Source organism: Vombatus ursinus, unplaced genomic scaffold (genome assembly GCF_900497805.2).
Source record: "Vombatus ursinus unplaced genomic scaffold, bare-nosed wombat genome assembly UNPS02010284.1, whole genome shotgun sequence".
In the NCBI taxonomy this organism is placed as follows: domain Eukaryota; kingdom Metazoa; phylum Chordata; class Mammalia; order Diprotodontia; family Vombatidae; genus Vombatus; species Vombatus ursinus.
The window spans coordinates 17,680,357-17,810,315 of NW_020950062.1; the positions used below are offsets into that span (position 1 = coordinate 17,680,357).

Below are 129,959 nucleotides of genomic sequence, written 5' to 3' on the forward strand. Positions count from 1 at the left end.
CAGAGTCATTTTGATTTGCATTTCTCTAATCAATAGTGACTATAAATTGTTGCAATTTATTCATTGGAAAACTGTCTATTTAGACCCTTTGACCATTTATCAATTGAGGAATGACTCATTCTTATAGATTTGCAAAGTTCTTTATATAATTTAAATCTGAGACCTTTATTAGAGAAACTGTCTACAAAATTTCTCCCCCAATTTTCTGCTTTCCTTCTGATTTTAGGTTACTTTTGTTTTATTTGGACAATAACTTTTTTAATTTAATGTATTCAAAATTATCCATTTTACACCTAACTTTGCTCTTCATCTCTTGTTTATTCATAATTTGTTTGCTTATTCCTAAGTCTGATAAGTAATATGTTCCCTGTTCCAATTTTCTTGTAAAATCTCTATAGCTAGGTCATGTATCCATTTTGATCTTATCTTGGTACATGGTGTAAGATACTGGTCTATACCCAATTTCTGCTGAACTGCTTTCCAGTCTTCCCAATAATTTTTACCAAATAATTTTTATCCCAAAATCTTAAATCTTTACACTTGTCAAATATAAGGTTATTATATTTGTGCTATAAATTGTATGTCTACTCTTTTCTTTTATGATGTCTTACTGCCACTCCACACACACAAGTTCATAACTTCTTGCAATTAATTACCTGCTACACATCTTTCAATTGCCTTTTGGGTTGCCTATAGTATTAAAAGATAAGTGAATGAATTGTATTTGATATTACTGAGATTTTGTATATATTACTTTTAACAATAAATAAGTATTTTTTATCTGTGGATAAATGTCTGTGTTTTGTTTGTTTCTAATACCTGAGGCAACTCTTAAAACTAGGTGATGATATAGATTATATATATTGCACATATTTCGCTAATACTTACTAAACTTACTATTTATTGACCTTTTTTCCACCAACTTGAAGTTGGTGCTATGTTCAGTGCACTACCCCAAACTGTGAAAGGGAAAAAAAAATATCCTTGCCCTGGTCCTCAAAGTGAGCCTGCCAGACTACAGATAATGAGGCACACCACAGAGTACTGACATTTCTTCCAAGTCAGGAGACTGGGGAGTCTCATGTCATCTCATTTTTCTACTATTAATGCTCTTCAGTTCAATCAATCAATTGAATCAAGCAATCAATAAACGTTTATTTGATACCTACTATGTACCAGGCATTACAGTCAAGGGACTATGATACAGTCAATTTCATACCCACAAAAAACAAAGAATCCCCACAAACTGAATCACATACTAATATTTGTCTCTTTTTATCACCATACTACCTTATCTAATAAACAGCATAAGAATTGTGGGCTTCCCCCCCCAAAAAAAAATGTCCAGCTAAGGGTCAATGAGAAAACAAAATGAAATATACCCATGTAAATTAAATGATACATATTGCCCTGTCCCATCCACAGGAGTGGGAAGATAACTTTTAGAAAATTTCAAACTAGCATTTGGGGCTTGTAAAGAGAAAATGCCCAGCAATAATTGCTTATCCAGGGAAAAGCAGAGAAAGATCAGTGTCCACAAAGACTGTGGGAGTCATCATAACAGCTAAGCAATAAAGATAGGCAGCTTAAACCATTTGTTGTTGTTGTTCAGTCGTGTCTGACTCTCTAACTGCATGACCCCATATGAGGTTTTTTTGGCAAAGATATTGGAGTGGTTTTCTATTTACTTCTCCAGTGCATTAAGGCGAAACAGAGAGTAAATGACTTGCCTAGGGTCACACAGCTAGTGAATGTCTGAGGTCCAATTTGAACTCGGGCCTTTCTGACTCTACATCCAGTGCTCTAACCACTGATCCACCTAGCTGCCTAGCTTAAACAAAGGGCAGACCAAAAGACAGAGTTCTGCAGTTACAGAAAGCATTTCAGTTTTCTCAGAAGAGCTAAGAAAATAGACTAAGGAATCGTAAATTAACTGAATCACAGAATCTCTTCAACCATTCAGTACCTCTCCAAAACTCCAGAATCTTTCAAGCAGCATGGACAGTGTCTCAGCAATCACATCCATCAGGGATTTCAGTGTTCAAGGTCATAGTTATTCTGGGTCAGGTAATCAATCAAGAGCAGCAAGAGGCTCTTTTAGTATATCTTGATAGAAATATAGGACAGAGACTATTACCAAAACCTCAAAATGACTTCTTTTTTCATTTGATCTTCTACCACTGGAGAAGCAGATAGAGCATCAAACCTGGAATCAGGAAGACCTGATTTCAAATCTGGCATTAGACACTGATTAGTATGTGACCCTGGGCTAGTCATTTAACCTTTGTTTGCCTCAGTTTCCTCATTTGTAAATTGAATATAATAGCACCTACCTTTCTGGGTTGTTGTAAGGATCAAATGAGATAATGATTGTGAAGTGCTTAGCATGATGTCTGCCACATAGTAAGTGCTATATAAATGTTAGCAATTATTATTATGGTTATTATTATTATCATCATACCTACAAAGATAATAAAACCAATGTGTACCCATTGAGTTCAACTGAAGTACAATTTGTTTTTTTCTGATTTCTCCTAAGAGTGAGTATTCTCTCCCTCTTCAAATTATTTTGTTTTATTAGCTTTCTAAATATTATATGCCCTAATACAGTATGAGTTTCTTTAGGGTCAGGACTTATTTTTTATGTTGGTCTTTTTTTTTATATATCCCCAATGTTCAGCATATGCTTTACTAAACCACTAGATACAATACAACTTTCTTGAATTGAATTGTATAAACAACAGATTTCAGTTTTGGACATGTTGAGCTTAAGATATCTATGAGGCCTCCATTGTGAGGTGTCCAATAGACAGTTGGAGATGCAAGAATGAAGGTCAGGAAAAAGGATAGGATTGGAAAAATGATCTGAGAATCATCTGCATAAAGATAGTTGAAATGAAGGGAGCTGATGAATCAGCAAATGAAATAGTATGAGGAGAAGAAGGTACAAGCCTTGCAGCATGCCCATAGTTAATTGTTGTGACTTGGATGGAGGTTTGGCAAGGAGACTAAAGTAGCAGTCAAATAGTTAGGAAAAGAAGCAGGAGAGAGCAGTGTTATGAAAATGTAGAGAAGATATCATAAAAAAGAGGAATACACAATGTCAAAGGCTACTAAGAGTTCAAAAAGAATGAGAATTGAGAAAAGTCTATTAGATTTGGAAATTAGATCCTTTCTAACTTTGGAAAGAGTAGTTTCAGTTGAATGATGTTAGAAACCAGATTACAGAGAATGAGAGGAAAAGAAGTAAAGGTATTAATTGTAGAAGACCTTCTTAATAAGTTAGCCATGAAAAAGAGGAGAGATGTAGGACAATAACTAGCAAGAATGGACAAATCATGTATGAGGGTTTTTGAGGATGCGGGAGATAGAATGTTTGTAGGTAGTAGGAAAGCAGCCAGTAGGTAGGAAGAAATTGAAAATAAGTGAGAAAGTAAAGATGATGGAGGGGACAATCTGCTGAAGAAGATTGGATGGAATGGGGCACTTGTGCCTGTATAGGGATATGTCTTGTCAAGAAGGTGTTTGCCTTGTTTCTATTTTTCTAACCTGTTGCTTGACCTTCTTGTAATGTAGGACAAAAACTATTGCAGTCACCAATCATGTTACCCTCTATAATCTTGATACCTTACACACCATCTGATCTCATAACATCTCATTATTCTTACAGATGTCCTAGCACCTTCTGAAACCTCTGTCTTCTTTGTCTACCATCCACAGTCTTCAAACTCAATTTTTTTTTATCTAAATATTCATAGGACCAATGAAGTCTATTTTCTCCCTACTCTACTCCCCAACTATACTGGTAATGAAAAGAGACAGGAAAATGTCAGGAATGTGGCAGATGGAAAGTTGACACTTCATTAATTGGAAAAAGCTAAAATAGATGAAGAATAGGATTTTTGTCATTGTTCATTATTTGGAAACAGAGGTGAGATGTACTTGTGTTTGTGATTCTGTGTGTGAATGAATAGCTATGTTCACAAATAAAATGCACCCAGAAGAAGGCAGTCAAGATGATGATGTGACTCAATATTCTATAACCTGAGTAGGCCAAGTGTTATCTTTTCTTCATCAGTTATAGTTTTTAAAAATTTTCTTTGGCCCAAGAAGGAAAAGCTAGGAACAAAGGGCTAAATTTTTGGAGAATGGTTTCAGCTCAAAATGAAAGAAAACTTCCTAACAATTAGAGTCCTTTCAAAACAGAGTGAGTTATTTCAGGAAGTAGTTCATCCTCATGATGGTGTGCTTTCAACCAAAAGCAGGATCCCAACTGTTAAGGATATTAAAGAGAGGATTCTTGTTCAAGTAGGTATTGGATTAGAAGATCTCTTAGGGCCATCCCAACCCTGAGACTCTATTATTTATTGTCGGAAATGAAAAGCATTTACTCAAATAGCTGATTCACTTAGTAATCTGTTTTATTTACCTTAAATCTATGCATATACATTTACAAGTAAAGTCACTTTGTATGAAAAGTTCAGCATAGCTGCAAATTCTTATGTTGTGGGAATACCTCCTAATGGGGAAGGGAGAAGGAGAAGGAGGGGGCAGAGGAGGAGGAAGAAAATGAGGAAGAGGAAAAGAGGAAGAAGGAGAAAGAAGAGGAGGTGGGGGAAGAGAAGAAGGAGAAGGAGGAGGAGGAAGGGAGGAGAAGAGAAAAGAAGGGAAGGGGAGGGAGGAGGAAAAGAGGGATAAGAAAGAAAAATAGGAAAGGAGGAAGGAAGGAAGGAAGCCTGGTTGAACACATAGGTCATTATGAAGAGGAGAGTAGTTTCTATTCTCAGTTCAGCTTCACAATAAATTTCTACTAAAATAGTCCACTCATATCTTCATTTTAAAAGGAGATCTTTGAGATAAGAGGAAACTGCTCTGTCAAGCACCCTTATAGTATGTTGAAATTCAAGAAAAGTTTGAAGGAGTGTCAGACTCAATGGCATAAGTTTTTCAGGGAATGAATGTTCAGATTTTGAAAAATAAGAAAAATGTTAAATAATATAGAAATGATACAATTATGTGAGCCAGAAATGTTATTCATTTTATGCTAAATTAGTGTATTATTAAGAGTAATTAAGTTTTATACTTTGATCACAATTTGAGGGGTTTTATTTCTTCATTGATATATATATTGATAGACTCACATCCTTAAAGTGATGAATAGGGCTTTGTGCTTTTTTTTTGAAGACTCCAGACTTAATTACAGCGACTCTCATTTCTATCTAATTAGAACCAGAATAGGTACCTCTGTAATAGTGCTTGAGTTCTTAAATGCAGCACTGTACAATATTCTGGCTTAAGCTTTCATTCTCTACATACTTACCTATCTTTATTCAGACCTTTCATATATATGAGAAAATACTATCCTATTACTACTATCCTAATCATTGGTAACAGCCACAATCAAGCTATGTATATAGTGCACACACACACACACACACACATATAAAATTTGGTACTCCAAAGTGTATCTGAATTATCAAAGGGGCTACATGCTGGGTCCCCCAGCTGGAAAAGACAGAACAATTTCTTCTTTCTTTCAGTTTCATGCCAGGTGATGAGCAATAGGACTCTAAGGAAGAAGAAATCACAATACTGAGACTAAGAGGTCTCTGCTCTAAGAAAGCCCTGACTCTACTTTAATTGTAGATGTTGAGTTGCAAAGGACTTGCAACACAAAGGAGCTAGGAATGAAAAAGACTGAATAATTCTCAGCATGGGTATTAAACCACTCCACATGAGAAACAGTAGAAAAAAATCATTTGAATGATTTAAAATTAGACTTATTAAATTACTTAGATAATAATTGTATACCATCAATTGAGTTAAGTTGACAAGACTCCCTTATGGGGATTTTCCTCATCAACTTTTTTAATTATGTAAAATTTTATACTCCACTTCTATATAATTTATCCAATTCAAGATAAATTCTGCCCTTCATTATCCACATTCCTTTCACATTTGAATATATACATATATATATACACACACACATATACATATATTGTAAATTTTAACAATTTAGCTATGTGAAAATTCTGATATACACATGCAAACATGAATACACTCCCAAAAAATTCCCATTCAATTTCTTATGTAAACCCTTGCTATATCAAAATCACAATGGGGAAAATCTCAATGTTGAAGGGATAACTGTATTTACTGAATGGAATAGTATTTAAATTCACAAACAAAAAAAAATTAATTGTAAAAAGACAGATAGTAATAGAAAAATTGTAATAGCCTTTGATATTCTGTAAGAACTGGTTAAATCTGATAGATTTTGTAAGCTTATAATTGTTTATAATAAATTCTTACTATTCTTTTTATTTCTTCTCTATTTTGATTTGACCTTATCGACTTTGATTTAATTTTCTTCCCTCTTCCTTTTGATCAGATTAGCTAAATGTTTATTGATTTTTCTAATTTTTTCCAGAAAATTTTAGGGTTTTTTCTTCCAATTTTGTCAGTCTTTATACACCATTTTAGATATTTGTCCTCTAGCTTTCAAGAGTTGTTCTTTTATTTCTTAAAAAAGAAAAACAAAACATTAGTTCTGTGCTTTGAATTTGCATTTTTGTTGCCCATAGTTTAGATAACTATGACACAGGTTTGCTTGCTTCCACACAAAAAAAAAGTCTGATAAGCCAAATACAAGTTTTAAATTTTGAAATACATTCTATTTCAATTATTATAATTAATAAAGCTTCCAACTTTCATGCAAATTTTGTACTTAAACAGCAATTCAATTTTTTAAATGTCTAATTATTTCTTTCCAAACAAGGAAAATCTAGAACTGAATAAACCATTCAAGAAAATAGATCTGGGGGCATCTAGGTGGTGCAGTGGATAGAGCACTGGCCCTGGAATCAGGAGGACCTGAGTTCAAATGTGGTCTCAGACACATAACATTTACTAGTTGTGTGACCCTGGGCAAGTCATTTGACCCTATTGGCTAGCCAAAAAAAAAAAAAAAGAAAATAGATCTGAAACACACTGACTGGAAACTTTAAAGATTATATAATTGTATCAGCACCATTTTGTAGCTTTAGAAAAGTATGGAATATGGTAGGGTCCAAAGAAACGATAATTGTTTTTGAAAAATCAGGTAAGCTAAACATTTCTTTTATAAATTATAATGTAATAAAATAGAAATTAATTCAGGAAACACAAGCAAAAGACACAGACTTAAATGGAGACAATAATAGTATCACCAATAATGAGAGGGCCAAACAAAAAATCATAAAATAAGAAATTGCTCCTTGAAAGGGAATGATAATAATGAGACCATATTAAACATTTCTGGAATGCAAGTAATATGGTCCTTAGGGGGAAAAAAAACACTAAAAACATAAGTTAACAAAATAGAGGAAATGTAGAATTAGTGTAATATTCAAATAAAAGTTGCATAATATCAATAAATGAGCAAGTCTAAAACAAGCACAAAAGTGATATATTGAAAAATGGAGGAGAATGAGCTTAAATACTAAATTAAAAGACCATAGCAGTGATAAAACTCAACATTGATCATTTGAAAAGACCAGCAAAATCACTAAACACTAAAAAACTGATGATTTAAAAGAAATCAGTAAAATATTTGGAAAATTCTTTAATAAACAGAATGTGAAATAGATATCTAAAACAATTGAATTTCAGACAATGAAGTTTAGCTATTTGTAAAAAGAAAAAAAAAACTACCAAAAGGGAAATAAAGAAAAAAAAAAGCTCAGATAAAGATACGTTTACAAGTAAATGTTATCAAACATTTAAGGAGTTTACATTCTAATAGGAGACAATACATATTGGGAAATGGTTGGCCAGGGAAGGAAATTTGGATTTGGGAAGTCACCGGAAGAGTGAGTGGAGCCACAGGGCAGTCAAACCTCATGTACTTTCCAGTAGTAATATGCCTGGAATATTCTCCCTCCTCTTGTGACTACTAACTTCCCTAGTTTCCTTTAAGTCCCAACTAAAATCTTACCTTCTCCAGGAAGCCTTCCCCTACCCCTCTTAATTCCTTCCCTTAATTTTTTCCAGAAAATTTTAGGGTTTTTTCTTCCAATTTTGTCCAAAGTTCTCATGAGTGCCTTCCCTCTGCTAATTAATTCCTATTTATCCTGTATATATCTTGTTTGTTTTATATTTGTATGTATATTGTATCCCTCATTAGATTCTAAGCTCCTTGAGGGCAAGGATTATCACTTCCCTCTTTTTTTGTATCTATCCCCACTACTTAGCACAGTGTCTGGCACATAGTAGGTGTTTAATAGTTGTTTATTGATTGGTGCTGATTTTGATTACTACTCCTAGAGAGACAAGTAGAAAGTAAAAGGGATGGTAAGCTATTGTACCCATGGCAACAGAGCAGAAGATGAATCGAGAGTAGAAGAGAATGTGTATGGCACATTCAGCAAGGACTTAATTTTACAGAATCCCCAAGAGCCTTTTGTGACAATAGGAAAGCAGAGCCAACTTTTGAAAAGTGTTCTCTGTTGATGAAACTGCTATCCCCACACTTCCTGCCAAGCAGAGGTTGCCTGTCCCTGGCAGTAAAGATATATAATTGCTGAGGTGGCCCTAAGAATGGATCAAAATTTGCTGCCGGGGCAGAGCCAAGATGGCAGAGTGAAAGCAGTGACTTGCTTGAGCTTTCCCCCAAACTCCTCCAAATACCTATAAAAACTGGCTCTAAACAAATCCTAAAGAAGCAGAATCCACAAAAAGACAGAGTGAAACAAATCTCCAGCCCAAGACAGCCTGGATGGTTGATCAGAAAGGTATATTGCGCTGGACGGGGAGACGAGAGCAATTCGGCACGGGCGCACAGGCTACAGCAACCCTGGAGCAGGCTTCAGAGGACTAAATCACAGGCAGCTGTGGTAGTTTCCAGACTTCTCAACCCACAAACAACAAAGACAACTTGGAAGGTCAGTGGGAAAAATCTGTGACTTCAGTGAGAGAGAAGCTAGGCCTCAGCTGCCTCCTGACCTTCTGGCCCACAGACTGAGGGAGAATCGAGTGTCTGATCAGAGAGGGATTGCAGGAATCTCTTTGCCTGTGCTGAGGCAGCAATCTCTTGTGCTTGGATCTGGGCCACAGTTCTGAGGGGCGGTCCTGGGTCGAGGAGGAGCACTGGTGTGGTGGAACTTGTTGTGGTGGTGGAGAGGAAACACCTCGTCCCTTATCATAGCACCTTGGAAGAACTGAAAATTTACAGGTCTCTAGAAGTACCTCTGAAAACAGCTATACAAACCCCCGAAGCTTGGGACAGTACATTCTCCACATTGGAAGCAGACTCTTACATTAACAAAGAGTTTAAAACTCAAGTAATTGGCTGGGATCATGAGTAAGCAGCGCAAAAAGAGTCAGACTATATTATCTTACTTTGGTGACAAAGAAGATCAAAACATACAACCAGAAGAAGACAACAAAGTCAAAGCTCCTACATCCAAAGCCTCTAAGAAAAATGTGAATTAGTCCCAGGCCTTGGAATAGCTCAAAAGGGATTTTGAGAAGCAAGTAAGAGAAGTAGAGGAAAAACTGGGAAGAGAAATGAGAGTGATGCAAGAAAATCATGAAAAACAAGTCAACAGCTTGCTAAAGGAGACCCAAAAAAATACTGAAGAAAATAACACCTTAAAAAATAGCCTAATCCAAATGGCAAAAGAGATCCACAAAGCCAAAGAGGAGAAGAATGCCCTAAAAATCAAAATTGGCCAAATGGAAAAGGAAGTCCAAAAGCTCACTGAAGAAAATACTTCCTTAAAAATTAGAATAGAGCAATTGGAAGCTAGTGACTTTATGAGAAATCAAGACACTGTAAAACAAATTCAAAAGAATGAAAAATTAGAAACAATGTGAAATATCTCATTGGAAAAACAACTGACTTGGAAAATATATCCAGGAGAGAGAATTTAAGAATTATTGAACTATCTGAAAGGCATGATCAAAAAAAGAGCCTAGACATCATCTTTCAAGAAATGATTAAGGAAAACTGCCCTGATATTTTAGAACCAGAGGGCAAAATAGAAATTGAAAGAATCCACCTATCTCCTCCTGAAAGAGATCCCCAAAGGAAAACACCTAGGAATACTATAGCCAAATTCCAGAGTTCCCAGGTCAAGGAAAAAATTTTACAAGCAGCCAGAAAGAAACAATTCAAGTATTGTGGAAACACAATCAGGATAACACAAGATTTAGCAGCTTCTACATTAAGGGACCACAGGGCATGGAATATAATATTCTGGAGGGCAAAGGAGATAAGATTGCAACCAAGAATCACCTACCCAGAAAAACTGAGTATAATCCTTCAGAGGAAAAAATGGTCATTCAGTGAAATAGAGGACTTTCAAGCATTCTTGATGAAAAGACCAGAGCTAAATAGAAAATTTGACTTTCAAATACAAGACTCAAGTGGAACATGAAGAGGTAAACAGAAAAGAGAAATCATAAGAGACTGATTAAGGTTGAACTGTTTACATTCCTGCATGGAAAGATGATATTTGTCACTCATGAGACCTTTGTCAGTATTAGGGTAGTTTGAGGGAAAAAATTATATGCATGTATATATGCATATAGATAGATAGATAGATAGATAGATAGATAGATAGATAGATAGATAGAGGGCACAGGGTGAGTTGAAGATGAAGGGGTCATGTCTGGAGAATAAAATTAAGGGGTGAGAGAGGATTATATTAGGAGAAGGAGAAAGGGAAAGGTAGAACATGGTAAATTATCTCACAAAAAATAACAGAAAAGAAAAGCCTCTTACAATGGAGAGGAAACAGGGGAAGGTGAGAGGGAATGAGTGAATCTTATTCTCATAGGATTTGACTTAAAGAGGGAATAACATACACACTCAATTAGGCATGGATATCTGTCTTACCCTATAGGAAAATTGGGGGGGAAGGGGACAAGAGAGTAGGGGGATGATAGAGCGGAGGACAGATTGGGAAAGGGGGTAATCAGAAGCAAATACTTCTGAGGAAAGACAGGGTCAAAAGAAATAATAGAATAAATGGGGGAGGATAGGATTAAGGGCAATAGAGTTAGTTTTTCACAGTATGTCTACTGTGGAAGTGTTTTGCATAACTGCACATGTATAACCTATATTGAGTTGCTTTCCTTTTTCAATGAGGGTGGTTGGGGAGAGAGTAAGGGAGAAAATTTGGAACCCAAAGTTTTAAAAACCCATGTTTAAAAAAAAATGTTTTCACATGCAACTGGGAAATAAGAAATACAGGAAATGGGGTACAGAAATTTATCCTGCCCTACAGGAAAATAGAAGTGGAAGGGAATAAGAGATGGGGGGGAAAGATAGAAGGGAAGACAGACTAGGGGAAGGGGTATTCAGAATGCATGCCATCTTGGGGTGGGGGAGGGGCAAGATGAGGTAAAAATTTGGAACTCAAAATCTTGTGGAAGTAAATGTTGAAAACTAAAAATAAATAAATGTACTAATAAAAAAATTTAAAAATTAAAATAAATTTTAAAAAATTAAAATTAAAAAAATAAGAAAAGCTTAAAAAAAATTTGCTGCCAGTCTCTTTTGCTAGCTTTCCTTTTTTTTTTTTTGACAAGGTAAAGAGGCCTTTCTCTGCCTTGTTTCATACCTATCCTTAGTCATTGAATGGGTGTTGACTCAGTCAAACAACCTGTTAAAGACCTTAGCTTAAAAAGGTCAAGGTCTCCCACCACATCCAGGGCCACCTCCAGTGGTCCTGATATATGTCTCACCACGGGATCCAGATATAGGAGAAAGTGATAGTGACTATGCACAGCCCTCTCTCACTTAAACCCCATTCATTCGTATGTCATGTCATTGTTTCCCTGATGTCATGGTCTTCTTTAAGAAGTAAGGACAAACAACAATCTTTCCCTAAGCACTTATAAGCAAACATCAATCCTGAGAAATGGGACATTTACAGCCAGCCTTGGTAACTATTTCAAGGAGTTTGAAGGTGCTGATTCACAGTAAGAGGTGTTTTCTGCCACTATGCTTTCTTTTCAGAAGAGAAGATGACCACTACCAGAAGAATATATGTCACACCCTGACTGTCCAGAAGACTTGAATGTTGAATTGCTGGTAGAATAATGTAGGCTGAGGTGAAAGTGAATTTTTTTTCAGCCTTTTCCCACTTCCTTGAATAAATTTTGTAGGTTATTTGTTATGCTTAAAGTATTTGTTTCATTCTCAGTTAAGAGTCTTTTGTGGTTTAAGTATTTTTTGTGTGGTAGAGTAAATGAATAAAATAATTGTTTTTACCTTATATATACTATTTTTTACATTAAACAACTTGTCTTAAAAGGACCCAGTTGATCTCTCTTCTGGAGATTGCTTATGGACCCTATCTAAGCTTTACTTAAGAGATTTTATGCTGTATTTTGGGGTGGAGGCCTAATAAGTTTCAATGAAAGACTAACTAATCCCTTCTCTTTGCAGCCAGGATCACCCACAGCTGAACCTGGTTCATTTAAGAGCAGATTCAGGACCCCAGTGTGGCAGAAGGCACCTATTCCCTCCAGTTGCATATGATATATTTCACTGGTAATTAGGCATGGAATAAATAGTGTTGATTCTACTTCCATAACATGTGTAACCACTCCATTCACAGCAGAATCACCTTAATAGTAATAGTTAACATTTATAGAGGGCTTACTATGTGGCAGGTACTATGCTAAGTTCTTTACAATTATTATCTCTTCTAATCCTCACAACAACCCTGGGAAGCAGGTGCAATTATTATTCCCTTTTTACAAATGAGGAAACTGAGGCAAACAGAGATTTAAGTAACTTACAAAGGGTCACACAGTTAGTAAGTATCTGAGACTGGATTTGAACTCAGGTCTTCCTGACTCTAGATCTAGCACTGTATCCACTGCACCACTTAGCTGCCTTAGTTCAGTTCCTCATCACCTATTTCCGTAGACTCTGATAGTCTAATTGGTCACTTTTTTTCCACTGATCTGTCTTCAACCTATTCTCCATATAGCTGCCAGATTGATATTCCTAAAATACAACTCGAACCAAGCCATTCTCTTGCTCAAAAAGCTTTTGCAGTTCCCTATTGCCCATAGGATAAGATATATACTTTGCTTTGCATTTAAGGACTTTCACAGTATAGAATTAACCTCTCTTTCCATTTATATGCTATGATTATATGTTATGTTCATTCTACATCCCAGGTAAACTGGCCTACTTTTTATTCCCTCTATACAACATTTTATTTCACACCTATAGTTCTTTGCATAAGCCTATGCCTGGAATTCTCTCTAAATAGCTTTGCTTATAGAAGCCACTATCTTCTTTCAAGGCTCATCTCAAGGGCTACCACTTAAGAGGGTTTCCAACCACCACCACCCCTAACTATTTATTTTCTAGGTATCTTGTATTTACCATTAGTATGTTATTGTATGTACCATTAAATTTAAGTTCTTAGTGGTAGGAAATATCTTGTATTTGTTTTCATATCCCTATCACCTAACACAATGCCAAATTACACATTAAAAGATTAATGCTCTTATTTTTTTAATGGCCATATTTTCAATGGCTGCTTCTGCCTGACTCAGTGGACATCTAGTGTTAAAAGGACCCCTTGGTTACCTCAATGACACTCCAAGGACTTCCTGGGAAAACCATAGTGATGATTCTTAGCCTCTGGAAGATTTTGTTCATTTTTGATAATAAAGGGCTTCATTTTTTTAGAGATTTTATTCTAACACTCTAGATCTCAAAATATTGTTCTGCAATGTGGATTATTATGTGAGAGGCACTCCGAATATATCAGTCTTTTTCAAATATGTTTTATTTGATTCACATGGCTTGAAATTTGCATGGATTTAGTTTAACTAAGAATTTTGCCATTAGACTCTAAGAGTTGTTTAGTTTAACTACTTTTTGAACATATGAAAAAATTGATTACCATAGAATTTAATATATGTGAAGTATTACTGTTATCCTAAGTGGTTCACATCATGAGCAGAGTGCATTTGCTTTCTTACAACCTTAAATGGTAGCTTATATCCACTTAGAAGTCTGGCTCTGGCCAGATAGGAGATGGATCTTCATATTTCAGTAGGCTTCTTTCTAAGTACATCAAACTTACCCTGTTGCTACTACTGTCTCTCTGTATACTTGATACTGTCACAACTGGATGAAAAAGTAAAATTTCCACTCAGTTAATTAATGCTAAAGTCATTAGTCATTGTGCATGACACCATCCAGCAATAATACCCCATTTAGAAAAAGAGAAACAAACAAAAATTGGAACTCAAAAGCCCAAGACAACATTACAGAACATAAAGGGAACTTAGATATCTTCTAATCGAAAGCCTTTCTTTTACAGATAAGGAAACAAGTCCCAGAGAGGTTAAATCACTGATTCAAGGTTGCACAGACTGTTAGTAGCAGAGCCAGGATGATAACATGATTTTAAATATGTCTATTGGATTACGAAGCAACACCTAATACCTTATACTATTTTGCCAGTTTTTTCTGTATTTTCTTTTCTTTTCTTTCATTGGAATTAATAGGATGAAACCTACAGTTTCCAAGTCTCTCATGTCAACACTTTTCTTGTGAAAATTCCAAGAAGACAGCCTTTTTAAAATCACAACAAAATTCTAATTTGTCTTCAATATATGTAACACAACTACAAAAACACTTGAATGCTATAGACATGAAATTAAACTGATATGAGCTAAATCCATTCAGTTGGAAATGTGCCTCATTGGTTAGATGTAAACTAAATGGTATTTAAAGCAGCACACATGGCAACTGACAAACATGAGTGGCAGATCCATGATCTTATCAATGATAAAACAGTTTTTCCCATTGGGTAAAGATGGAAAACAAGTGAATCCTGCAAGCATCAAAAGTAATTTTGTTTTTCTAAAATAATTATTTTTCACATATGACATATAAGTACTCAGTTTTTCTTTTTTAAAGGTTCCTAGTACATTGTGGCTGTATTTGTCTTTTTCTTGTTTATGAGAATTTTTTAAATAATATATTAAATTTAGTATCCACTTCAAAAGAAAAGCAAGCTATATATTACACAGATGTGCAGCTTCATGTACAATAATCTGTCTCTATTTTACTTTATGAAATGCTTAGTTTAGTATTTAATATGTTTGGATTTTTTAAATAAAAGGTTTAAGTTTCTTTTCCCATGCCTTTAGTATTTTCCCCACCTTCAGAAAACTAATTAATTATGTAACTTCCAACATTTACAGTACATGTCCTCCCTCTCCCTCCCTCTCCCATTCACTCTCTCTCCCTCTCTTCATATATACATATATATGTGTATATGTATGTATATATAGTACACACACATACATAGACATATGCACATAAATATATGCATATATATTATATATATGAATACAATCTAGCTGCTTTATACAACTTTATTCTCATATTTCAATTGAAACTTTTTTCTCCAAAGTTCCCAGTGATCTCTTAATTACCAAATCTAATGATCTTTTGTCCATCCTCATCCTTCTTGACCTTGTGTAGTATTTGACATTCTTGATCACCCTTTCCTCCTCCTTTGCTCTCTCTCCTCTATAGGTTTTAGTGACATTGCTCTCTCCAGGTTCTCCCCCTACTTGTCTGATTGCCCCTTCTCTCTCTCCTTTCCTGGTTCTTCATCTATGTCATACCCAATAATTGGGAGTATCTCCTATAGCTCTGTGCTGGACTATCTTCTTTTTTTCCCTCCATACAATTTCACCTGGTGATCACATTAACTCCCTCCTTCATGAAAGAATGTAGTGTGAAAAGTTCTCTGATACACCCCACATGATACTAACAAACATCCACACAAACTGTCAAAGGCCATGAATATTTCACTTCTAGGATTGTCACTATACTTTAAGTCAACTTATGAATCAATAAAGGTTATAAAAAGATATTTCTTTGTAGTCAGAATTAGGATTTTCTTCTTTCTCCTAGAACAAATAATCAGATCCCTAGGAAAATATGTATATCTTAATGGAGGAAACGTACATCCAGAATAATTAGGTGATATTGATGGGATGCTTGGGTGCTTGTGCTTGTACTTGGACCCCAATTTCTCCCTAGTCTCAGAAACACTGTCTCTGACAATAACTCCCCAGCCCAAGGACAATGTGCCTAGCAATTACTCATATGTGGGCCCCAGTAAGACCCTTATCTCTTTTCCTGGTGCAGCTATACAAAGCTGGGTGAGAGAGTGCTGGGCTGCTCAAGCCCCAACCCTCAGATCATGCCTCTGGAAGCCTCCCAATTTCTTAGTAGGCTCCTGTCTTGTGAGAAAGCTTCCCCTTGTTGGAGAGCATTCTCTAATCAGGACAGAGAGGGGTGTCTTGCCCAGCCCAAGGAGTTTCATCCTTGACTGGCACAAGGACTCTTCTTCCTGCCAGACTTCCAAGATCCATGCCTCTGTCATCTCCCTCCCTCTCTGGTATACTCCCTATACTTTCTCATCCATAGCTCCCAAAGACACCTGGACCTTTAGATTACCTAATCAGTATCCCTGGCTTTCCTTTCCCATGCCCTTTTCCATATAAACCCTAGCTCCATCCTCAGTCTCTCGCAGGTTCGTTAAGAATTCTTGCCTGCTGAAAAGCATAACAATAAACTTTTTGCCAATTTGAGTTAAAGAATGCTTGAGTCTGTGAATTTATTCCAGATGACCCCGTCCTGTACTCCAGTCTTTGAGGGGTCTCAACCTCTCAGACGGCAACAGTATCTGTTAAATTTGGTTAAAACAAAGCAAATACTAGCTGCATGCTTGAAAGTGGTTGAGCTTTAAGCAGGTCTAAAGCATGAAAGCATTTAAAGGAAAAAATAATTTTCACTTGCTTTTACAATACAATAGCAGCAGCAGAGCTTGGCAACTGATTTTGGGTTCCACATTATCAAAGCACTGCAGACATAGCACTATTAACAGACTCATTTATCTTAAGGGTTGGTATTATTTTTCTCTGGAAAAAATAACTTTAAAAGGGTAGGAAAATGTTTTCCTATTTGAAACACTGATAGGTGAGTATACACATTTATTACATAATATAAATTAACAAGCTGTACTGAATTTGACAGAATTACCTTCATACACTTAGAAAAGGGCAAAAAGAATAATTTCCTTTTTTTCATAGTTGTTCCAACACCTAAAATCTTCTTTTTCTAATTTGCTAGGTTTAACTTTGAAAATGTATTTTCCTAATATCAATTATTTGTACTCACTTTGTTGTAGGATATAATGATGAATATTCAGATAGTAGGCATAAATATTATATTTTAATGCCATTTTATAGGTCCTGTTTGGCCTTTGGTCTAAACATAAAGTAACAATTAGCTTCACTAGAAGCAGTATTTAGACTGTATTTTTAGGACTCTATGCAAATTATAAATTACATTATGATAGATAGCATTTGTTCTTACTAGGAACTTCTGTGCCTACTAGGGTAACTTTTATAATATCTGATTACAAATTGCCACTGTTCCTCAAGAAATGTTTTACTATGTTGCCCTTTTAAGTAATAGAAGGGGAAGCACATAGAATAATGCAACTGTTTCACAAATGGGAAAGCACTTTGCCTCATGTGGCTTTGGCATGAATGGATGCTTACACAGAGCATGTGCTGAGCATGACAAACTGTCATTGGCTACATTTAGTTTCTGTGTGTTTAGACATAGTCAACATGCATTTAGTTGAAGATAAGATGATGAAGGAGGCAGCATGGATTAGGGGATATTGAGCTGACCTCTGAGTCAGAAACGTTAAGACTCTAGTCCTGCCTTCTGAAAACACTAGCTGCATGACCCTGGATAATTCACTTAATCTCTCTGTGCTCCAGACAACTCCCCAATACTATAAATTGCCAAGAAGGTTGTTGTTTTTGTTGTTCAGTCAATTTCAGTAGTATCTGACTCTTCATGACCCTAATTGGGGTTGTCTTGGCAAAGATACTGGAGTGGTTTGCCATTGCCTTTGCCAGCTCATTTTACAGATGAGGAGACTAAGGCAAACAGGATTAAGTGACTTGATCAGTGTCATACAGCTAGTAAGTGTCTGAGATGGGATTTGAACTCAGGTCTTCCTGACTCCAGGCCTGATGGTCTATTAACTGTTTTTCTCATTGAGGTATTCCCATAACATTGGAGGGAAAAGATGATACAAGATGTAGAAGCTGTAGTCTGGAGTGATTTGGAGTATTTATTTCAAAAATAAATAAATAAAATTAAAATAAACTAAAGTAAGTTCACTATAAAGTAGTGTTTTAATTTTAAAAAATAACCTTCAATAAGGTATGTGTGTATATGTGTGTGTGTGTGTGTGTGTGCGTGTGTGTATGAAAGAGAGGCAGGGCAGGGTGGGACAGGGGTAGGAAAAGTGTTGTAAGCACACTGCCAATGCTCTCTTCTTTCAGTTTTGATGTTGGGACAAAATGATGCACTCTCAAATCAGTTAACATTTAATAAAAGAGATTTTCCCCAACAACTAGAATATACAACAACAGTACAGTGGCACTTACCTTCTCTGGACATAGCCTCTAGTCTCCACATGGAAACTTGTCTGACTAGTATATGATCAAGATTTAGTGATTGGTATAATCTGTGGCATCCACAAAGTCTGAGAGGTCCAGACTCCATGTGACTAGGACTTTTTATACCCCGAGATGAACCAGAAGCCTTTTCAATAAAATGAGGGCCAATCCAGGTCCCAGGGGCAGCTTTGTTTTGTGCCTGCCCCATGTTGGCTGAGAGGGTGAGGAAAGAAGTTCCTCTAGCAAGCTGAAGCCAATCATGGACAGCTTTATCCTATCACAGGGGTAATTTGGTGACCAGGAGTTCATAGTGCATTGGAATTTATAACTCCTATGACTTCATGGTACTTAAGGTTTCCAGTATATAATATCATGGTGGCAACCACACACATTAAGAAAGAAGTGGTGGTGATTAAGGAAATGGTAATTGTAACTATAAATCTAGCCACCTTTCCCCCTTAAATAACCTCAGTTATTTAGAGCATCAGTAAACTAGCAGTGAAAAAAGACAATGTCCTGAGATACTATATGAATACTTGCCATGAGTTCAAAGAAGCCTGCCATCATTCTCTCTCTCTCTCTCCTCCTCCTCCTCCTCCTCTTCTTCCTCCTCCTCCTCCTCCCTCTTTTTCTCTCTGGGGTGGGGTTAAAAAGTATAAAGAAAATAAAAAGCAAATATCTACAATCTGAGTAGGTGCTTCAGATTGCTCTTAGAAAACAAAGTAATGGTTAAACAATTTGTGGCATGTAATTAAATAGTATTGCTCCAAAGAAATTACGAAAGAAGATGAGTTCAGAGAATCCTAGGCAGCATGAATTGGTGTAGAGTGATGTGATCAGAACCAGAAAAACAATTTATTGAAGGATATGATCATTATAAAGAAAAACAATTTTTAAAAATTTAAGATTTGTCATTCATGACATGACCAACAGTGCCTCTAAAGGGATAATAATATAGCATATTATCTCCTAATGGAGAGGTGTTGGGCAAAACGTTCAGAAAAAGCCATACATTTGTGGATATGTCAACCAAGTGAACTCATTTTGATTGGTCATGTTTATTTCTTGCAATTTTTTTTTCCTTTTTCAATGTTTAATGGTGGTCAGAGAGGGGGAAATGTTGAGGAAGAAAAAGGGCAAGCAGTAGTGAAATCAAAAAAAGAGTACCACTGAAACATATATAATGCACAGAACAGGAAGAAGTTTAGAATGAAGCATAGATAAGCTAGATATTTTTAAAAGTAACTTGTGAAATTTATGTATTTTTAAAGCAAGCAGCAGGAAATGAAGAATCATGGTTTCATGTTCAATCCTCTAATTTTCTGTTATGCTTACAGAAATGTTTTTATATTAAAATTCAGAATGGAAAAGCAAAATTGTCAAAAAAAGAAATAGAAAGTAGTCCCTTTACAGTATAGATCAGATATAATATAGTTATTTTTCCTTTACACAAAAGACTCACAAGTAAGTACTGACAGGACTTCAGTAAATATCAAAGAATAACTACTATTATGCTTATGGAAATTAAAGAGGGCATAAAAGATAAATACTCTCAGAATTACAGCATATCAGAGTAGGGAATAACCTTAAGGGTCACATATACCTACTTATATCTAAATAAGAATCCCCTCTACTGTGACCCCAGCCTTAACTGAAGTGTTCCTTTCTTACTAGCATATGGGGATCATATGCAACATGAATATGTCATATGGGATCGTAAGATCATTGAGATACCACAATAGGATCCCCTTTGTCATGGATGATGAGTAAGAGAGTCTTGTTATAATAAGTGACTCAAAGAGTCAGATATAGGTATGTTATGGGTTGAGTACTGGCCAAGGAAATTGGGCTATACAGAGATTTTCACAAAGCCTGTGGCCTCTCTTTATTAGAATATTTTTAACACTGTAGCTGCAACTTCCCCTATGTGCCCAGAATAAATTATATCAGGAAATATTCTATGGTAATAAGACCTCAGGTCAGGTGCATCACATTTAAGTTAGGAATGTACAAGTACATCTTAGAATAAAAAAAAGAAAAGTGTTGAAATGTACAATGATAAGTTCAATCAAAAGCCATAGTTGTACCACTTCTGCAGTAGTTCTGTTACTTGTGTTCATAAACAACTAATGTGTAAGATATTACTAAGAACTATAGCTGTTCATTCCCATTCATTCTATTAAAATTTTACATCAAAAGTAAATCAGAAAAAGGTTAAATTCCATACTTGAAATTATATACAATCTCCTTTGAATTTAGATGACAGAAACTCTGAAAAGATTTGTCCACATCTATGCTTTCCTGGGTGGATGAATTCCTAATATGGAAGTTCCCTCCATCATACAGGTAACAATTTCTCCATAGTATAGAGTAATAGAGAATTTTCTGGGGGCACTGAAGTCAAATACCTTGCCTAGGAGATACAGGTAGGGTACATCAGAGGCAGACCTTAAACCAGGTCTTTCTGAGTCCAAGACCCTAAATACCACATCATGCTTCCTCTCTGAGAAGAAATGATTAAATAAAAATAATATAATGGTTTAAGTTCTCTTTATTGGCAACCCAAGATGCTTTTAATTAGATGTTACAGATATTCACAGTAAATATATGTATATTTAACACAAATATGTGATATATGCATATATGCATATGTCACAAACAATAGCAAATATTTGAATAATGTCCTATTCATCAAGAACCAAGAGGACAGTAGTTTGCAAATAGTCCATCTTTAAATCTAATCCTATGTTTTATTTTGTAAAACACAAAGCCACTAAACACAAATATTTATGGTCCTTTTAACATACATTAATACTTTCTCCACTTTTTCCAGTTACCACTCAGCTCAACAAGTTGTCATGAAAATAGAAAAGAACTTGAATTTCCTAAATCTCATTGCTCATAAAGGAAGAAAAAGAACAATCACTAAAATCAAAGTTCTGATTTTAAAATATTCTGAGTCAAGGAATGGACCAACATTTTGCGAGATACAAAGTTATTTAAGTGAAAGAGAAATATCTCTGTGTTAAAAATAGATTACAAGTTCTTGGGGGGTGGGGGGGATTCTGAAGCTCAGAAAGTGTGAGAGCATTATCATTAGTTCACTTTTTATAGTGTCTAATCTAATCCCACAAACACATTTAAATATAATTTGATAGTAAAGATGATGCTATTTGAAAAGACACTTTATTTTTACAGTAAGCTACCTTTGTATTTTAATTTTGAATTGTGAACATTTTATCTGAGAATAGTTATTTAATGAATTTATATCATTTCAATGTAGTAAATTTTACTTTAAAACATTAACATTCAAAGTGAAAATGGTTAGTTAGTTACATAGAAAATGGCTTCATGCCTGATGCCCATTTTGTATGATTGTTCAAGCCACATTTCTTCACCCTTGACTTCAGCTTAGGAATCAAACTCTCCCTCCAAGTTATTTTAAAGGTATAATTGTCTCTCACACCATTACTGTTAGCCCCTGGATCATCTGCCTAATTCTCTGTAAGCCCCAACAAGATTAACCGGGTGCCATTCCTCCAAAAGATATATCTTTTTGGTCCTTGCTTTGTCCTTGTGCAAGTAGGGGAGATTTGAACTCCTCCAAGGGGGACAGCAAATCTGGTGGTACTTATCACCTAGCAAAGATTACAAGAGACAGATGAGTCTCATTAAAAAATTAACATTCCTTAATTGTCATAGCCTCACCTGAATGTTAAGCCACTTTTCTTAGTATAGCCAATTGCCATGTCTGAAGGCTACCAAGATGCCCTTCTTCCCTGCATGTCAATATAAAGGGTCCTGTCCCCCTTCTCATGGAGGTTGTTGACCTTACTGAAGTGATCAGTCTCACTCACTTTATAAATGTCACTGTCAATAAACTAATTTTGCTCAGAGTATGTATCTCAGTTTGCCAAACTTATTAGCAACAGTTAGCAATAATAAGTTAAATTAAGGAGCTACTAGAAAGTTTATTTCCTATGGTTAAAGTATCCCAGATGAACTTCCTCTCCACTCACATCTGAGTGGCTTCATTGCGTTTTAGGGCCTCTGAACACATAACCTCACCAAGTAAGTTAATTTTGAAAAGTAAATTTGAGGGCATTTTTTTATGCTATTTGTTGTGGTTTCTCTATTATTTGTTGTGATTTTGTGAAACTTGCCCTGGGTATGAAAAATGCTCAAGATAAAGAATTCCTAAAACTAAGGATTTTTTAAAAATTTTTCAAGAAAGTATTGCTACTGAAAAGGTATTACTTATGAAGGTAGTGTGGTACAGTGGAAAGATCATGTGCTTTGGAATAAAAGGATCATCTCTGACTCTTTACAACCTGTATGTCCTTAGGCACATCACTTAAACCTCCTTGAACAGCAGTTTCTTCCATTCTAAAAGAAGGTTGACCTAGATGACTTCTGAAGTCCCTTTTGCTTATAGATCTATGATCCCATAATCTATCTCATATCCAAACACACAAAATATGTCATCTACATCCTACACCAACATGTATCTAAATCTCATTGCCAATCTGCTAGTGAGTAAATCAATTTTAGTCCTCTTTTAAGAACAGCATTCATCTTGTAAACTGGGAAAACAAGTGAACATCCCTCCAATCTTCTTTCAGACTAGCCAAAGGGATCAGCCATTGAATGAGAATCCCCAGAGCATCACCCAACTACTGCCACAGTTCATTCTTCCAGACTACTAAAGAGTACCCTTTCAAAAAATTATTTCTTACAACTTTATGTACAATAGATGGAGCATGGGAGGATGCAAAGAAAGGGAAGAATTTATATAGCATCTAGGATATGCCAGGAACTGTGCAAAGTGCTTTGAAAATGTTATTTCATTTGATCCTCACAACAATTCTGCAAGGTAGGTGCTGTTACTCCCATTTTACAATTGAAGAAACTGAGACAAAGAAAGTTTTGAATGATTTACCTGGGCCAAATACTAAGTGTCTAAGACTGGATTTGACTAATAGCTTCCCAGTTCTGTACCCTGTGCTTTACTTAGTGAGCCACATAGAGCCCCATGATAGAATTACTACAGTTGGATTCCATTTGACCCAGAATTTGTTTGTTTGTTTGTTTGTTTTGTCAACTATGGGCCATGTCTATCTGTACACATATGAAATAATTACAAGAATTCCATGAATCAAAATGCACATATATAAGTGGACAGAAACTACTTCTGTAGATATACTTGACACATATACATTATTATTTTTCAAATGTCCATAAAGATGTTATCATTAATAAAATTTAAATTAATTTAAATGCTACTAACTTCATAGTAATACTTGCTATCATTCATTCTGTCAATCAATGGCTACTAATATTAAAACTTTTATCATGTGATGCTCTGGATGTTTTTTATATTAAAATGAGATCCTCATACTCAGAAATGTTTCACAGGATAAAAGAACGATAAAATTTCAGAGTTGTAAGGGAGATCATGGGCTATCAAGTTCAACCTAGTTCCTGAAAAAGAATTCTCTCCATTGTGATGAATGAAAAATCCAAAAGACATGATTTCTAGATAATTAATAATCAATTTATTAATTATGATGAGTAAATAATTAATGGATTGAAGTCAGTGACTTTCTTTTATAAACCGAAGATGAACCTGGGAGGTCATTGAATGTTTATATCCTCAGAATAGTGGGTTATTGTTGTTTGTCATTCATTCTTGAAGAGGAACACAGCATAAAGGTGATGCCATGACTTTCAAATGAATTGCATTAAAGGACTGTGCTAAGTCATCAGACTTACTTTCTCCTTCTCCTCCTTCCCCATCCTCTCCTCCCTTCTCTTCTCTTCTCTTCTCTTCTCTCTTTTCCTCTGAAGAGTGGGTGTTCCCAACAGGCAGAAATCAATTCTAATTGGTTAACAATCAATGAGAAAATGAACATTATAATGAGAAGTGGGCTTATTGTGATGAGGAACTGGGTGGGGGGGAAGGGGCATGACTCTGATCACATCACTTTTGGACAAAATATTTATCTCACTCAGACCACACTTACCTGGCAATCTAAACAAAGGTTCTATTCTCCACCCCAGTCCTACACCTCAGTAGAACACAATGAGCCAGAATTCATCTAGATTAGATGGTCTTTACCCTTTAACCAAAAATAAACTTTCCTAGTTGGGTGGGGTCCCACATAAGATTGAAGAGAATGTTAACCCAATCTCATCATCAGTCCTTGTCATTCAAAGGCTACTTTAACCTAGTCTCTAAATGAGGAAATAGAAAGGCAAACAAAACAAAACCTGGGTTCCCCCAATATCAGCAATTGGTTATTAATAATCATTTCTCTCACCATAATAGAACCAGAAGTGATATTTGGTCCTTTCTTGAAAACCCATAGTAAAAGAGAACTCACCAGCTCCACAGAGAGACCAACTAATCAGCAAGTTATACACTATGTTCCAGATACTGTACTAAATGTTGGTGATGCAAAGAAAGCCAGTTCACCAGGGAACTCAAATTCTGTAGTGAGACAAATAATATACATACAATATGAATATAATGTAAATAAGAGGTAATATCAGGGGGAAGGCACTAGCAGTTAGAGAGGGACAGAGAAACATTTCCTGTGGTGGAAAAAGCTAGGGAATCCATGAGGTAGATACAAGGAAAGAAAACATTCTAAGCACAGTGGACAGCCAGTGAAAACCACAGAATCAGAAGATTGAGTGTCATGTAGAGGGAACAGTAAATAGACAAGTGTCACTAGATCACAGAATACATAGAAGGTAATAAAGTGTATGAAGATTAGAAAGGTAGAAAGATAGGAAGGGGCCAGGTTATAGGAATAGCTGATTGTTAAGAACCCTGTGCTTTGCATTAAATTTAAAGTTACCTTTTTCAACTATTATTGTTTGCTTCTAGTTGGGACCTCTGAGACCTAGTAGAACAAATCAAATCCCTCTTCTTCATTATGGTGCTTCAAACCTTAAAGATGGCTATCATTCTCTTTTTTCTTCTCTTCTCCAAGTAAAATGTATTAATTTCCTTTAACTACACCTTATATGGCATAATTTTGAGACTTTTCACTGTCCTGGTTGTCCTCCTTTCGACTTTCTAGCTTATCAATAGTCTTCACTAAATATGGCATCCAGAACTGAAAAATAGTACTTCACATATAGTCTGACCAAGAGTGCAGGGAGATTGTTGCCTCCTTATTCCTGGACGCTACACCTCTCCTAAGGCTACTTACCATTAGCTTGCATGAGTTTTCCCTGATGCCATATCACAGTGTTGCATCACAATAAACTTGCAATGTTCTAAAATGACTATGACCTATCTATGACTCTCTTTTCTTAGATGTATGAATTTTATTCATTTAACCCAAGACTAAGGCTACATTTAAACCTATTAAGCTTTATCATATTAAACTTATCTCAATATTCTAGCCTGTAAAAATGTGTTAGAATCCTGATTCCTCATCAAATGGGTTAGCATCCTTCCTAGTTAATAACATCAATTATATACTGCTTTAAAGTTTGCAAGATGTTTTACATACATTATGTCATTTTAGCCTTATAACAAGCCTATGAGAAAGGTATTGCAAGTATTATTGCCCTCATTTTACATATGAGGAAAATAAGGCTCAGAGAATTTAAGTGACTTTTCCATAGTCACATAGCTACTAAATGTGAAATTTGGATCCAGGGTGAAAGGAGAGCAAAAAGTATAAACTGGGGGGAAAATAGGATGGAGGGAAATACACAGTAATCATAACTGAATACGAATGGGATTAACTCTCCCATAAAACAGAAGTTGATAGCAGAGTGGATTAAAAACCAGAATCATACAATATATTGTCTACAAGAAATACATTTGAAGTAGAGAAATACACACAGAGTAAAGGTAAAGGCTGTAGTAGAATACATTATGCTTAACCTGAAGTTAAAAAAAAAAAGCAGGGGTACCAATCCTGATCTTAGACAAAGCAAAAGCAAAAATAGATCTAATTTAAAGAGATAAGGAAGGAAACTACATTTTGTTTAAGGTATCATAACCAATGAAGTGATATCAATACTAAACATATATGGACCAAGTGGTATAGCATCCAATTTCTTAGAGGAGAAGTTACAGGAAGTGAATTACAAGAAGAAGTGAGTTACAGGAAGAAATAGACAGCAAAATTATACTCAACCTCACCCCTCTCAGAAGTAGATAAATCAAAATACAAAAATAAACAAGAAAGAAGTTAAGGAGGCAAATAGAATTTTAGAAAAGTTAGATTTGATAAACCGCTGGAGAAAATTGAATGGAGATACAAAGAAATATACCTTTTTTTCCTCAGTGGAACATGACACCTACACAAAAATTGACCTTGTACTAGGGCATAAAAACCTGACAATCAAATTCAGAAAGGCAGAAATATTAAATGCATCCTTTTCAGATTATGATGCAATAAAAATTATGATGCAATAAAGTGTTATGGAAAGATAAGCTAAAAAACCTAATTGGAAACTGAATAATCTCATCCTAAAGAATTAGTGGATCAAACAAACAAATCACAGAAACAATCAATAATTTCATCAAAGAGAATAACAATAATGAGACAACATGCCAAAATTTATAAGATGCCGCCAAAGCAGTCCTTAGGGGAAATTGTATATCTCTCAATGCTTACATGAATAAAATAGAGGAGATCAATGAATTAGGCAGGCAACTTAAAAAGGTAGCAAAAGACCAAATTAAAAATTCCTAATTAAATGCAAAATTAGAAAATCTGAAAATCAAAGGACATGTTAGTAAAACCGAAAGAAAGAAAACTATTGAACCAATAAATAAAACTAAGTGCAGGTTTTATGAAAAAAAATAAAATGGATAAACCTTGAGTTAATTTTATTTTTTTAAAAAGGAAGAAGAAAACCAAATTACTGGTATCAAAATGAAAAGGGTGAAGAGGAAATTAAAGCAATAAGTAGGATTTATTTTGCCCAACTGTATGCCAATAAATATAACAATCTAAGGGAAATGGATGAATGTTTACAAAAAATATAAATTTCCTAGATTAACAGAAGAGGAAATAAAATACTTAAATAACCCCATTCAGAAAAAGAAATTAAACAAGGCATCAATGAACTCTCTAAGGAAAAATCTCCAGGGCCAGATGGATTTACAAGTGAATTCTACCAACCATTGAAAGAACAATTCATTCCAATACTATATAAACTATTTGGGAAAATAGGTGAAGGAGTCCTACCAAATTCATTTTATGACACATATATGGTGCTGATACTTAAACTTGGAAGAGCCAAAACAGAAAAAGAAAATTATAGACCAATTTCCCTAATGAATATTGATGCAAAATTTTTCAATAAAATACCAACAAAGCGATTACAGCAATTTATCAGCAGGATAATACACTATGACCATGAGGCATTTATACTAGGAATGCAGGGCTGGTTCAATATCAGGAAACCTATCAGCATAATTGACCATATCAGTAAAAAAAAAAAACCTAACAGAAATCATATGATCATCTCAATAGATGCAGAAAAAGCTTTTGACAAAATGCAGCACCCATTCCTATTAAAAAGATATGAAAGCATTGGAATAAATGGAGTTTTCCTTAAAATGATAAGTAGCATCTATCTAAAACAATCAGCAAGCATTATATGTAATGGAGATAAGATAGAAGCTTTCCCAATAAGATCAGAAGTGAAACAAGGATGCCCATTACTACCACTATTATTCAATATTGTTTTAAAAAATGTTAGCTTTGGCAATAAAAGAAGAAAAAGAAATTGAAGGAATTAGAATAAGCAATGAGGAAATAAAACTATCACTCTTTGTAGATGATATGATGGTATACCTAGAGAGACCTAAAGAATCAACTGAAAAAACTACTTGAAATAATTAACAACTTCAGCAAAGTTGCAGGATATAAAATAAACCCATATAAATCATCAGCATTTCTATATATTACCAGTAAAGCCTAGCAGCAGGAGATAGAAAGTGATATTTCCATTTAGAATAACTACAGGCAACATAAAATATTTGGGAGTCTATTTGCCAAGAAAAATGCAGGAACTATATGAAAAGAATTACAAAGCACTTTTCACACAAATATGTCAGATCTAAACAATTGAAAAAACATCAATTGTTCATGGATAGCCTGAGCTAATATAATAAAAATGACAATTCCACCTAAGTGAATTTACTTATTCAGTACCATACCAATCAAAGTACCAAAAGTTATTTTATAGAGGTAAGTAGAAAAAATAATAACAAAATTCATCTGGAAGAACAAAAGGTCAAGGGAATTAAGGGAAAAATACAAAGGAAGATGGCCTAGCCATCCCAAATCGAAAATTATACTATAAAGAAACAAACATCAGAACTATTTGGTACTGACTAAGAAATAGAGTGGCGGACCAGTGGAATAGGTTAGGTGTACAAGACTATAGTAATCTACTATTTGATAAACCACAAGACTCCAGTTTCTGGGAGAAGAACTCACTATTTGATAAAAAGCGACTGGGAAAACTGGAAAATAGGCAGAAACTAAGGAGAGACCAGCACCTCATACCATATACCAAGGTAAGGTCAAATTGGTACATGATTTAGATAGAAAGGGTGATACCATATGCAAATTAGGAGATCAAGAGATAATTTGCCTGTCAGATCTATGGAGAAGGGAAGAATTTATGACCAAACAAGAGACAGACAGCATTATGGAATGCAAAATGAATAATTTTGATTACATTATATTAAAAGGTGTTTTCTTAAACATACCAATGTAACCATGATTTGAAGGAAAATTGAAAGCTGGGAAAAAAATCTTTATGGCAAGTGTTGTGATAAAGACTTTATTTTTCAAATATATAGAGAAGTGATTTAAACTTATAAGAATACAAGTCATTCCTCAATTGATAAATGGTCAAAGAATGTGAACAGGCAGTTTTCAGATGAAGAAATTAAAGCTAACTATAGTCATATAAAATGCTCTAAATCACTGTTTTTATTAATTAATTAATTTATTTTTAGTTTTCAACTTTCACTTCCATAAGATTTTGAGTTCCAAATTCTCTCCCCATTGTTGTGAAAGACTAACTATATTTCCCTACACCCTATCCCGCCCCCATTTATTCTATTCTCTCCTTTGACCCTGTCCCTCCTCAAAAGTGTTTCCTTCTGATTACCCCCTCCCCCAATATGCCCTCCCTTCTATATCATTGCTCTTGGCTCTTATCTCCTCCCACTCCCATTTTCCTGTAGGGTAAGATAGATTTTCATACCCAACTGAGTGTGTATGTTATTCCCTCTTTAAGCTACATCTAATGAGAGCAAGATTCACTCATTCCCTCTCACCTCCCCACTCTTCCCCTCCACTGTAAAAGCTTTTTCTTGTCTCTTTTATATGAGATAATTTATACCATTCTACCTCTCCCACTCTCTTTCTCCCAGTACAATCCTCTCTCATCCCTCAGTTTAATTCTTAGATATCATCTTTTCATATTCAACTCACCCTGTGCCCTCTGTCTATATATGTATTCCCTCCAACTGCCCTAATACTGAGAAAGATCTCATGAGTTACAAATATCATCTTTCCATGTAGGAATGTAAACAGTTCAACTTTAATAAGTCCCTTATGATTTATCTTTCCTATTTACATTTTCATGCTTCTCCTGACTCTTGTATTTGAAAGTTAAATTTTCTATTCAGTTCTGGTCTTTTTATCAAGAATGCTTGAATATCCTTTATCTCATTGAATATCTATTTTTTCCCCCAAAGGATTAAACTCAGTTTTGTTGTGTAGGTGATTCTTGGTTTTAATTCTAGCTCCTTTGACCTCTGGAATATCATATTCCAAGCCATCTGATCCCTTAATGCAGAAGCTGCTAAATTTTGTGTTATCCTGACTGTGTTTCCACAACACTTGAACTGTTTCTTTCTGTCTGCTTGCAATATTTTCACCTTGACCTGGGAACTCTGGAATTTGGCTAAAATATTTCTAGTTTTCCTTTTGGGATCTCTTTCAGGAGGTGACCAGTGAATTCTTTCAATTTCTACTTTACCCTCTGGTTCTAGAATTATCAGAGCAGTTTTCCTTGATAATTTCTTGAAAGGTCATATCTAGGCTCCTTTTTTTATCACGGCTTTCATGTAGTCCAATAATTTTTAAATTATCTCTCCTGGATCTATTTTCCAGGTCAGTTGTTTTCTTTAATGAGATGTTTCATATTGTCTTCTATTTTTTTCATTCTTTTGGTTTTGTTTTATAATTTCTTGATTTCTCATAGAGTCATTAGATTCCATTTCTTGCATTCAAATTTTTAAGGAATTATTTTCTTCAGTAAGCTTTTGGACCTCTTTTCCCTTGCTTTTTAAGGCATTCTTCTGCTCATTGGCTTTTTGGACCTCTTTTGTCATTTAGGTTAGACTATTTTTTAAGGTGTTATTTTCTTCAGTATTTTTTGGGTCTCCTTTAGCAAGCTGTTGGCTTGTTTTTCATGATTTTCTTGTATCACTCTCATTTCTCTTCCCAATTTTTCCTCTACTTCTCTTACTTTTTAAAATACTTTTTGAGCTTGGGACCAATTCATATTTTTCTTCGAGGCTTTGGATGTAAGAGCTTTGACTTTGTTGTATTCTTCTGGTTATACGTTTTGATCTTCTCGTCACCAAAGTAAGATTCTATAGTCTGAGGATTTCCCCCCCATTATTTGCTAATGTTCCCAGCCAATTACTTGATTTTTTTTAACTCTTTGTTGAAGTAGGGCTCTGCTTCCATTGTGGAGGTTGTACTACCCCAACTTTTAAGGGCTTTATGCAGTTGTTTTCAGAGATACTCCCAGGGGACCTGTAAATTTTCAGTTCTTCCAAGGTGGTATGATCAAAAGAGAGGTGTTTACTTCTTTCTTTGCCTGTGCTCTGGTCTACAAGTGACCACAAGCACTCTTTTCTGCCCTGGAACTGTGAGGAGGATTCCCTCTACACCACTGCCACAAGCTCCACCATGCCAATGCTCTTCTTTGTCCCCGGACTGCTACCCAGGACTTCTACCCAGATCCAAGCATGGAAAAAAGCAAGAGAGTCCTACCTCAGTGCATCAAAGAAATCCCTTTAATATCCCTCTGATCATCCACTAGATTCTCCCTACCATCTGTGGGCCAAGAGCTCTGGAAGCACCTGCCATCTCCACCACCCTTGGGCTGTGCCAGGGCTGAGACCAGACTGTGCTCCTCTCTCTCACCCAGGTTCGACAGACCTTTCCTACTGACCTTCTAAGTTGTCTTTGGCATTTGTGGGTTGAGAAGTCTGGAAACTGCAAAAGTTGCCAGTAATTCAGTTCCCTGAAGCCTTCTCTAGGTTCGCTGGGTCCCCATCTTTGCCTGTATGACCCATGCTAAACTGTGCTCCTTTCTCAGCCTGGCACAACAGACCTTTCCCATCAACCACTGAGGTTGTCTTGAGTTGGAAATTTGTTTCACTCTATCTTTTTCTGGGTTCTGCTTCTCTAGAATTTGTTTAGAGTCATTTTTACAGGTATTTGAAGGGGTTTAGGGCAAGTCACTGCTTTTATCCACCATCTTTGCTCCACCCCTCTTTAAATCACTATTGATTAGAGAAATGCAAATTAAAACAAATCTGAAGCACCACCTCACATCTCTCAGTTTTGCTAATATGACAGAAAAGGGAAATGATAAATGTTGGAGAAGATGAGGGAAAATTGAAAAACTATTGCATAGTTGGTGAAGTTGTGAACTGATCCATCCATTCTGAAGAGCAATTTGGAATTATGCCCAAACGGCTCTAAAAGTGTGCATACCCTTTGACCCAGCAACACAACTTCTAGATCTGTATCCCAAAGAGATTATAGAAAAGGGAAAAGGACCCTCATGTACAAATATATGTATATAGCAGCTCTTTTTGTGGTGTCAAAGAATTGGAAATTGAAGAGATGCCCGTCAGTTGGAGGAATAATTGAGCAAGTTGCAGTAGATGAATGTAATGGAATACTATTGTGCTATGAGAAACAATGAGCAGACTGATTTCAGAAAAACCTGTAAAGACTTACATGAATTAATGCTGAGTGAAGTGAGCAGAACCAATAGAACATTGTACACCAGTAATAGCAATCTTGTGTAATGATCAACTATGATAGACTTAGCTCTTCTCAGCAATACTGATCCCAGACAATTATAGAAAACTCTTGATGGAAAATGGTAACCACATCTAAAGAAAGAACTGTGGAGTCTGAATGCAGATTGAAGCATACTATTTTGTCTTTGTTTTTGTTTTGTTTTGTTTTGTTTCTCATGGTTTTCCCTTTTTGTTCTGATTCTTCTTTCACAACATGACTAATGTGGAAAAATGTTTAACATTATTATACATGTATTACCTATGTCAGATTGCTTGCTCTCTTTGGGTTGGGGGAGTAGAGGAAGGGAGGGAGAAAAATTTGGAAATCAGAATCTTATCAAAATCAATGTTGAAAACTAAAAAATAAATATGATTTTAAAAATAATAGGGAAGTGTGGAAAACAAGTGGATTTGGGGACAAGATAATTTAATGAGATCTGTGATGCAAATCATATCCCATCCATACCCAATTATCCTTTACAACTCACTGTGTCCCATACAAATTGAAAAAAAGATTGATTGGTGGGGCTCTGACTCACCAATCACTGCCATGTCTTCCAGTGTGTCCCTGACACGGCAGAGGTGATATGGGAATAGGTATGATGTGTGTATTGAGGAAGGTTCAGGGGAGGAAGAGGGATTTTACCAATGGCACATAGACAGGTGTTTCCATGATGTACAGAGTAGAAGGTAGATTATAACTTTCCTGAAGGCAAGGCCACTGCCCGGTAAAAACAAATGAGAAGCTTACACAGCTCTAAAAGGGAGTAGATTGGTGGAATGTTACATAATGGATAAAAAGTAAATATGGTTGTTTTGGAAATCAGCCCCTCCCTCATGGGAAGGAAGGAACTTCCCACCTTCTAATCAATTAACCTAGCCTCTGCTTGAGGTGTTGAAGCACTTAAGATCAGACCATGGATATATGAAAGCTGTAACACCCACTTTGTAAACCACTGAATTAGACTAACAAAATAAGCATGGCTACCCACAGAGAGCTGGGTTTGGAGAATAAAATGTCCATTTTCTGAAAAAACAGAGAGACTTTGGTATTTCCCAGGCAGGCATCTATGGTGGACTACAATTTATCACTACCAGGATGATCGTGGGATTCTCAGAGTCATTTTAGTGAATAGGGTTAAGTTTGTTGCCAACAATGTACCTGATGTTGAAGCATATTTTAATGCCTGAGTTTGCTACAAATTAGATGAGTTATTAAGGGAGTTCCTCACATTTGAAGAAATTTGTGGATGAAATTCAGAAAATGACCAGGACATCCTAAGGTAGAAAGTTCAATAACACATGGATCCATTCAAGAACTTTTTAAATATTTTGAAATAAATTTTAAAAAGTCTATAAAATTATACTATATTTCTTGTGAGGAAAAGTGCAACAAATAAAGAGTGAAAACCATGGAGGATCATAAATTAGGATCTATACCTAGAAGCCAACTTAGAGATGATTATGTAAACTTTTAGAAATTCTGGGTGTTTTATTCTGCATTGTTTTTGCTGTACAATTTCATTCTGTCTTTTTGACAATGTTACATGGAAATTAAGCAGATTGACTTTAACAAGAATAAATAATGGCATCATTTGCAAGGTTCAGAAAAAAAAACAATAATCTACAGACAAGATATACAATAGGTGGCAGATAATATTGGGGGTGGGTGTGGGTGTGTGTGTGTGTGAGACAATAACAGTTAGTCTCAAATTACTGGAGATTTTTGCCAAATTGATGGGGTTGGGATCTGGACCCCAGAAAGGAAAAACCCTGGACTTTCCCACATGGCCAAATCTCTGGCGTTCCCCTGAGACTATAATACCTCCCTATGGCCCCTGGCCATTTCCCACACTTAATCCTAGCTAGGTTCCATTCTCCCTTGGCCACGTGGGTCCAGGTCCCAGGAGTTCTGTTCACCCCAGCTTACTAGCCACTCCCATCCAGATCTCCTTAGGCCCTTCCTCCCATCACCCCAAACTGCTTGGTCACTCCTAGATCCCTCCCACAATCTTTCTGTATATAAGGTCCATCTTGTCTCCATTAAGATGCTCAGATTCTTAAAATCTAGCCACTGCTTAGATTCTTATAATCTAGCCACTGCTTACCCATGTTCAGACTCTTTAAGAGTCTGCCCAATATGATGGATGTTCTAATAAACCTTGTCTTTGGCTGAAAGAATGCTTGGGTCGAATTCTTTCAGACAGGACCTGCGTGTTGTGATTTTGGGGTCCCAGCACCCCTGAACCCCTAAACCACATCAAAATTTAAAATTAAAAGGAAAAATAATCAGATAGGTGGAACTTTCCAGAAAACTCTGGGAGAAGCAGAGGGTAGCAGCTGCAGCTGCCTGAGCTCCATGCACAAGAACTGGCACCCCACTTACCCCAATCTTCTCTTTCTTCCACTCAATCCCCAAACATCCTAAGCTGCTCCTGGGCGGTCCCCTCTCACCCTACCCCAGACAGGCATTTCGACACCAGGCTTACAGCCAGCATCGCTCCCCCACTATAAAAAATGGTGAAGGAAACTAGTTATTATGATGTTTTGGGGTCAAAGCCCAATGCCTCCCAGGAAGAACTAAAAAAAGGCATTTAGAAGACTAGCCTTAAAATATCACCCAGTTAAGAATCCAAATGAAGGAGAAATGTTCAAGCAGATTTCTCAAGCTTATGAAGTGCTTTCTGATGCAGAGAAAAGAGATTTATATAACAAAAATGGAGAACAAGCCATCAAAGAAGGTGGTTCTGGTGGTAGCTTTGGTTCTCTAATGGATATCTTTGATATGTTTTTTTGGAGGAGGCAGAAGTATGCAAGGAAACAGAGAGGTAAAGATGTTGTTCATCAGTTGCTAGTGACCTTAGAAGATTTATATAATAGGGCAATGAGAAAACTGCCTTTGCAAAAGAATGTAATCTGTGATAAATGTGAGGGATGGGTGGTAAGAAAGGAAGTGTAGAATGCTGTCCCAATTGCAGAGGTACTGGAATGCAAATAAGAATTCATCAGATAGGACCTGGAATGGTTTAGCAAATGCAGTCAGTTTGCATGGAATGCCAGGGCAAGGAAAGGAATCAAACCCTAAAGATAGATGTAAAAGCTGTAATGGAATGGAAATTGTTGGAGAGAAGAAGATTCTGGAGGTTCATATTGACAAGGGCATGAAAGATGGTCAGAAGATAACATTCCATGGTGAAGGTGAGGAGGAGCCAGGACTTGAGCCTGGAGATAACATCATTGTTTTGGATCAGAAGGACAATGCTATATTTACAGGATGAGGTGACGACCTTTTCACATGTATGGATTTTCAGTTGGTGGAAGCTTAAAGTAAACTTCCCAGAGAATAGCTTTCTTTTATCAGATAAACTGTCTTTGTTGGAAAATTACTGCCTGAAAGGAAGTAGAGAAGACTGAAGATAGGATCAGGAACAACTGGTAGACTTAGACCCATCTCAAGAAAGAAGATGCAATTACAATGGAGCTTATGAGGATGATGAGCATCATCCCAGACGTGGGGTTCAATGTCAAACCTCTTAATGGGGGGGGGGCTAGTGAATACTCTTCACTGTAATGCTGACTTTTATATGCAACAGTGAATGAGTGAAGGACTACAATCATCTTAACACACTCAACTACTAGCTATTGTTTTTGTTGTAATATTCAACTATAGTTGTGTTTTCAAAAAACCTAATAAAATCAGTAATAAAAAATGCTGACTTTGTGATTTATGGTGTTCAGTGTGCAAGATAGTTAATTATTTCCTTATGGTAAAGAAGCACCCAAGCATTTTTTCATGACTTGTACTTTTTGTTTCAATGTGTATTTGCAGTGGCTTAGACTAAGGTTTGATTTTTGATTGGCTAAATGAACACAAGCATTTATAATTGTTAAACTCTGAAATTAAAATTTTGTACTGAATTCACCATCAGAAAAAAAACAAGAAGGGGCAGCTAGGTGGTGCAGTGGATAGAGCACTGGCCTGAAGTCAGGAGGATCTGAGTTCAAATCCGGCCTCAGACCAAACACTTGACACTTACTAGCTGTATGACCCTGGGCAAGTTACTTAACCCCAATTGCTTAAAAATAATAAAAAAAAAATGCTCAGATAATCAGTAGGGTCATAATATTGAACAGTGACTGAAATACCACCTCACACCTATCAGATTGGCTTATATAACCAAAAAGGAAAATGATGGATGCTGGAGGAGAGGTGGGAAAACTAGGACACTAATGCATTGTTGGTGGAGCTGTGAACTGATCCACCTACTCTGGAGAGCAATTTGGAACTATGCCTAAAAGGCTATAAAACTGTGTATACCCTTTGATCCAGCAATATCACCATTAGGTCTGTATCCCAAAGACATCCAAAAAAGGGGAAAAGACCTCTTTGAACCAAAATATTTATATCTTTTTGTGGTGGCTAAGAATTAGAAATCAAAGGGATGACCATCAATTAGAGAATGGCTAAATAAGTAATGATATGTGATTGTAATGGAATATTATTGTGTTATAAGAAATGAGAAGCAGGATGATTTCAGAAAAACCTGGAAAGACACACATGAACTGATGCAAAGTGAAGTGAACAGAACCAGGAAAATTTCATATACAGTAACAGAAATATTGTTTGATGAAGAACTGTGAATGACTTAACTATTCTCAGCAATACAATGATCCAAGACAATCTCAAAGGACTAATGATGAAGCTTACTATCCACTTCCAGAGAAAGAATTGATATTGTTTGAATACAGACTGAAACATGCAACTTTTCACTTTCTTTCCTTATTTTTTCTTTTGAGTCCTCTTGTACAAAATGACTACTATGGAAATGTTTTAAATGATTGCACATGTATAACCTATATCTGATTATTTACTAGGAGAGTGGGGCAAGTAGGGAGAAAAGGATAGAATTTGGAACTCAAAACTTTAAAGAAAAACCTCAAATGTTAAAAAAAATTGTTTTAACATGTAATTGGAGGAAAAACACATTTTTAAAATATTGCACAGTTAAAATGCAAAATGTGTAGGAAGAAATGGAAATGAGTTCCCTTCCATCTTGATGTTTTATTTTCTGACTTGGTATGAAGGTTATATTTATGTTACTTCCTGGAAGTAAAAGTAGCCAGGAGACAGAAACATTACAGCAATGTAGTATTTGGGTGCCCTCCCCAATGTGTGTCACATGCTCATGCACACACAAACACACACACACACACACACACACACACACACACTATGCCTTATCTCACCCTATCTGGGATCTTGTTTTCTGGTGCAATAAACTTGCCAGTGTCAAAACACTTCATCCATTAAAGGAGTTGTATTTCAAAATCCCAGAAAAGTGATACCCCTTGAAGCTTAAAAGAGGAAGGGTTAACCCAGGAAAAAGGAAAAAAGGGAAAGGAAGTAGAGCATAATATAGAATTATAGGTAGAATGAATGATTGTCACATTGGCTAAGCATCACATCAATTTTTTTTGCTAAATTTGATAAGGTTTGGGGGACATGATTTCACCTACATAGTATAATGAATACAAGAATAAAGTTCTATTTTACTTTTTTAATGCTTTGACAATAAATTAGAAATTATCTCAAAAGGTTGTATAAACTGAAATTATAAAAGCCTTAAGAAAGGTTTATTATGTGTATTCACGGATGATCTCTCTAAAAATGAGTTAACATGAAAAATTAGGTACTACCCTAAATTTTAAAGATGATTTCAATTCAGGAGAGCTGCCATCTCTCCTCCCCAAATCATCTTTAGTCCCACTGTCAGTGCTGAGTTGCATTTACCATTGGTCTAATCCAATATGATACTCCTTAATGTTCTTTTGAGATAAAACTCCTCCTTTCATGGAATGAGGGATACTGGTTTTAACTTTTTAGGGCCCTGTTCCCTTCTTTGCAATAGATATGGTGGAAGGTAACTAAATGGCATTACCCACCAACCTACCTCTCTATTTGCTATGTTCTGCAAACATATAGTAGGTCCTCAATAAATATTTGTAGAATAAGAATGAATTTAATATCTTTTCCCTGGAATATGTAGTCCCTGGTTATGACAAAGCATATTACCCACCCAAAGAATGTACCAGTAGTTAGTAAATAAGTTTGGTGAGGGATTTTTAAAATAGTTGTCCTTTAAATCAGAAGTAGAGGCAGAAAGGGGAAAAATGTGTTAAATCTAATCAAATTTCCCTGCCTGTGCAAAATTATTCACTCCAATGCACTTTTTAATGCTTCATCCAGGCTGGTTTTAAGTGTCCCAGGGTTTGCAGCAGAAATAGTGTGTAAAATAACCTAATTTTCTGAGCTTGCTAAACCACAATGAGTTCTAATAAGGGTGGAGTGCTAGTCAGGATAGTACTCCCATTAATTTTTGTCAGGTTAAGTTGATCACATACTGATTTTTTTTTTAGTGTAGATTTTTAATCATTTTATTTACTGGCATTAAGTATCATGCTGAGAACACAGAGAAGAATGAATCCATTTTCCAGTCCTAAATGGTACCTGGCTGAAAATGTAATTATTATAAATGGTGTTCATACAAAATTACAGGCAGGTAAATGTTCTGTTGAACATTCAGAGAATAAATGGACCAATAAAGTGCCATAAAGAGCTGCTATCTTAAATCAATCTTTTGTGGAATAGTTTTACTTTGAAAGATATTCTGAATTTTAAAAAAAGCAGGAAAATATCAAGGGAAGATATAGATCAACATTATTCTCTTCTGACACTAAATGTAAAGATGCTTTCAGCTCATTTCTTTTGCTTGGGCAGATGAGAAAGTACACATTCAAGAAAATCCTAGATATTGGAAAGTGTTTTGATAACTAGTCCAGAATCTTAACATTTCTCAAAGAAATTCTATGGAGTGTTTGGGCAGCTGTGCCAGTATTTTCTTTTCCTTCAACCTCTCTCCCTGTAACACACACACGTGCACACACACACGCGCGCACACACACACACACACACACACACACACACACACACACACACACACACCCTCTTTAAAAGGATGTTCCAAATGTCAGGAGACTAGACCATTTGTTGGCAACCTAGTACTGGAATTCTGGTCCTATGTGGTTTTTAATGATGCCTCCCTTCTCAAAGGTTCCAGATAGTAGTGTATCCCTCCTCTCCTCCAAGAGTTAAGAAAAGGGAGTGTTAACATTTTAATTGGATATATATATATATATATATATATATTCAAAATATAGTTGCTAACAGCACCCAAAATAACAATGAATAAGAATAGACCATTCTTTAGAAATATTAAATAGGAAATATGTTCAGTAAAGAAAATATATAGCTCTATCTCTATATAGTGTACAATTGTCCTTTAATTAGGAATAGAGGCAAAAGACAAGATGTGCTGGGTGTAATATGTTTTGTTATAAAGAAAACATCTAAAAAAATAAAATCAGCAAATTATACTTAAGAGAACAACTTTGTTCAATCTACTAAAGAAACAAGATGGCCAAAAGGTTTATACTTTCATAAATTTTTTTTTTGCTCTTCGAAATATAAATAAATAGATGTTTTCAACAAAGAAAGAAAATATATATACAAGTTCAAAGTCTGCCTAAATGGAGAAAAATGGTACACACAATACTTTTTCTTCCTTATTTGAAAGGAAGCTCAAGGATCTTCTTTTCAAATGCATATTTTTTGGTAATTAAATGCTATCTGATTAATAAAGAAATAATTCTGTGGTAAAGTTATTTACTATCAAACCAGGAACTGCATTAGTGAAACCCACTGTTATTTAATTAAAATGTCCAGACCATTACAACTCCTTTATGTCATGAGCATATTCATTAAAAATGAGAAATAGAAAACCTCATAAAGGGTTTCTTAGTCTAGTCAATAATGTTGGCTCAAGCTGCACATACTACACATGACACTTTGAAAATTGAGGGTATGAGAGTTTTGGCAAAAATAGTGGTGTTTTAAAGATACTGCTGAGCTTTTCCTTTAATATTTCAAGTCAGAGGCCTCTGGGAAATATCTGAATCATAGAAAGCATGTCTCCTTCTCCATCCACTTTCAAAGGAGGAAAAAAGCTTCCCTTTGATAAAAAAGAAAAAATAAGGGCAATGATGTCACAAAAGCTCCGTCATGATCTGACCTTAAGCTTACTCCTTTTAGAAACATAATTCCCATCTTACATGTTTTTATTTCTAGCACAGCAGCTAAACAGGCACTGCTAGACTGAGACCACAGGGAATGGCAACCTTTTCAAATTCCTGTTCTTTATTTGATGTGGAGGTTTGGGGTACAGCTAGAATGGACTGAGAGACTAAAGGAAGCTGAGAGCCTGTAGAGATGGGAAAAACAGGGAATGTTTTTTTGGATAGCAAGTGAGATAGATCTTATAGAAAAGGAAGGCTATCAACAGACTGAGCAAAGGGGAGATGCTACTGCTGCCTTGGAGTACAAGTGTATTAGCAGTAGCAGTAGCAGCAGTAGTAATAATCATAGTTTGCAGAAACAGACAGACAGACAGGCAGGCAGTAGATAGATAGATAGATAGATAGATAGATAGATAGATAGATAGATAGATAGATAAGAATTTTTCAAATATTATCTCATTTGAATCTCACAACAATCCTGGGAGGTTGTGTGTAGTTTGTCCTTAGTTCTAGGGAGATGATGACATGACTTGCAATTGAAATGGATTTGAGTGAGGGAGGGCTGTGCAAAGTCACTAGTCTCACTTACTCCTCCTGAGTCATCTGGGTCCAGTGGTCAGATATCAATCAGGATGACTGGAGATGGCCCCTGATGCAGTGGGAGACCTTAGCCTTTTTAAGCTAAGGTCTTTTCAGGTTCTCACTTTGAGTGAGGCAATACCCATTCAGTAAATAGGCCTCTTTAAGAAATGAGTAAAGGGATGGTGCCTTTAATTAAAAAAAAAAATCAAACTGGGAGGGGAAGACCCTTAGTTTTACTGTCCAAAAGAGAAACAGTTACTATTTACATTCACTCTGAGCCTGGAGGGCCCAAAAATAACCATTATTAAGTGGTGCTTGGGTGGGGGACCTATGGTTGTCCAAACCATTAGATAAAGTGAATAGGGTTTAAGGCCTGGTCTTTGAGAAAGAAATCTAACCAGTAAACCCCAAGTTATCTAGATAGCTTTGGGCCATCAAAATTTACCTTCCTTTAAGAATTTACCTCCCCTCAAGTAAAGAGAGAGGAGAGAAGAGGGGAGGGGAGAGGAAGGGAGGGAAGGAATTATGATCCCTATTTTAGAGATGAAGAAATGGAGACAGGTTAACTTGACAACTAACACACAGCTAGTGTCTGAAGCTGTACTTGAACTTTAGGACCTACACTCTATCCTCTGAGCCCCACAGCTGTACCAAAAGACTCCCTTTTCTCTTCCATCTAACAAATCTTCTGTTCCTCCAGTAGATTATCCTGGACTCTTTACCCATAAATGTGTCAGTGTGCATACTCTTTGAAGCAGACACGCCCTTAGGATGTGAGAATTGGTCTCCAATGGAAATACAGAAAACATACAATAAGCTCTGCCATAAGGTGTTTGTTTCAGCACTGACTGGCTTACCTTTACATTTGGAGAAAGATAGGAATTGAACCAGGAAATATGGACAAGATAATGTAACATCACATGGGAGTTAAAGCCAGGCCCAAAGGCTTGGGTTGAAATCATGTGGTGTCCTGTCGCTTATTACTTTCTTATGGTGCCTTGGAAAAGTCACTTAAACTTTCTGGGTTTCAATTTCCTCATCTGTAAAATGAGGGAGTTGGACTAGCTGATCTATGAAATCCCTTCCAAATTGAAATCTATGATTTTCCAATTCACTTCTACTCCTTGCTCCTGCATTTTCTGCTACCAAGACCTACAGAACCATGGGAACAATTTCACCAGGGGGTCCTCTACATTTAATTAGCTGATTAATAACATCCCCATAGGAACAGTTCTCCTGTTTCTGTGGAAGAGGACAATTATGTATAGCCATAGGCTTGTTAATAAAGTCCTCTGATGGTTGAGAAGCCTTTATATTACACAGTCAGTTAAATGTTCTATGTTGAATCAGAACATTACCTAACTGGACTTTGATATTTTTGATGTCCATGAGTAGAAAAGCAGATAAAGGACATTAAGCAGTACGAATAGTTTAGTCTAAGCACATATACTGTACCTGGGAACTCCTGATTTCAGGAAATTAAATATAAGTTATTTTTGGGCTGCTAGTTTTAAGGGGACCTCCAGGTACACAGTCTATGGGAGAGTTCTTTAATGTTTAATATTTTCCTTTGGCTTCCAAAGTCAAAAGTAAAGCATTGTATCTATATACATGCTTGCATGATTAACTCCAATAATCAACATTTACATGTTTGGAGTGTGTGAAAATGTAGCAGGAAGGGAAAAAGCCAGAGTTTTCCAGGTGGGTGGGAGCTTAATCAAGTGACTAACTGGACAAATGCTAACAGACCATACCACTAGACTAAATAGAAAAATACTGTCATTCACAAGGGACAGAGTCAGATGATGGTAATTACTAGCCCACTAAGAATCATAGAATGGTTTATCTTCTCCCAGAGTGGCCCTTGGTAACAAGCAGAGCACATAATAACTACAAGGGTGAGATTAGGATTGCTGAGTGCCTGGCCCATACTGTTGATCAGGATCAGCAGAGCGGCCTGTAACATTGCCAATGGTGAGACTTATTGATATAAATGAAGGAATCAATGAATCAATGGTCTATGTGTCTTGTAATTTCTGTTCCCAATCTATTGGTAGTCTTTTTAAATTGATGACTATAAACATTGCAAGTACCTCTTATGGCAAAGTATTTTATGAAAAAAGTTAGCCCAAGCAAAGAGAAACCGAAATAGCTGCTTTTCTTTGATTCAACAAACAGAATAACAATCAATTAAATAGAACAGTTTAAAGATATTAAATAAAATGTAAAAAAAAAGAATAATCATGTAAGCACAATGACAAATTAATTAACTTTTTACCATTATGTTTAAAAATTAACGTACACAATAAAATCTTTATGATGGGTCAAAATCTGGAATTCTTATCTTCTTAATGAATATCAATAAGCAAGTTGATACTAAGTTTTATACTGCCAAAAAGATTTAAATCTAGGAAAGGTTAACTGATTTTACTTTTTCTTCCAGATTAATACAATTCATAAAAATTTCATCCCTTGACTTGATATTCTAAAACAATAGTAGCATATTAATATTATAACGCTCAAAAGATTTCTAAAAATCCTGTATTTTCAAAGAAATTACTTCCAATCCAAAATGTCACAAATGAAGATTGATTAACATGTTCTTTATTTTCTAGCATGAGATTTAAGGAGAAACAGTTTTTCCTTGAGCACAAATCATTGTCTGGCTTTTGACAACAAGAATATTGTCTTGTTTTGCATTTAAATAGTTTTTAGGTTTGTAAAATGCATTATTTGGATATTTCTTTCAGAAAGTCAATTAGATAGGGTCAATAGTACCATCCTTCTTTTACAGAGAATGAAATATAGGTTAAATGACTATACAAAGTAAAAAAAAAATAGTAAAGGAACACAAGCAAGATTCAAATTGGTATTCATGGTATTGCCTGTCATATAAAGTGCCTGGATTAATAAATGTTTATTGATTATTGAATATTGGCTCATGTACATTTTTTCTTAATTACTAAATATTTTTACATAAAGTAGTGACAAAGAAAAGTAGTCCACAAGATGGCTAAGTGAATAATTACCTTATTCACATTAAAAGATCAAGAAATGCACTAAATAATGTAAAATGAAAAACAGCAAAAGAGGGAGAAAAATGAAATCATCAGAAAGAAGAATTTGAAGAAAAATCATAAAATTCAAATCAAATATCACCTGACCTTGAACTGTATTCTTTACCTCCTATTTCCCACAGTTAAAGCATGAGCTCCTTAGGAGCATCTATTTTTACGTTTAACACATAGCACAATGCTTGGCATTTAGTAAGTGTTTAATAAATGTTTTTTTTTTCCATTTTAATTCAGTCTAACAATCACATATTGGGAACTGACAAACATCATCATCATAATGAAATTTCCATGAAGATAGAAAGATGAAGTGGCATCCTCACAATTTTATTCAACTATAAGAAAGTTATTTTATCTACTTGTACAATAGTACGAATTTAAATACGTGTGCAAGAATGTACAAGAAACAACAGGTAGCAACTTTTCCCAGAACCATTTCTATGTGAACCCCAAAGAACAAGATATAATCAATAAGATATCAATAATAGTGACTATGATGCACATTTTTGTTAATAGAATGCATCATATATAAATTACGAGAAAAAGAAAATGTAACTTCTCCAAATATAAAAAATTTCACATTAATGTGGCTTTTAAAAATTATTAATATTTTATATTACTTTAAAACACACACACAGTTATAAACACAAGAAAATCATATACTGGCTGAGGAGCAAAAAGTATGTGCAAGGCATTCTGGGGGATGTAAAGATCAACTTATTGATTTAGTAATTATTAAACAAGGCACCAAAAGCATTATAACAATTATACTGTATTTATTGAATATTGCGAAGCTATACGCTGTCTTATTCTTCTACCTAAAATAGATAAAAAGAAACCCAATTATATAATACATAAGATGATAAAGTATTTGATGGCCACTTTAAAAATTATGATCTAAATAAAACGTCACCAAAATAATAATGTTTAAAAAATTCATATAAAACATGACATTTTTTTATGAAGTCACTTTAAATCTATTGTGGTTTCTCCTAGCCTTAAATCCACTTTCATCTTTCCTAAGCAAAACCAAATATGACCTTTAAATAGCAGAGGACATCAAACAAAACATTTTATTAATAACTTGATGTATATGGGAGACATCAGCCATAAATCCACTTAAAAAAATCAGCAGTTACGTCATCTCGTGGAAAGTTTCTCCAATGATAGAAAAGTGTCAATTTCTCTTAATAAGTATAAAATTTTTAATATAAATCAAGGAAGATAAACACCAAGGGCTTCAACCTTGAAACCTATAAACACTTTGGTCTTCCCTGGGCAAAACACATCAAGCATAAAGGTATCCAAGAGAAGACTGTGGGGTAGTATATTAAGAAAATGACTGGAATGCAGAGATCAAAGTTAAAGGGATAAAACTTGCTTAAGCAATTAACACTTCTATAATACCAGCTGTAATGTATTCTGTCAAAATTGTAAAATTGAGCCATAAAAATATTTCAGAAGTTTCTTTAAAAAAAATACACACGCAAAAAAATCTCGTAGATAACAAAACTCAGAGATCCTTACCTTAAAGTGGTTATAAGAAGATTAATACTCCTCCCTCTCCCCAAAGGGGAGATATTACTAGATCATGTGATAAACAAGTCAAAAATCTATAGAAGTAACCAAACAGACATCACCGAGCAGGTAAATTTCATAACAGAGACCCAATGTGGAAATGCTCCTAAACCAATGTTATCACAGGGATTCTTAGCCTTGGTAGGGGCAGGGTCCATTAAAACTAAGCAGTCTATGAATTTGGAACTTTCAATATTTTGATGACTGTATTTTAACATAATCAGTTTCCTCTGTAATGTTATGTATTTTATTTTCTGTACTATTCAAAGGAGTCCAGAGACTCAAGATTGCAAAAGGCATCCAAAATACAAAAAAGCCTAAGAACTTCTGGCACTATAATAGAAATAAAATGGACAATGAATACTCTGTCTTTTTTTTAAAATGGATACAAAGCACTCAAAGAAACATGTAAACGTAGTTATAAAATGATACAAGGTGAAACTAGCAGAACCAGCAAAATAATGTACAAAATGACTATAATAATGTCAATGAAAATGACACTAAGACATCAAAACATGGGTTCTATGCAACTGACAATATTGAATACAAATTTCTAAAGTTAAAATACAGTCTTCTTTCCCATTGTCAAATAATAAAGTACATATTTTATGAGTCACAATTATCCTACCAGTTGATTTTACTTAACTGTTTCGAGACAATATACTTTGTGGAGAATTTTGGGTGCTTTACAGGAAGTCAGACAGTCAATAAACATTTATTAAATGTCTACCATGTGCCAGACACTGTGCTAAGCACTAGGGATACAGAAAGAGGTAAAATACACTTTCTGCCCTCAAGGAGCTCACACTCTAATGAGGGACACCATAAGCAAAAAAAATACGTACAAATAAACTACATACAGGAAAAATAGGAAATAATCAAAAGAGAAAAGGAAATAGAATTAATAGAATTTAACATCTTATCAAATTTTCTATCTGTTGCCAAAGTTAATTAAAGCACTGGAGATATATGTCATCATTACTGAAGTGTTTCTATATTATACTTATACTTGTAGATTATTTTTAAAATATAAATTGCTTAGGCAAAGTAAAATAATCACAAGTTCTTTAAATAACAAAATGCTTAATTTTAAGTATATTTGTAAGAATTTATTAGGGAGAAAAGTCATTCATCTGATCTTATGGCACTTTATATTAAGCAATAATATCATGATTTTTATTATATTAATAAAAATAAAAATAAATAAAATAAAATAAAATTTAAAAAATACATCAAGAAATAAAAAAGAGATGCACATGATCATTTTGGCCACAGGACAATGAATTTTCCACCACAATGCATCTCAAGGATAATCTACTAAGGATTAGAGGGTTTGAAATAAGCATTGATACAGAGGGTAGTCACACTGTCAAAGTTACAGATCCTTAAAGTATTGAGCTAATAAATATTACCATAATATTTAGAAGTTTCCCATAGAGATCTAAAATTCAGTATTGAAAATGAATCATTACTATTATGCTGTACAAAAATCAATTTCCTCATGAAATATAATACAGTGAAAAGACAATTGACTCTGAAGTCAGAGGACACAGATTTAAATCCTGTCTTTGATATTTAATATGACCTTGGGCAAGTCACTTACCTCAGTTTCTTCATCTGCAAAGTGAAGGGTTTGGATTAGATGATGTTGAGACTTTTCCAGTTTTTGACTATCTATGATCCTTTAAATTATTTAAATGAATAGGTGGTTAAATATAAAGTCCCAGAGACCCACCTCTTAACAACTCAGTCCTTTGTGGCTAAAATCAAAACCAAAGTAAAAAGTTTTAGCTGTTATAGATAGTGCCCATAAAATATCCATGCCAGTCTTGCCCATAAATATTTACCCTAAACTAGGGAAAAAATCATCTCTATTTTTAAAATTTACTTATTTTTAGTTTTCAACATTCACTTCCATAAGATTTTGAGTTCCAAATTTTCTTCCCATCTCTCCCCTCCCCATATCCCAAGATGGCATGCATTCTGTATACCCCTTCCTCTAATCTGCCCTCCCTTCTATCTCTCCCCCACTTATCTTATCCCCTTCCCCTTCTATTTTCCTGTAGGGCAGGATAGATTTCTATACCCCATTTATTGTATTTCTTATTTCCCAGTTGCATGTGAAAACAATTTTTTTGACATGTTTTTAAAACTTTGGGTTCTAAATTTTCTCCCTTCCTCCTTCCCCACCCATCCTCATTGAAAAGGCAAGCAACTTGATACAGGTAATACATGTGTAGTCATGCAAAACATTTCCATAGTAGTCATGTTGTGAAAAACTATATTTCCCTTCATGCTATCCCACCCCCCCCATTTATTTTATTCTCTTTTGACCTTGTCCCTCCTCAGAAGTGTTTGCTTCTGATTACCCCCTTCCCCAATCTGCCCTTCCCTATATTATCCCCCTGCTCTCCTATCACCTTCCCCCCTATTATCCTGTAGGGTAAGATAGATTTCCATACCCAATTGAGTGTGTATGTTATTCGCTCCTTAAGACAAATCCTATGAGAATGAGATTCACTCATTCCCTCTCACCTTCCCCTATTTCCCCTCCACTATAAAAGCCTTTTCTTGTCTGTTTCATGTGAGATAATTTATTCCATTCTACTTCTCCCTTTCTCCCTCTCCCAATATAATCCTCTCTCACCCCTTAATTTTATTTTCTAGATATCATCACCCCTTCATCTTCAACTCACCCTGTGCCCTCTATCTATCTATCTATCTATACATACATACATATATTTTTTTCCCTCCAACTACCCTAATACTGACAAAGGTCTCATGAGTTACAAATATCATCTTTCCATGCAGGAATGTAAACAGTTCAACCTTAATAAGTCTCTTATCATTTCTCTTTCCTGTTTACCTCTTCGTGTTTCACTTGAGTCTTGTTTTTCAAAGTCAAATTTTCTATTCAGCTCTGGTCTTTTCATCAAGAATGCTTGAAAGTCCCTTATTTCACTGAATGACCATTTTTTCCTCTGAAGGATTATACTCAGTTTTTCTGGGTAGGCGATTCTTGCTGGTAATCCTATCTCCTTTGCCCTCTGGAATATTATATTCCATGCCCCAAGGTCCCTTAATGTAGAAGCAGCTAAATCTTGTGTTATCCTGATTGTATTTCCACAGTACTTGAATTGTTTCTTTCTGGCTGCTTGTAAAATTTTCTCCTTGACCTGGGAACTCTGGAATTTGGCTATAATATTCCTAGGCGTTTTCCTTTGGGGATGTCTTTCAGGAGGTGATTGCTGGACTCTTTCCATTTCTATTTTGCCCTCTGGTTCTAAAATATCAGGGCAGTTTTCCTTGATCATTTCTTGAAAGATGATGTGTAGGATCTTTTTTTGATCATGGTTTTCAGATAGTCCAATAATTTTTAAATTCTCTTTCCTGGATCTATTTTCCAGGTCAGTTGTTTTTCCAATGAGATGTTTTACATTGTTTTCTTTTTTTTTTTCATTCTTCTGGATTTGTTTTACAGTGTTTTGATTTCTCATCAAGTCACTAGCTTCCAATTTCTCCATTCTAATTTTTAAGGAAGTATTTTCTTCAGTAAGCTTTTGGACTTCCTTTTCCATTTGGCCAATTTTGCTTTTTAGGGCATTCTTCTCCTCATTGGCTTTTTGGACCTCTTTTGCCTTTTGGGTAGGCTATTTTTTAAGTTGTTATTTTCTTCAGTATTTTTTTTTTATTTTCTTGCATCACTCTCATTTCTCTTCCCAGTTTTTCCTCTACTTCTCTTACTTTTTTTTCAAACTCCTTTTTGAGCTCTTCCATGGCCTGGGACTGATTCATATGAAAAAATCAATTTTGTTAAGGGACCTTTAGGAAAATACAGTTTTTATTTATTATTTTCCGCCGAGGTTCTCCTGGGCAAAGGGTAATGAGTTAGAAAATACAGTGGGCTGGCAAATGGTCCATGATTATGTACTTATTTTCCCTAAGACAAGTAGTGGACAGAGTACTAAGCTTAGAATCAGGACAATCAGAGCTCTAATTCTACCCCTGACATTTCTTGCCTCTGTGGCCCTGGTCAAGTCACTTAACCTATCTTAGTTCTACTTTCCATCATAAAAAGCACAGCAGACGTAGCAAGAGCAACTACCTCATGCATTCTAATGAGAAGCAAATAAAATCATGGATGTAGAGCACTTTGCAAACTTTAAGAGTCTAGGGAAATGTGATGTATTATTAAGTGATTTATAGTGGAAAAACATTTTATACAAATAGAAATGTTAAGTTTCCACCAAATATTACTGGCAGGCATTAAATGTACAATTGAGGCATCGGCCTTCTCAGCCTTCATGATTGCCTTTCTCACATCAAAAATCAAGATTTGACTTGAGGTACAATATAATTCCGTACCTTGCCAATATTAGCATTGAATATCTGACAATAAAAACTGACAAATAAAAATCTGACAAAAAAAATCAGAGACAGATTAGCATGCAGAGATCAGTGGCTCTTCACTCTGGGCAAGCTATCACCAAAGGATTGCACTCTTCTGGCAAAAGGTATGGCTTCCAGTTCTAAATGAAATAAATTACACTTAAGCTTATATCTAATAGATTTGCAATTTGCATTTTGGTCTGAATATTTTAAATTGTTATAGTTAACAATGACTTTTTAAATACATTAGTATTTATTTCATGTGATTACATGGTAGGGGGAAAAGTCTTTTAAAAATATATGAAACACCTAATAATCTACCTGGCAAATAATGAGGCATGTACACGTAATCAATAACATGCAGATTCTTTCATCAAGTATCCGTTTCTGTCAGCTATATCCTAATGTAGTGTTTCAGTATAACTATTATGTATATTATACATAACTATTATATACAATTCAAAATGGAAATATTGCAATCTATGAAAAAAGCCTCATTTTTCAAACAAAGGGATCATTTTTGCAAAAGAATTCAAACTGGGAGGTTAATGGGCCAGTAACAAATTAACAAGTTAACTATATCCTAGTTGGTAGGGAACATTTTCAAATGTGTGTGAGATTTTATAAATGATTCTATCTGCATACTAATGTGAACCATTTTAACAAAATAATAAAGAGAAGTAATAACTCTTGCCTAATCAGTCACAGAAACAAGAGACTACTTCAGAAACTACATGTCAGTGGTTGCTCCCTGTCACACAGACTCCAATCACACATTGTGTAACCACAAAGCAATAAAAACATTGAGGAAAACAGCTATTTCAATTGCTTACCAGAGAGGTCTATGAAAGTTAATATTTATTTATTATCAGTGGCATAATTTGTTTTTCACTAAAAATATTGTATCACCTTCAATTTTCTTACTCTAAGAAGAAAAAACCCTCAAACGCATAATTTTGGAAAAGTTTTTATAGACTTGTTTTTTTGGTGTCTTTATTTATAGGACAGAAAATACAAATCAACCTTTGCCTTTGTAGGTGCTTCCTCAACAGTGTAAGTCTACTGATGATCCAAAAAAGAAAGTTCTTGCCACCAAGTTTCAAGGCACAGTCAAATAGCATGCAAAATACATGTGATTTTATCAGTGGAAATGACAACAAAGAACATTTACCATTGTATTGCTGTTGGCAACCTAAGGACCACCCTCTAGGCCTTGTCTCCAACTAGAATGGGAATTCATAACCAGGAACACATGAAATTGCTTTATATATGTATATGTGGCAATTATATTTCAATATAGTTGAATTATTTTGTAATTATATAAATTTCATTTTATATATTTTAAAATATTATTCTGAGAAGTGATCCCTACATTTCACCAGACTGTCAAAGGCATCTATGACACAATAAAAGTGAATAACCCATATACTAGAATGCAAACTTCTTGAGAACTGTCTCAGTTTTCTGTGTCCCCAGTATTTGGCATATTACTTTGTACAAATAAGTGCTTAATAATTTTTAATTCATTCATTCATTCATCCATTCAGTGTTTATTGGACTATAGAATAACATCAGACTCAAACCAACTGTTTTTCTCCCTTTTCTTTGAGCTGGTGAAATTCAGACTGGAATGGTCAAATGCAATGAGATGTAGCTGTGAAATAAGAGATTTTAGATATAAATGATGTCTTAGGCTCAGTTTGTGCATGTGATTAAAAGAAAGTGTGGAGGGTGACTTTAAAGTCAGAAGAAGGCACATATGTAAAGGAATGGTTGGCAATTATAATTATGTCAGGGTAAGCAGAAGGAAGTGATAGAAAAAGAGACTAAGTAAGACCTAGTTAATACTGAATGTGTTTATCTTAATCATTAGTCACTTTTAAAAGAATTTTCTTACATAATTTTAGGCTTGATTCCTTTTCCTGATAGTGGGAATGGAAAGGCAAAATTGTGCAAAGTATTTTTGGGTTTGAAATAATAATTCAATTCAATAAGCATTTACTAAGTGCCTGCTACAGACACCACACTAGGTTCCGAAATCCTAGCAATGTCATTTCTGATATCTAAGACTAAGAAAATGTTGTCTTAGTTTAAGAAAGGCAACATTTTGGAGTTGGATAAATAAATTAGACATTGCACTCCATGGTCACTTAACATTTATATTTTATTCTCTCAAAATGCTCAAAATACTCAAAAAAGAGTATCCAACCACTGAATAGAGTTTACACTAGAATAAAATAAAAATGAGAAACTCTTCTTTACTATATTATAATACCTGGGATGAAATATATTAAATCAAGACTTAGGAAGGTCCTTGTGCAGCTCTATAACCTCAGCATCTTCCTGAAGCAAACTCTTTATCTGAGTTTTATCAGATTATACCCCAAGATATATGTGTTAAATGCAGTGAAAAACATTAAGAAAACAAGAAGAAGAAAGAAAATTCACCAAATCCTAAAGTATTTGCATGTGATCCTACCCAATGTCCTCAAAAAAAGGACTGGGCCTCATCTGGTTTTGGTCTCGTATTGATAAATGCTAGTTTTCAAAAGGCATGATATTGATATAAAGTATAGGGTTTTTAGAATGTGTGTGTGTGCGTGCATACAATTTGGTTGACTGGCTTAGGATAAAATTATAGCCCTCTCAAACCTTCTGTACAAACTCAGACTTCATAGGGATTAACTCTTGGAAATGCTTCATAAGTTGAAATATTTGTATTTTTTCTAGTTGACAGACATAATCCATCTCTTATAATCCTATGAAAAAGGGATAGAACCTCATGGTGAAATTGAGGTGACAAACAAAAAGATTCACCAAATTTATTGTGTTTATCAAACTCAAAACATTTTCAGACAAATGGAATAGTTTTATAACGATATAATTATTTTAGTAGATCCCTTTATTTTTTAATAACATCAAAACATTGGGCAAAAACACTGTATAGAATGAATTCTCTGCTCTCTGTTGCTTAGTGTGTGTATATATACATGTTTGTATGTATGTATGTATGTACATATACATATATACACATGCATACTAAGTACATATATGTGCACACATATATGCATGCATACATTTATACCTAGGATAATTTGCAACTAAGATTTCAGGAGAGAAATAAAGTATTTGGATTTTACCATTTTTGTTCACATCCCTTACTAATTCTTTTATTAATAGTGATTTCTAGGCTTTGTATTCCTGTAGTCTTCAGTGCTTTACAGCCATTCCTAAGCATTGATCATTTTCTTCCACACTGGAAATTAAAAAGAAAATAAAATGTATTTCAACAGTGTGGATTATAAGTTTATTATTTTTTTCCTGTTCTATTACTTTAAAATCAATGGACATTCATCTCAGGTTAACTTTCCAAGGAAAAGTAAAATGAGAAATTTGTTATGGTGGTTATATTTTTCCAGAATTAAAAAAGACAACATGATGTGATATTTTGGCCTTAGATCTGGGTTTGAATTCTGGCTGTATTTCTTAATACCTTTGTGACCTTGCACAAGATACTTCAGTACTTTGAGCCTCACTTAAATAATGTATAAAACAGGGGAGTTAGATGGATAATTCTCAAGGTTTCTTCAAAATCTACATCCTATAATTTTTTGATCTCTTCATCCATACCACTTGGCATGAGTATACTGAATTGATGAAATAAGAATATTCCTGACCTTTCTCCTGAAGTCAAGTAAAATTCAAATAGAATTAGCTTGAACTTAAAATAAATTTTACATTGTAAAAATGATTCTTTGTCCTTTGCCATCTGTTTATATGCTTTCAGGGAATAATCAGAATGAAATTATAGAAATAGAGAGACCTGGTCATCTAGCAGTTACAGTTCATTTTCATATGAACATTCACTTGATTAGACAATGAAGAAGCAGGTATAATTTTATGTGATCATATCAAACAGAAGCTTCACTCAGAGGGCTCTGTTAAACACGACTCATAGCTTCAGAAGAAAAATGTGAGAATCAGACACCGGGATGAGGGAGATCCATAAAATCTGTAATCTTTCCATGGTCTAGCTTTGTTTCAGTGAGTGGTCTGGAGTAAGTCATTAAACTTTTCTACAACTCGTTTTGTCCATCAGTGAATCTTGTTTCTTGCCTACTCCTCAAAGATTTGAAAATAGTTAAATATATTCTGTTCATAAGGGACAGAATTCCTTGAAGAAGAATTTGATAGAAAGTAAAGGTATTCTTTATTATTATTTATTTAACAGACTTTTAGCTACGTCATTTGTTTAAATATGGAAAAGTTGTTTGTGTTTGTTTTTTAAAGCCTAGGACATGCCCCTATTGAAAGGAGTTAGATATTACCTTAAATGTAGGGGGGGACATCGTGATCAAGTGTCTAATTTTGTCCATAAAAAAACACCAACTGTGAGATTATGTATCTTGAAGATGGAAATGTGAGGAGATAACTCTAATCTTTAGTATTTTCTACTACAACAACTAAATCAGCTCTTTAGGAAGCAACAATTATTTCAGTCAGGGTGCTCCAACAATTGAGCCCTCCAACAAGCACTATCTCCCTCTATCTTGGTCTTTCTTTAAAAAAAATAACACACACACAGACACTTTAAACTTCATCGTGATAAGCATCACCTACCTAAACTTGCCATCAATCTGATACATTTCTGCTCACTTTGAAGATGATAAAAGGAGTTGCATTTCCCCCCTTATTTTTGCTTGTTTTGTATCTGGTAAAGACCATTTTCAATTCTCCCCCTCCCCTCCCATTTTCCATTCCTTTCCAACCCTGATTTCTGTTTTCTCTGCTTATGGTGACTACTTCTGAAATGTTATCCATATCTTCTCCATTGCTCTGGGTTGACCCTTTGGAATGTCAAGTATCCCAGGTTTGTGGCTGCCAGGAAGTGCCACTTCTAGAGAGGTAAATGTTGGTGCTACAACCAGCGACAATCAATCTAGGTTTTCAGCAGGCAAAGGCTTAGCCCAAGAATTAAACAAAAAAGGTGGGCAAGAGTTTCTCATCTCTACTTCCTGAAAATAATGGATAGCCTATTCACAAATCTATCACATGTCAACTATAAAGTATTCTATTTAGGCCATCATGATGTTCCAGCAGGCCATACTGATCCTGCTGAACCTGGCTGGGTACCTTTAGGCTGAGGTTTTTTTAGCTCTATTTTCATTCTTTTGTGTCTGAATCTCCATTACCGACCTACTTTGGATTTTCAAGGGAGAGTTAATGCTGGATCCTTTTTTTTTTTCAGAGCTTTTTCATTGTTTCAGACTCATCTAGGCTAATTAGCAGCTTTTTCTGGAAGGCATGGGGAGAAAGGCCTAGAAAATTTGCCCTGGGTTGGTAATAATGAGAAGCGTATGACTCAGGGCTTCCACTCTCCCCTAGTTAGCCCTTAGAAAATATAATTTGTAATAGATATATAAATTATAATTTTGGTATCAAAGTGATATCAGGTATGGGGAGAATAACTCTTTAAATTCAAAAATAAATTTGAGAAAAAGTAATACAATTTTAAAAATTTTACAAAGAATAATCTGAAATAACATTGTCTCCTTTCTCCTCTAAGATTATTGTTGCAATCAAAAGATTATGTGGAATAATGTACTATAGTAAAAAATAGTATGACTTACAATAGCTTCTATTTCCCCTCTGGAGTGGCATTGAGCTGCTACATAAGTTTGTACTCTCTCAGCATTTTATACCTTTACTGCAACAAATTCTTTACTGCTGATTCCCAAAACTAATAAAAAGACCCAACTTTTCAAAATGAGGATAGAAAAGAACATGCTATGACAGAATATAATAGAAAAAGATGATTGTACATGAAACTGTAAATCTATTGTGTACAATTTCTATTCCTTTTAAATATATAATAAAATTATCATGGAACTTTCTTTTTTTTTTCTTTTTGTTTCTTCCCTTCTCCCCTACCTCATCCTAGAGATGGCTACCTTTAGACACAAATATATATGCAAATGTAAAACCATTGTATACATACTTCCATTTATCAGTTCTTTCTCTGGATATATATGGCATCTTCCTTCATGTGTCCTTTGTAGTTAATTTGAATATTTATAGTAGCTACTCAAAGTTGCTCTTAAAATAATATTTTAATTACTGTAAAAAAGAACATGCTAGCTAATTCAATGGCAAAATTATTTTCAGATAGTATAATCATAGCAATCTTGGGGTTTAATGGCATGGGAACAGCAGGGCATACCTACCCTTTACCCAACATTTTAACTTAGTTTTTGTAGACATGGCTTTGTTGCCTTGGATTCATTTGGTAAAGACTTTTCAATGTCATCCAGGAGGCATATGCTTCCTCTGCCTCAGATGGCAAGCAACCACGTCAGCTGAATTCCTCAGGCTCATCAATGCTGCAGTAGGAAATTGGTAGCTACATTAAGGTCATTATTTGAAGTTTTCAGGACCTCCAAAGCATCCTAGAAAACCCCATCTCCATGAGTAGGGCAACCTGCTCCTCAGAAACCTCAAGAGGAGGCCCTGGTACTTCTTGTTCAGACTGTAGAACATCTTGAGCATTTTCATTCTTTCTCTGATATAGATGAGAAAAACAATTGATTCCAATTAATCCACCACCCTGCTGCTGCCTTTGCCACCTCATGTGTGCAAACTGAGATAACATAAGTTGACGATCAAGGAATTCCATTTTTCTGTCTCTGAATGTCTACTGTTGCTCCCATTCCAATTCTGACTTCATTGGTTGGTTCTGAAGAAGAGAAGATAGGTTCAAGTGTCCAAGAAAACAACTTTGCCATCCAGTGGGGTATGCAAAGAATCTAATGAACTTTTAACACACTATTGGTATAACACATACCAATAATCAGATCACTTGTGACTGCAACCCAAATGTAGGTACCAGAGGTTAAAAGCTGTAGCCCTAATATATAGATCAATGTCTTGTTTGTGATGGAAAACTGGCCCAGAATTTATGTCACTTGAACTCTTAGAAGGGAGCAGTAAAATGGTACAAACAGAGCAAATACAGGCCTGAGAAAACCAGAAAGCAAGTACTGGTTGTGATACCAAATGAGTACTGCATAGCTTCCACAAGGATCAAGTCAAACAAAGGTAACAAAATGCAGAAACCCAATAAAAAGAATGCAAATTTCTTGCTGCCATGTCTTCTTTCAGATATCCTAAAGTTATATATGAGCAGGCTACTATAAAATGCATCTTTCAAATCACAGCAAATTATCCTTCCACATATCAACCTTCAGATCTGCAAGTCATCCTTTTTTTTAAATTTTTTTTAATTTTTTTGCTTTTTTTTTTTTGTTTTTTTTGCTGAGGCAGCTGGGGATTGAGTGACTTGCTCAGGGTCACACAGCTAGTAAGTATCAAATATCTGAGGCTGGATTTGAGCTCTGGTCCTCCTGACTCCAAGACCAGAGCTCTATGCACTACACCACCTAGCTGCCCCCTGTGCAAGTCATTCTTTAGAGCTCATATATTATATCCAAAGAAATTCTGATAATGGTGAAAAAGCAGTGCCAATAAAATAGAAAGGGCACTGGGTACCTGTAAAAGGCTCTTTGACAAACATGCCTTATGGAGCCCACTCAGTCTGGTGCAGTGAATAAGGTCCTGCTTCAGAGCCCTGGCTGGGTGGAAGTTCTAGAGCAGACCTACACAACTTGCAAACTTCTTAGGCTAAATTACACTAGAGACCGATTGACAATGGTTGGTTGCTGCTGGTCACATGACAAACAGGAGTGTGTGCAGTGACAAACCTACATTTTTCTTGGGGCCTTCCAAAATCTCTTGGCAGGCCACAAGCAGCCCCTGCTGGATGTTGTACAGGCCTGGGCTAGAGATAAGGCGGGAGGCTAGGGAAATGGGGAAGGAATGCGGGAGGGGCACCGGCTGAGTGGTGGAAGGGAGGGAGATTGGAGATAAGGATTATTTTGTTCTTTCTGCCTTAAATTTAATCCCAAATATCAACCACATACAAATACAGGAGGGGAAAAAACACACTCATATGTTGAGCTGTTAAAGGAAAATGATATCATCTTGGCACTTCAAGCAAGCACCATTAATCTTCCCCCATTCAGGTAGAAAACTCTGTGAAAGCATAAAGTGTATTATCACTTATTCATTTATCCCTTCAACAAATGTTTGTTAAGCATTTGTTATAATCATAGGATCTTAGAGTGGGAAGAGACCTTAGAGAAGACCTCATCTAACATCTTCTTCAAGTTTGAGTGCCCTCTGTAACAGTCCTGTCAAACTCAAATAGAAACAGGGACTGCTAGACCATACATAAAGATCCCATATTGACTTTATTTGGAAATGTACTGTTATCTGTTTTACTGGATTTTATTTATTTTGTTAAATATTTCCCAATTACATGCTAATCTGGTTCAGCTGCTCTGAAAGGGCCACTATGTAACACCTCTGCTTTCCAACACACCCCAAAAGTCCTTACATTCTACTTAAAACCACTGCCTCGCCACAATTTTCCATCTCTTGTTTCTAGTTTTCCTCTCTGGGACCAAGACTAATTCCATGACAGACACAGCTTTATATCTTTCAAGTAACTTATCATGTGTCTACCACTTCCCTAGACACAACCTCAGTTCTTTCAACCTCTTCTTTTAGAAAATGTTCTATAATATTGTCATCATCTTGGACACTGGATGTTATTGTTATTCAGTCATTTTCAGTCATGTCCAACTCTTTGTGATCCCATTTGTTTTTGTTTCTTTTTTTTTTTTTTGCAAAGATACTGGAGTGGTTTACATTTCCTTCTTTGGATCATTTTACAGTTGAGGAAACTGAGGCAAACAAAGTTGAGTGACTTGCCCAAGATCATATAGCTAATAAGTGTGTAAGAACAGGTTTGAACACAGGAACAAGTCTTCCTTGTTTCAGACCTAGCACTCTACGCAATGTTCATCTAGCTGCTCCAGACACCAAATGCACCCCAGATTATATATGTCTTTCCTAAAATTTGGTGCCAAAAACTGAAAAGAATACTTCAGGTGTGATCTGACCAGAATAAAGTACAACAAAATTATTAATTAACCTCCCTTTTTCTGGACACTATCTCCCTTTATAAAGCTTAGGTTAACATGAGTTTTTTGGAAACCACGTCACACTCATGTTTAACTTGCAGTCCAGAAAAAAAAAAAGTAAAGTAGTAATATTAGTACATGTAGCATTTACTTCGTAGGCTTATCATGATCACAAAATGAGATCATGAATATTCAATGCATTACATGAACTCCAGTTACTATTATTTTTACTATTGTTTTCATATCTAAGAATACAGCAAGCTGTTTCCTCTACATGGTCCAAAATTTCCCTTTAGAAGGAGAGACTCCTATCTGTTGTATTATAAGTAAACATGAAATAGGAGATATGAGAGTCAAGTAAACGAACATTTACTAAGTACTAATGTGTGATAAGCACTGAAAAAGCAGAGAAAGGTCAATTAAACAAAAAAGTCCTTTCAAAGAGCTCACAGTCTAATAGGGGAAATAGCATGCAAACAACTATGTGCAAACAAGATATATATGGAATTGGAGGCAATCCCATATAAGTTGGAGATAATCAACAAAGGGAAAGCACTAGCATTAAAGAGAATAAGAAAAGGAAAAGATTCAAGGCAGAAAGACAACTTAGGAGGCCAATATGATATTCCAGACATAAAGTGATAAGAGACTGAACAAGGATGGTGGCAGTAGGAAAAGAAAATGCTGCCTTTATATGGGAGAAGTTTCAGAAATTAAAAAAAAAAGAATGATTGAGAGTTAAATGTGGTGATTGACGGGATGTGAAAGACAATGGAGAATATGACACCTGAATTTTCATCTAGTTGACACTTTCCAGCAGTTCAACAAAGCTTTTTTATTGCATTATGCTACCTGCAATGATGCAGAAATTACTGTCAATGTAAGAAATTCATGTCCCATTTGCACAATCTGTACCAAGGAACCTGTGTGAAAAGTTGTAAGTGTAATAATTCTATCCAGGACATGTGAGATGGCACATTTTTCAATGTTGCTTTAAGATGAATATTCCTCTATTTGATTCCTTTAAGTTCATCCCTTTTCATCTTCCCATTCTCACTTAACTCTTACATTAACTTATATAATAGCTGACTTTTCAGTGGGAAAATTGCAATTTCAGACAAATTAGGTAATTTTTTTCTGAAAAAAGAAAATAGATGAGGTTTAAGCTTGAGACAAATAATACAAGTCTAGTAATTGAGACATGAGTATAATCATGCTTTTCTAGAAAAAGAGAAACGAATTTGAATTAGCTCAACTATGGTTGGTCTTACTTTTCATTATCAGTGAGCAATAGTCTAAGGGGAGCCACAAGGGTCACTAACCCACAATTTCTACCCCATTGGCTGAAAAGCTATAGTGATAAAGGGACGCTAATTTTTTTTTGAATTGGTTCAGTAATTATTCTTAAAAAATAGAAATAGGAAAAGGAGCTCTCTAAACTGGTTATACCCCTTGAAACCAGCAATTTCACTACTGGGAATAAGGAAGTCAGTGATGAAAAAAAATTCCATACATGCCAAAATATTAATAACAGAATTGTTGCTCTTGCTGTTTCTATTGTTGCTGTTGTTGTTTGTGACAGCAAATAATCCTAGAAGGCTTATCTTATTTGTTCTGTGAATCTAGATAGTTTGTCTGAGATTCTTGAGAACTTCAGGTTCATATGATCAGCTGGTCTTAGAAACCTTGAATAATCAAGCCTAAATGTTTAATCCCTTTTTGGGAGCCCTATGCCTGTTTAAGAGTTTTTCTGAGTTTGTTTTTTCTTCATGTTAACTTGCTTATTCTATGCTGGGGTAAGTTATCGACTCCACTGGGATTTTTCTTGCAGTGGCAGGGATCCATTAGGGAAAATTTAGTTCATCCTTGGTATAAGGACACAGAATAAATTTGAATGGATTTCCAAGGGTACCATATTGTACAGTCACCCCTGAAGAAATTTTGGTGTACCTTTTCATACCTCAGCTGAATGACTTTATGAACTGAGGAAATAATAGATGAGTTTTCACCCAGGAAAATTTGATTTCTCTTTCAAAGGGTGATGTGGTAACTTCTAGTAGCTCCCATGTCCCTAAACTCTGTGGGAAAAGACCCATATGCTCTGAGATCTCTGTAGGACTGATATTTCCTGCTGAGATACAAACCTTATTTTTATTTCCTTTTACAATGTAAATGATCAAATCCTCTGTGTGTGTGTGTGTGTGTGTGTGTCTTGGGAGGGGGCAAATAAAGAGGCCTCTTTATGGGAAAGGTAGAGGGAAAGGATCCTAGTCCCCTCCATCTGGGGCCAGTGGATCAGAATTGCAAGACAACTACCAAGTCAAATTAGTTTGGTTTCTCTCTTAAAGGGGGAAGGGTTGATGACTTTTAATCAACTCCAGGTTCCTAATGTGAATGGAAGGAGACCTATATACTCAGAGAACTGTGTAAGGGACCAGTATTCCCTCCCAAAGACAGAGGTGTGACTCCTTTTCTTTTCTTTGTTTAGGGCTGAGGAAGACTTTTCACAAGCACCAGAAGAGGCAGTACTTTTGTAAAATGCTCTGTTTCTTAAATTGTATCACCAAGTATTTCAAAGCATGGAAGAATGTTGATCAGCAAATGTGATTATGAACTGTGACAAATAGATTTTTCCTGAGACTTTTCTGAGACTCTTTAGTAGGAGGCACTGGGGAAGACATTCAAAAAGGATAATCCAGCAGCTCCTCAAGTCGTTAAAGAGCAATTTGTGACTTTGGACTTTGCCAAACACACGTCAGTAGATTTGCCGAGGACATCAAATATTAAAATTGCTCACCTTCAAGTCAAGATCCTAAGAAGGAATCCCTCAGTGGGAGATATTAGGGGGAAGAGTCCCAGTATCAATATTGACTCCAGTCTCCTCCCTGACCTTTTTGAATATAAGCAGACCTTGCAGACTTCAGAAGGTCAGAGGATTTGTACTTCTCATCAAGCCCATCATAGCATTCTCAGACCACAGCAACTAGCAAAAAATACTTGCATTGGGAGCCAAGGGTAGAATTAAACAAACTGAGTCAAGGCTGCTTCAACACTTTACTAGAAGCCCAGAAGAAAAGCTAAGCTATAACTAAAGAGAACATAAAGAGGACTCCAGCAAAAGGCCTTCCAAGAGCTATGTTACCCCCAAATGATTTACACTTGAAACCAGTTTCCCCTGGATTATATATATAGGTCAGGGACTACTTTTAAGGTAATGTTTTGTATCAACTATGCCAAGTACACTATTATAGCAAATACTAGTTTTTAATAGCTAAACATCTGGCTAACTGATATCAACTGGGAATCATGGGGGCAGTGGAGGGAGGAACACAGGTAAGGACTCATGTGTTATATAGCATTAGGAAATCACCTCCCTAAACCCTAAGAACCAGGATGAAAGATGTAGTAACTACCTTCTGGGGATCTGTCTTGCTGTTGCTAGAGAGATTTTGGATGCTCAAAAACCTATACTACAGACAATTATATAATTGAACTAAAATTTTAATAGATTTTTTTTTAAACAGATGGTTCATCAGTGAATATAGTACTGGGCCTGGAGTCATGAAGACCTGAGTTAAAATATGGCCTCAGACATTTACAATTTATGTGGCCCTGGGAAAGTCATTTAACATCTGTTTGTCTCAGTCTCCTCAACTGTAAAATGGGGATAATAATAGCACCTACCTTGCAGAGTTGTTTTGAGAATGGAATGAGATAGTACTTGTAAAAGGCACTTAGCACAGTGCCTGACATGTCAAAGGTGCTTAATAAATGCTTATTTCATCCTTCATGAGTATTAAAGGATGATACAGTAGTCATTAGGAGTAGTATGGATTCTCTAAGAATAAAGTAAGCCAACATTTTCTTCTACCACTGTCATTAAGTTAGCAGTTCAGGGGAACTGTCAGAGTAATAGGATAGATACCTTATTTGAACCAAGGGTTTAACAGTTTCCCATGATATCCTTGTATGTAAAATGTTGAAATGTGGCAGGATGATTTCAGTATCAGGTAAAACAACACACTCCAAAGACTATTGATTAATGGCTCTGCACTGATTGGTGAAATGGCTTTAGTGAGATAATCCAAACCTTTGTTCTTAGCTTTCTGCTGTTGAAGATTTAAAAAAGATAAAAAAGAATGTTTATGAAATGTTTCTAAATCAAACTGCAAGAGATAGCTTAAATCAGAATTAAAATGCTGTTTGACAGGCTAAAACCCAGGAGAAAATTGAGAAGATAAAGTTCAATGGGACTAAATATCAAGCCTTGTTTTTAGTTTTTGTATTTTTTAATTTCTAGGCAGTTGGGGTTAAGTGACTTGCCCAGGGTCACACAGCTAGTAAGTGTCAAGTGTTTGGTCTGAGACTGGATTTGAACTCAGGTCCTCCTGACTTCAGGGCCAGTGCTCTATCCACTGCACCACCTAGCTGCCCCTGCTCTTAGGTTTTTTAAAAGATCTATCTCAATACAGGAATAGGAGAAACAGCTCCTATTAAAAACTCTGATGTTTCCCCCCCAAAAAAGGAAAAAAGCCAACAACTTTACATTGTAATCATGAAAGAATAATGCCTAGACCTTGGGAATAATAGTTACATTTTGTGCCAGACAGCTCAGAAATGGAATTTTGAGAGGGAAAATATTGGGGGGTATTGACTGCAAGCAGAGTAGAATGAACAGGGTTATGAGATCTTTGGGAAGCAAATCCTATCAAGACAGAATGAAGCAATTAAATACGTTTAGCCTGCAGGAAGAGAAGACTAAGGAGAGATATGACTAATTATTGTCTCCTTCAAAACATTGAAGGGATGTCACTTAGAAGAAGAAACAGACTTGTTTGTTGCTTAAAATATAGCCAGTAGGCAAACCTACAGGGGGCAGATTTCTGCTGAGTATAAATAAAGGATTTTCTAATAAAAAGAAAAGCTTATCATTAGAAAAGGTTAGCCCAGGAAAGTAAGCTTCCACTTATCAGAGGTATTTTAACACAGGCTGGATAGTTATCTGTCAGGGATGTTTCCTATATAGCAAGATTTTAAAGCAGATGACCTTTAAGGTCCCTTCCAATTCTAACTTCTCTTTCAAAGATAAGGGGCAGTGAGAGTTTGTACTAAGAAACTTCCAGTTACTCATTTTATTGTATTATATGAGGTGATAATTCTAGATTCTTTTTTAGATAAGAAAAAATCTCCAATATAAAAAATGATAACTCCAGGAATCTGAGGAGAGAGATAGAGAGACAGAGAGAGAGAGAGAGAGAGAAAGAGAGAGAGAGACAGAGACAGAGAGCGACAGAGACAGAGAGACAGCGAGAGAAAAGAAGAAGAAGAAGAAGAGGAAGAAGAAGAGGAGGAGAAGAAGAAGAAGGAAAAGGAGGAGGAAAAGGAGGACAGAGAAAGAGTGAAAAAGATAGAGGAAGAAACAGAGACAGAGAGCTCCCTATACAAATTAAAACACGAATCTAATTCCTATATATAGATATCCAAAATACTAGCTGAATAAACCTGGGAAAGTCACTTGGCTTCTGTGTCAGTTATTCAACTATACAATAAGGATAATAATAGTACCTACTTTACAGGGCTGTTGTAAAGATCAAATGAAATAATATTTATAAAGTTCTTAGAATAGTTCCTGGAATATAGTAGGAGCTTAATAAATGATTATTATATTTCATTCCAAAAATAAAACAAGTTACCTATGTATATATGTAAATATACATGTGTATATTTATTTTTTCTGAATATATGTATATATACATGTGTATGAAACTATACATATATATTTATATTTATCTTGCTTCAGGTTTGTTTTTGTATCTTCAATCCTTAGTACAGTAACTGGCACATATTAAGTAGCTAATGAATGTTAATTTCTATGCATGTACACATCATTACACAAATGCATATATACACATATGTCTATGACATAATATTTGGTCTAAATTTGTGATAGCTGTATTTAGATAAATATGACATTATTTAAGTTAACTATGATTTTTTTTTAACTAATATGGGTGAAGAGGAATAAATACAGGTAAATTCATTCTAGTCTATACAGAATTCATGACTAATTACAAAGACAGAACCAATAGTCTAGATACAATATTTTTAAAAGTTTATCAGATTAAAGAGGAATTTCAGGACAGCTATTTCATAAGAAAAATGAGCTAGAGTTGGCAATATGGAGAGAACTAAAGATTTGTACAGAAATTTGCTCAGTTTCTCTTCTTGACCTGTTCATTGTCTATTTTTCGTTTGTGTTGTGTGTACTTGTCTGCAGGCAGTTCAAACACATTCTTTTCCTTTTTTTTCAACATTCATTTATTGTAAGATTTTGAGTTTCAATTTTTTTCTCCCTCCACCCATCACATCCCTCCTCTCCAAGATGGTAAGCAATCTGATATAGGTTACACATGTGCAATCATGTAAACATATTTTCAAAATGGTCATATTGTGAAAGAAACAGAACAAAAGGGAAAAGATACACACAAAAAGTCAAAATAGTATGCTTTCATCTTCATTCAGACTCCATAGTTCTTTCTCTGGATGTGGATAACATTTTTCATCATGAGTCTTTTCAAATTGTTTTAGATCATTGTATAGCTAATAAGAGCTAAGTAAATCATAGTTGATCATTGTGCAATGTTGCTGTTACTGTGTACAATGTTCTCCTGGTTCTTCTCACTTCAGTTAGCATCAGTTAATGTAAGTCTTTCCAAGTTTCTCTGAAATCTACCAGCTAATCATTTCTTACAGCACAAAAGTATTCCATTTTATTCATATACCATAATTTGTTCAATGTTTTCAAATCGATGGGCATCCACTCAATTTCCAATTCTTTGCCACCAAAAAAAGAGGTGTTATAAATATTTTTGTACATGTAGGTCCTTTTCCTTATTTTATGATCTCTTTGGGATACAGACCTAGTAGTGATATTGCTGGATCAAAGGATCAAATTGCTCTCCAGGATGTTTGGATCAGTTCACAACTCCACCAATTTTCGCACATCTCCAACATTTATCATTTTCCTTTTCTGCCAATTGGATTGGTGTGAGGCAGTACCTCAGAGTTCTTTTAATTTGCATTTCTCTAATCAATAGTGATTTGGAACATTTTTCATCAGCCTATAGAAAGTTTTAATTTTTTCATGTGAAAACTGTTCATATCCTTTAACCATTTATGTTCCCCATATTCCCAATTCCCCATATGTATGGGGAATGACTTGTACTCTTACTACTTTTTCCCTCCCTTCTATGCCCCCTCCCTTTTCTTTCCCCTTTTCCCTCCTATTGCCTATAGGGCTAGTTAGATTTCTATACCTAACTGATTATGTTATTCCTTTCTTGAACCAAATCTGATGAGAATAAGGTTCAAGCAATGCTCATCTCCCTCCCTTCTTTCCTTCTGCTGTAATAGGTTTCTTTGCCTTTTCCTGTAATGTAATTTATCCTTGTCTGCCTCCTCCTTTCCTTTTCTCTCAGTACATTTTCTTAGTTATATCGGATTAATCCACTTACTTGTGTCCATTTAACTCACTTGATTAGATTTTTTTTTTAATCATTACATCAAAGTATCTTATCAACTTATATCCACTCCCTTTATGTATGGGAACCGTGAACCGTGAACCATGAACATGGTGTAATAGCAATACAGTTCTCAAGAATTACACGTCATCTTCCCTTGTAAGGATGTAAACAGTTTGCCCTTATTAACAACATATCGTATTTTTCTGTCTTGTTTACCTTTTAATGTCTCTCTTGAGACTTATATTTGAAGATCAAATTTTCTGTTGAGCTCTGGTCTTTTCATCAGGAAGATTTGGAAGTCCCCTATTTCATTGAATATCCAGCTCCTCCCCTGAAAGATCATGCTCATTTTCACTGGGTAGTTAATCTTTGGTTGTAATCCAAGCTCCTTTGTCTTATGGAATATTATATTCCATGCCCTACAGTCTTTTAATGTAGAAGCTGCAAGGTCCTGTGTAATCCTGACTGTGGTTCCATGATATTTAAATTGTTTCTTTCTGGCTCCTTGCAATATTTTCTCTTTGACCTGGTAATTTTGGAATTTGGCTACTATATTCCTTGGTGTTTTCAATTTGGGATCTCTTTCAGGAGGTGATCAGTGGATTCTTTCTATGGCTATTTTATCCTCTGGTTCTAGGACCTCAGGGCAGTTTTCCATTATGATTTCCTGAAAGATACTGTCCCGGCTCTTTTTTTTTCATTGTGATTTTCAGGTAGATCAATAATTTTTAAATTGTCTCTTCTGGATCAATTTTCCAGGTCAGTTGTTTTACCCATGAAGTATTTTACATTTTCATCTATTTTTTTTTCATTCTTTTGTTTCTGTTTGACTGATTCTTGCTCTCCCATAGAGTCATTTACTTACATTTGCCCAATTCTAATTTTTTTTTTTTGCTTTTTAGGCAATTGGGGTTAAGTGACTTACCCAGGGTCATACAGCTAGTAAGTGTCAAGTGTTTGGTGTGAGGCTGGATTTGAACTCAGGTCCTCCTGACTTCAGGGTCAGTGCTCTATCCACTGTGTCACTTAGCTGCCCCCCAATTCTAATTTTTAACAAATTATTTTCTTCTATTAGATTTTGTACCTCCTTCCCCATTTGGCCAATTGTATTTTTTAGGGACTTGTTTTCTTCAGTGCACCTTTTTCCCAGTTGGCCAATTGTATTTTTTAGGGTCTTGTTTTCTTCAGTGTACTTTTTTTTTTTTCCAGTTGACCAATTGTATTTTTTAAGGACTCTTTCTACAGTTAATTTTTGTCCTTTTTCTAGGCTATTGACTCTCTCTTGCATACCTCTCATTTTTTCTTTTACCTCTCTCATTTGACTTTTAGAATCCTTCTTGAGCTCTTCTAAGAAGGCTTTTCAGGCTTCAGACCAGTTCATATTCCCTTTTGAGGTTCCAGATATGGGTTTGTTGACAATGTTGTCCTCTTCAGAATTTCTGCCTTGATCTTTACTGCTCTCACAATATAAATCTATGGTATGTTTCTTTTTGTTCATTGTGTTTGCTTATTTCCTGGCCTTTAAAGACATTGAACTCTCCTGCTGGGGATCAGAGGGGCACTGACCCAAGTTTCTTGTGTTGGGAGCCTAGGGCCTGATCACTGGCTTTGTGTTCTGGGGCCTCTGATGTTGGCAGTTGGAGGCTGTAGGGTTCTGGCAGCTGGTGTTGGGGCTAGAATCAGCAAGGCTGGAACTCTAGGGCAACTCTAGGTTGCCTGCTTTTCCTTTCCTTTCACTTTCTTCAGCTCCTTTCAGATGGATGTTGTAGGGTGTTTATCCACCTGGGGCCCTTTGTAGTGCTGCTTCCCTTATTTTTGCTGTGACACTGGGAGATGTGGTTGCTGTAGAATTCCCAGGCATCTGGTGGTTTTCTGAGCTGGTTTCCACTGCTTCCCCAGCTCTCACTGAGGCACTCAGGGGTCCAGGTATTGGTGTTTGCCTGCTCTACCACCCAGGTTTCAGAATCTCCTCCTGGTATGCTGAGGTGGGTCTTTCTGCTAGCTTGCTAGGATGCCCCCCTTTCTGTACTGCTTCGATTCCCCCAGGGCAAAAGGGGTCTTTCCCATTAATCCCTCAAGCTACCTGGGCTAGAGGACTGCTGTACCCTGTCTTTATTCTGATTCAGCTGTTCCAGGGTTTTTCCTTGGGCAATATTTTCTGGGTTTTCAATCACATTCTTTTCAAAGAAGACAAACAGTGTTTACACTTGACCATTACCAGTATTCAAAATAGATATGGGATCACCAAAAGCATATTGAGGATGTCACATTCCACAAAATTTTAGTTTAATGGAGGTTTGGTACATACCTAGATCTCCCTAGATGGTGGCACTTATTTGGAAGAAACTGAGGGACCTTGTTCTGGGAGACTGGAGAACTGGGACGTTCATGGACATTCTGTGTTGGCCCACCACATGATAAGGAGCAGCCTTTTTCTATTGGCTACATAGTGAGAACTACTGGCATCTTTAAAAGTGTTTGAGCACCTTCAGGGCTTTTGGTTCCATTCTCTATGAGGACAAAAGACTTCTTCATTAACATCATATGGTAAAGGAGGAATTGAGAGTCATCTCTTCCACCACTACCTTACCTCTCCACCCCATACTCTCCTCAATCTCTGCATTACAGCATGTGTCTGGAAAAACAGCCCTGGGTATTTAGCTTTTTCCTTCTTTTTTTTTTTTCTAGGTACAGAGATTAGAATCTCTAAACTGGTCCTGGAGCCTGAGCCAAGAGAATCGAAGAGTTTAGGAAACCAAACTTAATGTTATAGCCAGCCAGCTGTGAAGCCATGAGGAGCAACCACCCCAGGTGGTTGCTAGCCTAGCTAAGCTTTGGGCTAGAACTTGGTAGGACTAATTCTATGTAGAAAATGAACTATAAACCTATAGCTTAGGTTTACCTCTCCCTAGGGATTATGTGGTAGAGGGAGGTATTACACCCTCAAAATATTAGAGGAAATGTTTGTATATTTGTTCTTGATATATGTTTGAAGTAAATATCCCTTAGAAAAATTTAATCAGCTGTTAAGTGATTAAATTGAACTGGGATGCTAGTCATCGGGTGTTGTATTTTTACATAGGATCACAGAATCATAGATTTAGAGCTGTATCCAGGATATTAGTAAATATGAAGTCATTAACACTTAAACGTTATCATCTCACCTTGTTCTTTGACTTGGGTCACTGGTTCTTAAAAAAAGGAATGTTGACCCTAACACAGTCTCAATAGCAGGCTACAATTTTTGCTTTTGGTCAGTCCTGTAAAGAAAGAAACATTCCATGGGTTGCCACGCTTGAATGAGACTTTTATTTCTGAAAGCAAGCCTTTGAAAAGAATCACAGCACTCCACATGCAATAGCAAATCAGACTTCTCTGTGCTTCCTATTGTCCTTTTGTCTGGTGAATTTTTTTTTTAAATTCACTTCTAGTTAGTGATTTTTTTTTCAAACAGTAAGTGTCTAAATTCCTTCTAATATCATCAGAGTGTCATTGAATATAAGCATGAAGCATGTTTCTCAAACGCTACTATAACTCGGTAAGAATTAGACATGACTGAAAGATTCAAATGATATCAATTACAGCATCTTATCAGGTACACACCAGGAATAGCAGAGTTGATATTTGGGCATGTTTACCACTCCAAGGCCCAAGTAGAAAGGTTGGTAAAAAGACACATAATTGGCTGCATCTTTGAAGCCTTGCCTGATTCGGCTTTGGCCATTTAATTATGGTTTAATTATTTCTGTAAGAAATAATAATGATGAAATGAATGGATAGAAAAGCATTCACTTAGCATTTATGATGCATGGTATTAAATTTGTATAGCAAATATTCTTAATTCATGCATACTTTTATATCTCCCAAAGGGAGGGTTTGTTGACCCTCTACTCACAATGACTGTATTATACAGAATTACAATTAAGTAAAGCAAGAATGTTTTAAAGTACCCACTGTGTGGGTACTATGCTAGGCACTGGGGACACAGAGGTAAAAATGAAATAGTCCCTGCCCTCAAGTAGTTTATGTTTAAAACATCATAGAGTTCTTCAAAACACTAATCCATTAAGAGTCAATAATCATTCTTTTTTTTTCTCTCAGTCAGAAAAAAATATCTTTCAAAATATGTCATTAAATTTGATGCTACTTAGCAGGTGAGGTGGGAAGTTATTAACAAGAAAATACAGCGAAATCAAGGTAGTGTATGTATCTGTTACTTATTTCACTCATAGTAATTATTTGGCCTCTAAAGCAATATTATGGGCAAAACATTGATTAAACCACATGACTGACATAACAAAAAAGATGGAGAGTGATAATGACTACTATTTGTGAAGTTGTTTCATTGGAAAAAATCAATCTTATAGGAGTCCTCTGTACTGCTAAAGGGCTAAAAGCCAGGACAACTTGCTATATGTGCCCCAGGTATAGCTCAGTTAATTGCTTGAAAAAAAGTCAAAAGCACAAGATTAGCAAGAAAATTCACTGCCCTGTATTCTTGGAATTCAGTATCCCAAGGAACTACACAACAGCACTCAAAGAAGCATGGGACTGATGATGCTGTAAACAACATAGTTTACAAGTCAAGAAGGGCACGTTTTTAGAATAAGATGTTCTAAACAGCAATCATCCTTTTCTGTATTTTTTTTTCTTTCCCAGCAACAAAATCCTACATCTGCTAAAACAGCTTCTGCTGACCTTATAGGCTATGCTGTCCTATGTTTTCCCAGTGCTGATGAATCACTTGTCTGATATAGCATAAGCTTTCTTCATGGCATAATGCCTTATATTATCAGGGTATGAGGCCATTACTTAATGTATTTTTAGAGGTTAAATTATTAAATTCAAAGTCATATAGGTAGTAAGTAGAAGATTTGGAACTCAAAAATGTTCTTCTAACTCCAAATCCAATGCTCTTTCAACAATAGTATACTAAGGAGGACAAACTTCTAAATTCTCTATACTAAATTTTTAAATGAATTTTTTCAACTGTCAAACATTTATTTTTTCACCTTATCACCCCTTCACATCCCCAGTAAACAAAAAAATATAAAATCCTTTTAATCAACATACTGTGTCAAGCAAAACAAATTCCCATATTGTGATGGACAAAATCAGTGTTTTTATACATATATTAAGTCCATGATGTCTTTGTCAAGAGATTATTCTTCATCTTCAGCCCACTAGAATCATGATTGATCACTGCACTGTTGAGAGGTCTTAAGTCTAACAAAGTTATTTATTTTTTACAATGTTATTACACTATTAATCATTTGCTGGTTCTGCTCACTGTACTATTCTTCAGTTCATAAACACCTTCCCAGTTTTCTCTGAAGACATGACCTTTAGCATTTTTACAGTACAATAGTGGACATATACATATATTTATTTACATATATGCACATACATGTGTATGTATGTACACATGTGACTGCATTGTATATCTATATGTAGAAGATAAATGCATGAGTATTCTGTGCAATATATATATATATATATTATAATTTGTTTAGCCATTTCCCAATTGATGATCATCTCCTTAATTTCCACTTCTTTGCCACTACAAAAAGAGCTGCTATAAATACAAATGTACATATAGAATAAAAAAAAAACAAAAACAAGATCTTGGCAACTGGTTCCATCATTTCCTGGCAAATAGAGATAGAAGAAATGGAAGCAGCATCAGATTTTATATTCTTCAGCTCAAAGATCACTGTAGACGATGACTGCAGTCATGAAATTAAAAGAAAATTGCTCCTTAAAAGTAAAAATATGGCAAATCTAGACAGCATACTCAAAAACAAAGACATCACCTTGTTGACAAAGCTGTGGTTTTTCCCATAGCAATGGATGACTGTGAGATTTGGATTATAAGCAAAGTTGAGTGCCACAGAACTGAGTTTTCAAATTGTGGTGCTGGAGAAGACTTTTGAGAGTCCCTTGGACAACGAGGATGTCAAATAAGTCGATACTTAACACAAATAAATTAATTCAGGCTGTTCACTGGAAAGTCAAATACTGAAACTGAAACTTAAATACTTTGGCCACGTAATGAGAAGATGGGACTTATTGGAAAAGACCTTGATGTTGGGAAAGAGTGAAGGCAAAAGGAAAAGGGGAACAGCAGAGGATGAAATGTATAAATAGTGTCAATGGAAACAATGACCATGAACTTGGACAGATTTTGAGAGATATTGGAGAATAGAAAGGCCTAGCATGCTATGATCCATGGGGTCACAAAGAGTCAGACACAAGAAAACTGAAGAACAATAACAACAAAATAGAATCTTTTCCTCTTTAATCTCTTTGGGATATAGGACTAGTCATGGAACTCACAATTTAATAACTTTTTTTTTTTCCAAACTACTTTCCAGACTGGCTGGACCAATTCATAGCTCCACAGTAATGTCAATAGGACTATATGCTCCATAGCCCTTCCAACTTTTTTCATCTTTCTTTTCTGTCAATGTTGTCAATCTGATGGGTGTGTGGTAGAACCTCATAATTAATTTGACTTGTATTTTTCTAATTGTTAGTGATTTGGAACATTTTTTAAAATATGACTATATATAACTTGGATTTCTTCCCTTGAGAACTATTGGTGACTGGCTCTTGCTCTTGAAAATTTGAATTAGTTATGTGTCATGGATGTGAATTTTTATCAGAGAAGATTGCTGCAAAGGTTTTCCCCCTTTATTCTTAATTACATTGAATTTGTTGATGCATTTTTTAAACTGTAAACAAAAAATGTCTACTTTGTCTTCTGTGATCCTCTCCCCTATCCACAGATATGAAAGGTAATTTCTTCTTTTTTTCTTTTTTTTAATGATATGATCTCTTATATATAGGTCATGTATTCATTTGGAGCTTATCTTGCTATATGATGTAAGGTACCGGTTTTCCCAGGAATTTTTGTCCTCATTCCATTAGTTAGGGTCTTTGGTTTTATGTAACAGTATGCTACTGTGTTCATTTGCTTCAGCATATTGTGTGATTAATCTATTCCTCTGATTGACTTCTATTCTTAACAAGTACTAGATTGTTTTTATAACAATCTAATATTCTTTGTAGTATTCTACAAATATTCTTGTAGTATAGTTCTACAATAATATTCTTTGTAGTATAGTTCGAGATCTGATACTGCTATATTTCTTCCCTTTTCACTTTTTTATTATATACCATGAGATTCATCTCCAGATGAATTGAATTATTAATTTTTAGCTCTATTATAGAGAAATTATTTGGTAGTTTGATATAATACTGAATAAATAAATTACTTTAGATAGCATTGTAACTTTATTATATTGGGTTGTCTCAACTATGAGCAACTAATATTTCTTCAATTATTTAAGGCACTATTTCTATAAAAACAAAAAAATGTTCTATAATAATATTCTTATAGTTCCTATGTATAGATTGGCAGACAGTCTCCCAAATATTTTATGCATTCCATAGCTAATTAAAATAATGTTTCTCATTCCATCTCTTCATGTTGAGAGGTTTTTGGTAATAAATCGAAAAGCTGGTGGTTTTGTGTATTTATTTTATATTCTGAAACTTTGCTTATTTATATGAGTTAAATTGTTGACTCTAAGGTTCTGTAAGTACATCATCATATCATCAGCAAAAGGTGGGTGGTTTTTCTTCTTTACCTATGTTTATTCCTTTAATTTATTTTTCTTGTCTTATTTCTATAGCTAACAATAGCTATAGTGCTATAGCTATTAGCACTGTATCAAATCATAATAAAATAATATCTATCCTTACTTTATCCTGATCTCATTGGAAAGTACTCTAGTTTTTCCCCATTACCTATAATGCTGGCTCTTGGTTTGAGATATATTTATTCAATATTTTAAAGGTCTCTTTATTCCTGTTTCCCGTTAAGTTTAATGCAAAAGGCTGTTGTTTTTTGTCAAAAGCTTTTTTTTCCTGTATTTAATAGTACATTCATGTTGTCTTATTTTTATTACTAATATTGTAAATTACTTTTATATTTTCCTAATATTAATCAAACCTTGAACTCCTTGTATAAACCCAGCTGAGTCATAATCTATAATCTTTGGAATATATTGCTGTACCCTCTTTGCTAACAGTTTAAAATTTTTTGTCTCAATCTTCATAAGGAATATTTGTCTATAGTTCTATTTCTATGTTTTGATTCTCCCTTGTTTAAATTTCAAGATGATATTTTTATCATAAAAAGAATTTGTTAATATTCCACCTTTTGATATATTTTGAAAACAGCTTGTGCAATATTAGAATTATTTGTTCTTTGAATAGGAAATAAAATGCTTTTGTAAAACCACCTGGCCCAGCTTTTTTATTTGGTGCCAGGAACTTATTTATGATTTAACTGATTTTCATTTTCTGATATTGGGTTATCTAAATACTTTATTTAGTGTTCTGTTTTCCTGTGTCTTTTTTTTTTTTTGTAACGATGCTTTTCCATTTAAATTAATGGTTTTATGGGCACATACTTGGACAAAAAATTCTAATATATTTCTTCTTCATTTGCTCTGATTTATTTTTTTCATTTTTAATATAATAAGTTGCTTTTCCTTTTTAAAAAGAAAAGGTTAAGTAGTGGTTTATGTACTACATTTAAAAATAACTATTGGTTTTATTTCTCAATTCAATTTTTTTTCAATTTTTTCAGGATTTATATTTTGGTACCATTTTTGTTTAAATTGTTGATTTTCTAGCTGTTTGCATGTGTGTTTATTTTTAATTTTTTTACTTTAAATTTTATTAATTTTTTCATTGATTTTTTAGGATTTGCATTTTGGTGCTTAATTTTTTCAATTGTTGATTTTCTAATGGTTTGTGTGTGTGTGCATTTTAATTGCATGTCCAGTTCATTTTTTCCTTTTCTCTTGTTGAAGAGGATGTTTAGAGATATAAATTTTTTTCCTAATAATTACTTTCAAAGCATCCCACAAATACTGGCATTTTGTCTTATTCTTGTCATTATCTTTAATGAAACTACATACTGTTTCTATGTTTTGTTCTTTGACGCCTTTAAGATTAAGTTATTTAGTCTCCAGTTAAGTTTTAATCATTTCTTCAATGGCACTTTATTAACTATAACTTTAATTTCATTGTGGTCAGTAAAGGACATGTTCTTCAAGGATCACAGGGGCAGATGAGGCCAGGGAGCTGCAAATTTTGGGCAGGACCTTTGGGGTTTGATAATTGCTGCCCTCTTGAGCGTTCCAAATGCCAGACCCTGGTTGGGGGTAGGAAATACAGATGTAGTTTTGGCCCTGAGTGAAGTGCCAATAGATTGTTTCTGGATACATCCTCTGTGGCTAGCTAAAAGGATCTGAAAGTTCAAAAAGACAGTGCTGCCTTATTTTTCACCTAGGGGCTAGGTGTGAGATCCCCTTTCTGTACCAGAAAGACAGCACTGAGTCCCTGAACTGAGTCCTCCATCTTATTCTAGGGTGGAAGCAACAAGTTACAGCCTGCTACTACACCCTGGGCCTAAGTCTGAGACACCTTCTCTAAGGTCAGAAACAGAGACAGAGCTGCTGCTCTGTTCAGCACTTTTGTTGTTGTTGTTCAGTTGTTTCAGTTGTGTCTGACTTTTCGTCACCCCATTTGGGGTTTTCTTGGCAAAGATACTAGAATGGTCTGCTTTTTCCTTATCCAGCTCATTTTACAAATGAGGAAACTGGGGCAAACAGGGTTAAGTGATTTGCCCAGGTTCACATAGCTAGCAAATGTCTAAGGTCAGATTTGACTCTAGGCCTGGTGCTCTATCCAATGCACCACCTCGATGCCCCATTTACCTCTTTTAAACTTCAGTAAAATTGAAGATCATAGAGGCAAAGACAGAAAGAATGTAATGTAAGAGTGAGGCACTTTTAGGTATAAATGAAGCATTATACAATATATAGGTGATCTAGCATTAAATAGTGCAATTGTGTAAGACAAGGCCAGGAGAGAACAAACTCACTCCAGAATGCTTCAAAGCCTTTTATTCCTCAGTCTCTCATTTGCATAGCCCAACAGGAACCAATATGGAAATTATAATGAGATAGTCACCTTAAGTTAGGTTGAGGTCTCTACTGAGGGAACTCAGTTCTCAATCAATGAGAACTTTTGAATAGAAGAGGTGATGCCTCTTGACAAACTCAAGAACTGAGGTCCTCAGGATGCAAAACTAGAGAGGCTTCTATCAATTCTAGGCTAAGGATCTCTGCTTTTCTGAAACAACATAGTAGCACTCTAGATGAAAAGGTACAGAAGAGCTTAGCTGAGTCTGAGGCTGCACCTGGTAGAGACTACAGTTGTCCATCAAAGACTAAAGCCAGGGAGTACTGCACATCACCTAGTTTAACACAGATACCCTAACCTGAGTAGAAGTGATGTTATGACCTCCTATTAACCAGGAGCTAGGGCTACTAGTAGATCAACTGGTCCATGTGTGTGACACTACACTCTAATGGGAATCAACCCAGCAGCATAACAATTCATCCATTACCATGCTTAGTGCCACACCTGACAGTGAAATTCATGAGGTCTCTACAGAGAGAAAGAACATCAAAGCCCTGACATTCTAGAATTGTGAGTTGTGTTGACCACATGTATTTCCTACGTGTCTATCTGTTGTGGGTCAGGATATTGGTAAAACTGGGGATGTATAAGTTAACCTCCACAGCCCCACAGTATCCCTGGGCCTCTTGTGAAGAAGAAATAGCTGGGCAGTCAGAGCTAACTTTGATCCCTAAGTTTCTTCCTGAAACAAACCATCTTCATAATTGCTTTTAACTTCCTTGCCAGCAGACTTTATCTGCTTTTATATTCCTGGATTTTTATCAATGACTTTGAACTGCTTTTGCAAGAGGGTATTTGAATTTATTTTCATTAAATAAATCTTTGAGCTCTCAGGCTCTGAGTGATCCTTTGCAACAGATGCAGAATATTAACCTAGGCAAATACCTCACTACCACTATGCTCTAAGTTTGTGTCACCTCACCCCACTGCCGCCACCGCCACCGCAGACTCTGTGCGTATTTTTTTCAGGGAGTGCACCACAGGTTTTGGTTTGGGAATGCTTTGTAACTCTTCTTTCTATGCTATTTGAGTGAATTCCTTTCTTAGGAGCTGGTTGTGTCTACTACTTGATTATTAATGGAAATCACATGAGTGAGTGTTCACGAATTACACTCTTAGGTAGATTGCTACTGCAAATCACAATCTTACTGCTAGAACCCAAGCTAGTATTTGACATTCTGGAGACTCAATCTGCCAATGCAAGACTAAGTTACGGAAATAAACCCAGAGGAAGTATTAAGTTTATTATATATAAAGTGCATGTAACTATATATATTATGTATATATGTATATACATAATATATAATGTATATACATGCACATACACATGTATGTGTATATTTTTAAATTTGAATTATGGGTAAGATTTGAAATGAATTATAACAATAACTAAAGGATTCAGCAAGCAGCTAATAAATGCTAAATTGAGTGTAGTGATTAAAGCCACATTGATACAGACTACAGTGATGGAATCATGTCAGATTCTAGAGAACATTAGTTTATAGGGAATGATCCTACATTACACTAATACTATTCTTCTAAATTGGTGGATACCTTTATCAGATAATTCTCAATATATACTTCTATTCAAGGAGTGATATGAATAGCTATATGATAGAGAAAATGATACTAAGAAAAATAACAAACAACAACCTCAATTTTCAACAGTTCCAGTTTCAATTCATTTATATCTAAAGTGGCACCTATAATGATTACTTACAGTAATTATTTAGAATATATTTACTGTAGTTGAATTTGCTATGATCATTCATGGTTATTGGGTTGCTATCTACAAATCAATTAAAACTATTCAGTTCCATACTTTGTTAGAAGAGATTTAAGATATGTTCCCCACTCTAAAAGAGTTTAGAGGGAATTAAGACATAAAGATGTGAAAAATTAAATAAGAATATTAAAGATATCACAAACTGATAATCATTATTTGTAAACAATGGTAGAGATTCTAAGTACAACAGGAGTTGAGAGGCAGGAATGTCCTTATGATTGTTTTGGAGAAACTTCATAGAACAAATAGAATTTGAGCATGTATCCTCAGTGTTTACCACAGTGCCTTAAGCATGGGCTCTTACTAAGTGTTATATTGAATTTTTTTTATTAAATTAACTCATCTTGGAAAATGGTATGGATCTGGATAGGCAAAGAGGAGAGGAAAAGAGAGTTATTCAGGTAGATGGAACAATGGCCAAGAGGCAAGAATAACAAAAACTTCTTAAGGAGACCTTGAGTCCTGGCTTCAGCAGAAGGTTCACATAGAAAAGAAGTGAGAGATAACTGGAGATTAGATTGAAATAAGATTTTTGGAGAGCATAGAATGACAGGTTTAGGAATTTGGACTTTATCAAAAGGGCAACAAAGAACCATTTGACAGTTTTTGAATATAGGGCTGAAATTATGAAGGAAATGTTTTAGGAAAATTGATCTGGGTGTAGTGCACTTGGTGTATTGGAATGGAGAAAGTCTAAAGGTCTTTATCACCAATCAACATATGATAAGGTCTTGAGTTAGGGTAGTAGCAGTGGCAAAGAAAAGGAAAGGATAAATGTGAGAGACATAATGAAAGAAGAATCAACAGAAAAAAGTATTATTTGGGTATAGCATAGAAATTGAGGAGAGAGAAGAATCTACAGCAAGTGGAAAATGTCAAGCCTGGATGATGTGAAGAATGGTGGTACCACTGACAGACCAGCATTTTTTCCCTTGTTAATTCCATCTAATTAAGAACCTCCCCTTTACATTCTACTCTGAAAATCTTCTCTTACTGCTCTCTGTTTCAGTTACAACTGCCTTGACACATTTTTTGACCTAGACAATTTGTGATTGGCCATAACTATGTTAAAAGTTCATTGCTTATAAATACTGACTGGGTTTCCCTCTCTTTCATTATGTTTAATGATTCATTTGCTAAGGATAGAGGCAGCAACAGGGAAGTCATCTGACTCTAGAAAATAACATAGTATAAAAGAATCACTGAAATTCAGAGATGTCAGATATTCCATTCCCTTTTCTATTAGAATGATCTTATCTCTGTAGTGGAAGAAATGGTAAAACCAGAAGCAACTTTCCTGTCTTATCCCTGACCTTGTGATAAATATTTTAACTAACCTCACAATAAAATTTGATTTCTTCTTTCTTCTGGTAAGCTTCTTTTGGGTGGTGAACAATAGAAAAATGTATTCATTGTTATTCCTTTTTGTTTATATAGCACATTAACCAAATCCAAAGCAACCCACATCACCTTTCAATAACAGTAATACAATGAGGCAGAAAAGGAAGCCTGATAAATGGGCAGATTGAACAACAAACCTCTCAGCTTTTTGGATCTCAAGTTTAGGGAAAGGAATAGATATAACAACAGGTCTAACACACTTCAAATAATATAGACCCCTACATGAATTCTATTTACTCACAAGTCTCCCCACCTGATTTTTTAAACAAATTTTTTTAATTTTTTAAACAAATAGTATTCAATAAAAATATTGGTATTTTAAATAAATAGATCATTAGTATCCAGTAAGATGCATCCACTATATCTTACGTTTGAGGGCAATAGTAAAGGAGAAAAAAGTGGGGAAGGGTTATAGTCTGCATTGGTAGAAGGAATACATACACTGGTGAAATCATGGATTCCCCAAAGTACTCATGAGGAACAAAACCTTTAAGAAGTAGGGTACCATAGTAGATAGAGTTCTGGAGTCGGAGTCTGGGAGACCTGGGTCCAAATCCCACCTCTTACCATTAATAGTTATAGACAAATCACTCAACCTCTTATCCTCAGCTACCTCACTTAAAAAGTAAAAGGATTGAACATGATGGCTTATGAGCTCCCTTTCAGTTCTAAATCTATGATTCTTAGCTGAGACCTCCCTCACCTCGTTTTATGTATTATTCTAAATTATCTCTCAGTTGGTCTCTCTGAATCCAGTCATTTCCTTTTCCAATCCATCCTCCATTCAGTTGCCAAACTAATAGTCCTATAACATGTCTGAACATGCCACTCTCCTGCTCAAGAAGTTTCAGTAGATCCCTCTGTTAAAATTCAAAACTTTGTGTTTTGTCTTTAAAGTCTTTCATTATCTGACTCCAATCTATTACATCTTTCTAAAATGATTAGTAAGTCAGTTTATAAACCTTTATTAAGCACCTACTTATGTGGCAGTTATGTGGCCCAGAGGATGGGTCTGGAGTTTGAGTTTCAAACCCAGCCTCAGACACTTACTAGCTGTGTGACCTTAGGCTAGTCACTTAACCTATATTTGCCTCAATGTCCTCAGCTGTAAAATATTGATACCAACACCTACCTTCCAGGGTTGTTGTGAGGATCAAAGGAGACAACAATAAAGCAATTATCAATATTTGTCACCATAGTAGGAAGTATATGAATGCTTATTCTTTTCTCTTCCCTTAATATGCCAGGCACTGAGCTAAGGGGCAGGGATACAAAGAAAGAGGAAAAAATAGTCTGCGCTCTCTAGGATCTCCAAGTCTAATGGGAGAGAAAACAAACATGCGACCAGGTACAAATTACTTCTCCTTAAGCACTCTTTTCCAGTCAACTTAGTATAATTACCATCAGCTACGCACAATATTCTATCCCCTGACTGAAAAGGCAGTGGGTCCTCCATCCCTGGAATGCTCACCCTTCTTACTTCTATCTCTTTCAGTCTCTAGCTTTCTTCAAGACTCACCTTACCACATTCTCCAAGGGCATTTTCCCAATTCCTTAAGTTTTTAGTGTTCCCCCTCCCCTGAAATATATTACATTTATTTTGCATATATGATGCATTTACTTATCTGTACACAAGTTGTTCTGTGCTCCTGAACACACTCGAAGTAGAGTATTAAGCTCTTTGAAGGAAGGGTCTTTTTTTTTCATTATTTGACTGTCTGTTTGCTTGTTTGTTTGGTCCTTGTAGCCCGAGCCCTAGCACAGTGCTTGCACTTATTGAGTGCTTATGGAGTTGAATTGTTTTAAATTTAATACACTATCCTCTGCACTAATCTCATATTCATTCTTAATTATGAAATAAAGGCAAACAACTTTTGATTAGATCTTTGTCGGTATACAGCCGATACTTTATGCAATAATTTCACTTTTTTGTTGGTCCACTCATAAGTAAAGCCTGCTGTGACTGATTCAGTTCCAGAAAAAAACCAGACATTATAACCAGTCTTGAAAACAGCTATAACTTCATTATTAGCAGAATAAATAATGAAGATCAGTGCTGTGAGGTTAGAGAGTCATTGAAAAGGGAAATGACTAGATACCCATATAGGAGTCCTTTCAGATACAGCTATGTACAGTCAAATCATCCTCTAGTTAGAGTAAAGCTCAAAATCAATACCAAGTTAGAAGAATACACTGGGTATGATTATAGCAGTTCTGACTTAATCTATTTAAATGAGTTTTCCTAGTTTTAACTGCAAAAAGGACAAAAATAAAGAAATATACAATCACCATTGCTTAGAGAAGTTTAAATCATGCAAAACAAAACATTACAAAGAGTAGGCCCAAAGGGCCCAGAATCAAACTGTCAGCAAAGCCTTGAACACCTTGTCAGACAGAGAAACATGACAACCAAGAGCAACAGTGTAAGATCCCTGATTAGAGGTCTTAAAACAAAAGGTAGATGACCGTCATTAGGTATGATGCAGGCAAACTCTTGTTCAAGAACAGACTGGAGTAGGTGTCTTCTGAGGTCCTTTCCAACTCTAAGATTCTGTTATTTGCAAATCATTATAAAGTAGAATAATGGAAGATTATAAGCAATTTCTCAGAAAATAAATAGGCCAAAAAAAAAAGAGAAAAGGAGTTGAGGATAAAACCATCCTGAAAAAGGCTTACTGTGAGACTCAGACAGTTTAGTCAAAATCATACAGAGAACATTTAGAGATGAACATGAAAGGACAAAAAAATGAACTTAAAGGGGGACAGATCAGCAAGCATTTCAATGGTAATCTGTTCTTACTACCAATACTTGGGGAAACACCATATTTGTACTTCATGACCTCTATGGGTCCATGATGTGCCACATGTGGAAATGATAGTGACACTTACGGAGTATAGAAGAGCAGCTGTACCAAAGACTCAGAAATCCTTGCCAGAAATAACATAGATTTAAACTCACTTGGCGATTGATTTTCAAGATATTTTAAAGAGGAGAATATTCCAAAAGAATGGAAAATATCCCAGAACATTCTATTAACAACCACAACAAAAAGCAACTGAGAAGATATCAGCAACAAGGGACTTATATACCGGCTTTCTTATCTCCATAAAATCTTTATGAGAATGACTAAGTCTACATTAAGAGTACCTTTTGCATATAATTTTCAATGGCATAATACATTATAATAGTCACAGAACTGCCTAAGAGCTATATAGAAAATAAAATACTATTCTATTTGCTGATTTTAAAATGTAGGATTTAACAGAAGAAAATATAGCACTGAAGAGTCTCTTCACTTACTTTATCACAAGTTCCTTAACCCCACTGAGCCTCAGGTTCCTTTTCTTTAAAATGGGAATGAAACATGCATTACCTACCTTACAAGGTTGTTGTGAGGCCTGGGCTTTGTAAACCTTAAAGCACTAGAGAACTGTGAACTAATGCTACCATCATAATAATAGCAATATTTTCACATCACATTTAGGCAGATACTCAATGGCAAAGTAATGGGATAAAATGGACAAGAGTCACAATGGATAGGTAGGTGCATATGTCTTACAATTACCATCACTGGAGGAAAGAAAGCACGAAACAAGTATTTACTAAGAATCTACTATGTATCAAGTACTATGCTAAGCACCTGGCAAATATTACCTAATTTGGTCCTCACCTGGATAGTTAAATGCTATCATTAACTACTTTGGCAGTTAAATACTATCATTCACATTTTACAGATGAGAAAATTGAAGCAAAGAGATGCTACATTAGTTGCCCAGGATCACACAGCTGATAAATATCAGAGGTCATATTTGAATTCAGACCTTTCTGACTACAGGTCCAAAACTCCGTCCATTGTACCACCTAGCTGATAACAAATTTAAAGCTAGAAGGAACCTCAGAAGTCAGCTACCTTAATTGTCTCATTTTACAGCTGGGAAAATTGAGGCCTAGAGAGAAACATTAAATTGCCCAAGGTCACGCAAGTAGTAATTGCAGGGGTGGGATTAGAAAACAAGTCCTACTCCAAATCTGGGACTCTTTCTACTATACAATACTACCATCTAAACAGTGACATATAGTCCTCTCTGACATCAATACATTTTTTGCATATCTTTATGACTTTATGTCTTTAGCTGAAAGTTTCAGAGACTTCTGCTGGGTCTGGAGATAAATAAATATGAGAGAAAAAAAGATTAAGTTAAATTTTGTTGAAGTTTATAATGACAGACGTCAAAAAATGCAGGGGTCATCAGATATGAAGATTTCTACATCATTGAGAAAACATAACTCACTTTTTACCTTGGCATTGCTTTAGCAAAAATTATCCCCCTACTGCACTATAAGATACACTATTTGGCCAAGACATTTTATGGTCAAAATCTCAAATTTTTCATTGAATTCTTAGTTGTCAAGACAACTTTCAGTACTCCCTAAAGTTCTGATGCAGTTGAAATTTTGTCCACTCTGATTGTCATTTGAATGCAACTCAACTACTGTTTCTCTTTGGGGAAAAGTATTTCTATTTAGGAAGTAGATCAAATGAAATAATATTTGTAAAGTGCTTAGCACAGTGTCTCTGACACATAGTAGAAACCAAATAAGTAGTTATTCCCTTGCCTTCTTCTAGTACATTTAGGGTAAAATTCATTTAATATTAAAATTCAGATAGAAAATGATTTATTTTACTAAAGTAAATTTTTCTCATTCTTTTTTATCAGAAATAAGCAACACAAGGCAATTCTTTCATTATCAGCTGATATGATAAAGGTTAGGATAATGAATACAATGTATTTGTATTTATTACTACTGATTCTGTATTTTACATTTTTTTCCTTTTAATGAGGACTCCACTTAACCTCCCATAAGTAGAATTTATCCATCTTAATCTTTATCTTAAAACAAATTCTTCCAGTATATTCAATCCTTCATTCTTCAATTTTTTCCTTTAATTTTTTTTCTAATTGTTCCTAAATTTTCTCTCTTCTTTATGTAGTAAGACCTCAGGTCACAGATATTGGCAGAGCCAATGTTGAATACATATTATCCTATAATCATTAAACATGTTATATTAAAAGTTATTGCTCTGCATTAGTAGAGAAAATTTCCTTACTGGCAGGTTACTAAATCAATGAAATTACAGATCTGACCAAGGACAAACAAAAAATAATATTCATAAATAGTTTGTGATCCAATGTATTCATCCATCCTTCTGTCCATCCATCCATTCATTTTTCCTTCCTCCTTGGTTTCAAGCCTATCTTTGTGTTGTCGTCTTCCCTTAGAATGTAAGGGAATTTGATGGCAGGAACTTCTTGTTGGTTTGTATTTATTTCCCCAGTACTTAGCTCAGTGCTTGGCACACACTAATCACTTAATAAATGCTTTATCTTTCCATCTATTCATCCAACAAACATTTATCAAGAAGTACTATTCACAAATTTTTCACTGGATGCTGGGTGATACACACAGTTTACACAAGACAGTGTACATGGTCCCTACTTCATGAAATTAGCAGTTAATTGGTGGAATAATACAAACATAATAATAACACTAACAATAATAATTCATATTTAAGGAGTACTTGGGATTTTTCAAGCAAGTCTTCACAATGGTATGAAGTATATAGTGTATTATTTTGCAAATGAGGAAATTGAGTCTCAGAGAAGTTAAATGATTTGTCCATGATCACAAATCTAAATAAAGTATTGAAACCGGATTTTATCATTTCTACTAATTTTATAAACTGTGCTGTAGTGAATAACATAACATGATAAGTACACTAAAACAACTTACAGAAAAAAAAATGCTATATGAGGGAGGCCACTAATAGAGAAGGCTTCTAGGAGAAGGCAGCATTTCAGCAGGGTTTAAAGAATGAGCAGGAATTAAATAGATAAATAGAGGGAGGAAAGATATTCTAGGAATAGAGAAACAGTGTGAACACTCACCTGGAGACTGGAGATTAAAGGACATAATGAAGGCGCGGAAAGTAGCCCAGTTTGATCACAAAATGCAAGAGGAATAATTTTTTAAAAAGACATAGAAAAGGCAAGGTGAGCTTTAGCGTGGAGTGTCTTGCATACCAGGAATTGGAATTATAATTTTACTTCTTAGTCAATAGTGAAAAACTAAAGATTTCTGAACAGAGAAATGGCATTAGGAAATCTAAGCACAAGGAAGATTATTGTCTTGTCAGCAGAGGCAACGTATTCAAAGGGTGAGAGAGTAGAGGCAGGAAGAGTTGTTAAAAGGCTGTTTTAAGAGCTCCAGCAGAGGCTAATGAGAACCCTAATAAGAACTTGATAGTGAGAAGAATAAAGAGGGGACAATGGAGATAATGCTGTGGCAATAGATAAAACAGACTTCAGTAAATGGGAATGAGAGGTACGGAAGAGTAATGAGACCAAAAAAAAAAAAAGAAGAAAAAAAGTCATGGCTTCAACCAGGGAGTCTTGGTGGATGATTGTGCCACAGACAGAACTCACAAAATCAGAAAGAGGAGCAATCAAGTATAGAATGAAAGATAACAAGCCCAATTTAAGACATTTCCTTTAATTTCTGTATGTGTGACTCTCTTGTAAATGACCAATGTTTCCAAATTTTACATCCATAAAATTTCTTTTTCTTACTTAAAATTAAATCTAAAGATAGACAATTATTTAAGGGGAAAATTATCTGGTACATATGCATGGAGAGTTAGTTTTTTTTTTTTTTCAAAGTAGGAATCCAATAATTCAAAGCCTTTAATTGAAACATCTGAATACTGTTGTATTGTAAGAAAAAAAAAAAAAAAACCCTGTGATTGATTGGCTATAAACATTCCCCTAATAGGTGACAAATGAAGTGGAAGCCCAAGAACGAAATCCACCTTAGGGAGTTAAAAACATCAATTTTTGTACATGCCATTTCATAAAAGATTGGAGCCACCTACTCCTTGTTGTCTCAGATCTACACTTTAACTTACTCTCTAGTTCCCAACAGATGGGGGGAAAAGGTGAATGAATAATCAAGCAGACATCATATAAACACTGTTGGAGAGTCTTGTCATTGATCAAGCTTAATTTTGCTCATTTCTGGCAATTGTTTTTCAACTTGCCAAGGTTGTTCTAAGTTATCTTCTCTTTCATAGCATGCCACACTTTCCAACATGCCAGCCTGTTTCTGAAGGAAACCTTTATTTTCTACTTACTGTTCTTCAATGACTTACTTGACATATGTAATAAGTCCTTTCAAGTGCTGTAGCCATAACAGAACACTTAGACTTAAATGCCTGCTTTGAAACTTCAAGAGATTTTGGGTAAATCACTTTACCTCTGGGCCTCAGGTTCCTCTTTGTCATACAAAATCTTTGATCTATCTCTTTATCTTTCTATCCATCAATCTATCTAAATGTGTATATATGCACACACATATCTGCAATTATATGTATACATATATGTGGTTGCATCTAGAGAAATACAACAAACTCAAGACATTTTTTTTCAAAGCGTATCACTTTGCTCCTCCACATGGTCCTTAGGAAAATCTTAATCCAAAACTTTAGCATGACATGGAGATGATCCAAGTTTTTTTTAAGGCCATCAACAGTAGAACCCAAACATCATTATCCTTTCTGAACAGTTTCACTGTCTCTTCTGATTCTCCTTTTGTTCCCAATGTAACTTAGGTTCATTCTGTTGCTTTTCTTACATTCTTTATTAGTATTAGAATTAGTTATTAGTATTAGAAATCTTTATTAGTATTTGGTATTTACCCCATTACTTGTCCTTCCTCCCATTATCTTTATGTGCCTTTTTTATTTGAGTTGGTCATCAAGTTCCCTGTGGGAACCCTATTAACCTCTTTAGGCAGATTTTCCCTTCTTTGCCTCATGAGAATCATTTTAATTTGTATTTTCATAATTTCATTCTTGATAAGTTCTTTTGAGTCACTTTCTGTATCAGAATTTTAGACCTACTTCCTGCCACAATAGTTTCAGCAATAATTCGTCCTACTTACAACAGCATTCAATAGAGAATATAGTTGATAATTCACTAGAATGTAAAATGCTCTCTGCTTTGTGGTCTCTTTACCTTTGGCAAAAAGTCCAATGCTGACAATGATCTTAGTTAGACCTTTGTCTAATGTATGCATGTAACTTGTATAGAGAAGAGAGTATTAAAGAATCTTTTCCATGCCAAGTTAGGAAATTAAGAAATTGGTGAAATGAAAGGATTTTCTCTTTGCTATTCAACTAGAGAGACCTAGTCAGAGTTTCAAAAGGAAATTTTTTTTATTCTCTACAACTCTACAAATCACGCATCTCTATCCAAATCAAAGAGCCACACACAGAGTTGAAAAGTGCCCCCCTCCTCTGGCCTTCAAAGTCTCCAAAGTTATCTATTTCATTTCTTCTCTAGAACTTAAGGTTTCATATGAATGCTAATGAAAAATAAAATGTAGCTCATCTTTTTTTTGGTAGGGGAGAAGAGGAGTACCACTAGGGGTGAAGTGAAGGTAAGAAAGCTGGGTTGTGGGCATCATTTTCAGGATTCACGATACTAAACACCACCAAAAAAAAACCCACATATTTTTAATTAAAATTACCTTGAAAATTCATTCTTATTTGAAGATTAAAAACAAGTTCCTTCTTAATAGCAGACACATACATCAATGCCTTCCTTAAGATGTATGTGTATATGATATCAGTCAATCATAGGTGTGGCAAATGGCCCACATCTGCCTCCAAATCAGCCAGATGTTTTTTATATTCATAACACATATTTTCACATTCATAAAAGCTGTTATTTTTTTGGGAAATATTCACTTTTTACTCATGAGTTAACATAGAATTTAATTTGTGTACATTTAACATAAAATTTAATTTATGGACATCTGGAGCCAGAGTATTTTGGACCTCTGTCTATCCCTCCTTTTCAGAGTTCTCTTTGGGGGTTATAGGACATGTATCAAGTTGTTTTTTTTTTTTTTTTTGCCATGTACAAAATTAAAGGAAGAAAAATTCATTGTACTACAATCTGTTACTAGTCAAAGAAATTTGATTTGTCTGTGTTGGTGACAACAATATTCAACATCTTTCCATAACATTTGGTCATTGTTTAAAACTGTACTGAAGTTTTATTGGGTCCTATCCTGTAAGCTGTGTATGTCTTCTAGAACTTACTATCATCCTTGGAGGAGTGGGTTGATATAGTGGTTTAAATGATAGACTTACAGTCAAGCTAGTTCAATTCCCACTTCTGTGTGACTATGAACAAACCACTTAATCTCTTTAAGCCTCAGTTTCTTCATCCTGAAAGTAGGGACAAATGGAAGTGATTGTTGAAAACTAAAAATAAATTAATTAAAAAAAGAAAGTGGGGACAAAAATGCTTAGAATCCCTACATCACTAAGTTATTAGGTGATGATGGAAATAACACATGTAAAATGCTTGTTAAACTTGAAAGCAGAGGTGCAAAACTCAGGGCCTGCAACACTCCTCAGTGCAGCAGGAACCAGAATAAAATGTAATTGGAAAATATTTAACAAAATAAATAAAAATACAGCTACGCATAGAAAATATTACATTTTAAAACTAAGTCAATATGTGGTCCACAGGGATTCTTATGTATGGATTCATGGTCCCTATTTCTGTTTCAGTTTGACACCACTGCTTTAAAGGATTATAAAATACCAATTATTATTATCTAGTAGACTGTCTATATTTCATATTTTTAAAATGATTGTTAGTGATGTTACGTAGAGTTCAAATAATTCCTTTCATCTTTTCAGCAGAGATGGCACTATTTACTACAATCTAAGTTGTAGTTTTCAAAAAAAAAAACTTCTAAGCAGCATGAAGTACCTTTCTTTTGAAATGGTCTCATGTTAAAGAATTAGAATATTAAGAGCATGCTCAAATAGAACTGTCTTGTTCTCTTGTCATTTGTTTCATATCTCACTAATAAATCTCCATTCAGTCTTTCTTTCAATCACTTTTTGAACAAAATAATTTGGTCCATTTTGCTTTTGTGAATAATTCCTGTTTCTATATATTTGTAGAAAATATAATTGTATGTATATATGTTTATACGCTTTCATATGAAATAGAAAAACCCAGCCCCTGCTGATGTATGCATAGACTGAAAAAGCCAATGTACACACTGGTAGTATACTTTATTTTGTATATGTCTACTCAAAAAAGCAGTTAATAAATTGATTTTTTAAAAATAAAATATGCTAAATGATCCAAAGAGAGTATGATATTTAAAAGGAACCCTATGATGAATTTGATAGTGAAGCAAAACAAAGATTGTTTTAATCATACTTTAATTTCTCACTACTCTTTATTTCTAAAAGTGTAGGAAGAAAATCCCATACTTGTATTTCCTTTCCATTCACTTGTTTCTTGATCCCCTACATATGTTCCTCCGATCTCAACATTCTATTGAAATTTTTATCTCCAAAGAACTTCTTATTTGACAATCCAATGGCAATCTAACTTTCTGTAGCATTTTATACTACATACTATATCATCTTTTTATGTGATCTGCTTGATTTTCATGGTACTGTTCTCTCAGGGCTCTCCATGTCTTTATGTGCTCTTTTCAGACCTTCACTGGTTCATTTGCCTCTTCTGACTCCCTAAGTGTAATTGAGCCCATACAAATCAATATCCTTTTCTTTCACTGCACATTTCAAGATTTCCCGTCATCATTTCTCGTTCTCTCCTTCTTTAGTGAAGTCTTTGAAGAAGAGGTGGGGGCCTTCTTGCCAAGGACAATGCTTCTACTTGGGTTCTTGAAACTATCCCCTCTGATCTCCTCCAGAAGCCTATCCCTTTAATCAACCCCTCTCTGATAGAACAATCACAGAGGGGAAAGTTAATGCTTGATAAAGTCTCTTCCTCTCACCTCCCAGAACATGGAGAGGTCCAAATTCCTCTTCCTTCCCTAACCCATAGGGATTTGCTTCATCTAAAAGGTGACAAAACTGTCCTTGAGACCTGATTGGTCCCAACTTCTCTTGACACAACTTCTTTCTGCTAAACCCAACATGAGTTATGCTCAGACCTCCTCCTGCTTTCCTACTTTCCTTAAAAGGAAACAAAGCTATCCTAGGGACTGAATTAACTTTTCCATGATAAAACTTTTTGGTCACTTAAGGACATAAAAAGTCCCAGTCTTCTAGAGTCTAGATAGCTCAGATTTTGTAGATTCCTGAAAACAATGCAAATCACCATGTCCTTCAGCTTGTCCTGAACTGATGACCTGATAAGTTTCCATATGAAGATGATGAGATCCTGTCCCTGACTGAATTCTCTTCCTTTCTCATTGTTTACACAGTTAACAAACTGATATTTCACATTTTATCCGCAGCACTTGGCACAGTGTTTAGCCAATTTTTTTCATTCATTCATTCATTTATTCATTCATTCACTCATTAGCAGTTTGAACATGTCACCCTCCAACTTGAAAATTACATTGATTCTCTATTGTCTCTAGATTAAAATGTACACTCCTCAGACTACCATTTAAAGTCTTTCACACTGTGGTGAGGAACAAATTACTTCTTTGATGTAATCTACATTTCAAACAAACTGTCCTGCTAGGTTTTCCCCAGATTTGACATACCCACTCTATACTCTGGTTCCTACCTACCTCTCCAATCATTATGTATTATTCTCCCACACCCTTTCCATTGGCCTGTGTGTTGTTCTCCATCACAGCATTCTATCTCTTGATCTCATACCTTTCCGCAAATGAGTTCTCATGACTAGAATGTATTCCCTTCTCACCTTATGTGACTGCTATCTACTATCAAAGCACCACTCAGGCATCACCTTATGTCTGAGTTCTTTCTTAATCTCCCCAGTTATTAGCATTTTCACCTTCTTGAAATGATTTTGTATTACTTTGTAGATGCTCTATATTTACTTACCAGTATATATGGTAGTTTATCCAAGTTCCTTTATGTCAAGAATTTTTTTGGCTTTTTTAAAATCCCCAGTTCTGGGGCAGCTAGGTGGCACAGTGGATAGAGCACTGGCCCTGAAGTCAGGAGGACCTGAGTTCAAATCCAGCCTCACACCAAACACTTGACACTTACTAGCTGTGTGACCCTAGGCAAGTCACTTAACCCCAATTGCCTAAAAAAAAAACAAAAATAAAAAATAAATAAAAAATAAATAAAATCCCCAGTTCCTAGCAAAGTTAATTATTCATAGTAATAGGCACCTAATAAATGTCAATTAGATTGAGTTTTGGGTGATCCCCAAGGCTTAGTCCTTGGCCCTCATCTATTCTCTCTTTACATTCTCTTCTTGGCAAATCCATTTATTTCCACTGTTTAAATCGTTATATTTAAGCAGATGACTTGCAGATCTATCAGTCTCAATCTCTCTCCTTAGCTCATTTCACATTTCTGACTGCCCAATAAACATCTCCACCTGGATGGGCTTCTGACACCTTAAATTTTGCATGCCCAAAACTAAACTAGTAATTTCTCCTAAGTCTATCAATCCTACCAATTTCTCTATTTTCCTTGGTGGCACCAAGGCTCAAAGCCTTATAAACAAGCAATTGTTTTTTTCTCCCTTAATCTTTATATCACATCAATTGAGTACTTCCACAATATTTTTCATTCATTGCTCCCCTCTACACTGAAATGTCACCATATATCATCTATCTATCAGCTATCTATATAGTACATATGAATAATATATAAATGCCAGGTAATAGGGAGTACTAGAAGTTCAGGGAATCAAGAAAGGCCTAATATATAAGATGATGTTTGATCTGAGCTTTAAATGCAACTAGGGATTCTAAGAGGTGGAAGGAGTATAGGAGGATTCTAAGAAATAGAAGGCAAAAGACGTGTAGTCCAGGCATTGAGTACATCATGGCAAAAGCATAGATGTAGGAGATGGTGTGTAATGGATGAAGGAGAGCAAGAAGACTAGATTGGCTGAACCATACAAAATGTGAAGTGGAGTAATGTATAATTAGTCTTAAAAGACAAGGTGTAACAAGGATTTAAAGTACTTTAAATACCAAACAAAGAATATATTTAGCATTAGTACACTCCAACTAGAGTTTATTGAAAAGATGAATGGAATGGTCATCCCTATGATCACTTGGGCAGCTGGTGTGGAGGATAGATTTAAGTGGGGAAAGGCTTAAAGCAGAGACAAAACAGGAGGCTATTGTAATCATCTAAATAAGAGATGATGAGAGCCTGATGGCTATATGAGTAGAAATAAGGGATAGATTCTAGAGATGTTTGGAGAAGGAATTGACAAGTTTTGTTAACTGATTGTATATGTAGGATGATGGAGAATGAGTTGAGGATGATATCATATGGCAAACCTGGGTTACTAGAAAGATGGTGATGCTCTTGACAATAACATGGAAGTTTAGAATAGGGTTGGATTGGGGGAGGGAGATAATGAGTTGTTTCAGGCATATTGAGTTTGAGATAATTTTGGAACACTCTGTTTGACATGTTTAATAATAATTTTATATGTGGAACTGAAGCTGAAGAGAAAATCATTCTGGGTATGTATTTTAAAATTCATGTACATGGATACAGTAATTGAACCTATGGGTTTTAATGAGGTTACTAAAGGAGAAAGCATTGAGAGGAAAGCTCGTAAGAGAGACTTAAGGTAGACCCACAATTAGGGGATCTAATATGTATCGTGACCACACAAAGAAGACTAAGAAGTGGAAATTAGGTAAAATTAAAAACTAAGAGAGAGGAGCATCACAAAAGCTCAGAAAGAAGTGAATATCCAGGAAGAGAAGGTAGTCAAGGGTGTCAAATACTTCCAAGAAGTCAAGAGTGTGAGGGCTGAGAAAAAGTTACCAGATTTGACAATTAAGAGATCATTTTAACTTTAGAGAAAGCAATTTCAATTGAGAGGTGAGGTTAGAAAACAAATTATTACAAAGGGGGTGAGAAGTGAGTGAGGAGTGGGAAAGTGGAAACAAGGTCAGCTTTTCCTTTTTATTTATTTAGTATTTATTTTTCTCAAATTAAATGTATAAAGAATTTTTAAGATTTTTTTAAATGTTTGAGTTGTACATTCTCTCCCTCCCCCCTTCCATCTCATTGAGAAAGTGAGCAATTTAACATAGGTTATATATATGCAGTCATGCAAAACATATTTTCATACTAATCATGTTGTAAAAGAAAACAGACAAAAAACGAAAAATAAAGTTTTTAAAAAGTATGCTTTGCATTTTTTTTCGCATTCAGAGTCCATCAGTTCTTTTCTAGGAATGGATAGTAATTTTTATCATAAGTCCTTTAGAAATGTCTTGGATCATTGCATTGCTGAGAATAGCTAAGTCATTTACTATTGATCTTTGTACAATATTGCTGTTACTGTGTACAATGTTCTCCTGTTTCTGCTCATTTCATTTTGCATCAGTTCATGTAAGTCTTTCCAGTTTTTTCTGAAAGCATCCTACTTGTAATTTCTTATGGCATAATAGTATTTCATCACAATCATAAATCACAATTTGTTCAGCCATTCCCCAATAGATGGACAACCCCTCAATTTCCAATTCTTTGCCACCACAAAAAAATCTGCTCTACATGTTTTTACACATATAGGTTCTTTTCCTTTTTGTTTTTTTTTATCTCTTTGGGATACAGACCCAGTAGTGGTATTGTTGGGTCAAAGGGTATTTATTTATGGTTTTATAGCCCTTTGGATATAGTTCCAAATTGTTGTCCAGGATGGTTGAATCAGTTTACAACTCTGGCAGTGCAGTAGTGTCTCAATTTTCCCACATCCCCTCCAACATTTGTTATTTTCCTTTTTTATCACATTAGCCAATCAAATAGTTACATGGCAGTAGCTCAGAGTTGTTTGAATTTGTATTTCTCTAATCAATATCTAATCTAATCTCTAATCTAATCTAATCTCCAACCAATAATGATTTAGAGTATTTTTCATATGACTATAAGTAGCTTTTATTACTTTCTCTGAAAACATTCATGTCCTTTGACCATTTATCAATTAGGAAATAAATTTGACTCAGTTCTCTATATATTTGAGAAATGAAAAAAAATTAAAATTAAAAAAATTAAAATTTTAAACAGTTTAAAAAAAGAAATGAGGCCTTTATCAGAGATATTTTCTTTAAATATTTTTTTCATAATTATGGTTAGTAACAGTATTTCCCTCCATCATATTCCATATTTATCCTACTCTGTCTCTCCTTTCACCTGTCCATCCTCAAAACAGTTGTGCTTCTGACTACCACTTTCCACAATCTGCCCTCCCTTTTATAAGTCCCCCTCTTTTATCCCCTTTCTCTCCTATTTTCCTGTAGGGTAAGGTAGATTTTTATGTCCAACTGAGTGAACATAATATCCTTGATAATTTTTTTGAAAGAAGATATCTAGGTTCTTTTTTTGAATATGGCTTTCAGATAGTCCAATAATTCTTAAATATCTCTCCTGAACTGATTTTCCAAGTCAGTTGTTTTTCTATTTTTTTTCATTCTTTTGATTTTGTTTTATTGTTTCATGATGTGTCATGGAGTCATTAGCTTCTGCTTGCCCAATTTTAATTTTTAAGGAATTATTTTTTATTAATTGAGCTTTTGTACATATTTTTCCATTTGACTGATTTTGCTATTTCAGGAGTTCTTCTCTTCAGTGGATTTTTGTGCCTCTTTTACCATTTGACCTGTTCTGTTTTCTAAGGTGTTATTTTCTTTAGTACTTTTTGTTTCCTCTACCAAGCTGTTAACTATTTTTTCCATGATTTTCTTGTATCACTATCATTTCTTTCCCCAGTTTTTCCTCTACCTCTCTTATTTGATTTTTAAAATCCTTTTTAAGATCTTCAATGGCCTGAGACCAAGTAACATTTTTTCTTTGAAGCTTTGGATGTAGCAGTTTTTGCTGTGTTCTTCTGAATTTGTATTTTGATCTTCCCTGTTACCGTAATAACTTTCTATCATCAGGATTTTTTGTTGTTGTTTGCTCATTTTTTTTTCTAGCCTATTTCTTGAGTTTTAATTTTATATTAAAGTTGGGCTCTCCTCTTCAGGTGGAGGGGACACTGAACCAAATTTCAGGTTTTTTTGTGGAGCTATTTTCAGAGTTAGTTCTGGAAGTCTGTAAGCTTTCAGTTCTAAGGTGGTTTGATCTAAGGAGAGGTGTGTATATTGTTCTCCTGGAATGTTCTCTGGTTTATGAATGACCAGACACACTCTTTTCTACCCTAGAATTATGACCAGGGTCCCCAATCCCTTGCAGCCACAAGTCCTAGCATGCCAGTGTTTCTCCTCACCATGAAAGTGAGACCCAGATTCAATTATGGACAATGCAATAGAGGCTTGCACCCAGTGCCAGCAAAGGGACTCCTGCACTCTCCTTCTGACCAGTTCTCCAACCCCCTTACTATCTGTGGGCTGAGAGCTCCAGAAGAAACAACTGTTACTGCTGATTTAGTCACCCCAAGGCCTTCTCCAAGTTTGCTGGGGTGCCACCTTCACGAGTGTAACCTGTACTAGAGTGTGCTTCACTCTCACCTTGGTTCAGCAGTCCTTTCTTGACAATCTTCTAAATTGTCTTGGGCAGGAAAATTGTTTTACTCCATCCTCTTGTGGGTTCTGCCATTCCAGAATTTGTTTTGAGGCCTTATTTAAAGTTGTTTGGAGGAGAATTTGGGACTGTTCAGGAGATATAGGATGATAGCATGAGGCAACCATAGGGTCAAGTGAGGGATTAAGACCTGGGTGTATCTGTAAGCAGCAAATATAGAACCAATAAAGAAGAAAATATTGAAGATTAGAGAAGTACCTCAGATTCACATTTCCTAATACCCTGTTAAAATTTTGATAATAACATCTTTGTTTTAATGTATTACAGTTATTAAAAGCTAATATCTTTAAAAATATACTAAGCACTTCTGACTAGTTTGTTTAACACCACTTCCTCATATTTTTAAGCTATAGTTTTCCTCCATGTCCATTATATTGCACCTAATTTCCCGGGATAGTGACTCCATTTAGCTGCCTCACATAGTCCTATCTATGCCATACTGTCTCCAAGACACACAGGATTTGTTACTGCCATGCTCCCCACTTTTGAAATATATCACATTCCAATAAACTGTTTTTGGCTTCCAACCCCAAAATGATTAGAAACTGACAAACTAGTCTACTAAAATGGGAGGACCCTATAGGCCTTGCTCAACTCCAGATATACTCACAACCATGTCTATCTAAATATAATGCTCTACAATTTACCATTTATAGTGAAATAAGTACTTAATTTGGAGCTAGAGGACTTGAGGACAAATAGTGACATTGACTATGAACTATGTAACCTCGGACAAGTCATTGAACTTCTTTACTTCTCACTTTTCTCATATGTAATATGAAGATGTTGAACTTCTAAGATCCCTTTTAATTCTAATTCTATGATCAGTAGAAATTAAATAGTTATTGTAATCCTAGTAGAATAAGAAAGATATTTGTTTTTCTTTAGTATTTTTTTGGGTCTCCTTTAGCATCACTCTCAGTTTTTCCTCTACTTCTCTTACTTGCTTCTCAAAATCCTTTTTGAGCTCTTCAATGGCCTGGGACCAATTCATATTTTTCTTGGAGGCTTTGGATGTAGGAGCTTTGGCTTCATTGTCTTCTTCTGGTTGTATGTTTTGATCTTCTTTGTCATCAAAGTAAGATAACATAGTCTAACTCTTTTTGTGCTGCTTGCTTGTGATCTCAGTCAATTATTTGAGTTATAGACTACCTTTGTTAAGGTAGGACTCTGTTTCCAGTGTGGAGAATGTACTGTCCCAAGCTTCACAGGTTTTGTGTAGCTGTTTTCAGAGATACTTCTAGGGACCTGAAAATTTTCAGTTCTTCCAAGGTGCTATGATCAAGGGTGAGTTGCTCACTCCTTTCCTGGCCTGTGCTCTGGTCTATGAGCACTCTTTTCTGTCTTGGAACTGTGAGGAGGGTTTCCTCTCCACAGCCACTACAAGCTCCACCACACTAGCCCTCCTCCTTGCCCCAGGACCACCACCCAGAACTGTGACTAAGATCCAAGCATGGGCAAAGCAAGAGAATCCTGCACCAGCAGAGAGATCCCTGAAATCCCCCTCTGATCAGGCACTTCATTCCCCTTCAGTCTATGGGCTGGAAGCTCAGGAAGCAGCCGCTGCCCCAAGGAATGGGGCTGGGATCCTGCACTCCTCTCTCACCACTGCAGTCACAGACTTTGCCCACTGACCTTCTAAGTTGTCTTTCACGTTTGTGAGTTGAGAAGTCTGGAAACTGCCACAACTGCCTGTGATTCAGTCCTCAGAGGCCTGCTCCAGGGTCTCTGTGGCCTGTGCGCCCATGCCAAACTGTGCTCCTCTCCCAGCCCGGCATGATGTACCTTTCTGATCAACCATCCAGGCTGTCTTTGGTGGGAATTTGTTTCATTCTGTCTTTTTTGGGTTCTGCTGCTTTAGAATTTGTTTAAAGCCATTTTTTATAGCTCTTTGTAGGGGTTGGTGGAGAGCTCAAGCAAGTCACTGCTTTTATTCCACCATCTTGCCTCCGCCAGTAAGATATTTGAGTAGGCAGAGACTTAAAGGGTCTCTGATATAGCAGCCCATACATGAACAGTGTCTCTTCTACCTAAGCTGAGTCATACTTATGATACCCACTGAAACAGTTTGCACATCCTGAGGTGATTTTTAAAAACTTCTGGTAAATCACTACAATAAGGAATCATACAGGCCAATGATAAGTAGAAGGCCAGATATACAGCAATGTAATTTGCAGTTGGTTTTGGAAAGCTTAGATTTCTTGTTTGTTGCCATTTCTTCCTTAGTTGAATAGACTATGAAGTTGGCAGAGCACAGCATATAGGAAGGAATGTTATGCAGTTGCTGATTTGAAGTCAAACTGTAGAGACAGTTAAACAAAGGGACAAAGTACATTGGATCAAAATATAAATAATCATTCCAAAAGAGAAAAGAAATTACTTGATAAAGGGAGCAAAAGAAACAGATTTACTGAGAAGAATATAATTGGAAAGGCTATAGGGAGCCACCTAGTGACAAATTTATGTGTTAATAGAATGAAATTAGATAACAGTGTCAGTAGTAGTTTGAAGGGTAACACAGAATACCTGAGACAGAAACAGATCATAGAACTTCATGAATAATATCTCAAATGAGAATCAGATATACTTAAACCAACATGATTTTTCTTTTAAAAGTTTTTATATTGCCCATTTTTGGTAAATAAAAAAGTAAATTATTCCTTTGAGTATGCTCAAAATATTTTTTAAATTTAATAACTCACCAATGCATACATATTAAAGCTAATTGGACTCTTCTCTCCAAATCTCATATTTCATTCAACTGAATTAGAGTCAAAATGTCAATCTATGTAAATTGGGAAAATGCTCCAAAAATGAACAGCAGGCTAGTTTTTTTTTTTCCCTTTAATCTTGCAAATTGAATGGAATTTAATCATAAGACTAATTTGTAAAGGAAAACTATGTCTGCTGAAAATAAACTACTACAGTTTAAAATTCTTTTTCTTGTTAAATATGCCAGGAGTAGTTAGCATATGTACATAAGGAGATTCATATGCATACATATCTAATTAGTTTATTTCAGAATCATATTACTCTTTAGATTAGTGACTCTACATGGGTGTCTTTATCTCTGTATCTCTCTGTCTCTGTCTCTCTCCTCTCGGCTTTCTCTTTTCCTCCCTTCCACTCATGTTTCTCATCCTTTGACCTGCCTCCTTTCCCTTTCTGATTTTCTTGCTTCAGCTGTTTTCTGTTAGAAGAAAGTTTCCCTCTGACTTACTAGTAATTTTGATACTGACTCCTTTCCCCCCATCTTATCAGGACCAAGTCCAGTCACTTCTGCCAGGATGAAATCAGACTTAAATTTTGCAAACTCCTTTCCCACCCCACTCATCTTCACGCACACACACACACACACACACACACACACACACACACACGAAACCAGATATGACACATTGTTTCATAAAATATGACATAGTTATGTACAACTGGGAAGCGGTAGCACTAGAGAGACCAGGATTGTGAATCAGGAATGGAGCAGCTATCTGTCATTAAAAGTCTAGGGATAGAATAAAATGATAAGCAAGAAGGGAAATTAGTAGAGTTTTAAAAACCTTTTCCACCTCTTAACCAAAAAATAAAGACACTAATTCCCAAATACAATGGAATTACAACCATAGCAAGATAAAATTGTAGAATATCTTTATGTCAGGTAAAAACCTTATGTATTAACTTGAGAGATGTTTAATATTTGAATGGCCAATAAGTATCTATGTTCCTAACTGAATCCTTACATAAAATTTGTCTTTCAGAATCAAAATTGATTGTGATTAAAGGACAGGCCGCATTATAAACACTAAGGATGATACAAAATTGGGAGGAATGTGGACTGTGAGGGATCAGGAAATAGATAGTGAACCAGCACTACATTGTAAAATGTCTTTAATAATTTATCACTCTCATCCAATTGCTTGAGAGAAGTTTCTTTTATAATTGACATAAGCATGTTGGTCATACCTTCTTAATAAAGCTCAGTGACAACTAGCCATTTCTGCAAACCATGCTTGTTTTCCTATAGTAACAACTTTCCATTCACTCTATCTACATAGCTTTCTAGTAGCTACTCCGTTTACATGTCCTGCTCTAAAAAGTTGCTTTGTGGTAAGTCCTGCTAAGTGATTGATGGTGATTATTCTTAGCTATCAAGTTTTACCCATCTCTTGTTAAATAGGATTTATGAATAAAACTGATGAAATTTCTCAAAGTTTGATGTGACATTTATAAAATATTTGTCATACTCAAAACATCTATGGTAAAGTCAAAATTAATTGGAATGCAACTAAACCAAGACTCCATCTAAGAATGGATTTATTATATTTTAGAGTGATGACTATAAGGTGATGGTAACTGAAAAGAATAAGTGTTTGATCTTTTATTATTATTTTGTTTTATATTATTTACATATTATTTTTAGAATTGTGTTTGCCAGATGATGTTAACAGGTAAGAACAAGTGTTTCAGCTTTCTTTTAATATAAATAATAATTCATAGTCATCAATCATTTTCCAAGACCAGTAACCAAATTATTAACACACCCAAACCTTAATTTAACAAAAATTCTTGGGATGAAATGTGGTATAGTTTGAAGACTGGCTTAGAAGTCAATGTACCTGAGCTCTAGTCATGGAGTTACCATTATTATACAACAGAGAGAGTCTTATCTGTGAAATCAGAGAATCTGAGTTCAAATTTCAGCTATGATACTTAATATCTATATAATATTGATCAAGCAATTTGTTTTGCCTGGGTTTTGGGGAGGTTAATATCCCTAGGTGGCATCTGAGGTTCCCTGTAGTTCTAGATTTAGAACTGTAGTTCTAGGCTCCTGTGACTCCATGATCATTTTAATTAACTGTGTGACCTTGGAAACATTACTTAAATGTTATGAAAGAAAGCACCGTAACAGAATCATATTATGAGATAAACATAGTCCTGATACCCAAACAAGTGAAGGATAAAACAAAAGAAAACTATAGAATAATACCATTAATGAATATTGATACAAAAATTTTAAATTAAATCCTATCAAATAGACTAAAGCTATTTATCTGAGAAACCATTTATTAGGATCATTCCTTATGGCCAAGTTGGATTTATACCAATGTTCAATATTAAGTTCAATATTCAGAAATGGTTCAATATTAGGAAAATAACATAATTAATCACAAACAAATTATAAACAAAAAATCTTAAACCATATAATTATCTTAACAGTTGCAGAAAAATAAAAATCATTTAAGTTGAAAACCATTAAAACTATGTGCAGAGAGAGATCTTTTAATATCCTATCTGAAACAAAAAACAAGCATCCTATCCAATCGTTATAAGCTAAAGCTTTTCCAGTAAATAATGAGAATAAAGTAAGGATGTCCATTATTATTTGATATAGTTCCAGAAATGCTAACAATAACAAATAAGAGAAGAGAAAGAACTTTAAGACATAAAGAAGGTAAAAAGGAGATAAAACTATCCTTATCTATTAATGATATAATGGTATGCCTAACAAATGCTAGAGAATTAGAAAAGATACTAGTCAAGGCAATTAAAAGCTTCAGGGAAGTTGCAGGCTGTAAAATAAACCCTAAAAAATCAACTGTATTTCCATATGAATATAAAAAAAAAACCAAGAAGTAATAATAGAAAGGAAAGGGAAATTACATGCCAAATGACCACAAAACACATAAAATATCTGGGGATCTAGCTACCAAAACACATGGAAGATTTGCATAATTTCAGTTGAAAAGTGTTCCTTAAAGAAATAAAGAAATACTTAAAGAGCTGGAGGACTATGCCATCCTCTTGAGCCATGTCAACATAATAAAAATAAAAATACTGTTGTGGTGTATGAAATTCTGAGAGACAAAGGTCTGGGTATTAAAAATCAATTTATTAATTAGACCAGTCAATAATCAGTAAAATAATGGTCTGTGATCTCTCTCAGTGGTCAAAGATGAAAAGGCAGCATCTAGCATCAACATAAATCTCCATGTTTCCCTTCTTACAGGGACCTCTCCTGACAAGCTAATGGCAACCCTGATTGGTGGATATTTAATGAGAGGGTGGGCCACAAGTCCTCAGTCCCTCCCTATTACTTCATCATTGAGAAAGGGAAGTCATCTGAGCAATGAGGCCTGGTCATAAGATTCATCAGCCTTCAACAATTCTGGTAAAGAAAGTTATCAGAATCCAGACCATTTCTCCTTTATTAACTAGGCCACCTCAAACTCTAGTGAAAATAGCAAGGTCACACCAGTGGCTCTTAACCAACTCAGAGTAGTTTTTGTTTCCAGGTAAAGGAAGGCCCAGTCCAGACCTTGGAAGGGAAAGGGGAAAGATGCTGGGGAAAATTATAATGATGTGTAAAACAAAAAAATTCAACAAAAACTTATTTTAAAAATTAATAATTCATAAAATATAAAATTGGAAAGTGATATGTAAGATCATTTGCAATCATTCAATTCAATGGTTTTGTTTAATTCTTGGGTAAATTTGCTTAGTGGTAAGTTTACTTGGGTACAGTCTATTATGTCAAAACAAAACATATCAAGATTTAAAAAATTAATTTAACATTAATCGGAAGTCTCTGTTCATTCTAGGCATTAATATCCCTAATGTCATCATTATATGACCTTGCCATTCTTCTTTATTCACCTTCAACTACCTACCCTAAATTCCATCTTCTTCTGTACTTGTCCTTTAAATATATGATTTAGTTAATGTGTCTCCTGGTCAGTTAGTCAACAGTTAACAAGCATTTATTGAGTACCTACTATATGCCAGACACTATGCTAAGCACTGGGAATATAAAGAAAATCCCTGACCCCTTATAAAAAGCCCTTTCTCTCAAGAAGATCACAGTATAATGAGAGAGACAACATGCAAATGAGATATACAATGTACAAATGAGATAAAAACAGTTAAATTGAAGATAATCTTGGAGAGAAAGCACCAGAATTAAAGGGAACCAGAAAAGACTTTTTATAAAAGCTAGAATTTTAGTTGAGACTTGAAGAAAGTCTTTTTGGCTTCATCAGAAGAGGTCTGGATTGCAAATATACCCTACCTTCCATGTTAGTCTTTTGATGTTCATTAGGAACTTGTCATCCCAGTTCCCCAGCTGAGTTACTGGTTTATAACAGAGGTATAAAACTCATGACCAGAGTGCAGCTGGAGCCATTTCCCCAATTGTGAAATGTTTAAAAAAATAAAAATATGAATACAACATAGAAATGTCAATTTGTAGTTTTCTAAGTTAATCTGCAGCAGGCTAGAGATCCATTTGTGTTTGCCATTGCTGATCTATATAGCATGCACTTACTACTATACTGCCTTTGTTTCTCCTTACTGCCATGAAATATATAAATTTTAGGATATAAGTTCATCTCAACAGAAATGGTATCTAGAATGACAATACTCCCTTAGATGATTCTAACTTATCTCATAAAATGCAATTTCTTGAAGCTAAAATCTCTTTAAACTCATAGATTGGCTTATTAAAGTCCCACTCAAAATGTAAAAGGTTTAATAGTACCAACAAACACAGTAATATAACTTTAAGATATTAGCTTGCTAGGGGAAAGGTGATCCAATTCTCCCTTCACAGCTTCTTTGCAGGACTACTTTAAAACTGAATAGATTTTAATAGCATATTTTCATATTGGTATTTAGCAATGCATTATGTTCTCTACCTGCCTTTTATCTTTGCCAAATACATGCCATGAATAACATAAGCACAGTTTTGCCTCACGGAATTAAAGGATTTGCTTTATTAGGTTTCAGTTTGCTGCTCTCTAATTCTATTGTATTTTTTTCAGATGGCTGAATTTATGTAGTGAATGTAGAAAGTTTCAGTCACCATTTGAAGTGGTGTTAAGTCAAAGATATAACTTTCGCTGTATATTTTTTCCAAAGAATTATTAATGACTCTCAACATTTCGTTATTTTATTTTCAGATACTACAATTTTCTCTACCGTGTTTGTCTCCTTTATCTCTAAGAATTATTTTCCTTTAAGAAAAACAAGTGCTTAAAAGTTAGAAGTTTTCCTCAGGGGCTCTATGTTTAGTATTGTGGATAATGAAGGGCATGTGAATATGAGCTTTCCAGTGGGCTTCCCTGGCAATGAAAAACCAACTCAATTTCACAATTTCTAGGTAATAGCTATGTGTACCCAATGTCCTTATTTCCCCAGTAAGATGACTACATAAATAGTTACATTATCCCTCTACTTAGAGTTTTTCTAATGATATTTTAAGAGTGGGATATGGATAGGAGTGGGATTCAGCTGATCAGGACAGGAATTGGAATTGGGAGATAAGCAGTATTCAGAATTGGATGTCATCCACTGAGATGATGATACCATGAGATAAATGCAAAGGCTAAGCAATCATTGGTTGGGTATAGTCAAAAATAAGTAAAATATCTAAAAGCCAGGAAACTAGTGAAGAGGGAATAATCAGATCTCAGCAGTCAAAGTAGAAGATATTAGGGTGTAGTATCTATATGTAGAGCAACAGCAATAAGCAAGCCCAAGCTAGTGCTATTATTAGCACTCCTAGCTCCCATTTGGGATGTATGTACACAGATATATATAATATGTATAATATATATCTATACAAACATTTAGTTACACATACACTCATATGTACATGTGTGTATAGATATGTGCATTACATGAACACAGGCATACATGTTTGTGTGTATTGTGTATATATAATTTTTATCAATATACATGCATATAAATATGTGTGTTTGCATATATCTATGTCTATGTATGTGTGTCTGTGTTTTAGGTCACTAGGTGGCGCAGTGGGTTGGGCATGTGTTGGGCCCGGAGTCAGGAAAATCTGAGCTCAAATCCAGCCTTACGCATTTACAAGCTATGTGACTTTGGTCAAATCACTTAATCTCTATTTAATGTAAATTTCCTCAACTGTAAAATGGGGAAAACAGCAGCACTTACCTGAGAGGGTTGTTGTGAATAAAAAATGAGATAATACTTGTAATGTACTTAGCACAGTGCCTGGGAGATAGTAGGTGCTATATAAATGCTTATTTCCTTCCTCTTAATAATATTTTCTGTATGCAGTTGCTTCTATTTTTTTTATTCCCTATTAGAATACAAGTTCTTTAAGGGCAGGAAATCTGCTTTTGCAGATATGAAGCACTTAATAAATGTTTTCTGACTGAGCGCAAACTTCTCAATCCCTCAGCTTCTCATTCATCTTTTATGTTTCTTTCAAAGTTAGGACACAATCTCAGTATCTGGGTTTCCAGGTGTTTGAATAATAGCTGATGCTAATTAAGGGAAGGGTATAGCCATCACAAGTAGAGCGCTTATAGGTATAAAAGAAATACATAACAAACTTTTAAGGTGTTCTTAGTTCCCCCAAATAACTACTCTTATACTGTCATATCCCTGAAATGATAATATGATCTATAATTATGCTTCTCAGTACTAGACTAACAAATAATCCAAATGGAACCTATATTGGACCAAGAATTGGTGTCTCTGCAGACTTTACTCTGTTTCTATGTAAATAATCACAGGTGTTCATTCACAATAAATGCTGATTACACTGGCAGCAAAACATTCATAGATGCAAAACCAAATATGCCCTAGTGAAATCACTCTTCAAACTAACTGTAAAATCTCTCTTTAAAAACTGAATAATATTGCAGCATTTCTTCATAGACTCTAGAGTTGGAAGGTACCTTAGAAGTATTCAAATCTGATATATCTCTATTTCATTGATGAGGAAACTGAGGCCCAGAATAATTAAGTCACTTACTAAAAGTAGTAAATAGAAGAGCCAGGACTGGAATGCAGGTCCTGTGATTACAATTTTAGCACTCTTTCAATGGTACCATACTGCTTTAGTATAGTGAAACTCCTAGAAAAGTATGGCGGGGGGGAGGGGGAGAGAAGGGATATTTATTTATTTAGTATATAAGTTTCAAATAAAAAAAGGCAAAAGTTCTAACAAAAAAATGAAATTTGACCAAAAATGATAGTTCATTGGAGCTATCATCTCACTGATGGGGATATTCTCATCATGTATTTTTCCATTGTCCTTGGAGTCAGTGGCAAACTCTCAAAGGTAGTGCTATTCCAAGACAAGATGAATTGTTATCCTCCAAATGTCAATATACTCTCCTTTCATTTTAAAAACAAGAGGATTATTTTTCTTCCAAACTACTGTTTTGTGACCCTTTGAATTTAGAAAATTTGCATGAAATAAAATTCCTGTCTAACATTTTATTGTTAAATGTTCTTTGGGTTTTCCATATTTAATGTAGAATGTTTGTTATGAAGTAGGTACCTGAAATAGTTGATAATTGAATTTTATATTCTCAGTCATAAAATATTTTTAAAAAGATTGTATATATGGTCTTTGGGTCTGAATATTTAAATAAAACCCTCCTTTTAGGCATTGTATTAGGACCAAAGATAAAGTCAACATCTCCTCAGACAATTCACTAAACTTTCTTTGTAGTTTCTTACACATGTAGAATGACCATTGGTCACTTATTAATGACTTTAAATAATTAGAGGAAACACAGGAAGAAGCATAAGATTACAAATGACAAAATCCAAAGATTGTGCTATGAAGAATGAAAAACTGAAATGCATAAAATATCTTAATTCTCCATAAAATTCCAGATAACCTTAAAAAAAAAAAAAAAGAGTGCCCTTTGAAGTCAATTCCGGAATCAATTTTTTCTGCTTTTGAAATAGAGAACTAATTTCTATGGCAAGTTTATCATACAGCAAAATACAAACTGGCCTTCTTGCTGTCCAGTGCACACTGTATTTGATCTCTTAAATCCTTGCTGAACTCTCCTTATCTCTGCTTGCTGGTATCATTTGCCTCCTTTAGACTCACCTCAAATCCCATCTTCTATAAGAGGCCTTTCCCAAGTCCTCACCCTCCCCTCACTACACACACACACACACACACACACACACACACACACATGGGTAGCACCTTCCCTCTGAGTTTAGCTTCCATTTACACCACATACATAATTCTTTGCATGTTTTCTCCCCCATTAGAATATGAGCAGATTCTATGGCATGTTCAGGGAGAACCAGTACCTCTGGTATAAGATCTTGTTGAGTACTTTTCAGGGCTACTCATCCATATCAGTATCCACCTGTCACTTAACTCTCACCTGTGGCTCCAAGAAGTTGTAGCATGTACAGCAGCCACATCCCAGTGAAACTGTCTCAGCAGATGGGTTAAATCAGGTTGAAGGTAATTCACAAGCCTCAGACCCATTGGTGAGCTAGGGGGATGTCCACCCCAAGCACGTGAAGAATTCCCTCAGTGGAATGGGCTGATGAGAACAATCTGTTCCAATGGCTGTGAAGGCTGCTGAAGAAGATGCTATGGAGCGCTCAAAGCTTGGTCGAACATCAAAAATGCCAAGGTTATTCACTACATTCCAGGCCATTGCCAGTTGTCTTGACTTTTGTCCTGCTTCTGGACTCTGATGACTTTAGAAGAGAAAGTAAGGCTGAAGACTTTGTCCTCAACTCTACCTCACTCAAATCCAATTCACAAACAAGTCGACATCACCTTGTGATGACATCACTTTTCTTCGAAAACAAAGGATGAGCAACAACAGAATGTGAGCTCCTTAATGCCATGGATTGTTTTCCCTTTCAGAGTTCCCCAATTACTTAGTAAAATGTCTGGCATATAGGAAGCATTTGATAATTGTCAACTGTCCCAAATACACACACACACACACATGCATACACACACACAAACTCAGATGCATGTACTTACATGAAATTTAAAGATCAGTTTAATTTAAAGAATTGTTGATAAGTTAAATAATTCACTTATCCAATTTTCTGTTGATTTTATTTCTATGCTATCCCTCCTGGTACAATAATTCCCTCTCTTTACCACTCACACCAAACAGAAATCTTATCTTACTCCTTTCTCGAAACTTTTTTTTTTTAGTTGCTGTCTTTTCCATTGTTAAGAGGGAATAGCTCTGCCATTTATCAGCTTTAACCTTTAGAACTTATTTCATCATCTGTAGAAAAGGGGGGATGGACTGGATGACCTTTAAGGTCTCTTCCCTTTTAATCAAATAACAATGAATTAATCAAAGTACATTTATCAAGTACCTACTACATGAACAGTAAGATCTTGTGATCTTAAGATGATCTTAGATTCCTCCCAGTTCTAACATTTTATGATTCTATACTTCTGTCTAAGTATATCAAAAACAGAGATACTGTCCGATACACTTTTGTATCACCTGCAGGGTCTCTCACAGAACTACCAACAAAAGTAGACACTCAAAAAAAAATTCATTGAATGGATGGTGCCAATACTTTTTTTTCCCCTTAAGAGCATTTTTTTCCAATTACATGTAAAAATAGTTTTCAACATTCATTTTTGTAAAATATTGAGTTCCAAATTTTTCTCCATCCCTCTCTACCCTCCCCAAGAAAGTAAGCAATATGATACAGGTTATACATATATAATTATGTTAAACAGTGTTTCCATGTTAGTCATGTTATGAAAGAAGAATCAGAACAAAAAAGTGAAAATAATATGCTTCTCTCTACATTCGAGTTCCGTAGTTCTTTCTCTGGATGTGTTAACATTTTCCATCACAAATCTTTTGGAACCATCTTGGATCATTCATTGTATTGCTGAGAAGAACTTAAGTCTATCATAGGTAATCATTGTACAATGTTACTGTCACTGTGTACAATGTTCTCCTGGTTCTGTTCACTTCACTTAGCAACAGTTCATGTAAGTCTTTCGAGGTTTTTCTGAAATTTGCCTGTTCATCATTATTTTATATTACAATGGTATTACACTATGTTAATACACAACAACTTATTCAGCCATTCCCCAGTTGATGAGCTTCCTCTCAATTTCCAATTCTTTGCCACCACAAAAAGAGCTGCTATAAATATTTTTGTACATGTGGGTCCTTTTCTCCGCCCCCCCCCAATTTTCCCAATTGTTGAGATCTGACTTTATTTGTATGAAAAGTGTTTTGCAATTGTGTTCATATAGTTCCTGTGTTTGTCTTGGCAAGTAGATTCCCAATTATTTTATACTGTCTATAGTTACTTTAAATGGAATTTTGCTTTCTATCTCTTTCTACTGGGGTTTGTTGGTAATGCATAGAAATGCTGATGATTTATGTCAGTTTATTTTATATCCTGCAACTTTGCTAAAGTTGTTAATTATTTTAAGTAGTGTTTTATTTGATTCTTTAGGATTCTCCAAATATACCATCATATCATCTGCAAAGAGTGATAGTTTTGTTTCCTCATTGCCTACTCTAATCCTTTTCATTTCTTTTTCTTCTCTTATTGCTAATGTTAACATTTCTAGTACAATATTGAATAATAGTGGTGATAATAAGCATCCTTGTTTCACCCTTAATCTTCTTGGGAATGCTTCTAGCTTATCCCCACTACATACAATGCTTGCTGATGATTTTAGATAGATATTGCTTATCATTTTAAGGAAAACTCCATTGATTCTTTGTTCCCTAGCATTTTTAATAGAAGTGGGTGTTGTATTTTGTCAAAAGCTTTTTCAGCATCTTTTGAGATAATCATATGATTTCTGTTAGTTTTGTTATTGGTAGGTAAATTTTGCTGATAATTTTCCTAATATTGAACCAACCCTGCATTCCTAGTATAAATCTTACCTGGTCTTAGTGTATTATACTGGTGATAAGTTGCTGTAATCTCTTTACTAATATTTTATTTAAAAATTCTGAATCAATGTTCATTAGGGACATTGTTCTGTAATTTTCTTTCTCATTTTTGACTCTTCCCAGTTTAGGTATCAGCACCATATTTATGTCATAAAATTTGGTAGTTCTCCACCTATTTTTCCAAATAGTTTATGTTGTATTGGAGTTAATTTTTCTTTAAATGTTTGATAGAATTCCCTTGTGAATCCATCTTGCCCTGGAGATTTTTTCTTAGGGAGTTCATTGATGGTTAGTTCAATTTCTTTTTCTAAAATGGGGTTATTTAAGTATTTTATTTCCTGTTCTGTTAATCTGAGCAATTTATATTTTTGTAAACATTCATCCATTTCACTTAGATTGTCAAATTTATTGGCATACAGTTGGGCAAAATAGCTCCTACTATTGCTTTAATTTCTTCTTCGTTAGTGGTGAATTCATCCTTCTCATTTTTGATAGTAGTAATTTGATTTTTCTTTCTTTTTTTAATGAAATTAATGAAAGGTTTATCTATTTTATTGGGTTTTTGAGTCATAGAACCAGTTAGTTTCATTTATTATTTCAATAGTTTTCATGCTTTCAATTTTATTAATCTCTCCTTTGATTTTCAGAATTTTCAATCTGGTATTTAGTTGGGGATTTTTAATTTGTTCTTTTTCTGTTTATTTTTTTTAGTTGCATGCTTAACTCATTCATCTCCTCTTTCTCTATTTTATTCATGTAAGCATTTAGAGATATAAAATTTCTCCTAAGAACTGTTTTGGCTGTATCTTATAAGTTTTGGTATGTTGTCTCATTATTGTCATTCTCTTGAATGAAATTATTGATTGTTTCTGCAATTTGTTGTTTGACCCACTCATTCTTTAGGATTAGGTTGTTTAGTTTCCAATTAGTTTTTTAGCCTACCTTTCCATGGCCCTTTAGTATGCATAATTTTTATTGCATCATGAACTGAAAAAGATGAATTTAATATTTCTGCCTTTCTGAATTTGATTGTCAGGTTTTATGCCCAAATACATGGTCATTTTTTGTGTGCATGTCATGTACCACTGAGAAAAGGTATATTTCTTTCTATCCCCATTCAATTTTCTCCAGTGGGTTTCATATCTAACTTTACTAAAATTCTATTCACCTCCTTAACTTTTTTTTTGCTTCTTTTGTATTTAGATTTATCTAGCTCTGGGAGAGGGAGGTTGAAGTCCCCCACTAGTTTAGTTTTGCTGTCTATTTCTTCCTGTAACTTCTCCTCAAAGAATTTGGATGACATACCACTTAGTCTATATATGTTTAATATTGATATCACATCATTTTTTATGGTATTTTTTAGCAGGATGTAGTTTCCTTCTTTATCTCTTTTGATAAGATTTATTTTTGCTTTTGCTTTGTCTGAGATCAGGATTGCTATCCCTGCTTTTTTTTTTAACTTTAGCTGAAGCATAATATATTCTGCTCCAGCCTTTTACCTTTTATCTCTCTGCTTCAAATGTATTTCTTGTAGACAACATATTATAGGATTATGGTTTTTAATCCAATCTGTTATTCATTTCCATATTATGGGAGAGTCCATTCCATTCACATTCACGGTTATGTTCACTGACTGTGTATTTGCCTCCATTCTATTTTCCCCCTGTTTATACTTTTTGCTGTCCTTTCACCCTCTCCCTACTCACCAGTGTTTTGCTTCTGACCACCACCTCCCTTAATCTTCCCTCCCTTCTATCAGCTCCCCTCCCTTTCCCTTTCCCTTTCCCCTTCCATTTCTGCCCTCCCTTCTATCAGCCCCCCCCCTTTCCCCTTTTCTTTCCCCTTTCCTATTCTACTTCCTCATCTGGTATGACAAATTTCTATATCCAACTAAGTGTGTGTTATTCCGTCTTTGAGCCAAATACAATGAAAGTAATGTTCAAACCCTCATCTCCCCCTTTCTTTCCCTCTACCATAATAGGTCTTTTGTTCCTCTTCACATGAAGCAATTTACCCTATTCTGCCTCTCCATTTCCTCTTCTTTCATTATAATCCTTTTTTTTCACCCCTTAACTTTTTAAATATCATTACATCAAAGTCAACTTATTATACTCATACTTTCTGTCTATGTATACTCCTTCTAACTGCCCTAATAGAGATAACGTTCTCAAGAGTTGTAAGTATCACCTTCCCATGTAGGGAAAACAGTTTAAATCATATTGAATGACATGTTGTTTTTTGTCTTTCCTTTTTACCTTTGTATGCTTTTCTTGAGTCCTGTATTTGAAGATCAATTTTTCTGTTTAACTCTGGGTTTTTCATCAAGAAACTGAAAGTCCTCTACTTTACTGAATTTATATCTTTTTCCCTGAAAGATTATGCTCAGTTTTGCTGGATAGTTGATTCTCGGGTGTAATTGAAGCTCTTTTGTCTTCTAGAATATTATATTCTAAGCCCTCTGATCCTTTAATGCTGAGTCCTGTGTCATTCTGACTGTGGATCCTTGATATTTGAATTCTTTCTTTCTGGTTGCTTTCTGTGCTTTTTCCTTGTCCTGATGATTCTGGAATGTGACTATAATATTCTTTGGAGTTTTCCTTTTGGAATCTACTTCAGAAGGTTATTGGTGGATTCTTTCAATCACTATTTTACCCTCTAGTTCTAGAATATCAGGCAGTCTTCCGTGATAATTTCTGAGATGCTATCCAGGCTCTTTTTTTTTTTTTTCATCAAGGCTTTCAGGCAGACCAATAATTCTTAGTTATCTCTCCTGGATCTATTTTTTAGGTCAGTTGTTTTTCCAATGAGATATTTTACATTTTCTTCTATTTTTTCATTCTTTTGATTTTATTTGACTGATTCTTGATGTTTCATAGAGTCATTAGCTTCCACTTGCCCAATTCTAATTTTTAAGGCATTATTTTCTTCAGTTAACTTTTATACCTCCTTTTCCATTTGGTCAACTCTACTTTTAAAGGAGTTGTTTTCTTCAGTGGATTTTTTTTCCATTTGGCCAATTCTATTTTTTTAAGGAGTTGTTTTCTTTGGTCAATTTCTGTGCTTCCTTTTTCAAGCTGTTGATTCTTTTTTTCATAATTCTTCATAACTCTCATTGCTTTTCCCAATTTTTCTTCTACCTCTCTTATTTGATTTTTAAGATCCTTTTTGAGCTCTTCCAAGAGGACTTTTTGGGCTTGAGATCAATTCATATTTCCCTTTGAGGCTTCACATGTAGGAATTTTAACATTATTGTCCTCTTCTGAGTTTGTGTTTTGATCTTCCCTGTTACCACAATAGTTTTCTATGGTCAAGACTTTCTTCTGTTTTTCAGAACTATTTTATGACTGGTAAAGTTGAGATCTGCTCCTGGGGCACAGAGGGCACTATCCCAAGCTTCTTATGCTGGGGGCCAGGGAACTGATCACTGGCTTTCCACCGGGGTCTCAGATGTTTGACCACTATGTTGGAGCTGGTCTAATTGTGTTTGTTGTGCCAGTGTTCCAGGGCTCACAATTTGCCTTCTGTGCTGAGGCTGGAGGCCTCACTGCTGCCTTGCTTAGACAGGACAGAGGGGCCTTGGTTGCTGATCTGTGATGAGGCTGAGCTTCCAGCTGGCTTGTCTGGGTACTGTCTGCAGTGGGCTGTGCTCCCCTTTCACTCAAGTGAGACCTTTCCTGAAGTCCTTCTAAGTTAATCTTAAACTGAAAAATTGTTTCACTCCATCTTTGTGTGGGTTTTGTCGCTCCAGAATTCATTTAGAGTCTTGATTTAACATTTTTCTGAGAAAAACTGGGGAGAGCTCAGACAACTTCCTGGCTTCTCTCCACCCTCTTGGCTCTGCCCCCAGTGCCAGTACTTCTAATACAATTGGAACTCTTTCCAGAAACTTTTTGTTGGCTACCTCCACATGACAACAGCAATATAAACAATCAAATTAATGTTAAGAGAGTGTTACCTACAGCCGAATAAGAACAAGGATAGGAGATAAGTAAAGCACCATGAGATGAGGTTTTGGAAAGCAAGGGATGGTATTAGGATGTTTGACTGGAAAGAGGGGACAGGGGAAAAGAGATATTAGGATATTAGGGTGGGTATAGGAAAGGCAAAAAGGAGGGGGCAGGCAAAGAAAAATTGCTTACTTGGAAATTTTGCTTAGGGAATTCTGCTCCATCTTCTCAGAAACTAGCTAGGAAGGACCAAGGAAGAATCTCCAAAAGGCCTTCTGAGAGTATCTCCCACAGATCCTGCCTCAAAAAATGTAATCCTAGAAGAAGGGGAAACCCCATCTCAATCATCAGTCACCCTAGAGAACATAAGAGTAAGAAAGAGGTGGGGGGGAGGGGTGAGATAGAATGAAGTATAGTAGGGAAAATAGTAAAGAATGGGTTAAATAGGGCAGCAAAGAATGCAGGTGACATTAACCTGATTATCTAAACCAAGGAGATAACTCTCCCACTCAGTCAGACATGTTGTTAGCCAGAGTAGGGGGAATGAACCACTATGGAGGAGCAACATGCTTCTGAAGGTGCTGTAGAAACAGCAACTGAAGACCCACTGAAGGAAGTCTTTGATACTGTCAAATTGTTCAACATCAGAGATTGATGTGATTTTATTCATGGAAATGGAATTTAAGAAGAGGCATTACCATATGTTTCACCAATGCATACTAAATATCACAGGACCTTCCCATCTGACTTGCAGCTGAAACCTTCTACATCTGTTATATTTCCCATTAGAATGTGAACACCTTAAGACCAGGGAATGGTTTAGTTTTCTATTTGTATCACCAGTGCTTTACATATAGTAAGCACTTAGTAATATTCATTCACAGATCACAGAACCAACTTCCTGCCCTGTGTCCCCCAGATCTTCTCTCTGTCTCCCTTACAAAACTCCTAGATTCCTATCTGTTTCAGAACAGAGCAAAGTGATTAAAACTGATGAGCTGGCTCAGTATTAAAGCTTATAGGAGTCTCAAGGCTTGTCAGGCATGGCCAGAATTGATTTTGTCATACAAATAACAAATGTGAAGGGGAAGACATGAAGTTTAGAGGGAAGGTCAGCTAGCATTCATATGATGTGTAATCACTATTAAGCCAAATGGGAATTATGATGATGATCTTACAAGAAAAAGAAAATTTTAAATAAAATGGTGTTTCTGACTTTGATATGAAGGATATATAAAACATCATGAAAAGAAAACTGCAGATGGCACTATACCCATATAACTAGCAGACTGTTTCATATTCCATTTAATTAGCAAAAAGTAAATCCCTCAATATGAGCAAATGCTTTTAAACATTTAATCTTCTCAGCAATTCCAATAGCGATAAAAGTCTCGGAATGTCATATTCTCATTTCTTGGATATAATTTTCAGAGAAGTTAGTATTGTCTGAAATATTCCATTTACATTCCATTTTAAAATTATGTGTGAAATCTTCCTGAAAAAATATTTTAGAGACTAATTTAATGAAATAATTGTAACAGAAAATTCATTCTCCTTAAAATTACCAATCAATAACTTCTGTGTATGTTCTAAAGAGAGAATATATTGTAATCAACCCTAAAAATATACACATATCTCTATCACTACATATTTATTATGAAAGTGAATTTTTTGGTATGAATGGATGAGAATTTTATGAAAAACCACCTCAAATTGCTCCATTTTGAATTATTTAAGAAAATTTGTACTGCAGGTTCTCCTCCTTGTACAAGCTTTTCTTGTAATTGTTGCATTTGCCTCTTTCAACTCATTTGGATTCTCTTTGGTAAGTTATTGTAGAGAATATTTATTTGCTGGCTGAGTAATTAAATACTTTACATTAGAACATTAGAACTTGTTTACCAATCTAATACTATTCACAAAAAAGAATTAAGCTTTCCAAATTCTTACTTTAATTTTTCTAAGCTTTACTGTATTTTCCACTATTTTTCATCACATCCCTTCTTCTAAATCCCTCTCTTTCTCCTTATGCCAACTTTGGAATGAGTTGATTACCCAAACGAAGTCTTTTTCTACATTCTGAGTTGCTGTGTGTAACTGTAATACAGTACTATGTATCCTTCCTCCAAAATATGTGGTATAGATTCAATTCAGTTGTACCACTTCAAATAATTCCAGGTAAAATTAAAATACATAATTTCTAAGGGCTAGACAAGTAATAGATAAGAAATGTTTCAAAATTGCTATCAGTCACAAAGTAATTTTATTCTACTTATAGGCCAAAATTCCTTAACATTTTTTTTTTTAATTTTCATAGTCCCCTTTGACACTCTGGTGAATCCCATTTCAGGAAAAAAAAAGTATATTTAAACATGTATAAAATAAAGTACGTATGATTAAAAAGGAAACCAATTACATTGAAATACAGCTATCATTTAAAAAGAAAACCAAGTTCATGGATCTCATATTAAGAACTCCAAACTTATGTATACCCTAAGATGAATACACAGGGATAAAATTGCATATTCTTGAACTATTAATTATAACACGCATATTCTCTCAAATCTCATAAACATTAGGTTCCATTCCCATATGAGCCAAAGGTTCAAAGCATTCTTTTTGGCCACGGACTGAGAAGATAGAAATGTCTGGTGAGTCTAGCCCCTCCCACAATCTGCCACAGACTAATGAGATAACTCCATAGGGAAAGGGAGCTCATATATCCAGGAAGTTCATTATTCCCTGGAAGCTTAAGGGACAGAATGCATGAGTCAATACTGATGTTTAAAAATGTTCTTATGGTATTAGCTTTTGACAGTTTATTAATCATTCACTAGGTGGGGCTAATATACTATATACTGTTCACCAGATACAACTAAAATATCTCATTTTATAGGTACACTTCAAAGGAAGTATTTTCTTTAGTCTTATTATATGGAAATGTACATTGAGATAAACTATTCAAATCTGATCATAAACAAAAGATTTAAAATTAAAAACTAGGCAAAGCATCATTATTTATCTATAACAGCAAAGCATGTTAGCAACCAATACCAATATGGATATCACATCAGGTTGGATATCTTTGTGAAAAAATTATGATATTTTCAACTTTAAATGAGTTACTACAAAAATGTTCAATATTGGAATGGATATTCTAACATCAGTGGATAATTTGCTCAGTTTTACAGAAGGTAGTAAGAGGGATCTGACTCATATTGGCAGGAGGGAGCCCTGCTCCAGGGACCACATTGCTTTTCCCAAGGCAGGATTCCTATCAACCAACAAGATTGCAATAACTGGTATGTTAAGGTAAAAATAATCCTTGTAATAAACAGAAGTCCTTCACATCCAGATGAAACAATACAAAATAGGCTGGGGACATTTTCAAAAGTATAGTCACATAATCCTACAATGTGAGGTAACTGGCATAGTCCCTGAGGCAGACAATCAATTAACAATGCTAGCAACCAACATGCAGGGTGTACAACAATTTAAAACATAAGAATTTATCTAAGTAGGAACTAAAAAATTACTGCAAAATTATTGTGAATGCCTTTGATAGATAACTAATAAAACATTACCTTAAAAACAGTGACCCAAATTATTTCCAACCCAATTATTTTAACCAATTATCCATTCATTAATTCATTCGAAAACAAGTATCTATTATGTATTAGGCAGTAGGGAAGGAACAAAGATAACTACTGTCCCTATTCTCAAGGACTTTACATTTAATGGGCAGGGGTCCATGGGAAATTGAGAGAATCAGAGATTTAAAGTTAAAAAGGATCTTTGAAGGTATCTATTCCCGTCTCCTCATTTGATAGAGAATGGTATTGAAACCCAAAGAGAGAAAATTGCTTCCCCAGGGTTACATAAATAATAGAGAGAAAAGTCTGGATTCAGACACAAGTCCTCTGGCTCCTAATCCAGTTCTTGGCATTATATCTCATTGTCTCTTAATGTGAACCTTATAGGAAAAGGGACAGAAACTCTGATTCATTGGTTTAGCCAATGGAAAAACTCCCTCTACCATTGCTGGTCAACATCTCTTCAATTTATAGTCTTACATAGTTGCCTAAAACAATGAGGCTAAATGATTTGTCAAAGTTTATACAGCTAGTTTGAATCAGAGGTGGTACTAGAACCCAAGTCTTCCAAACTCTGTGGTCAGCTCTCTATCTGATATGTATGATTACTTTCTTGATATGAAGTACATAGGAAAGTAAAACACACTTTAAAATTTGACAAATTTATAAAAGTATACAGATCTCTGAAATCAAATTGAAGAGAAATTCCACCATTTAGAGCAACTAACACTAATTACAAATTCCATGATAATATGTATAAAAGTTATGTCTAAAAAGTAATAAACCTGATTTTTGTGTTGTATCTTGCAGAATAGTTTCATAAGTATGTAACTCACATATTATAATCATGTTAATTTTTCAAAAACCTGTGATTTCATTGGCCTAGGAACTCAAATCTTCCAACAAGATTACAATCTGTCCAGATTAATTTCACATTATTTCCCCATATGGACTAGTTGCTATAACCACATTTGTTCATTTCTTCTTTTTTCTATGAGACATCCCATCTCCCTACACAATGTCCTTGGACAGGCTATCCCTTCATGTTTTCCTTCTTCACTATTGCCTGTTAAAAGTCCAGGTTCTTTTTCCAGGCTCAACTACAATTCCATCCAGTTTGAGATAAGGCATTTTCTGATGCCCAAATTTGTTAGTGCCTTCCCATCCTAGAGATTGGTTTTAAAGATTTTGTATAGGTGCCATTTTGATTATAGATCTGTACATATTGTTTCTTCCCAGTATAATAGAAGGCAACATGCATAGTGAGTAGAGAGTCAGCTTCAGAGTCAAGAAAAACTGTGTTCAAATCCTGCCTCTGAAACAATTATATGTGTGACCCTATATAAGTCATTTAATCTTTCAGGGGCTCTAGGCAACTCTCTGAAACCATAAATTGCAGAGTAGATATCAGTCTGCATTGGTAAAGGGAGTTTAATCATCTGGACTTCCCTATGCCAATAAAATCACAGATCTAGCGCAAAAATTACAACTAGCATTTATATAGACCTTTAGAACCTATAGAACACTTTGTACATATTATCAAACAGCTGGTAGAGGGAGGGCTAGACCTGGAGGTACTAGCTATGTGGCTCTGAGCAAGGGGACAGGAATAGGCACTTAGATAAGGACGACTATATACCAGGCATTGTACTAAGTGCTTTAACAAATATTATCTCATTTGATCCTCATAACAACCTTGGAAGGCAGGTGATATTATCCCCATTTTACATTTAAAGAAATTGAGGCAAACAGTGGTTGTGACTTGCCCATAGTTACAAGTGTCTGAGACCAGATTTGAACTTGTTTTACTGTGAGGATCAAATGAAATAATAGTTGTAAAAAGCAAACAACAATAAAAAGAAAACACCACTTAGCACAGTACCTGGCACATAGTTCCTGCTATATAAATTATTATTTCCCTCCCCTTTTTCCTTATCAAATTTTCACATTTGATCGACCCTAGATATTCTTAGTAGCCTGATTACAGAGATAATAAAGCTAAGGTTTGGAGAAGTAGAATGACTTGGCCAGGATCATACCAACTAGTAACAGAGGCAGTATTCAAATCCAGGTTTTACTCCACTCAGCACAGTAATCATCTCATTTGGCAGAGTAATCCTTGAGAATAGGGTGGTACCATTTTTTATTTTGTATGCTTTGTGCTTAGTGTAGGGCTTGGGACATAGTGGCTCTTAAATGAATAAATGTTATATTGAATGTTGAAGGAAGGAAGGAAGGAAGGAAGGAAGGAAGGAAGGAGAGAAGGAAGGAAGGATGGACAGAAGGAAGGTAGGAAGGAAGGAAGGAAGGTAGGAAGGAAGGAAGGAAGGAAGGAAAGAAAGAACATCAGAGAATTGGCTGAGCCTCAGAGAGGTTAAATTAGTCATCTCTGATCAGAGAGTTAATAAATATAAGAAGCAGAATTTGAACACAGATCAACTCTGGCTTCAGGTCCAGCAAACAATCCACTTGTCTTGCTCACTCTCTCTCCAAAGGGCCAGTTTTCCTCTTTTATTCCACTAATATTTACTCTCAAACAATAATGGGGGGGGTGCCCATGGTGGATTGGGGGAGTGCTAGAATAATGGACCTTAAGAAATCACAACCTGAAAAGAACCCATTAGTCCAAAAATATTTATAGTAGTTCTATTTGTGGTAGCCCCAAATTGGAAATTAAGGAGCTGATTCTTTTGTTGGGGGAATGCTAAATTGTGGTATGTAAAATATAATAGAATATTATTGTGCCGTAAGAAATGTTAAAATTGAAGATTTCAAAAGACCTTTTTGAACTGATACAAAATGAGGGGGGCAGAACTAGAATAATTTATATAATAGTAACAGTATAGAGAAGAACAACTTTGAAAGGGAGGGTAATATTTCTGCAGAATTGAAGGCAAGTTGATAGTCATACTCCCTACTGGTGGGAAAGTGATTTGGAGTCATTATTTCTGTCCTTACTCTGACAGCGTGACTCAGGAATTTTTTAGTGTCCCTTGGTAGATTCTTTATTTAGCAAGGTGGGAAGGCTCCTGAGGTTATTATGATGGTAAGACCATCAATAAATATACCTTAGATATACCCTAGAGAGTTTCAGGTGCCAAGATGGCAGACCAAGGAAAGAACCTTCTGAAGCCATCCCAAATTCACCTCCAAACAACTACAAAACCACCTCAGAATTGATCTAGGAGCTGGGAAACAGATTACCAGCATGACAGGAAAAGTCTGTCTCAGTGGGATAGGAGGGGAGTAAGGTCTAAGACCAGCAGCAGCAACCAACCTCACATCAGGGGGCCTGCAGCAAGGCCCTGCACTCCTGCAAACCAGCAGCTCTCTAGGAAAGTGAGCAGTCTGTGAAGCACAAGACCCCACCCCAGCAAACCCATCTTCAGCACATGCCATCAGGGGGGCCTTGACCTCATTGCTGACAAGTAGTGAAGTCCTGCCACAGTGCTGTCCAACAGATAGACCCTAACCAGGGGAACGGTCAGCAGAGAAACTGTTTCCATAGCAACCCAGCAACAGGGCCCCACTCCTGCAGCAGACCAGCAACAAGATTACTCCTCCAGGGCATGCTAGCTGGGAGACCCTGTTTCCACAGCAACCCAGCAGCACAGCCCCACCCCTAGCACAGGCCGGCATTTAAACCACACACCCAGGAGAAACCAACAGGGAGGCCCCACTCCCAGTACCAGCCAGAAGGATAACCTACCTTCTGGTGAAAGCAAACAGCTAAGCCCTGAAGCCCAGTGAAAGCCAGAAGTATCCCAGCACAAAAAGCTTGGGATAGCGTAGGACCAGAACTCAGACCTCACATAATAACACCAAGTCACCCAAAAGGCAGAAAAAATGAGGAAAAAAGAAAAAAAAGAAAAATTTGACTATAGAAAGTTACTCTGGTGACAGGGAGGATCAAGGCATAAATTTTGTAGATAACACTAGTGTCAAAATGGCTACATATGAAGCCTCAAAGAAAAGTATAATTTGGTCTCAGGTCCAAAAAGAATTCCTGGAAGTGCTTAAAAAGATTTTAAAAAGCAAATTAGAAAAGTAGAAGAAAAATTAGAGGGAAAAATGAGAGTAATGCAAGAGAATCATGGAAAAAGAGTCAATAGCAATGGAAAGGATATACAAAAATTTACAAAAGAAAACTCCCTAAAAAATAGAATTTTCCAAATGGAAAAGGAAGTACAAAAGTTCATTGAAATAAATAATTTCTTAAAAATTAGAATTGAGCAAATGGAAGCTAATGACTCTATGACACATCAAGATGATATCAAAAAGGGCAGCTAGGTGGCTCAGTGGATACAGCACCGGCCCTGAAGTCACGACGACCTGAGTTCAAATCTGGCCTCAGACCAAACACTTGACACTTACTAGCTGTGTGACCCTTGACAAGTCACTTAACCCCAATTGCCTAAATAAAATAAAATAAAATACATATATTTAAAAAAAGATGCTATCAAACAAATCAAAAAAGTAAAAAAAAAAATTGAAGAAAATGCGAAATTTCTCATTGGAAAAATAACTTACCTAATCTTCTGGGAGCCAACATGGCAGAGTAAGCAGTATATCACTGTCCCTCTGCTATATTGACCTCTGGAAAACAAAACAAAACAAAAACAAAAACAAAAAAAACAAAACCAGAAAATAGTGCCACAGGAAAAATCCCGGAATAGTTGAGTCATCAAACAATAGGGTGGATCAGGCTTTTAGCCTGGGAAACTTGAAGCATCAGCAAGAAAGGTCCTTCTCACATAGTTAAACAAAGAGCACATTCCAGGACAGGAAGCATCCCAGCAAGCCAGCAACAAGCCCCACCTCAGCAAACTAGTGGGTGTTCCTGAGCCCCAGGGTGGTGGAGCAAATGCAAACACAAGAACCCTCCAAATGCCTTACCATACCCAGAAAAAACTGCACTCTTGAGCTCAGAGAACCCCCACATGTCTCAGCACAGCCCCAAGTGGGCAGATGTCCTCCAGCAGCCAGATTTCCACATGCTTAAGTGGAGCCCCAGGGAAACAGAAAAATCACACCCAACCTCAGCACAAGATAGACACCACCACTAGGACCCCCTCTCAGCACCAGGGAAGCTGCCAGACCCCTACAGCCTCCAGCTGCCAGAACCTGAGGCCAAAGGGCACAAAGCTAGTGACCACGCCCCTGAACCCCAGCCCAAGAATTTTGGGACAGTGCTGCCTGTACTCCAGTAGGAGAGCTCAACTTTAAAAGCCAAGAAATAGGCAAACAAGATGACACAAAGCAAAAAAAAAAAAAAAAAAAAAAAGAGAGAGAGAGATTTTTAACCATAGAGAACTTTTATTGTGACAGGGAAGATCAAAACACAAGCTCGAGGGGGACAGAGCCAAGATGGCAGAGTAAAAGCAGGGACTCACTTGAGCTCTCCCCCAAAGCCCTCCAAATACCTGTAAAAAATTACTCTAAACAAATTCTAGAGCAACAAAAAACACAAAAAGACAGAGCGAAACAAATTTCCAGCCCAAGAAAACCAGGATGGTCGACAGGAAAGATCTGTTGTGAGACTAGGAGAAGAGCACAGTTCAATGTAGGTCATGCAAACCCGGAGCAGGCCTCAGGGGACTGAATCATGGGCAGCTGTGATGGTTTTCAGACTTCTCAACCCACAAACACCAAAGACAACTAAGAAGATCAGTGGGAAAGGTCTGTCAGACCTGGGTGAGACAGGAGTGTAGTGCAACCCTGGGGCAGTGGTGGCAGAGGCAGTGGCAATAGTGGCAGCAGCAGCTGCTTCCAGAGCTCTCAGCACACAAACAGGCAAGGGATCAAACAACTGATCAAGAGATGACAGTGATCTCTTTGCTAGCACTGAGGCAGGATTCTGTTGCTTTGCCCATACTTCAGTCTGGGTTGCAGTCATGAGAGGCAGTCCTGGAGCAAGGAGGAGCACTAGCATAGCAGAACTTGTGGCAGCAGGGGAGAGGACACCCTCTTCACAGTTCTAGGGCAGAAAAGAATGCTTGTGGTCACTCACAGAGCAGGGCACAGACCAGGAGAAGAGTAAACATCTCCTTTTAGATCATACCACCTTGGAAGAACTGAAAACTTACAGGACCCTCAAAGTATCTCTGAAAACAGCTGCACAAAATCCCTGAAAGTTGGGGCAGTGCAACCTCCACACTGGAAGCAGAGCCCTACTTTAACAAAGAGTTAAAAAGTCAAGTAATTGACTGGGAAAATGAGCAAACAGCAGGAAAAAAATTCAGACTATAGAAACTTACACTGGTGAAAAGGAAAATCAAAACACACACTCAAAAGAAGACAACAAAGTCAAAGCTCCTACATCCAAAACCTCCAAGAAAAATATGCATTGGTCTCAAGCCGTGGAAGAGCTCAAAAAGGATTTTGAAAATCAAGTAAGAGAAGTGGAGGAAAAATTGGGAAGAGAAATGAGAGTGATGCAAGAAAATTATGAAAAACAAGTCAACAGCTTGCTGAAGGAGACCCAAAAAATAATAAAACCTTAAAAAAATAGACTAGACCAAATGGCAAAAGTAGTCCAAAAGGCAATGAGGAGAAGAATACCTTAAAAAGTAGAATCAGTCAAATGCAAAAGGAGGTCCAAAAGCTCACTGAAGAAAATAATTTCTTAAAAATTAGAATGGAACAAATAGAAGTTAATGACTCTATGATAAATCAAGAAATTATAAAACAAAACCAAAAGAATGAAAAAATAGAAGACCATGTGAAATATCTCATCAGAAAAACAACTAACCTGGAAAATAAATCTAGGAGAGATAATTTAAAAATTATTGGACCATCTGAAAGGCATGATCAAAAAAAGAGCCTAGACATCATCTTTCAAGAAATTATCAAGGAAAACTACTTTGATATTCTAGAACCAGAAGGAGAAAGGGAGAGGTAGATTGGGGTAAATTATCTTACATAAAGGAGGCAAGACAAAGCTTTTACAGTGGAGGGGAAGAGGGAATGAGTGAACTTTACCCTCATCAGATTTGGCTTAAGGAGGGAACAACATACACAATCAATTCGGCATGGAAATCTATCTTACCCTACAAAAAAGTAGGGAGGAGGGGATGATTTGAGGGAGGAGTAATAGAAAGGAGGGCAGATTGGGGGAGGGGGTAATCAGAAGCAAACCCTTTTGAGGAGGGACAGGGTCAATGGAGAGAATAGAATAAACAGGGTGGAATGAGATGGAGGGCAATATAGTCTTTCACAACATGACTATCATGGAAATGTTTTCCATGACTACACATGTATAACCTACATTGAATTGCTTGCCTTCTCAATGAGGGTGGCTGAGGAGGGAGGCAGGGAGAGAATTTGAAACTCGAAGTTTTAAAAACAAATGTTAAAAATTGTTTTTATAGCAACTGGGAAATAAGATACACAGGCAATGGGGTATAAAAATCTATCTTACTCTACAAAAAAATAGAATGGGAAGGTGATAAAAGAAGGGGGAGGAGATAGAAGGGAGGGCAGATTCAGAGAATGGGTAATCAGAATGAATGCTGTCATGGTGTGGGGAGAGGAGAGAGATAGGGAAATTCTGAAAATCAAAGGAGAGATTAATAAAGTTGAAATTAAGAAAACTATTGAACTAATGAATAAAACTAAGACCTGGTTTTATGAGAAAACCAATAAAATAGATAAACCTTTCATTAATTTAATTTTTAAAAAAAGAAAACCAAATTACCAGTATCAAATGAAAAAGGTGAATTCATCACCTATGAAGAGGAAATTAAAACAGTAATTAAGAGCTATTTTGCCAAATTGTATGCCAATAAATCTAACAATCTAAGGGAAATGGATGAATATTTACAAAAATATAAATTATCCAGATTAACAGAAGAGGAACTAAAATACTTAAATAACACCATTTCAGAAACAGAAATTAACCAAGCCATCAATGAACTCCCTAAGAAAAAGCCTGCAGGTCCAGATGGATTTAAAAGTGAGTTCTACCAAACATTTAAAGAACAATTAACTCCAATATTATATAAACTATTTCGAAAAATAGGCAAAGAAGGAGTCCTGCCAAATTTTTTTTTTTGATACAAGTATGGTGCTGATACCTAAACTAGGAAGAGTCAAAAAAGAGAAAGAAAAGTATAGAACAATTTCCCTAATGAATATAGATGCAAAAATTTTAAATAAAATATTAGCAAAGAGATTACAGCAACTTATCATGAGGATAATACACTATGATCAGGTGGGATTTATACTAGGAATGCATAGCTGATCCACACGATAACTACAAATGTGAAAGAATGAAGATCAAAGCACCACACACCTCCTGCCAGGGCTATAATTTACTTAAAACGTAGAAAGAGATATACATTTTCAGAGATGATCAAATGGAGGGATCTATTTTGCTAAACTTTGTAGACTGGTAATGGGGGATTTTTGTTGTTGGAGGCGGTGGTAGTAGTGGTACTGTTGATAGTGGTTTGTTATACTTTAATTTGTTCAGTTGGAGAAGGGGGCTAGTGAGAGGTTCAGATTAATAAAATACTTGTAACTTGACAAATGTAATTCTGTTTAAAAAAAGAAATCACACACAACTAAGGAAGCTATTGCACAACATCAAAGTGTCAAAATACTAGAACACTTCAGTAGAGAGAATGAATAGCTGTTGACACCAACATGCTTAGAGTAATTGTTAATAATAGGCAGCATTTATATTGTGCTTTAAAGTTTTCCAAGTACTTTACATAATTAATTAATCCTCATAAATCATTAATCCTCATTAATCTCATTAATCCTCATCAAAACCTTGTGAGATAGGTGTTATTATTATCCCCATACATTTGAAGAAACTGAGTCAGACAGAAGTTAAATGACTTACCCAAGATCTCACAGCTACTAAGTATCTGAGGCAGGATTTGTATTCAGGGTCTTCCTGATTTGGGGTCCAGTACTCTATCCATTGTGCTACTTTACTGCCTTGTGATGAAAGTATAGCATGAAAATTTTAGATATTATGGACTAGAGTTTTAGAATGGTAAAGCTTGAACACAATTTACAGATCATTTAGTAACTGCCTCACCCCATTTTAAAAAATGAAAATACTGAAACACTAAGAAGGGAAATGTCTTACCGAAGGTCACACAGAAGCACAGCTGAGACTAGAGCCCAAATTTCCTGTTTCTCAATCCCAGGTTTTACCCATTATACCTCACTGATTTCTAGAACAGTTCTGTTGCATACTGGAAAACCATTGGTGTTAAATTCTTGGAACTCAAACATTTACTAAAAGCTCCATAAAACTCTTGCTATCATAACTACTGATATGACTTTAGATTATTCTATTGAATTAAAGATCAAAACATAACCTAACCAACAGTCAGTGGAAATCATGTAGATACAGTCATGGCTATTATTTTCTTTTAAGGTAATTTGTGTGAATGAAGGGAAGTGGATTAGTGAGCTAAGATCAAGAATCTTATAAATAATCCTCATTGTCACTGCTCAATAGAAGTTCTGTTTCCATGGAAATGAAAAGAATAAGGCTCTTCACTTGAAAAAAAAAGTCACTTTTCCATGGGAAAATATTTAAGCTGTGGTACATCTATTTGATTCAACTTAATTTAAATTTAGCTAAGGTTAATAGTAATGATAGCAACCAGATTAAGAGCTCCCTGGAGTTGGACCAAGTTTTGTTCAACACTTTATCCTTCACAGCACTTAAGGCAGTGCCTTTAATGTTGGAGATATTATGCATAAATGTATATATGTTTATCACAGCAATTTACCTGTTAGCAGAACCCTCCAAAAACTGAATTTTAAGAGTTACGGAAAAAATGGAGTATGAAATTTTGTAGCAAGAAGACAAAAATTTGTATTTTTAAAGGATAGTCAACAAAGATAAATGCTTTCTTTCACTTCTGTATATTAAGAGAAATTAATTAAATGAGATAAATATTATCATTGATAATTGAAACATAGAAAAACTAGGGAATGTTAAAAATTAAAGATTCAGGCCTTGACATCTGCATAACTATATTTTTTGTCTTATTGAGATTGATTTTTTCCTCATTAAATTATACATTCACATACATTTTACAAGATTTTATAAGATTTCAAAGGTTCTTAAGGAATTCAGGAATTCCTCCTTGCTGTTTCTGATGTGTTACCATTTTATAGCATTTTAGGTATACCTGCTTATACCTAAAATGATGGGACAGGGCCTGAAGTAAGAAGACTCATCTTCCTGAGTTCAAATCTGGGCTCAGACATTTACTAGCTGTGTGTCCCTGGGCAAGTCACTTAACCTTGTTTGCCTAGGTTCCTTATATGTAAAATGAGCTGGAGAAGGAAATGGCAAACCACTCCAGCATCATTGTCAATAAAACCCCAAATGGGTCACAAAGTAGGACAAAACTGAACAACACCCAAAATGAATGTAAATCTCAAAATATTTAAAAGGAAACACAACCAAGTTAAAGTTCAGTTTAATTCAACAAACATTTGTTACGCATTTACCACATTCCAGGCATTGTTCTAAGGCCTGGGACCATGAATACAAAAGCAAAACAGTCCCTGCACTCAGCCATTTTACTATGGAAGTATATATACAAGTTAGTCAATATTCAAATAGATCCCTGTTCTCATTGATTTGGAAGTTCCCTCCAAAGATACAGGTTGCAACTCATCTATCCCTGCAAATTTTTGCAACTCTTGTTTATGTGCTCCCATAAATTTGCCTCAGGGGGTCCGCCTAATGTGTTGGAGGATTGCAAAGGCACCAATGGACCATTCTGGCTGTCTACTTTCCGTGATGCCATGATTTACTCCTGTTCTTTGAAATTCTTCATTGGAACACAACCTTTATCTTCCTCATTGGAATGTAATCTTTATCGCTCTACCAATTGATTCTGCCCCTGGGCCACTGGCTCTGGTAGGTGAATACTATTTCATACTCAGAACCAGGCTTCCAAAACATTTCCAGGCCACCAGTTTACCTCTTGCACCAGTTTGCATGCCTCCTTCCTGTTTCAGCTCCCCCTTGTGTGTTGTCTTCCCCCCATTAGAATGCATGTTCCTGGGGCAACTAGATGGTGCAGTGGATAAAATTTCAGCCTTGGAATCAGGAGGACCTGAGTTCAAATCTGGCCTCACACACTTGACACTTACTAGCTGTGTGACCCTGGGCAAGTCACTTAACCCCAATTGCCAAAACAAAAACAAAAGGAAAAAAATGCATGTTCTTTGGAGGTAGGGACTATCTTGATTCCTTGTAAATGTATTTGTGCTGGAACAAACAAAGCATTTAAAAATGAATTATCTGTCTATCTATCTCATTGGTTTTATGTTATAGTCTGATTTTAATTATCATGTGCTTTCCATTTCCCTCTGTATTGTATTCATTTTTAAAATTTCAGAAACTGCTCCATTCTATGTCTCATTGTCATAAAGCAATACTAGTAGAATGTTGATATTAAAAAGTGAGCCTTTATCTTCATGGGAAACAGATTTTGATTTGAACTTTTCTGAAAATATTCAGCCTACTTTTCTTATTCAATTCCAGATGAAATGTGTTGTCCATCTCTTTTGTCTTTCTCATCATTTCATGGGGGCCCAAGATATACATGCTCACTTCATTTTGGCCTCCACTTGTGACTCTATGGATTTCTTCACCTCCTCCCAGACAGCCTATCCACCCTTCTCCCCAATTTCTAACTCTCTTTGATAAGTTGTCTTCCCACATTAGAATGTTATCTCTTTGAGGTAAAGGACTATCTCTTCTTTGTTTTCATTTGTGTCAGCAATGCTTAGCACAGTGCCTGGCACCTAGAAAGTGTCCAACAAATGTTCTATCTACCTACTTACCTATCCATCCATCCATCCATCTATCTATCTATCTATCTATCTATCTATCTATCTATCTATCTATCTATCT

At 35.4% G+C, this 129,959-nt stretch overlaps 2 pseudogenes; one reads left to right on the forward strand and one right to left on the reverse strand.

Moving 5' to 3' along the window:
- The first annotated feature begins 35,152 nt into the window (after positions 1 to 35,152).
- On the forward strand, positions 35,153 to 35,913 carry LOC114037214 (annotated as a pseudogene).
- Positions 35,914 to 56,762: 20,849 nt separating this feature from the next.
- Positions 56,763 to 121,456, reverse strand: LOC114037215 (annotated as a pseudogene).
- Positions 121,457 to 129,959: the final 8,503 nt, after the last annotated feature.